General features: G+C 39.8%; 3 protein-coding genes across 8 annotated transcripts; all 3 read left to right on the forward strand.

Annotated features, from left to right (window-relative positions):
- Positions 1-663: 663 nt before the first annotated feature.
- On the forward strand, positions 664-13,817 carry eif4ba (eukaryotic translation initiation factor 4Ba). Its single transcript, XM_083892798.1, has 16 exons — positions 664-691; positions 3,225-3,368; positions 4,333-4,538; positions 5,184-5,300; positions 6,583-6,637; positions 6,758-6,901; positions 6,992-7,132; positions 7,984-8,175; positions 8,337-8,432; positions 8,517-8,727; positions 8,860-8,948; positions 9,179-9,440; positions 9,626-9,663; positions 11,153-11,282; positions 11,693-11,765; positions 12,791-13,817. The coding sequence occupies exons 1-16, from the start codon at positions 679-681 to the stop codon at positions 12,866-12,868; spliced, it is 1,989 nt and encodes a 662-aa protein (XP_083748924.1). The 5' UTR covers positions 664-678; the 3' UTR covers positions 12,869-13,817.
- A 4,467-nt stretch (positions 13,818-18,284) lies between these two features.
- On the forward strand, positions 18,285-56,196 carry LOC310929925 (tensin-2-like). Of its 4 annotated transcripts, none has more exons than XM_083892790.1 (27): positions 18,285-18,499; positions 26,463-26,568; positions 26,658-26,695; positions 39,806-39,838; positions 40,455-40,504; positions 40,652-40,835; positions 41,571-41,621; positions 41,759-41,881; positions 42,262-42,326; positions 42,641-42,724; positions 42,831-42,943; positions 43,170-43,230; positions 43,476-43,551; positions 43,739-43,868; positions 45,207-45,272; positions 45,990-46,106; positions 46,597-47,970; positions 48,397-48,547; positions 48,838-49,703; positions 49,817-49,948; positions 50,560-50,649; positions 51,588-51,665; positions 51,897-51,974; positions 52,151-52,316; positions 53,232-53,300; positions 53,638-53,667; positions 54,891-56,196. In XM_083892790.1, exons 1-27 carry the CDS (start codon positions 18,377-18,379, stop codon positions 55,033-55,035), a joined length of 4,599 nt encoding a protein of 1,532 aa, XP_083748916.1. In that variant the 5' UTR covers positions 18,285-18,376; the 3' UTR covers positions 55,036-56,196. The 4 variants fall into 4 exon arrangements, with proteins under 4 accessions (XP_083748916.1, XP_083748915.1, XP_083748917.1 ...); XM_083892789.1 differs by having other exon boundaries at positions 18,286-18,499; positions 50,557-50,649; XM_083892791.1 differs by lacking the exon at positions 53,638-53,667 and having other exon boundaries at positions 18,289-18,499; positions 50,557-50,649.
- An 8,959-nt stretch (positions 56,197-65,155) lies between these two features.
- Positions 65,156-93,023, forward strand: LOC310929927 (vitamin D3 receptor B). Of its 3 annotated transcripts, none has more exons than XM_083892794.1 (10): positions 65,156-65,209; positions 65,961-66,039; positions 78,757-78,904; positions 79,800-79,930; positions 81,138-81,334; positions 82,061-82,160; positions 82,952-83,132; positions 87,511-87,662; positions 88,909-89,025; positions 90,275-93,023. In XM_083892794.1, the coding sequence occupies exons 3-10, from the start codon at positions 78,759-78,761 to the stop codon at positions 90,526-90,528; spliced, it is 1,278 nt and encodes a 425-aa protein (XP_083748920.1). In that variant the 5' UTR covers positions 65,156-65,209; positions 65,961-66,039; positions 78,757-78,758; the 3' UTR covers positions 90,529-93,023. The 3 variants fall into 3 exon arrangements, with proteins under 3 accessions (XP_083748920.1, XP_083748922.1, XP_083748921.1); XM_083892796.1 differs by having other exon boundaries at positions 65,187-65,205; XM_083892795.1 differs by lacking the exon at positions 65,156-65,209 and adding an exon at positions 65,601-65,682.
- The last annotated feature ends 48,447 nt before the right edge of the window (positions 93,024-141,470 follow it).

Below are 141,470 nucleotides of genomic sequence, written 5' to 3' on the forward strand. Positions count from 1 at the left end.
CTATTTTTCATGTTTTCACTGATCAGTATATGGCCTGCCATTTTAACATTCAGTAGCTAGTTTGGATAGGTAATATAGATATCTGTAATTTGTTTCCTCTATCCAAAGCTGTCATTTCAGATATCAACTGATATCTCGTCATTCAGTTTGAATGTAGATATTCATTATGTGAAATCTGAATTCCTGCTAAGAAAATGTGATGTTTCCATTTTGAAATGTATATATTTAAATTCTTACCAGTCATAAATCCAGGGGATTTGTAGATACCTCAAAATGGAATTACAGATAGTCAAAATGTATTTTGCAAAATTAATTTAAGATATTTGTAACGACCAACCTAATAAATATGAATTGAAAAACTGTTTCAATTTGCCCTGGTAAAAATAAGGTTTTGGATTATCAGGAATAACACCTGTGGAGTGAAAGAAAATCTGAATATCTTAAATTCATCGATTTCACCAGGAAGAACAGAATTTTGCATATCTTTATTACATATATAGACTAGCTATTAAATGTTAAAATCGCCTGCTGTACTGTAGGTGTCGTCACTGTAGCAGAGCAGATGTGGGTCAGTGAACAAGGGAGGGGATCAGACAGTCACGTCGTTCACGATGCGCGCTCCCGATGATAAACCTCTGACGCTTACATCCGGGCACTACTAGGAACTCGCTCTTCAACATGGCGGCGTCAGGTGAGGTTTATGTGGGTGAGGGAGCTGAGTCGGTTGGGTGGTATTTTCAGTTGTTTCTACGTCGATGTAGTGCAACATAATCCGTTTAGGGATAAATAATGTCTCGACGTATCGATTCGCGTCGCTGTCCGGCGCTTAAAAATATGTTTGCTGGTTGTTTTGGCTCCGTAAATATGTGGCTGCTGGAGAAAGGCGAATGAACGAGACGGCTAGCACACACGGGGAACATTTTAACCCACAGAATACTTTGCTCTTTAGTTCTTGTGAACATGCTACTCTCGATATAATGTTGTCTGACTTTGGTTTCGTGCGACAAGAGGTTCATTTGGCTATGTGCAGCATGCCGTGGAACATTTGTAACTGCGTGCAGAGCTGGCACATTGTATGTCCATAGCGGAACTCGCCGTGGCGCTCAGAGCAGATCGGTAGCGCCGGGCGCAAGCGCGTTTCGTGGAGGAGGGGTTGAGCTGAGGAGTCCGGGCTGCCCGAGCAGGCTCCCCCACGTGTGCAGCTTGGCTCTCCGGTGGCGGCGTTAGATGAAATGTGGCAGCTGGGTCTTTTGGGTCGCATCCTAAACACTTTGTTTGCCAGATTCGCAACTTCTAGTCTACCACTCCCACCGCCCTTGTCTCGCTCTCGTTATGGCGCACTTGGATTCCGGCGCTGCGACTCGCACTAGGCCCTTAAACCTAGCCAGCTAAGCAGGGACACTTCCCTCCGTCAGCAGTCCTTTACTGACTGCAGCAAGACAAAAGCGACTTGCTTACACAACAAGCGAACTATGTGGTTTGTCGAACACATGGCCATTCAATTGTTATTCAGTGGTCTATATACTGAAAACCAACTGTACAAGTGTCCTGAACGTCGCAATGTCATATAGTCATGTTATGACTCCAGGGCCTGCTCAAGCCTTTATGGGGCCCTTAGCTGAATTTGATTTGGGAACCCTAACCCCAATGAACGCTGACCACCACCTTAGAATAGCTGGTGTTTTACCATTGTTGATACCAATGTAACATCTTAATTGCATTCATTATAGTTTTGTTATTTACACCACACCAGTGTTGCTCTTGTTTTCGAAAAAAAAAGTTAACCTGTAAAATCTAAAAAGTCTCTTTGTATTCATTTGCACTTTTCTATTTCAACTGAAGCACCAATTGTGGCGATACTGAATTTGGATCAAACAAGTAAACGGTTCAATGACATTGGTTTTTAAAACAGAACAGATAAATAAATAAGCAAGTGGCAACTCAAATAAAACCAAGTAACTTAGACCAAGAACCAAATAATTATTTAGATATCTAAATCTGTATAGATTTCCACACTGTTGCAGCTGCTTAGTTCACTTCTGGGCTAATTCTGCACGTTTCAGTGCAATATATGCTGAAATGTGCAGCAGCAAATGTATGTGGTCAACAGTTGTCTAAATGGAGTGATATTTTAACCATGTTGTTAGTTTTCACATTGAATTTAATATTGTTAATGAACACTAATGTTACATGAATGTAATACATTTATCCCTGTCGAGTAAACCTTAAACATAACAGAACCATTTAAAGTAAAGCATTTACTAGCAACACTGGCTGTAGCTGAGCTATAGATTGTGTAAAATGTTAATTGAGTAGGGCACAAGTTAAGTGGTTGGATAGACATTTTATTCAATGTACTGAACATAAGACAGATCTGCCTCTACCCTCTCTGCTCCCTTGAGCTTGTGCAAAAGTTGTAAGCAATGACTTTGCATATGCTCATGAAGGGAGAGAGGGAGGTGTTTGGTCTGTGTTTTCTGTGTACTTTATGTGAGGATGTGTGTTAAAAAAAAAAAATAATAATTCCCTGACAGCTGGACTTTTCACAATAAAGCCTACAGCCTGCTTTGTCACTCCTGTTTTCTACCTCAGACCAAAACCAGAGCCTCGCTGTGAGCTGTGTTTGGAACCTACAAACAACTGTCGAGGAATGTTCTGCACTCACCCGTCAGTGATTTTGAACTCCAGGGCACCGTCCTTGAAACATGCAGCTTTAAATCTGACTATATTAAAACTGACTCTTGAAGAGCCATTTCTAAGCACTCGCAATGACGGTTGAGACAGGCAGACCACTCCTTGTGTTTACTTTCCAACAGAAAAATCTAAGTGTCATCACTCAAGCAGTGTGGTTGTCTTATCTGGCTTGGCTGCACAACATGTCACTCTGCCTACCCTTACAAATGTTGGTGTTTGGACCTTGATGAAAAATGGACATGCATGTTTTTTTTAAACTCAAACTGTCTTTGTGTTGGCATTTGAAATAATTAATCCTAGATTTATGCAGAGTTTCTGTCTTAAGTCTAATATTTTTGATCAGTATTTACTAGAATCTATTATAAATGCTGTCTTATGCCATATGTACATGCCTACAGTAACACCTGCATCTATTGTCAAGCTCATGTGTCCTTTTAGGATTAGCTAAAGAAAAAAAGTCCATATGAGCACTTGACACATGGTATAATGTTTATTCTGTGACTCACTATGTATTATATGTACACCTCCAGCTAAGAAGAAGAATAAGAAGGGGAAGACCCTCACCCTAACTGACTTCTTGGCAGAGGACAGTGGAAACAGTGGTCCAGCTCCCCCCAGCTACCCAGCCAAGTCTACTAGCTGGGCTGATGAGACTGACGACCTGGATGGAGATGGTGAGTTTGCACTGAAATAAACAAATTCTTTATTTTCTGAGCCATGTAGCAGTGAGCGCTGAACACCACTATTACGTATTAGATTTGTCAACCCTGGTGTTTATTTGTGTCTATTTGGACCAGAGTCAGTTGAATTTGTTGTGAAGAGTCATACTTAAATTGAGAAGTTCATCATAATAATGTTGCTATTGCTTTGATTTACTTATGACTTTGGACTCGCACCAGAGCTTATGTTTACATATAAACTGCTAACTCTTTGTGTTGAAATGAATTCCCTGACCCTCTGTACTGTTCTGGGATGCATGTTTTGATTATTAAATAGCAGTTGGAGTTTGTAGGTTACTGCCCCAAGATATCAGTTATATTTATCAAACATAGTATTGTGTTAGTAATTTTTCAGTAAGATGTCCACTGTTTGTATATCCTTTTGGACTGTGTGGGTATATATTGTATGTATGCGTGTGTGTTTTCAGTTCAAACAACATGATTCGGCACAACTATTTTGAGAACATTAATGAGTTGCTTCTTCCATAAAATGTAATAGAATGCGTTTGTTTTTCCCAAACCTCAAAGTGTTGACATTCCCAAATAAACTGAGATTACTGTTAGAGAAAGAAAATGGTTAAAATTTGCATTTAAAAAGCTATTATTACTTGTTTAAGTTTATTTATTTTTTTAAACTCAAAAGATAAGATAAATCAGGAATGAAAAAAAGTTGATTTTGGTTCATTTGATTTGATAATGGCTTAATAACTTATCCATTAAAAGTTGCAGCTCTTAAATGTTTCATTGTTTTTGTAATTTTTCATACACATTTTTGCAAACCTGACTCAGCTCTGCTCTCTTTCACATGTCAGAAATGTTCGACAGCTGTTCAGTGTGAAACTGTTGTCTGACTAGCCAGTAATTAAAACATTTTGGCATGCCTTATGTGACATTTGCGTATCCTTGTTTATCTCTCCAGTCTCGACTTCGTGGCACACGGAGGAGGACTCGTTCCGGGCATCGGCCATTGACCGCTCCATCCTGCCCACAGCACCTCGCTCGGCCCGTGAGCCCAATGTTGACCGGTCTCGACTGCCCCGCAGTCCACCGTACACAGCCTTCCTTGGCAACCTACCCTATGAAGTCACTGAAGAATCAATCAAAGACTTCTTCCGCGGCTTAGCAGTAGGTTTACCAAGCACATTCAGCGTCGGGTGATGGCAGGGCATGCAGTAAATTATGAGCGACTGTTTCATTTGCACTTCTCAGGAACGTGTAAAATCTGAGTTTTTAATCTAATCACAACTATAATTTAAATCATATTTTTCAACAACAAAGAACAGGACAACACACGTCAAACTTCCCTCTGCTGTATCAGCAGACCCATCCCCAAGCAACGCCCTAATGTTGCTCAGCCTGTTTGTTGTACAGTCATTAAGGGAATCATTCAGACTGTTTTACCTGTTTCCTCAGGAATGCTGAAGAAAAATGTATAACACAAAAAAAGCCAAAGCTTGTTGGTGTCTGTTTGTTACAGCAAAGGTTTCATATAATATCTGTCAACCTGGATGTTTCCCATTATCCATTTTTGTTCCTGCCTGTAGCTCATCAGGCAAAGCTGAGTAGATTTCATTGCCGAAAAATGTTTGCAATCGCATAAGCACTCAAGAAATGTTCTGACTGAATACTAGTGTCCTCATCTTAATACTTTTGTTTAGGGTTAGATAAGAAATAGAACATTAAAATGGTAAAAACATTTTGTCCATGTTCAGTTGCATACTGCCTTTTGGATCTCCTGTGATTCTCATGCGTCATTGTCTTCATTTCCAGATCAGTGCAGTGCGTCTGCCTCGTGAGCCCAGTAACCCAGAGAGGCTGAAGGGCTTTGGCTATGCTGAATTTGACGATGTGGATTCTCTCTTAAGAGCCCTTAGTCTCAACGAGGAGGTGAGATGACAAAGAAAGAATTGGGTGTCATGTCTTTAGTTGTTCAGGTTTTCCAGGTTTTTCCACCTGGGACTAAAAAATAATTAGTGACTGTAAAAATCGAGTAGGCTTGTACAGTAAGCGATACATGATCAGATGTATAGTTTTATGTTTGTATAGTTTTTTGTGTGCACTTATCCCTTTGAAAATGAGTGGATTAGTGTATCTAGATATATGGGCTATGAAAAGATCCAGGCAAGATGCTTTTTTATTTTGTGGCAATGCAAAACAATTTTATGCAGTACAATCCTTTGTGTAAGAGACATTCATTTTGAATTATCTTTCTATTAATTCAAGATACACTTCTGTCTAGTTGTCCTGCTGTCTGTTCTGTCTTTCTGTTAACCACATAAGCAAGTGCACCAGTGCAGTACAATAGAAATGTGACAGATGTATTTCTAAACAAGCCTGTTGCAGATTCACAGTTAAAGTTGAACTTTGCAAGTCTGGTCCTTTTGGGTCTACCACTTTATTCTTTATAAGAGCGATTACACATAAATACATAGAGAACGGGTCATTTATACCAAAGATACTTAAAAGTGTGACAGCAAAACAGCAGGTCAGCATCTGTTTGGTATGCTTCTGTGTTTTTCAGTCATCGCCATTTGTAAAAAGATGATCCACTGTTTTGTGTTCCCCTCAACCGGGCACAGTTTCCTCTTCCTCGCTTCCTCTGATAACGTTTTTCTGTGCTTGTTTTTTGCTGGCTCTGCCATGATGAACATCTAAATTAACACGATCGCTGCCATGATCCTATAGCCTATATATATAGTGTATGTAGTGCCGTATAGCCATCAGTGTTTCTCGCATTTCTATAAATACAAAATTAGTTTGACACACCCATGCCAAGTGTATCAACATTGAAGCAGCTTTTCAGACGTATATATTTTTTATTTCATAATGTCTCATAAAGTGCTTGATTCGACGGGTAACATGACACAGGTTAAAGCAAGTATTGTGAGCGATGCACCTTTTGCTAACATCAACAGGACTTGCTCGCCATGTCTTCCAAGAGTCCTTTAGTCGTGTTTGAAGCAATGTAGCAAGGAAGTAGCAGTATAGCAGCTTCATTTAAAGCAATACTTACCTTTCTTGCATGTCTTGAACATGATCAAAAATTTGAACATGAACAACTCCGCCTCCCTCAAAGTTCTACCCTCCAGGGCGGGAACAGCTGCACAGCTTCATTGCCCATCAGGAGAGTCACTGACTAATTGTCCCCTTTCTCTTTTCATTCAAACAGAATCTTGGAAACCGAAGGATCCGAGTGGATATTGCAGACCAGTCTAATGATAAAGGTACACCACTAACCTCTGTGTTTCACGTCTCTGCAAGGCTTCTCTTTGCTTGTAAATAAGCAAAAGGAAGAGCACCCTTCAATCCTTGTATTGAACATGGTCTTATTCTTTATGCATCAGAGAGAGACGGTGGAATGATGGGAGGCCGAGATCGGGGTGGACGGATGGCAGACATGGGTCCCGATAAGACAGACAGTGACTGGAGAGCTCGGCCAAGTGCAGACGATGATGGGCCTCCCAAGAGAGATGAAGGCTTTGGAGAGAGTGAGTTAGAACTGTGTTGTTGTACCCTAACCCTTAATTTTGGGTGTGTTAGCAGTGTTGACTCTTATCTTTTTTGTTGAATCCTTGCAGGATCACGGGATCGTTATGAGTCAGATCGTGGGCCACGGCGGGACGGTGACCGTTTTGACGGAGGCAGAGACCGTTACAGGGATCGCTACGATGACCGCGACCGCAGAGACTTTGACCGTGACCGCAGAGATGACAAAGGTGGTGAGCGTTATTGTTGGTATGGTCTAAGGAAGGACTGGGTCCCAAATAGTGTATATTTTACTATTTAAAAAAACTTAATAGTTTAAACGTTAACAACTGACACAAAAGTTTGTGGGATGTTATCTGGACAACCAAGCTAAGTGGCGCCTTTGCGTTCCACCAGTAGACACAATTTATATCCAGTGTTTGATGCTGAGGAATTTTCATTGTTTTTAGATGTATTTGAAAAGTAATGCTCCACAAGGAATAGCATCATGGCTGTATCCACGCGGTCCGCCACCCGAGTCACAGCGCTATGCCCTAGTGACGCTGCAGCTCAAAGGCCACTTCATCTCTCCTCACAAATGTTTCCATGTACTTTTACTGTGTCTTGTGATGGTGATCTTGGTGTTTTCGGTTGATTGGGTGCCCTCTGCTGGTGGAGCATGAAGGAAAATGTAGAGATGCAAGAGAAATGCAGAGAAATGACACACAAATGAGAGGGAACGGTCACTGTCAAGTTAATAAATTAATAAGTCTCGATCTGTTGAATTTCTACCAACTTTCCCGACTATCAGCCTTCTATCATATGTTTGCCTTTGCTGCCTTGCTCAGCCTGTTTTACTTAGGTTTGTTGTCAAAGCACTTTGTAAACTTTGTTTTTCAAAGTGCTATATCACTAAAATTACTACTTTTCACTGAAGAAAAGAAAGAGGTGTGCTTGTTTTTAACATTGTCATGCCAATTATATTATTGTTCTCATGACCTTTAGCTATAGTTTTATTATCTATTTACGATAAGTTTGTCTGTTTTAGGTTCTTCTGGTTTTTGTTGCTCACTAGTTTTCTTCCCTCTCCCCGTTTTCCTGCTAGGTTTTGATTCTCGTGGTGGTGGTGGAAGTGGTCGTCGTGCCTTTGGCAGTGGCTTCCGCCGCGATTATGATGACAGTCGGGGTAGTGGTGATCGTTATGGGGACAGGGATCGCTATGGCGACCGTGAGGACCGGTACGAGAGACGGGAGGAGAGGCGTGAAGACAGAGGAGGGGGAGGTGGTGGTGGTGGTGGTAAGTGTTCAGGATATAATTATGAATTTTTGTGTGCATTACTTATTAACAGATTGTCAAAGAATGGCTGTTTTTTGTTTGCATGTGCAAATGCTAGTGCTTTATATTTATAGATGAAAATTAAACATCCAATTTTAATGTGATCCTTTCTTCACCTTTAGCTCCTCAGCAGAGACCCAAGTTGAACCTAAAGCCTCGTAGTGTACCTAAGGAGGAGGAATCTGGTGGTGGCAGTGGCGGCGGCGGCGGTGGTGGTGGTGGTGGTGGTGGCGGCGGTGGTGGTGGCGGCGGCGGCGGCGGCGGCGGCGGCGGCGGCGGCAGCAGTAGCAGTGGAGGAGGAGGAGGAGGAGGAGGAGGAGGAGGAGGAACTTCTCCCGCTGCACCTCCAAGTTCCAGTGGCAGGGCCTCATCCATTTTTGGTGGAGCCAAGCCTGTTGATACAGCAGCCAGGGAGAGGGAGGTAGAGGAAAGGCTGAAGAAGGAGGAGGAGAAACTGCAGAAGCAGCTGGAAGAGGACAAAGGCCGAGCACCTGACCGCAAAATGCGAGACAGGTCAGCGGTTGACATAGATTTATTTTGTGTTATTTATCAAGTCAAATACCTTTTTAATATTTCAAATTTTATAATGTATACCAGTTGTGCTTAAATATCAATTTAATCATCTTTTTTTTTGCGTGTTTCCAGAGACCCAAGCTGGCGTAATGAGGAAACTTATACTGAGCGATCTCGCACAGGAAGCGAGTCCTCACAGCAAGGAAGCTCTTCTGGAAGAGGTGAGATATAGTTTGTATATTACATAGTTTTCTTTTGAAAATATGGCATCTACTACTTTAAAAGCAAACACTGCAGTATTTTGTGGTAGTTCTCTGGGTTCATCAGCATCACTTTAACCTTTCTTTTTTCAACAATTGAAGAATTAATCGATAGCCTGATACCACTTTTGACCCTAATGCTGAGCCCTAAATAGTCCACTTTAATTTCACGTTCCTTTTTGGTCCTCCAGCGTCCCGGTGTCGAGATGGAGAGCGCTCTGGGGAGAATGAGGTTTTCAGTGGGAGAGAAGGTGACCCCGCCTCTCCTGTGTCATCCTCACGCCCCTCCTCCACCAGCTCCTCCAAGGAGCCTCTGAAGGTGATGCCTGCCCCTCCTCCTAAGGAGAATGCCTGGGCCAAGAGAAGTGCGGTCAGCACAGGCTCTAGTGATGGTGATGGACGACTTCCAGTCTCTCCAGTCTCCCCTGGTGGTTCAGGTCCTCCCAAGCTCAGGTGAGAATATATTGTCCATCTTGATCAGCTTTTTAGTAAATTTTGTACAGAAACAGAACTGTCAGCACCGATCATTGAGCAAACCCACCTTTCAGAGCTATAATTAGTTGTCACAGGCTCAAAGAGAAGTTAAACTGATGAGTGCTATGTACTTCTCTTTCTTACCATTTTTGCTTTCTCTTCAGCCCTTCAAGTTCTGCAGATGAGAGAGGATCTGGAAAGGGTAAGACAACTGATGATGAGTACTAGGCACAATGGAATTTCACCCTCACCAAATCCCACTGTAGACCACGTATACATTTGAACAACCAAGAGGCAGTAGTCATTAAAGGAGTCAACAAAAACAAAGGAAACTGACGAAGGAAGACATTCTATACATAAAACATACTTCAATTTATCTGCAAAATATGGAGTCATGCAGACTTTGAAACTTGTGAAAAGGCCAAATTATGTTCATCAGAACAGCATATTCTCTGTACGGTGGCCATTCTTGGACATTTCAGGCCTGGCTCTCATTGGCCCTGCTTGTCTTTGGGGCCTGGCTGCATTTTGAGCTCAAAGCTAATATAAGCATATTAGCATGCATGTCCACAGCTAACAATGTTTGGTATGGTGACATTGTAAAAGAAAATGAATAAAAGCATTTTTAAAAATCAGGTTTGATCCCAAATTACAGCTGATGGTAATTCATTATTTGTTGCGATATTCTATCATGATGATGTTTTGAATGGGTGGGGAATATTCGACCAATTATCAAAGTTTTGCGCATAAACAAGTCATTTGTTTATTGGCACAATCCAATATTTTTCAAGATCTATGAATTTGGATCAACGTGTTTTGACGTACGGAACTGGTACTGCTATATCTACATTTTACAATGCAAACCGAAAAAGGTCTCTACTCAACCTGTGTAGATTGTATCTGAAAGTGTCTTTTTTTTTTAAAACATCTGACTGCCCATATATAAAATTGCTTTTGGGACTGTTGTCCACAATCTACACAGTGTCTTTGTTTCTTTTCTTTCTTGATTGTGGACTTGCTTCCGTGAAGTTTGGCTGCACGTGGTTGAATTTGCATCGTGATATTACACTCGTATCATAACTTTTCATGGTTATTGACCAAGAAATGGTCTCAAACACTTGCGCTCTTGAGCAGGTTGACAGGACACTCTGTAGCCGGGAAGTTAAATAGGGAAGTTATCCCCCGTTTTCGTCAAGACTATTTCACTCACATGATGATAAGAGCTGTCATCTGCCAGTCGACAAACAATATAATAAAAAATGAACAGAACATGTCTAACTAGAGCAGGTCATGGGGTCATCTTGCAGCTGAGTGTAAAAGGAGAGAAAAATATCTTGCATTTGTCTTTTGAAGTCTTATAAAAATATCCAAAGGAACATGTGGTACTAAATGGGCACCATATGCAAATTCACAGCGATTCTGGCTTAATCTGTATTGCTGTTTGAATTGGTCTTGTTTTGGATACATTTGGCAAAACTTAATAAGCCAATATCAAATATGAGAGGTGTGTTTCATTGTTTTGGCTTTCATTGAAGCAGTTGTGCACCTTTTGATTTGGCCCCATCAGTGACTAACACGTTTTGAATCCAGCTCCGTGGCTTTTGATGCTGCAGTGTGTTGTGAGTGTAGTCTACTGTTTAAAAAAAGTCCATCACCCTCCCTTCACTCAACTGTCTGGCTTCTCCTTTAAGATGAGAACAAGGCTGACGGTGTGCGTCGGGACCGGGGGCCCCCGCGGGCACGAGGGGGGCCTGCAGGGCCTGGAGCAGGGCGGGGCCGAGGCGAAGGGCCAAACAGAGACCGAAGAAAGGAGGCAGACAGGTCAGCCATCCAAAGCTAGCACCTCCAGATTATTCAAGACGGACAGGAAGTCGATCACTGGGCATGTGGACAAACATGGTCTATGCTCAATTATAAAAGATGCCAGAATTTCCTGGTGTCCTGTTATTGAGAAAAGACAATAAAAGGACTCCAGGAATTCTGGTGTGTTCATTATTTACCTTTTTATATCAAAAAGTCATATAATATATTATGTAGTGCGGAAACATGAACAGTGCAACATAAATATCCGTAATGTTTCTTTAATTCTTTGAGCACAATGTCAATTTTCAGAACATGAACATTTTGAAAAACTTTTCTTGGTGCAGGTTTGAGGATTCACAGCAAGGGATACCTTTCCAGTATTTAATCATTTCAATAAATTTTGACCCTAGTGTTTATTCTGATTGTAGAAAGGACAGCAGAAGAGAGCGAGACTCCAGACCACCTCCAGAGCCAAAGAAATTCGAAGAATCCCCAACTCCTGTAAGTTCTTAACTGGTTTTCTTCACTTGCAGAGATTGGAGAAAACATGTCTACCTTATTCAAATCCCCTTATGGTATCTTGCTAAATTATCCATGCAACTTCTGGTGCTTTCTGATGCTGAAGTGGTAGTGGCATTTCCTGTGGTAACTGGTTGCTTATCACTTAGTCGTTAGGAAATGTAACATCTCGGAACATCACCTGTTGCACCTCAAACGCCTGATGTGGTCACACCTTTGCTTTCTTCAACACAGTTAATGTTGCAGGGTTGTAGTAACACCGAATGTGTCAACGTAACACTTGGGATTTGTGTTAAATTTAAGTCGTTCAGTGTTGTAGTATAGAGTATAAAGAGTTGAATTGACCCTTTCAGTGTTACTCAAACTGCCAGGCTGTACTGTGTCTATAAATCATATGAGGACAATGTGATGCAACAACAACGTTGAGATTTTTCAAATAATTAATTCAATTCAGTTTTAACTGTATTACTTAAGCACAGTTCGATTCCTCCCATCCTAAGCTGTCAGCACATTCTTGAATTTGAAGGAATCAGTCCAGGAAATGTCCTTGAATTGGACGTCAGCCAAGGTGTGGGAACCCCGAGTAGTATATTTAGCCACTTTATTGACCACGTCGCTGCAGACGTTAAAGTTGTGAACAATTCCTCCAGGAATAAGATGAATTTTTAATCACTATGTGTCATGGATTCTTAATGGGTCTCTATTTTGTTTCCTTCTCAAGAGAAAATATTTTAACAATAACTAAAATGCAAGTTTTTTTTTTCTCATTCTGAAGCATTTTAAAGTTATTTTGAAATTTGTTAGTGTTTATTTACTGAATTAGGTGTAGGACGATTCACTGTCGCTGCTACAATTTCATCAAATGATTGCAAATATTAAAATGCATAATATGTTGTTTGATCATTCACTTTATTTGTGATGAAGATATATATGCTTATACTTAGTGCTCAGACTTATCAATTACATATTTACTGATCGGTCCTGTTTTTTGTATTTTTTTTCCCCAGAAGTTCAGCTCAGCCAGTAAGTACGCCGCTTTGCTAATGGATGGCGATCAAGGAGATGATGCCGAAGACCTTGAATAGAGAGAAAATAACAAGATGTGGCCCCAAAAATGCAAGAAGAGGAGAAAACAGCAAATGCAGAACAAAATTATTTCACCTAGATTATCTAAAATCTTCTCACATGGCAGAAGCTCCTGGGAGGAAATCACTCCCTCCCTCTTTTCCTCCAACAAACCTATCCTCTGCTTTCAAATATCATGCCCACCCACACTCCCTCTCCCCTCCTGCCTCACCTTCGGGACTTTTCAGGTTCTAAAGAATAGTCACATACTGAACTTGTTTTAAAAGGGGGGGGGGGGATAGCTGACACATGGAAAAAAATATGGATAAAGGAACTAATTGTAATAAATAAATGGAAAAAGTGGGGAAAGTGAATGCAGTTTGTACATTTGTGGATCACAGATGTTCCAGACAGTGTAGCCCAGCACCATAACTAAGCATTCTAAAGCCTTTTCATTAATTACTTAGTTTGTTTCTAATACAATTCGTATCTTACTTACTAAAATTAGTCAAAGCAATCTCGTCTTCCAGTATTAACAGGCATGAATGTTGAGATGTTACAAACACTTTTTTTTCTTGTATGTTTTTGTGGTGAGGACAGTATTGGGAGAGAAGACTTGTGCAAGTAGTACATGCTTGCTCTGCACGTCTGATTTTTATTATGTTACGATGGCAAGAAAAGCAGCAGCTTCACGATCCTCTCTCTGAGAATTGAGTGCCATTACTATAATCCCCAATTGCTGTACATATGTCTGTGTTTCAACACCTTCTGATGAAATAATCACATCCATTAAAAGCACAGTAAGGTCTCATTTCCAGCTGTCTTAACAGAATCTCTGCAGCTGTCTGAATCCTCTTCAAGTAGTACAAATAATTGGGCAAAGTCTGGACTTGCTTGTGGTGGAATGTGAGTTTCAATGCAATTTTCACGAGAAGCTCTTCTTCCAAGCAACAATAAATTGGGAGTCTTAATGTATGTTAACATGGTATGTGGTCTTTACAGTGTCTTAATTATTACAGGTATTGTCGCAACAAAAGATGAAATGTTTGTGTATTCACATGACGGGACACCATTTTAGATGAACCATGGCGAGCTACATTATCAAATCCATCACTTTTACACATACAGTACCTCTTCAGTTTGTAAGAAAGTTGGCGCTACACTTAATGGTGCCTTTAGTAGCTTGTCAAGTGAGCCGTTGGGCAGTCAACAATGCTTTCATTCATAGATATATAAAGTATGTGCAGCAACAAATTATGTTTCAGGACAGTTCTCCTGGTGTGGTCTGAGGAGAACAAAATTTCCAGTGTTTTTTTGTTTTTTTTTACAGTCTTGGCTCCCTGCTGAGAGCTGGGATCTGGGTGGCAGCTGGTCAGGATCATGCTGAGCCCCAGGTCACACACACGCAGTAGGATAATATGTCTGTAGTCTCCTGAACAGCAGGACACACTGACTGTAAAAGAACGTTGACTGCAGCAGGTGTGTGTGTGTGTGTGTGCGCGCGCGCGTTTACAGGTGTGTTATCTGTCACAAAATAACTAATTTTAAGTATATTTTCATGACATCTACACTCACTGGCCATATTATTAGGTGCACAAGCCACTCAGAAGCAGGAGTGGTACTTGTTATGGTCTGTTGCTGCTGTGGCTGCTTCAAAGCTGGAGGTGTTGTGCTCTTCCACGTACCTCTGATTTCACATACATTCACTTCCTGTTTTTTCCATCAAGTCCAACCAGTCTGACCAGAACAAGATTTTCTCTTTTTTAGATCATTCCCTGTAGATCCGCAGTTTCTCTGACAGGCACCAACAGCCATGTCCCGTTCAATATCACTAAAATCACCTTTCTTCCTCATTCTGATGTTTGGTTTGAACCTCAGCAGCATGTCTTGATCACATCTTGATCATGTCATGCCTAAATGCATTGAGTTCTTGCCATGTGATTGGCCCAATTAGCAGAGGTGGAAAGTAACGAAATACTTTACTCAATATTTAATAAAAATTCAGCACAATGAAGACCTACAGGGGGAAAATATACACCAGAACCAAACGAATGATGATGTGATTATACAAATGTGAAAATAGAGGGCTCGCGCCAAAAGTGACGTAATATCCTGTGTCACGCCGGGCGTGTGAGCTCCAAAATAGTTTTGGATTTCTGAACACTTATCATATGTCATATTTCTACTACCCTCACACCCCACGCAAAGTAACTAAGTAACCCTTTACTTAAAGTACAAAATTGTAACTAATAAAGTGTCTGTGGAGTGTATGCCATGCTTAGTCAGTAAATGAACAAAGTCAACTAAGTTCTGAAGAAGTTATTAATCGGAATTTAAAAAATGAAAGATTACACATGGAGAAAACAACTGGTTTGAGGTTTAGGGTTGATAATGTCAGTGTAGCAGCATGGTCGGTCTTCCAGAAATAGAAAATAGAATAAAATAGAAATGTGCTGACAGGATATACATGAGGTGCAAATTAAGATATTTTGTGGTATATTACAGTCATGTCTGACATGGCAGCAGCTTTTGAGAAGTTCTATCACCTCAATTAACTCCACCTTGCTTACAACATAGGGTAAATGAGTTATGTTTATTTTTTTTATTAGTGTATCGTGCACAGAAAATAAACCCAGGCAAACAGGCTTACAATACACCATTAGTAGAACATACACATAATATAACTGACTTGCTCCAGGCTGTGGACACAGGTAGCACACACTAATAGACATTACACTTCAGTGTACCAGAAGATGTATGGGTTGTTTTGCGTTAGCAGAAGTTTCAGCACAGTATTTGTGCTTGGTTTGAATATAAGCAAAACAAGTTTTAAGAACAGATAAAATCTAAAATATAAATGTGTTCACGTTATCATGTTTGCCCGTCAGGTTTGTGCCTATTTAGTCAACATAAAAAAATACAAAATTTGACCTTGTATTTTAAAGGCTAAAGGGATTATACACTTTACTGTGGGGAGGATGTGACCTCTGACCTCTCAGAAGGATACAGTCAGTGTCTGAGAACATTCAATGTCTTCAGAGAACAATTTGCCATGATATTAATTTTATTTTCTGAACCAAAGGCTGTAGAAACACACAGCATTGCAACCCCATTCTCTCAGTCAGAGCATTTATATCATGGATATTGTCTCTAATATGACAGCTCATATTTAGAAGTCTTCTTCTCCATCACTTCAAAGCTTTAAGCTCTCAGTAAAAAAAAAAAAAAAAAGGGGGTAGAATCCTGGAGTTTTATTGTGTCATCCATCCATCCCCAGCCCTTCCCCACTCCTGTTAATGTGAATCAGCAGCTGAAGCACACAGGTGGGTCTTCTTCAAGTCCCAGCCTGACAGTGAGTGTCTCCCACAGTGCGTTCAGTGAAGTAAACCATGATCATGCACTGATTATCGTCTGTTTTTGACAGCTACACGGATGTCTGTCCCTGGGCTGCGATAAAGAGGCGTCTGAAGCCGCAGAGAATCTTCACTTGCCAAATGCCTGATGGTTTGTCACCTAACTTAGCTCACAACTCACACAGTTTTCTTCCTCGTGTTTTTCACGCTGCAAAGACTGCTTTATATGGTCCAACTGTGGGCTGAAAACATGGTTTCAGAAAGGGCTAATTGTTGGGAGATTTTTTTTTTTCTCCCCCCTCACAGCCCTAAAACCCTCCAGCCTGAAGCAGTATTTTGTCCAGAAAAACCAGTGAGAGGAAACAGTACAGTGGCCTTACTCAGAGAGAGAGAGAGAAATTCAACAAGGGATCTAAGATTTAGACACAGCTGATCATTGTCTTCATTTGGAGAGAGCACACAACCAAGAGGGAGTGAAGATGGGAATATTAATGTTTTGTGTCATATGTTCTATCACTTATGACTGTGGAGTTCATTTCATATACAAACCCCATTTCCAGAAAGGTTTCTATAAATGCAACAAAAACAAGAAAAATGTGTAATTGGCTGAATGACTTTAATTAGATAAAATTCCAAAGAAAAGAATTTCACTGTTTCCACTGACAAAACTGATTTTGCGAAACGCATTAAACGGTTTCATAATCAGCAGGTTAACCAGTAACAGATGAGGGCACGGAAATTGGGAATAAGAGGAGAATCCATGGGTCGTGGTTCACCATTTTGTGCCAAACTTCATGGGAGAATAGAATGTTTCTCAACGCAAGTTTGCACAGAATTCAAGTTTTTTTTTTTTTTCCCATCTGCAGTGCATTATGTCATGAAAAGATTGAGAGAGTCAGGAGGAATCTCAGGACATAAAAGGCATAAATAAAGGGTGCAAAATCGCTGCTGAATGTGCACGAGGGCTTTGGAGGGACGTCTCGGTTATTTCAACACGACAACAGCAGGCCTCATCGACACAGAGTGTGCGTCCTTGACTGGTCGACTGCCTGCAGTCCAGATCAGTCTCCTTTTGAAAGTTTGCAGCTCGTCGTGAAGAGGAAAATCGGGCAATGACGACCTCACGCTGTTGAGCCGCTCAGGTCTTCATCACCATCAAGAATGGACAAACACTCCACGTGGAAAGGAGATGTGACCCGGTGTCTCAACTCAACTTTTGAGTCAGGGAAAACATTTGTTTCAAGTCAGTGTCCCAACTTTTCTGGGAATTAGGTTTTGTATGATAAATCCCAAATGCAAGATCTCATCTTAAGGCCTGTTTGCTACTTTCACCCCCTTTTGTTCCCCCAGAAATACCCAAGCATGTGTCTTCAGTGTCGTCACTTTTTCGCAACGAGCTGAGGAAACGGGGAGAAGTGGGATCAATGCATTCGAGCCTCTCCAGGATGTTCTTGTGTACAGAGTTACAGTCTGCGGGGATTCCTTGTGTGAAAGAGGCTCTATCTGATCACTCCCTTGTGCGGAAGACGAGAGTGAGAGGGGCTGAAATGAAGCCAAAGGAAAAGGGGAAGGGCCTGACATCAGCAAGCCAAAACAGCTGCCCCCTTCTCCCCTATGGAGAGAGACAGCAAGAGGGGGACTGATGGAGTAAGAGAGAGAGAGAGAGAAGGGAAGACTGCAGGGTCTGTGAGTGAGGAGAAGAGAGTGGTGTACGTACAGTGGTGGTCTGTAGGGGCTGAAGAGAAGGAAAGAAGGTATTGGCAAGTGGAAAAGGGGAGGAGGTGGTGAGTGTGTGCTTGCATGCTTTCACAGTGAGGAAAGCTAGAGAGTAAGGGAGACGGGAGAGTGTGAGGAAGTGGAGGGGGCAAGGAAAGAGGTGAAGGTCTCTGCTTGGTTTTTGGAGAGGAAGAAGGGTGGGGGGTGGTGGGGTGTCATCTGGAGTGGATTTCAAGACAGGACGAGCTGTCAGCGAGAAGGGCCGGTGTGTGAAGAGTCACTTGGGAACAAGGAACATGCTGGAGAAGGAGATGTTGAAAACATAAGGAGGCCCTTCATCACATGAAGAGAAGAGGACCTTCCCGACTAAAGCACTTGTCTGAGAGGAGCGGCTGAGGAAGAGTTGGGGGGGGGGGGGGGGGGAGTTGAGGAGGAAGAAACAAGGTGTCTGCTGGAAGTATGGGGTGCATTCACAGCACAGCCACTGGCAAGGTGAAGAAACACGGAGCTGACACTGACACGGGGGAAATCCTTATAAAGATGGAACCTGAGGTACATCCTGAAATCCTTCACCTTGCTGAGGTAAGCACTCTTTTGGGATATAGTGCGCATGTCTGCTTTACACTGCTCGCCAAATGTGCTGCTCATAATCTCCTCAGTCCGTTGGTAGAAACGCAAAAACTCCTCCAAGCATTCTGGATATTTGGACGTGTATGGTCACGTGGCAGCTCTTCCAAAAGGCTGAGGATATTTGTTTGTCTAATTTGACTCAGCAGAAGCAGCTGGACTTCTTTATTTTAATTGTTATATGCAACACGCATCACATACTAGTCGTGGATGACGACTGAAGGAAACTGAAAAATGACCCAAATGTCAATGAAGTGTGGGACAGAAACACACACACATGCTTAGAACAGAAGCATCTCATGCCGCACATGCTCGCATACTCAAGGATAAATGTGTCGCTCCTATTTACACCTGCACCACGTGCATGTTCAATATTTAACTGTTATTTTTCAAGAAATATGTCAAACAATGGAATCAACAGCAATGTAAGACAGGGAGTTGTATTTACTCCTGTGGTATGTGTGTGTGTGTGTTGGTGTCTTTGTGAGGATCAGATAACTTATAAACCATAGGGAGTGAGGTCTCCCCTTAAAAGCCCTTTCTGATGGTTAAGATTTGATTTAAGGTTTTAGGATTAGGTTAAGGGTAAGGGCCAGGGAATGCATTATGTCTATGAGTTTCCTCACTACGACTGCTGCACAAGCATGTGTGTGTGTGTGTGTGTGTGTGTGTGTGTGTACTTGATAGCTGTTAATCATGTCCCTCGGGAGTCAAGGTTCAAAAGGAAGTGGTATAAGTTACTGTCCGGTTTTGACCTGCCGTCCGTCTGTCTGCTGCCTCTATTTAGGAACACGTATGGATTTAGGGCCGAGCCACACTGTCACACACACACGTAAAGCCTCTGGAGCTCCTGCGTACAGTAGAGTCGAAAATAAAAATAAGGGTCTGTTGGTGCACAAGAGAATGTGTACACTCTCACATGACCGGCTGACTGAAGTGCACTCGCTCGCACGCTACGTACAAAGTGATAGAAGGAGCAGTTGTCTCAAATTGGGTTAATTCACTTAGATGTCTTTATTTGAACTTATCTTATTTTGCTCAGAAATGTTGTGTCGTGCAGAATCACTGAACTTGTCAGGACCAGTAGCCACCATGGAGACCAAAACCTGGTCCTAATGAAGCAGAGGCTCATTTCTGATGAGCTGGTTAAGGGTTATGGTTAAGGTTAGAAATAATGTTTTGTTTTATGAATGGAAACCAATGCTGTGTGTGTGTGTGTGTGTGTGTGTGTGTGTGTGTGTGTGTGTGTGTGTGTGTGTGTGTGTGTGTGTGTGTGTGTGTGTGTGTGTGTGTGTGTGTGTGTGTGTGTGTGTGTGTGTGTGTGTGTGTGTGACTGTGTGTGTGTGTGTGGGGGGGGTGTGTGTGTGTGTGTGTGTGACTGTGTGTGTGCGTGTGACTGTGTGTGTGTGTGTGTGACTGTTTGTGTTCCAAATTATGATAATATAGTCCCAGCTGAAAGGGTGGACTCTGCAGTGGAGAGGAACAAAATGTGTCATAGATTTAAACTGTCCAGGAGTAATTCTTTAGGTTGTTTTTATTTCTGTGTACACACACACACGTACACACACACGTACACACACACGTGCACACACTCTCGTTCCCGCACCTATTTTCAGTATTTTCATGGCTGTCAGAGGTGACCGTCTCTACTCAAGCAGGTTATAAATACCCTGCCAGAACTTGAGCATACCACTGGCTCGCCACCTGCTCCTGTCCCTTGATCGTGTGTGTGTGTGTGTTCTTGTACTTGCGGCATACTGAGGACCAGTGAGGGTTTTTAACCAACAAAATGAGGTCATTTTTACGGGGTGAGGACATTTTGGCCGGTCCTCACTTTGTTTTCATTGAAATCACTTCCTTAGGTTGTAAACATGCTATACTCAGTTTGTCAAAAGAAATTAACATTTTGGATGACATAGTATAGTATGACGTTTTTGTAAAATTTTGGTCGACATAGTATAAATATTATGTTTTTGTAAAATTTTGGACCAAAAACTTAAAAAAAATCGAAAAAGTTTTCCAGCCCTTTTTGCTCTTTTTGCTCTACCTGCAGACATTGTATGGTACTGCAACCAGTAGTTCTTTGTAGATGTCATTCATGAAGTAGATATTTGTAATTGTGTTGATTTATAAAGTGGAAATGCTGGTCCTCACTTTGCCAGCAACCCAGTCCTCAGTATGCAGCAAGTACAAGAATTTGTGTGTGTGTGTGTGTGTGTGTGTGTGTGTGTGTGTGTGTGTGTGTGTGTGTGTGTGTGTGTGTGTGTGTGTGTGTGTGTGTGTGTGTGTGTGTGTGTGTGTGTGTGTGTGTGTGTGTGTGCGTGCATGCCATCAAAACTAGAGGTTGCTCCTCCTGCTCTCCAGCATGTCATCTGTTGTGAGGTGTCAGTGAAAAAAAACACTCATTCACTCACTCACACAGACTCAGACATTTCTGGTTGTGCACATAATGAATCCCCACTGTAATCAAACTCTTATTGAATTATTAGTGTCTGTTTTTTTGTTTTTTTTACAAACTTTCAAATGTATAAGTCAGTTAAACCTGGCCCACAGATTGTTACGATGGAGGGAGGGAACACATTGTTGGAGAAAACGTATTTTATTGTGTTTGTATTTTATTGTGTTTAGTATCAGTGAAAAGTGTGTCTGTGTCTAAATCAGAGGTCTAAAGCTCACAGCCTGTGGGCCACATGCGGCCCCGTCACTTAATATCAAGTTATAATGAGTTATTTCTGTATGTTCTTTTATTTATAGATTAATTTTGCATCATAAATCCGTTTTTATCGTTCCATAAATATTGTTATTTCTATGACTTAAGCCATGTGGTAGCGTGCTGCTCAGTCACAGGCGACCATTTTATAACCAAGGCAATCAGTCAACTGGACATAAACACACATGTTATTAGAAAAGACCGTCACACAATCATTTATAGCTTCTTTTTTTTAAGTACACAGGACTCCTAATGAAGTGGCAGGTGTGACGCCCAGTGGGCTGCACAATTAATTGCAAAATAAGCAAAATTGCAAAAGTGACCAGTTACAATAACCAAATTAGAAGACTCAGAATCAGAAGAAATCCTGCCCATCCGATCAGAACGTGTTTTATTCGTTGACAGATATTTTCACATATTTGTTCCTGTAAAAATGCAGTTATGAGTCATATTGCAATTGTGCAGCTCTTGGCCCAGTGTATGCTGCTTCTATGTTGTGCATCTGCAAATGCTTATTTCACCCACTGTTGCGAGATACTGTTGCCTGTGTCTTTTAAACCAGTGTGGTCACTCTCCTCTGACCTCTGGCATCGACGAGGCTGGATTTTCACCCAGAGAAGTGAAGAGCTTGAGGCTCTCTGCTGTGGTCATACATGCTTGGAGAATGACACAGACTTTGGCTGCACAGATCTGTGAGGGGTGGGGTTCCCTCAATACTGCAATTCAATACTGGAACTCTGCTGATAGTCACGAGTGCCTCTGGAGCGTCCACTCAGCCACATTTCCTCTCTGCTGGTACTGAACATCCAGGAAAGTTAGTGAACACATTATCATGAGCAGCTGCCATCTGATTCAAATTCAACTTTTTTTCTTCGCCTTAACAATCAAATTAATGTTCAACTTTCACTATTTCCTTTTGCTCTTCCAGTATTCATTGATCTGTGACAAATGGGGGGAAATAACTGGGTGTGTATCGCAATTGTACGATGTTCCCACATTGAGAGACACATCAGTCATTTACTCTGTGTCCACTCACAGGCCGTCCTATTAGGTACACATAACGACTGATAGAGTGACTGACACCAGATGTGGTCTTGAGAGGTCATGACATGATCTTCTGTATACTGGTCCCGTCACTCTCCTCTGACCTCTTGCATCAACAAGGCATTTTCACCCAGAGAACCGGTGCTCACTGGGTATTTTGTCTTTTTCAAACCATTCTCTGTAAACTCTAGAGATTGTTGTGCTTGAAAATCACAGCATAGGTCAGCAGCTTCTGAAATACCCAGACCAGCCCATCTGACAGCAGCAACCATGTCAAGTTCAAAGTCACTTAAATCACATTTGTGACACATTTGTACACACATGAAAACTCTTCATAACACGCATTAAAGTAACAACTAACTGCCATCCAGTGTTTGCGATCAGCTGAGCTGCACTGACACAATTTGACCACTGAGAGGCGCCCTTGACTCACCCTGCTTCTTCAGAAAAAAATTACACAATTTAAAAAAAAAAGAAGTGATTTTCAGTGAGTTTTCTGAAAGTGAACTGATGAAATATTTAGGTGTGGCATTTTATTTTCAGGATGTTTTCTCTCAGTGTATTTTTAAGTTAAGTGCACTTTCCAAAATGACCATGTATCCAGTGTCAGTATCATTTGAATGTTTAGTATTGTCTCATATACACTCTGATGTATTCTGAAATTAAGCAAACAACATAATTTTTATTTTAAAGCAATTAAGCACTTATTTTAGGTCGTATGCTAGACTTCTGCCAATAAACCCTCTAAAATGTCACACACAAGATTAAAGTTAAAGATGTTGCAGATAAATGGCATCCTGAGCAGAAAATTAAAAAAAAATATATAAAAGGCACACCTTTGTTTTAGCTGCTGGTCTAGACATGTTCATTTCACTTACTGACCTTTTTGTTATTTTGTTCTGATTTACTTTACTTGATGCAGAAAGAAGAATTATTTTCTCTAGCTTAATTCACTAACTGTATCTTTTAATCCTGCAGGTGAACTCAGGTCAGGTTAATAAAGAGTCAGCACCATTGTAGGTCATTACGTAAGTCCATCAATTCCACACCCACGAGTTCCACGAGTTATATAATAACATTTAAAATTAAAATGGAGAAATGTTGTGACGACATCAAACTCTCTCCTCATGTGCCCCTGTTTTGTCTGATTCTTTGTCTGCTAAGAGTTTACAGCAGTAGCCATTCATCATAACGCCAGACACCAGGTCAATACTTAAAGGACGTGTTCTCTGCTGCTTTGATTTTAAGATCAATACCTACAACATGATGATAATGTGTTCCATCAGTCCCACTCTGTGACCAAAAGCTTTTCAACCTGACTTTGCTTTGAGGTTTTGGGGGGAAATTATTACAAAGAATTATTATGTAATGTTTTTATTTGTTTTAATTTGATGCATCAATGATTACTAATAACTATTTTAGCACTCCGTGTGACTCCTGGACACTTTTTTATGCGTGGAGAAAAGTGATGCACTGCAATTTAAGACGCCCCTGCAACTTTGTTTCCTATAAACAACCCTACATGTCCCAAACTCTGTCCTTAGAGGAAATTATAGTCAGTACTGTATAGAAAATGTCCATCTTGGTGATTGAAAGTGATGCTGTGTTGTAAAGGATGCCCCTGTATAGTATACACAGGTGTGTGAGAATGTTGGACATTATGTACCAGTGGTGCCTGCCCATTAGGTGCCCATTTCATTTTCGCCCCTGCCCTTCCAAAGAGTGTAGTATTCAGATATTTCCAACTTGAATACGTACAGATTGGGAACTGTTTTGCCTAAAAGTCTGGTGAATTGAGTCAGTGTGGTTGTAGCTGAGTAAACATGATATATATTTTTTTTATTAATGTTTTATTTTGTGAACATTCTCAACACCAGTGTATTTTTGTATATTTGTTTTTAGAATTCTGTCAAAGGTTCCGGTTCACCTGTTGTGGCAGACGGGTAATTAATTAGCGACGCACACACGGCATATTAGTGACGTAGGTGGAAACACTTGTAATGGTGCTTTTTATCGCGATTAAACCAGCATGTTTAAAGTGTTTTTCCTGCCATAAAATCTGAGGATAATGACTGCCAGCCAGTCTGTAAGTGTTACTGAGGGTTTTGCTCTGTCATTTGTATATTTCTAATGTACTTTTATTGTGTTAGTTGATTAATGAAAGTCGTGGTTAGCACTGTTACCGTTGCAGCATGAAGACGAATTATGACTACTAATATGACGTTGTAGATATCTGACACTGGAATGAGAGATACCTACATTTATATGCGCAACTGAATTGTCGCTATAACATTTATTATGCCAAACCCCATACACATGAATGGAAAAACGGGACGTCATATAGATTTTCCTCTGCTTTGCTGGTCTTTGTTATGGAGGACGAGACCTGACATACCAGTAAATAAATAAATACAGGAATAAATAAATGTTTACATAAATAAATACAGAAATGTAGAAATAAATGTAAAGCATTTATTTATTTATTAATTATTATTTAGGTATGTGTAGTCTCATATTAACTGCACACACGAGTATTCCTAATTTATCTTTACACACACACACAAAATGTATTTCACAAAATATGTTAAATAATAATAAAATAAATAAATAAAATCCAATGATACAATGATAGTTGCAAATGCACCGCACAGCAAAAACAGAGAAAAACAACAATAATTAGTTAAAAAAACAAGACCAGGAAGTAAAATTAGGTATACAATGTGAATATTTACAACATGAACATGTGAGTGTTATGGGTTGGGATTTTCCTTTTAAAAAATTAATTGTTTGTTATCATATACACAAATGCATTAAAACATGAATAGAGATATTAGTGTAATGGAAAGATTATTTTGGTGAGTTTTGGGGAGTGAATCCATGGATCTGCTCGTTATATAACTGAACAAAGCTCAAGGTAGAGTCACATAAAACATTAATTATACATTTCTATTCATGAAGCTGCACTAACGCCACAGAGGCACTGCTGTTTTATAATACATGTGTGTGTGTTTGCCTCTGCACTCAAGATTCGAGATGATGGGAAAAGTGTTTGTGAAGGTATATCAGAGCTGGTGTACATGTGCAGTCCCCTTCCACAGTAAGAATCAATGCTGCTTCTGTTTAGGGAAAATCCAGGGAATGGAAAAAGGAAAAAAGAGAAAAAGTGCCCTTGCTGAAGAATGTTTTCAGAAAATGCATCGACAGGAAAAGAAAACAGGAAAAGGTGGGCAGGTATGTTGTTAGTGGCCCTCCATCTTTCCCACTGACACACACAGTGGCCTCTTATTGATTGTACAGCCTAAACTGTTATTCCTACCCTTAACCAGAACAATTTAATGCTTAACCCTAACCTTAACCCCAGCCACAATTCAAGTCTTAGCCTTAAGCGTAACCATCCATTCATCCATCCATCCATTATCTACCGCTTTATCCTCCTGTGGAGGGTCACAGGGGGTGCTGTGCCAATCTCAGCTGACATAGGGTGATAGGCGGGGTACACCCTGGACAGTTTGTCAGTCCATCGCAGGGCCACATATAGAGACAAACAACCATTCACTCTCAGTTCCTGAGAAATCAGGTTTTGCCTCATTCAGACCAGGTTTTGTCTCCATGACAACTACTGGTCCTGACAAGGTCAGTGTATAGGCCAGAAAAAGCTCCTAAAGAGGGAAGAAATACAAGTACACACACCCTCTCTGTCTAAGGAAAGATTGAGTGGTTGAAGGTGCCTCTCAGAGGCTGTTACTCTGGGCGGGTATTACCACAACTGTTGAGTATTTGTTTATAAAAAGAAAAATCCATGGATTATGACTCAGAGTATTACATTTATTTGCCTTAAGGAAGAAAACTCACTGGGAAGGCATGACTGTGTGCACACGTGTAAGCACTGTTTATACATTATATTAGGAGTTTAGGTGCTGATGACACATGGTGTTTTTATTGGAGATGGTTCTCCGTGATGTTTCTCTAAACCTAAGCCTATCTATATTGACAGCAGGCATGCTGTTGAGATCAAACGCTTTTGTAATACGCACTGTAAACCGCGTGCCAGCTTGAAACATGTCGGAGGGATTTGAACAGAATCAGAATGCCTCCTTAAGCTGTTTTCACCTCTTGACTAAATTTGTGCGAGTGATCAGATTTTACTCTCGTGTGTGTCTGCAGCTCGCCAAAGCTGGGAGCCACACCTTCACGGAGAAGAGCTTCAAGAAGAGACGGATATGTGAAGTGTGCAAGCACAACATCATCAATCCTGGGGCTTTTTGCAAGGGTGAGTTCACCTCCCTGTCAGTTCAGGCGACAGAGCCTGAGACACACCTGGAGAGCACTGGTACAATAAACTCTCCCTTCTGTTTGCAGAATGCAAGGCTGCAGTTCACAAGTCTTGTGAAGCCAAGGTAAGACGACATGACTTCCCTCCCTCTGTCCCTCTGTACTGAGCAAACTGTGCACCTGTGACACAGGTCATCAGGTAATGTGAGGTTAATGTGATGTGGAGTAAGCCATGTGCACTGACCTAGATGTCTGCGTAAAGATGGCCTCCCTCCTGAACAGCTACCAGGTTGCAATGAGTAATTCAGTCATGTGGTAACATGACATAGCAGGGATTGTTGACAGTCGTCGTGCACACAGGTAGACTCTGTGTGTGTCATTTGCCATTTATTTTATATTAACCCCAATATTAGCAAACAAGGAAATGAGATTTCATGAATTTTCTTCAACTTGTTGAACACATGTTCGTATATTTAGGTCTGTTGATCAAGTGTTTAAAACAAGCTTTTTTATTGCATTCTGATGCTCTAACTGCTTGTGAAATTAACAGCCATTCAAAATCTTATGTCTGTTCACTGTAGGTGTGTTTAATCATTTATATTTGTATTTAATTATATTGTTTTAATAATGCTTTTCATCAACTACTACTTTACTTGACATATGGTGCACTTTCCTGCAGTGACTGCACTTTCTAGTTTGACTCGAATTAAACTGTAAATAGAAGTGAAAGTTGATTATACACTCACAGGGCACTTTATTAGGTACAAATACACCTAATAAAGTGGCTGGATTGGCACCCACCCAGTTTTCTGCTTCATGGTGAGATGAGTTGAGGGTTCAGCGAGTGGTTTCTGAAGTGCTGTTGTGAGTTACTGTTGCCTCTTTATCATTTCAAACTAGTCTGACTGGCATGGTGCAATATGGGATTCTGGTATTATTATAACCTTAGTAAAAAATATCACCGTATCACAATACTGCTATTTAGGGCTGTAACGATACACAAACTCACGATTCAATTCGTATCACGATTTTTGACCCACGATTCGATACATTCCACAATTTTTTTTTAAATGAATAAACAACATTTAATTATATAGCAACTTAATGTAATATTTAATAACAATATTTTGGAACACTGTGAACAGATTTGAACATAAATAAATAACCAAAGATTTCTCTCTTTTCTGTAACAAAATAATACTGTTGAAAAATACAAAGTAATGATCAATCAGACTGGGATTTGTCCCCAAAGCATGCTGGGAAGTGTAGTTCTTCATGAGAAGCAGTTTTGTTCCAGTGAAAATAACTTGTTTTGATAAACAGCAAAGGTAAGACAACATTTCTGCTTGTATTTCTTGAAAGTCAGTTGTTTTGCTCTTATTTTGTGGCTGGATCCGTGAATCTTGTTCATAGAGTGATAAAAATGGTACCGTTAGAATCTGTGAATTCTCCGCTGTTTACATAATCACGCTGACGCTCCGGTGCCGTTTTCCAATGTGTGCTTTCAATGTCAGCTTTTAGCTGAGTTTCTGACCTTTCTGTGTGTATGCAGAATGTTTGTGTTTGTTAAAGTTAGACATGGTTTTATGACACTTTTGTCGCTGCGTCTGACACTGCCCCGGTAGCAGGGACATTAGTGAAGAAGAGATTAAGGTGATTAAAAAACATAACACGTTAATGATGAATGTAATTAATTAATCACAATTAAAGCTATAATTTGACACCCCTAATAAAAATAAGTTTGGTAGCACTAACAGCTCAGATCATGTGGCTGACTGGAAAACTAACTGGGAGTTAGAAAGGGCGTTTCGCGATTCTGCCTTCTCACATCGCGACACAGGTTCGTGGCTCTGAGTATCGCGATTTCGATTTCGATACGCATATCGTTACAGCCCTACTGCTATTACATCTCTGAAATGAAATGAAATCCACCTCGTTTGACCACAATACACCAACCTGAAAAGGGAGGGGTCGTGATACTCAATGCCACACAACCTCAGTGATTTCTGCACTCTGCACTTTAATTGACGAGTCATTAAAATAGTCCATACCTGAGGTGCTGTATGACATATACTGTATATTTTTAATACCTTGACTTCTAATACTGTGGTATACGACCATATCAAGTAGACTACAATGCCAAGTGACGGTGTTTTATGTATGATATTTTGTACCAGAAGTGTTTTCTCAAACACTATCTGTCCCCAGCTCATGTCAAACAACTGGCAGTTGCTGCCTCTGGTCTCATGTGACCCAGCTCACTGTAGCTGCACATCACACAGCACTGACTGAGCTCATGACCTTGCTGTAACACAGCACACAGCACACTTGCTCTCTGTCTGGCAGAGGACTCTATTGCCTTTATTACTCAGCTTTCAGCTCAGCTCAAGTCCACATAATCTTTATTTAACCAGGGAAATCCAGCTGAGAGCAGGTGCACAGCAAATACAATATATGTGAGTTTAAGCTACATGTTAAAATATGAAAAATATATAAGTGGTAAAAATGAATTTAAAGAAGTGCAAAGTTTACATTTACATACATTACATGCAAATGAAACATTCAATTTACAAAACAATATAAATACAGCATACCAGACTGTCAAGAAACACAGTCCGACATTACAGTGGCACAAACAGCCTCACCACTGAGCATGTGCAGCCTTACCACAAAATATCAAATATTCATGATGCAAACTGATAAAAATATATATAACTTATGTGTCTCCGGCAGCTTATTCCACTTATCAGCAGCATAGAAGAATAATGTCTATTGAAAGAGAAATTTTGTTTGTTATTATATTCATCGATTATAAATCGATTACTAAATTAATTGTCAACTATTTTGACAATCAGTTATTTGGTTTTAATAATTATAACAAGCGTTCTGATTTATCAGCTGCTTAAACTTGAATATTTTCTGTTCCATTGCTCCATTTGACAAAGAAATCATTAAAACAGAAACATTTTGGTTTGTGGTCATCTTGACGTTTGGGAAACACCAATCAACATTTTCTGACACTTGACAGATCAAACAATTGTGATTGTTAGCTGGACAGATTAATCGATTATGAAAATAACCATTAGTTGCAGCTCTAATGATCACCATTGCTTGGCCAAGAAAGCCTCTTGGAGATTGAAAATGTCAATTGCAAGAGATATAACATTATAATATAATATTCTCAAAATATTCATCTGAAAGATAAATAAATACGGACTGTTAAAACATCAACATGTGCCATACAATTTACAGCATTCTCTGATAAAAAGAGGGCAAAATGTTCTTGAGAGTGAGTCAAGTGTCCATTTTTGCTGAGATGTGTAAATGAATAGAAGGCAGTGTTGTTGTAAGTGACAGCCATCCTACCTTCTAATAGAGGATACGATGATGGCTCCTAAATTTATTGTGTGTGCACAATCATACGCACATACTCTAATTGTGTGTGATAGACCCACCAGCTGTTATGCCCCAGCAGCACACATTAAACAGTGGATTATTATTTTTGTCATACTCGTCCCCCTGGTTGCCACAGCGATAGCCCAAAACAACTCTTGGTGGCTACAGCAGAATCAGGCGCCTTAGATGAGAGAGAGGGGGGGTTAATCATCATTATCATCATCACACAGGACTATGATCATTCTGGACAGGAAGAAGTCTGAGCGGGTAAATATAGAAAATAACAAGAGTGCCGTAGATGCCTTCCAGAGAGAGATCGGTGAGAGGACACAAATAAGTGAGGAGCAGCAGCTGTGAAGGCAGACTGTGTGTTTGTGTGTGTGTCTGTGTGTGTGTAATCTGTCCATTAGGGGTATTCATAAATAAAGGGGCCAAGGCTGCGAGCTTTCATGTCATGCTATCTCTGTTCTGTCTCTCCTGTGTCGTTCTCAAATGTCAACATATTGCTTGCTTTTTGATTTATTTCCTCTATCTTTGCATCTTTTTCAACTCACCATCATTCTCTGATTACCCTCACATCTATTAGGTTTCTTTTTTTTGATGCTTTGTAGAATCAGTTAAAGAGAAAATATCTTAAACTTTTACAACAGCCACATTTCGTGCTTGAAATGGTGACTGCAAGTCTAACACAGACATTAGAGAACTTTGTTTGCCAAAGTTTCCGAAAACAAGGAGCTGCCCTTATACCCGGCATTAAACTGTATTCACACACATACAAACCTGCCCCACAATTTGATTATATTTCATAACATTGAGCATATTTGGTTGATTTTAACAACAGGTGGAGCATTATCACATGATAAGAGGAGACGACAAGGCAACAATGACATGCTGTAATTCACTTTATACATTAAATATTCACCAACATCACATCCGTCTTCAACAGGGCTATTGGGGTTTTTGATGTTTGATAACATTCAGCATTTGTGTTGAAGTGATATGAGCTGCTTATTTTTTATTGGGTGGGAGGTGAAATAGGCCAAAACACCAACAAACAAAACATAAATAGAGTTTGCATCCCACAAATGAGAGCTGTTATCAAATCACTGTTATCAGTGAAGCCAGTATTGACATTTAACCTCTGATGACACAACATTGTTATTTTGTGACTTAAAGGGACAATGTGTAGTATTTATGGGTTTATATAACCCCAAATCCACTCTTTTATACATATTATGTGCTCCTGCATTGTCTAGTCGCTGTATAATATGTTTCATTTTCGTAGTGTTTCAAAAAGTCATGTAAAATAACATGGTCGCAGGCCGCGTTTGCATAGCCACTGTTAGCAGCGAGACGCCATGTTTCTACCGGAGCCTGTAAGGACAAACGCGAGAGAACAAATCAAGCGTCTCTTTACTTGTAGCGGAAGTCCCGCCTCCTCTCTCTCCGCTTCGTCTGCTACGGCCGCGGTAGCTCGCTCTCTCCCTCGCCTCACGAACCTCATCTGCTGACACGGAGAAAGACGACGAGGACGACATTTGACCAGCTGCGGATACCGTAGCGCTCAGGGAAGGGAGGGGGTGAGCAGAGGAGCAGTTCTTTGTTGTAAATTTCAGCCTCTCCTCTAGATGGCACTATAAACTACTTACTTCACCTTAAATATCTTAGATATTTATTACACATCACCTCTTTAAAGCTTTCCTACTTCTCTGTGTGTAATATATAACCATCATCATACATCGACACCACTAAAGCATCATCTCTCTGTCTGTTTGTCATGTTAACACCATCACCATCTAACTCTGCCTCTTTGTCCTGTTGCCACTTTTGCTCTGCCTGCTGTTACCTCTCTCTGAGCCCTGGCCACTGAAAAGGTCACAGGACATCAGCAGCAGCGCTGCTCGGTGTCTGCCTGCGGCGTATTGATGTTTGTGTTGTTAGTGCACATGCAAGGCAAAGGCGCTTGCACAGTTGACAGGCTGTAAAGCGTCCCTGTTTGTATGACACAGGCAGAGGGAGAGAGGGGGAAAAGTTATGTTGCATGTGCTGCTGCCTGCCACTGAGCATACGAGTGTGTGTCTTTTTTAAAGAGGGAGGGAGGGGAGTGAAGTGAGTTGGTGACGAGAGCAAAGATAGAGTTTGTAAAAGGGAGAGAGAGAGAGAGCTGGTGTATCACACTCTTCAGACAAGACTGCTAAAAGGCAGAGGGAAGGACTGAAGCTGCTTGTTGAGAGGTAAATACACACTCTGCTCTGATTTTTACTCATGAAATATTGCTTCACTTCATACTCAGCACATGAGTTCTGACTCGTCATGTTTATTTGTATTCGCTTTCTACCAACTTGCAATCTGATGTCCTTAAGCACTGTCCACAGTGTTTGCTCTGTTAATGCAGCATGTGATTGTGCACATTAGCACATTAAAGCAGCTGGGGAGCTCTTGATTTGCCAAGACTGAGGATTTAATTTGATGTGATTGAGGCAAGTGCAGAGACTCTACTTGTGACCTACAAAACAAACCTCAGAGATTTTAATTTTTAATATTGGAGAGTGAATTCACAAGATTTACTTATTTATGAGCTAGGTCTTACTATAGTTGCAGGTAATCTAGTTGTATTTAATTTCATTTGTGTATATTTATACAGAGACCAGAGTAGGATTGGAACTAATTTTTAATCTTTTGTCCCTGGGTAGGTAAAGCAGAATACTTTACAACTTTCTTAGGCACGATAAATATTTCAAATCAATATATCACATTGTGTTTAAGATATAATGTGTAATAATTCTGTATGGAAGGACTGCTTCATTCTGGTCACCTTTTAATTACGTCATCAGCTCCATCTGCTATAACCTCTGGTAAAACCCGCCATGAAATATAAGTGAAGGACATATCCTCTGCTGCCATTAAGTTTTTCATTGTATTGATTGGCTTTGTCACCGATGGATCAAGATTACACATTGCTGTTTGCTGTGTGTTCCCAAAAATGAGACCCAAACAAGACAACAATTCCCATAATCCCATGCAGCTTCCCAACATCATCAAACATCTGTTATTGTTTTTTACTGAGAGACCCCTTAAAGCACAAATTACATACTGTGCACATATGAATTTGCATTTGAATGTAATGCTGGCATTGGTTCTAGATTTTTAACCAGCTTCAGATTTGTTTTGAACACTGTTGAGCTTCCTGAATCAGGTACAGAGATTCACCTCATCCACTATGTTCACTAAACGCAGGTTGCCCAAAGCTGTGCATGCATAAGTAAGTGAGATTAGAGATTAGAATATTGTATTAATCTCTGTCAGCGCTGTGTAAAGATGTCTTTGTGTATACATGTATGTTGTCATCTCTGAACAAAGGGGCACCTGACAGAGACTCTTTCCTACGGCGTCATGTGATGGATGCTAATGTTGTATAGTGAAAAACAGATGGTCACTGGTGTCTGCTCATACATGCCAGCTGTTCTGCTAATGTTTGGTGCTGACTTATGAATTGATATTGTGAATAGAGCCCTATAAGGAGGAGTATAGTAGTAACAGTCATGTTGCTATTAGGGCCAGTGGGGCTGGAATGGATAAACAGCCATTCAAGCCTCTTTGTACAAATCCAGCAATGTCCCATGCTGACCAGATGTGGTGTAGATCTGTGGCTTCCCTTCCATCAGGTGTTTTTAAGCAAGTCATGTTTTCGACTTTCTGTTTCTCTCCGTGGGGAACTGAGTGGACACGTTGTCCTGTGTGGCTCACTATGACGGATCAATAAGAAGGTAGAAGCAACAAATTCGATGGAGAATGGGATCTTTAAAAAATCCCCCCCGGTTGTGTTTGAAGTAGATAAGAATGGAAAATATTGCCAGATGAGCATCTGTGTTACATGATTAAGGTACATAGAGAGTTATTGCTGTTACGTTGTCGTTGCCATTTATAACCTTCACTGGTATGATGCTGTGTGCAGATAACTATCATAGTTAATTTAATTTTATTGCTTTATTGTACTTCATAATTCTGAAATATTACAAGAACCGTGCACACACACACAAACGCACAGCTTGTTTGTTCAAGTACAAATTACTATAAATGCATGTTATTTCTCTGTTGTCATGCTGCAGTGACGCAAATAATGGTGAAATGGATGGTGCTGCTGCGGGGAAGCCAAGTGGATTTGTGAGATGACTGACAGATGACAAATATACAGAAAGGGCTCTTGAGTGTTCTGAGAGTCATTTAGTCTAAAATAAGGAGCTTTATCAAAATAGCTCAGTGAAATCTCTCTGCTCTATGTCAGTGATCAGGAGGCATGTTCAGCTGTTGACATCTCTCTCTTTCTCCCTCTCCCATCAAGCAACTCTTGCTTTCTCTCTTTGCCTCTCCTCCTTCCACTTCCTGGCCTTTTTTTCAGAGATCTGTTAGTTCTGATTGTTCTACTCCCCAGACAACTGATCTGTTGGCCTTGTCCAAGCTTCCCCTCATTCCCCCTCTTCTCCAGCCCAGTTACACAGGGACTCACCCTGGTTACAAGCTCTGCTTATCAATGTATTCTTTGTCATTTGATGTTGTTTATTCAAGGAGATAGAAAATTCTTCTATTTTTCTCGTGGTAGGGGTGATTATGGTTGTCCTCTCTCCCCAGGCACTGACAGTAGAGAGGGGGAGGGCATGGGGGGCAGGAGAGGAGGAAGAAAGGGGGAGTGACGAGCGGTAGGGGATAGGAAATGGTGAAATGAGGGATCAAAGATGGGGGGGAAAGGAAGAGAGGTAGAGCGATAATGAGCGAAAATGATAGAGCGATAATGAGACGGTGAGAGGAGAGGGGACTTCACCCTTTCATGTATGTCCTCCTCAGTCATAACCACACCTACATTTCCCTCTGTTGATCTCAGTAAAACTTTAAGCACATACCATAAAATGATGTCTCTCTAAAAGGTCCAGTCTGTAAAAGTTGGTTGAAATTATTTTCATTTGGTAGAAATGGAAGTTAAAACAATTATACTTAATATTTTATAAGTGTGCAATGACCCTGTTATATGAATTGTTTTTTTTCTATTTATAGTGGAAGCATGTGTTTTGCCCACAATGAACAAACTAAACATTGTTTGAGTTTTGAGTAAAATACATTTCACACATCATACCTTTAATTATAGTGTGTGACATAGCTCCACACATATCTCTTTGTGTCTCTCTGTATAGCTGTGGTTAGATCTCATGACGCTCAGTGCTGCACACAGGAAGTGATATACTTTATGACAAGGCACACAGATGCAAAAGCAACATTGCACCTTGATAGCAAGATGGCTTCAAACAGGTTGTACAATTGTAAACACAACATTTTTGTAATTTAAATGTTTGATGGGATAAATGCTTCTTGTCCCCACCCACCACTACTGCTGCTGTATACACACAAACACTACTTCAGTCAGGTCTGATAGTATTGCTTGACAGAGCTTGTATTCAGATAAAGGTCATATTACAAGTGATGTTACATCATTTCAACATAAACAACACAAAGTTCCAAAAGTTACGCGCTGTAGCTTTAAGTCTTACTTTTAGCTTTTAGTGGATTTTGGGCATTAGTGTCTTTTTGTGACCGTATGGAACTTGGAATAAGACATGTTTAATTTGCTTTTCCAGTTTGGAATGGGAAAGCTTACTCACTTATCCCTGTGTACAGTCTGATGTCAGCTTGGAGCTGTCAGAGTGAAAGTCACTCCTCCTCAATGTGGCACAGCAACGCCTGTGTCTCAGACTCACATTTATATTCTGCCTTCTTGGAACTACGTCAGCTGCTCCATGCAGCACAACTCTGTGTTGGATTTCCTCTGCCTGGAAAAAGCAGTGACAATTCAAGGCAGTGAAAATATTCTCTGTGCCTCAGCTCATGTGTGGTGGAGAGGAATGGCAGCCAGGAAACTGAAAGAAGATGCACCCTAAAAATGCCCTTTGTATCAGTTTGAGCCTGTGTGGCCTTTCTCCTTTTTCCTCTCAAATCAATAAGGCATTTATCCCAGTAAATCAGCAGTTTCTTAAAATACTCAGACCAGCCTGACACCAACAACCGTGCCACATTCAACGTCTCTTAAATTGTCTTTCCTCTTCCGTTCTGATGCTCGATTTTAACAGATTATCTACTGTAGATCATGTGCTCATGGCTTTCATGTGATTGGCTGTTTGATATTTGCAATAACATGCAGCTGAACAGGTGTACCTAATAAAGTCGCTGGTGCATGTAGTTGAACATATCAGTCCCCACCATCTTGCACTGCCATGTATCTATGAGAAAGAATGACATCCTTTTTGTGAAGGCAACTGTACTTTTCTGATATGCTTGGGAAAGGTTAGTCTTCTGTGTGTTGCAATCTGCAGAGTCATTAGATGTTACTAATTCTTCTGCTTTAAGTGGACTTTAAATGGCTTATTCTCATCCTACAGCCATTAGGAATATATGAAAAGTGTACTCGATCAACAAGGAGAACTGAGCCACTATACAAACCAGGCCTCAGTAATAGTCAGTAAGCTCCTCGAGGGTGGGATTGAGTGCTGTCACTGGCACCTCAGTAAACGCTGCCTGATGAACAAGACAAACTGAACCAGATGGCTTTAGTTCACAGTGGCTCCAGCACTCACTTCACTTCACACACATTAATGAAGACCCTGAGGCTGGCAGAGGTACCAAAAAACACATGTACACACCATGCATGTGTGTGTTTGTGTTAAGTGTGTGAACCAGGATTGACCAGTGCTGACATCCTGTTGAAAATTGCATCCTGTTGACTCTGCTGTTTCCCCCTCTGTCTTGATGTTGCGTATTGTTGCTCTCTGCTTCTAGTCTTATCGTCCGATACAGTCATTTTAGATCATTTATGAGCTTTGAAGCTGCACATTTGTGCTGAGTCATTTCAAAGACATAATTCTCCAACTGCGTAACAAATGTTCTCCCAAAAAGAAGAAATACAAATCCCAAACATGACTCAGCTAAAATGCTTTAACTGCTTTTTGTATTGTATTGGACTTTACTTTTATCTGTCCAATATCTGATCTAGTTATTTGAGCAGTATGGGACAGATTCTCATCCCTTGTCCTATGGCTGGACCTCTGTCTCATTTCCTACTGTAGGTTTTATTTGATAAAATGTTACATATTTTGTCACCTGTCCTGGTACACAAACACAAGGATGAACAGATTTATGGTACGTATTACAGATTAAATTACAGTATTAAAGCTGCTGATTGTCTCAGGGAAATAATATATTCAGATTTATTTCATCCTTAACAAATACTAACTCAGTAGTAAATTAAGCTAGCTCACCAATATATACTCCTAGTGATTTATTTCACCGAAAGGGTCATCTCCAGTCATTCAAGGACTGGGGATTTACAATGATTGTTTTTCATCAATGCACATAATTTTTGTGACATTTGGTAAAAAAAAAAAAAACAAAGAAAAAAAATAATTTGTTAACTTAAGTAATGTTTTTGTAATGCTGGTTACATGATTTTTTTTGAACATCACATCATTTTGCAACATTTTAAGTGATGTTTTTGAAAAAATAGTTTGATCGTTTTGTAAAATTACAGTATTTGTTTTTTGTAATATCACTTCATCTGTTTGCACAAATTGCGCACATTTTCTGAAAACAGACAAAAGGCTCCACCTGTCTTATGTTTAAGAATTTTAAATATATATATAAAGCATATTTTAAAATTTAAATAAATAAATAAATGAACCGTATTAGTGCAGCTGCACAATATAAAAAAAACAACAGATCTGTTCAGCAGTAGCATATTTTGTGGTGCTGTTACCAATTACAGCGTGACCCTTCCTCTTCACTCCTCCTCTTAGTTATTACTCTTTAGATCACATGGCTGCCAAAGTCTTTTCTCTGTGCCCCCTCTGTTGTTTATTATCTCCACTGTGATTATAATCTGAGTTTAATCTATTTTGTGAATTAAGAAAGCATAATCTGCGCATATAATAAATGTTTGTCATAAACTGGCTCAAGGCCATAGCAAAAACGGAGGGAAATACAGCTTTAGCGCAAGTAAAAAAGTAATTTATATTTAATTATTTTATGTTTGAAACAAAAAAAATGCAGAATCATAACCTAACATAACATGTGATATTTCATCTGTCAGATGAGTGGTGAGTGTGCATGAGTGGCATGTGTGAGAGGTGTTAATGGTGCAAAAACCAAACCTGGGATTGTTTCTGTTGTAAATGTCAGCTATTTGACTTGGTAACCTGCAGTTTGACACCTGTCAGCACGGACCAGAGGGCGTCTCAGCTGTCAGTCATGGGGGTTCAAAGGTCAAAAGTTGATAGGGTGTCACCTGTCTATGTTTATGCTGAGAGCCCCGACACTATTCTGTGATACTGAATATTTGATACCACTTCCTGGTTATTTACCCAATGTTAACAAATGTTTTCTATTAGACATTTTATTATTTTTATTGCTTTGGCTATGGCCCCCAGATGGAGTGTAAAGGTATTGCAGGTGGGCTGGAAGAGGTCATGAAGAGATTGCAATTTTTCATAATAAATAAATAAATATTATCAATATAAATATTTTGAATAGAATGCAACTTATTTGGATTATTATGGAGAGTTAATTGATAAAATATACATACTTATTTATACTTTGTATAAAACAAACCCTATTTTCCCCATCGTTCAACCCTCCTTCTCTTATGGCACTTTATCATGACACCATCAAATGAGCTAGAAATGACATGTTAACATGTCCTGACATATCACTTCCTACCTCCTCACACTACAGGGCCAATTAACAGTATGTCCTCATGATAAACAGTCCAGAACAAAAGAACCTGTTCAGGCTGTATAGTCTGTTTGCATGACCTCAACTTCCCACTCTCTCTCTTTGTGTACGTGTGTTTGTGGTTTTGGCAAATTACACTTGGCTCAAGAGCAGCGTTGAAGAGCTGCACGCCACATGTAGACTTTATCCATCTCTCCCAACTCATGCTCATTTTACGAGTCAATAAGACGGACCAAATCACACGCAAACATTTTTCATTGAGTATCTTCTCTATACTCAGCTCTTTTGCTTATTTAACTGCATTAACATCAGTCCGTTGTTCCACAATATGAGCAGGAAGAATTCAAAAAGTCACACATGCCAGCTTCATGTTCTTTACATTTGGTAGACATGCAGGCAGGAGTCTGCCAACATTTGTTTCAGTTTGTGTATGTGTGTGTTCTTTGTGAGGAACAAAAATGTGTATAAATACAGAGTGAGGACATTTTGGCTGGTCCTCACATCTTTGAAGTTCTTTTTCAGAGTTAAGACCTGGTTTTGGGGTTAGGGTAAGAATTGAGTTTAGGTAAGGATTAGGGTAAAGGTTAGGTAGGCAGCTAGTTGTGATGATTAAGGTTAGGGTAAGGGACTAGGGAATGCATAATGTCTATGAGGGTCCTCACTTTCATTGGTTATGTTTAGGACTAAGATTTGAACTGTGGTTAGGGATAATTCTTTAGGCTGTCCAAATGAATGGTAGTCAATGAGAGTCCTTAATAAGATAGCTGTGTGTTCGTGTGTCTCTAATGTCTGTTATAGTCCATCATTTTGAAAGGCAAAATCTGTGCTGACAGCCTTTTCATCAAACCAGCTGCAGGAGGCGAATGAATTTCACCCTCCTTATGAGCTCTTCACTCTCACTCCATACTTCTCTTTTGTCATCTGTGTTTCAGGCGCAAGACCTAAATGTGTAAACCAGATGATTTTTTTTTGTTTATTCCTAGTGTCTATATATGTGTGCAAATACATACGTATGTATATTTATGTGACTGCTGCAATAAAATAACCATGTGCTTCTTCTTTCCTGTCAGGTGACTTCCACCTGTGCCTCAGCATCAGATCTGGTACGTTTGCATCTACATTGATGTGCACAAGACTTGGGCCACCACTACATTATGTGATGTTTTACAAATTGCCTGGAAAGATGTGACTGAAAGTTGGTGTTACATATTAGCAAGGTTCAAATCATGAAAATAGTACAATAAAAAAATCTTACCGAGGACATTAACTCAGGTTCCACTCTAGGTTTTACGGAGCCATCATCCTGCAAGGGCTCGCCAGAAAGTTATCATGACCAAAATAAGTTTAAAATCAGTCAATATTAAAATGTCAGCTAACTAAAGGGACACTGTGTAGTATTTATTGGGTTTATATGACCCAAAATCCACTTTTGTATACATATTATGTGCTCCTGCATTGTCTAGTCGCTGTATAATATTATTTGTTTCATTTTCGTGGTGTTTCAAAAAGTCATGTAAAATAACATGGTTGCGGGCCGCTACTGCATTGCCATGACGCCATGTTTCTACGGGAGCCTGTATAGACAAACGCGAGAGAACAAATCAAGCGTCGCTTTACTTGTTTACTTGTTTTATTTGGCCAGGCAGTGTATTATATAATGCTGGTATGTTGGTATGGTAATGCAAAATCTTATAGTTATACTATAACTTTGTTTTTCAGAGAGGTTCCACAAAATCTTTATCACAAAGGAAGAGAGGCTCCTTACCAAGGTAAGACAAATAACACATCAAGACAAAAGAAAATCATCATGTGATATTTGATTCAGACTCTAAAAATCAATATTATGTATGTAAAGCTTGGTTATCTTCAACAATCAATGGCACTGAAAGGAAATCGTTTTCTCACATTATGTCCAGGAGTAAAAGTGTGGAACAAGTGATGGAGCATGTGATGGAGAACCACTACGACTTTGACCTCACCTACATCACAGAGCGGATCATCTCCGTCTTCTTCCTGCCTGACCTGGAGGAGCAGCGGTACCGCCGAAATCTACAGGAAGTAGCCTCCATGCTGAAATCCAAGCACCAAGACAAGTTCCTGGTTTGTAATAAAACTTAAGTCGCACACATATCAACTCCATGTTGCATGTGTTGCCTAAAATGATGTCAGGGGCTTTTTGCACAGCAGCCATTAACAAAACAAACTCCCATTTTTAAGCCCAGAGATTAGCAATTTGAACACTGACATCATCTGCAATGAAAACATATATTGAATGGTACAAGCTGTCAATCAGGGTATCCACTCATATTTACACTTTAGTGTCTGTTTTCCTCTGATCACAGACTTTATTTACAAAATCGATATTATGTTATATTGAAGAAAACCTGTAACTACTTGTGATGGAAAGTGGCTTATTCATCCATAGTCTCCAATTCAAAACTGAGTTATTTTCCTATCAGTGTTTAATAATGTTTTTCCTTCCTTCTGGACTCACCTTGCAGAAATTAAGACTTTGTTCACTTTTTATTCATGGTTAATGGTCAGGATAAAGTGAAACCACGCATACCCTGAAAGCGAGGAAGTTAAGGAACTCAGCTGTTATTGTTTTGCTCATTTAAATCTGATTTTATCTACTGTGACAAAACAGCTGCTGTGTAAAGGACCCAATTTATGTAATAGTTGCTGTTTAAGGTTTAATTTTAGATGAATAAAAAAGGGTTTCTTTATTTATTTGTGTAGCTGTTCAGAATGAATACTGGTTTTGGTCACTGATGAATAGGTCATTTTAAATGATCAGTTATTTTCTGATATCTTACACATTTGTACCATTTCCAGCTCCTCAATCTGTCAGAGAAGAGACATGACATCACCAGACTTAACCAAAAGGTATGTGGATTGACATCTGTCTGACAACACAACAGATGACACATCACTGTAGGAAATACAATACATTATCTGTACATGTGATCACTTTGGTATTGTCGTGAAATTATTTATTCAAAGTATTTTCCCATGTGATCTAGGTGGAGGACTATGGCTGGCCTGATCTTCATGCCCCGCCTTTGGACAGGATCTGTGCGATTTGTAAAGCCATGGAGACTTGGCTGAGTGCTGACCCAAGCAATGTTGTGGTTCTCCACTGCAAGGTTTATGCTTCCTGAATGTACATCTATTTACTTTACTGTTAGAAGTCCAGTGTGTAACATGTAGGAGGATTTATAGGCAGTAACTGAATATAATACTCGTCTTTTTATTGTTTGTTTACCTTACCTATACCTATACCTTAGGCAAAAGCCTTGCTTCCAGAAGCCACCATCTTGCACCACCATGTTTCTACAATAGCCCAACCAGACAAACCAACCAGAGCCTGCCTTTCACATTTATTTACCATGCAAATAAAAAACAACTACAGTCTCACCATTAGATGTCAGTCATTCTTACGCACTGGACCTTAAAAAAATGGAACATAATGGCACAAAAAACCCAAAACAAAATGTCATTGTCTCCTTGATTTGTGTCCTGACAGGGAAACAAAGGAAAGACGGGCGTTATTGTGGCAGCATACATGCACTACAGCAAGATTTCCGCTGGGTAATTTGAATTATTTTTTTTAGTGTAACAAGCTACTCACTATATCAACATGTGTAAAGATCAATTATCCATATTTCAGTTTCTGTCATATTATGTCTTACCAAGTATATTAGTATTTCACATTGCCAGTGTTTAATATTTCCTCTTTTTCCTTTATTTAAATTTTTATCAATGCACTTTAATAAGGGACAGCAAAAAATATACACATATCTTTGCAGAATGTATAAATAAACATAATAATTTTTAATGAATAAAGAACTGTATAAGGTTAAGCACAAGGTTTCCAGATATTACACTGCTGCTTGTGTCCACAGCGCAGACCAGGCTCTCACCACACTCGCCATGAGGAAGTTCTGTGAAGACAAAGTCTCTTCTTCCTTACAGCCCTCTCACAACAGGTCAGACACACCTGTGTATTTATACCAGCTAGATTTCCTCCTTTCTCGTGTATCACTTCTTGCTCTCTGCTGTCATCACATCTGTGCCTCACCTCACGTTTTTCAGGTACATCTATTACTTCAGTGGCCTGCTGTCAGGTGCCATCAAAATGAACAGCAGTCCTATGTTCCTCCACCAGATCCTCATTCCCTCCTTACCAAACTTCCAGGCTGGAGGAGGTGAGTCGTTTGTTGTCAGTTGGGACTGAATTTTATTTATTATTATTTATTATTATTATTATTATTATTATTATTGATATCATTTTATTAAAAAGATATAAGCCACATAATCAAATCACAGAGACAAAGAGACATTCATTTTGTTAATTAAAAGCATTTGCCATTGAACAAACAATGTCATTAAACTTCTTATGACTAATATACAAACACCTTTGTGTATTTACAGGTTTCTATCCCTTCCTGAAAATCTATCAGTCTCTACAGCTGGTCTATACGTCAGGCGTATAGTAAGTACACACTCAGTTGTCCAGTTTAACCACTCGCCTTTTTTTCCCTCACCTCCTGTGGGCAGACATCTTTCCCTCCCCCTGTTACTTTGACAGATGTTGTCTATATAGGCCAGTGTCTGTGTTTAGATATAGGCTGGTCTGTGTTTACATTGAAGTTACTGTTGTTTGCCAGTATTTAACCCAACTGAGACATGTTTTTGACTGGTTTTATGACCATTTTTACTCTGTGTGTGTGTGTCCAGTGATCCCCAGAGCTCCAGGGCGAGGAAGCTGTGTGTGACTATGGAGCCTGCATTGTTGCTAAAGGGGGACATTATGGTGAGGAACAAAAGGCTTCTTATGAACTGGTTGGAAATGGCTGGAATGTAATAACTTCACTTAAAATCCAGCCCCCTTAATGTCCCACACACATTTTTCATTGTTACTACCAAGCTATTATTAGCACAGAAGTAAATTAAACTCAACTATCATGTAAAAATTTTCTGCATGATTTTTTTGTGTGCAGGTGAAGTGCTATCACCGGCGGAGTCGAGCATCAGAGAGGGAGGTGGTATTCAGAGTCCAGTTCCACACCTGCACTGTTCACGGAGCCCAGCTGTGGTTTGGAAAGACTGAACTGGATGTGGCCTGCACAGGTAAACAAATACAGGCTCATCCATTGTTTGGCAGAGCATATGATGACAGTGATTTTTAAGGCATCACATAAAATGTTCTGAGGGATTTAAAATGACTGTGTTGCTCTCCCACACCCTTTGTAATAAGGCTTAATTTTTAAAGATGACAAAACTATCATGACCCAAATTCATAATATAAATCATGACCAGAACAAAATTGTGCATACTGTTACGACCGTGCATAACATGAAACGTTGCTCCCCTCTTTCCCCACTCCCAAGGGCGACCAAGGCCACAAGGCTGGAGCTCACAAACAGTCATTTATTGTAATACTCCAAGAAAACCATGGTAGCAACTATCGTCAGGGTGAGCATGGCTCAAAACAACAAACAAAACAATCTATAACCCAACCTAACTTCCCCATCAAAAGTAAATAAAATAAAATACAGGTTTCTGACCTGACTCCCTATAAAATAAACAGGAGAAAAAGAGCGTTAAAGAAAAGAGCTACACACCCTTACCGCTACCTGTATTGCTGGAGAATAAATACAAATACTATTAGACAGAACAAAAACATGGTGCTGTTGGGAGTAGGGCCAAGAGAAGAGGGAGAACAGCTCAAGTGGCGGCCATTTTATACTGCTCCCAATCTTCCTCCTCCAATCAGCAGTCAGTACCTGCACCTAAGAAAAGAGACACGCAGGGTAGTAGCACCACCCTCAGGCAGGGAGGAACAACAGCAGAACAGGCAAACTCAAATACATTATGACCCAGGGTCATAACAATACAGCAACATTTTCAACAATATTTTTACTGCCAATTCTGTTATATCTCTCTTTCAAAAAAGACAGATTTATTTGGTGATGGCATAATAAACTGTCCTGACCCAGTCTCTGGGAATTAGACTACACTACATTGAACAAATGAGTGAACAAATGGTAGCGTGTATGTGGAGTATATCTGCTGTTTACAGGACTGCATAATTCAAGAGCTACTTATTCTTCAGTTAGTTTCTGTGTATTGTGAGACAAATTGCAAATGACAGTGTCACGTGTGATAAAACAGAGTTTCTTGTGCATGGCTGAGTAGGCAGTGAGTTCATGGCAGTTGCACAAAATGCTGTATTTTATACACACACAGGAAAATAAAAATAGATTTCTTTGAAGTCTTATGCTCGGTTTACTTTGTCAGTTTGTTTGAATGCCCTATTTATTTCTATTATGAGAAGAGAGAGAACATCTTTTTTGTTGTTTGTTGGTTTTTCTTCTTTACACTTTGTTTTGCATGTATTTTTCATCACTGTTTGTAGTTAGAGTCTGGATTTTTTTTTGTTTGCCTTTATGTTCATATCTTCTGCAGATGACAGGTTCCCCCCTGATGCTACTGTCGAGTTCATCTTCTCAAATGGGCCAGAAAAAATTAAAGGTGAATATTATCATTTGTCTGTTTTGTCGCTTTGCTGCTTCATGTGGTACATTTTATTCTACAAATCCCTTTCACTCTTACATCCACGTTCAAATCTGGTAATAACATCTGTCTTGCGTTATCTGATCGGGGCAGATCACACTTCCAGTTTGACCGCTCCCTATTACCCTGAATGCATCTTCAGATCTGATCACAGAAACCATATTTGGAGGTGGTTTGAGGACAAAGTGTCCACATTCCTGAGCGACATACCAGTAGTCTGTCCCTAGAGCACATTAGAGACTTCCTTCTCAGCTGACATCAGCACTAATATGTTCATTTATTTTTAGCCACTGCCAGGAGAGCAACACTTATTTATGATTTATTTTTCTCTAATGGTGAAAACATCCGCATGAATAGAGAGCTTTAATTCGCTAAAGCTCCTCTCATCTCTTTTTCTCTCTCTTCTGTCAGATGCACTCACACATACAGATGCACATGCACACACCGACACACACTCGAACACGCTGACAGCAGACACAACGGTACAGTCAAAATTGTTAGAAACATAATTTAAATTACTTACGTATTCATATGCAGTGTGGATATGAATAAGGGTGGTGAAGCCAGATCTGATCACATATGGTCAAAGGAGACTCATCTGTACTTAGTGCTATTCCAGATCTGAACAGGGCCTACTTTTCCAATTTCTTCCCATTGTAATGTTTGTTTTTCAAGGTCGGGAAAATCGCAAGAATGATGCTTCTGTCGGGGTGGATTATAACACCTCAGATGCTGTGGTCAGATGGGATTCGTATGAGAACTTCAACCTCCATCACCAAGACAGCGTGGAGAGTAAGAAATATTTACAGACATAATATTTTTTTTAAAGTAAGCATTGCATTCATGCTGGATTCACACGTATGTGTCACCACAATGCTCGACAGCGGGCAGGTCTGTTGTTTGCTGCTGGAGGTAGCTAACAGATGTTAGCAGAGCAGTGTTTGTCATTGCTGACTATGTAGCTAGAGTTGCTAATTTTATAAATATAGCTGTAATGGGGAAAACAATCTTGTCCGAGAGCTCAGTTTGGGCTGTGTAGTGTTTGAGCTAGATGCTTCATGGGATTTGTTTGGTTGACACTTGGAAACTTAAACAATTCTGAACCTCTACTGCATGCAAAACGAGCAAAGATAAGCAATGGACCCACACTGCAGTTTGGTGACTCCTGATCCTGTTCCATTTAAAGTGAAGGAAAAGTGTTTGAGTTGATGCCTCAAATGTGTACGTGTAAATCCAGTGCAAGAGGGTAAAATTAAACACACTTCCTTCTTATTTTTACCAGATATCTCTCATACAAGGGGCCCTCTGGATGGAAGTCTGTACGCACAGGTGAGGAAGCGACGTGGACCAGGCTCCACCGCTTTGGCAGCATCTCCAAATGGATGCCTCACTCGCAGCCCAACAGTGAAGCCCCAAACTCTGAGCCACCCACAGCCTCCCACCTACACCAGTAATCCCAATCGCTCTTCACTCCCCCCTGATCCACTGCAAGATGCTATTTCACCAATAAACTGCCCCGAAAGAGGAAAAACGGATTGTCCAGAAGCCAGAGCACGAGAGAAGACTAGAGGGAAAGAAAAAGATAGGGAGACAGCAATTTTAGATGATGGAGACCGTCTAAGTTCAGGTGGCTTGAGACGGGAGCACTCATGTTGTAGTCGAACAAGTGTTAAGTGCAATGATGTGGGACTGGAGAGGGAGAGAGGGCCCTGCATTTCTAACACTCACTGTCTCGGACGTTGCAACAGCACCAAAGTGCACCCAAAAAGTCAGACCCTTCCTGCTTTGCCTTCCAAACCAGTGTCCCCTCCTCTGAATCCAGCTCACATAGAACTCTGCCATCGCCATAGTGCCCACCCTTTATCTGAGTTACCATGGGAACGTCCACCCCCTCCCCCACCCCTGCCCTGTCTCCACAGACCATACTACCCTTACTCTGCCCCTGAGCATGCACACCCACACAGTCTTTCCCTCCCAATGTCAAACAGGCTCTGCAGTGGTGAGGAGTGTCACTTCTTCCATTATCCCAACCACAGCCCATCCACTCATCTCTCCCATCAGTCACTGTCCTCCAGTCCTTACAGGGAAGTGTTCTTCAGCTCTCCAACACAGTCCTCTGGTTGCCCCTGTCGGGACTGCTCCAACAGGCGAGACTCAGTCAGAACATTCCAACCATTACACCCAGACCAAACAGAGAGCCTACACTGGTCCCAGGGAGCAGGGGTACAGCAAACAAGAGCGGTGTCCCCACTGTGGGAAAGTGAAAACCCATGGGAGGTGGTGAGAGACACAGAGGTCTGGCAGTGCAAATCAGCCGCACCTTCGTTCCAGGTCTGTCACTCCTCCTTGGGTCAGGGCTCAAACCAGGAACAGCCCAGATTTGCCCGTGCGTCTCACCAGAGCTACCATAGTCCCCAGTCTTTGGTGGATGTGCGGGATGGAGCCAGCAGTGGGTACCACACACCTCCACAGCCCCGCCACTCCTGCCCCTGCTCTCCTTATCAGTCGTCCCCAGCTGAGAGCCACGAGAGCCGGGGTTATGTCTCAGGATACCAGTCTGGGTCGGCCTCACCTCTGCCTGCTAGTAGCCCGTCGCCTGGGAGGGTCCAGCTGCCTGAGACTCCCTCTAGATCCAGAGAACAGCAACATAGTGAAGGTGAATGATGTAAACTGTCTTAAGCTGAAGTAGAGTAACCCTCACCCTGACATTTCATAGGTTTACCCCGGAACTCATAACAGTTCCAGTTTAAGTAAATGATGTCATTAAAAGGATGATGACACTAAAATTATTCCTTTGTTGAAAATGCTTTTGCTGATTTAAATACATTACTCAACAAAATATAGAACATTAGTCACATCGTTTTTCGATATTTTTATGCCGAAATGTTTTATATTGTATCTTTAAATGTGTTGTCTCAGATTTTTGAAATGTTTCTCTGTCTGTTAAACAGAAGCAATACTCAGTTATCAAAACTTTAATTATCTGACATTCTCTCACAATAATTACCAATTTTGGCTGTTTTGAAAGTGAGTCTGATTGTTTAAAGGTAAATAATCGTGTGCTTTATTTCACCCCTCAAAGCGGAAAAAGCCAAATCTGTTGTGGAGGTTGACGTGTCCCACGGTTCAGAAGGTAAATCAGACTCTAATGGCCTATCAAGTACTCCTGGACTGGACTCTGATCATGACTACACACTCATTGGTAGCAGCAGCCCCACACACACTGAAGATAGGTGAGTGAAAGCCATTCATGATGTCATATGTATTCATTTTTGGTGTAAAGTGTTACAATTTGTGTGAAAATGCAACTGACAGACAGAAAAACACACCAGTTCATCACAGTCATCAGTCAGATCATTCCTGACTTTCCAAACTTACAAGATTTTCATTTTTTAGAGAGAAAATTATCCCCAATGCTTTTAAATTCACAATATGTAAATATACAAAAACATTATTAATACATTAATAATACATACTTAATGTGTAAATAATTATCTGTTTTATTTGTTTGTTTTGTCTCCAGTGTGACGGCTGACAGCCCTCCTCAAAGCCAGGAAAACCACACACAGCTAGAATCCTGCACAAATAGCAACACAAGTACTGCAACAGCATCGACAGACATACAAACCCATAGTGTCAGCATATCTGTAAACACCACACAGCCGTCAAGTGAGCAGAGTTGGAGTCTGGACAGTAAGACTGGTGTAGCTAACAATACAGGAAATGCAGAAGGATCTAACCAGTCACATGCTTCACGTTATGCTGCTGTCATCATCCCCCCCGTCCAAATGCAGCTCAATGGTTCTGCTCTACCCAGTGACACCCCATCCATCTGTAGCAGGAATGTTACTGTTAATTCTTCTACCAGTCTCAATTCTAGCCCCTCTACCACATCTCCAAATTCTCCTGTTGGCTCCCCAGAGCCTCAGTCGTCTCCACAGTGCTCCCCGATAGCTACAGACACAGCAGCGCACAGACTAACTCCGGACAGAGACAGCTCAGCTGACATCAAACCTCCGTCACCTGTGCCAGATGGATACAACACACCCACATTTCCATTAGCATCCTATTACTACCATTTACTCAACGTCCCTCATGTCCCGTACACGGGCTACACTGCAGTCACCATCCCCGCCGTCCAGCCACCGCTCCCAGAGAAGAAGCGCCTTTCCTCCACTGCAGGACCTCAAAATGGACACAACTCTCTTCAGAGAGTCTCTTCTGCTCCTTCCCCAGCACACCACGTTACTTTCTCTCCTCCAGCGGGGCAACAGAGACGAGGCTCTGCACAGTCAAACTCCAAAGACGAGGCAGATGTTCGGGTTAATGCCAAGTTTGTCCAGGATAGCTCCAAGTACTGGTACAAACCAGGCATCTCCAGAGACCAAGGTGAGGATTATATACAAAAGCAGTGTTTGTCCTGTATTTTAGTATTACCTAGCAATATAGTCTTCAGTGAACATTGAAGAGTAAGAGATGTTGCTGTTTTCCTCTCTCCACAGCTATAGCTGTGTTAAAGGACAAGGAACCTGGAACTTTCCTCATCAGGGACAGTAACTCCTTTCAGGGGGCGTATGGTCTGGCCCTCAAAGTGGCCACCCCTCCTCCCAATGCCAATACCAGTGGCAGCAAAGGTATTCATTATGAATGTTGATATTATGACCTGGCTGCCAGTTAACACATTGGAAGCAAATAGATGGAAAAAACAGTCAGAGAGCACAAACCTCCACCTCTGCTTTACCACCAACATCCCCAGAAAATGTAATCCTAATCTGTCCTTTACTTTCCCAGTTATGCTGCTCACAAACAGGCAGGTTTTGTTAAAAAACACACATCCTCTTTGGCAGAGGAAATAACAACACAACAGTACATGATCTAAACGGGTATATTAATTAATTAAAACTGTACTATGAACATATTTTCTGTTAAACCTGGGCTTTTTCTGCCACTTCATAATTTGAGACAGAGCCTTATTCATTGTTATTATAATGATGCATGCTTGTGCATGTAAATTTTCAATAGCCTCCAGAACAGCAGATGTTACTAATAGATCATAGGTTTATTGTGTCTGTTTTTGTTTGGGTTTGTGTATTAAATCTATTAAATGTATTAAAAATATAAAGAGCCACAGCAGGGAATGATGATGTGGTTTTGATAAGTCTGGAAGGTCACTCCTGTTATCATGCATTCTCATGACTAATGCTCTGCTGCAAACCAGTAACCAGTCTCTCCTCTCACCCAGTAGATCCTCTGGAACAGCTGGTGAGACACTTCCTCATCGAGACTGGCCCACGAGGAGTGAAGATAAAGGGCTGTCAGAACGAGTCCTACTTTGGTCAGTTATGTGGTAGACATAAAGTTCTTTCTTTCTTCCTTATTTGTTTCCATATCATAAGACTCAGACTTAGCAAACATTTTTGCACATACACCAATTACTGCTTGTGAATTTGACCTCTGCATTTAACCAGTAGGGAACACATTGAGAACTCTATATCGTTCCATATCAAAGCAAACACTTTCATTTTGAAATTCTGTGAAATGTCGTCACACATCGTTACTGTGATATCATGATGACCAATTTTAAATGGTTGGACTTTTTCACTTCACTGGCTCCCTGCTGGCCAGACTTAGTTTAGACCAGTGGTTCAGGGAGCACAAGTCATCATGCTCACACTTGGACTGACCACCATAGAGTCCAGACCTGAACCCCATGAAGAATCTTTGGGAGAAGACTTATCACAGTGATCTGGGTCTCTGATCATCAATGCAATTTTTTTTTGATCAAAGTTTAATGTAACTCTAGATTGAAGTTATTGTTGTGACATCACATAAGCTGATCACTTTAATCACTTTATTAAATAACATAGCAAACCTAATATACAGTCGTGTCAGGAAGTGGCATCTGGTACTGTAGCCCATCTGCTGCAAGTGATTATTTGAGTAACTGTTGCGGGTTCGTGTTGCCTTTATATTATTTCAAACCAGTCAGTTGCCACTCACTACTGTGTATATTGTTCAGGCGGTTCTCTGTAAACCCTAGAGATGGATGTGTGTGAAAATCCCTGGAGATCAGCGGTTTCTGAAATACTCAGATTAGCCCATCTGGCAGAAACATCCAGGCCACATTCAAAGTCACTTAAATCACCTTTCTTTCATATTCTGATGCTGGATTTGAACTTAAGCAGGTCGTCTAGATCATGTCTAAAATCACTGAGTCTGTTGTATATGCACAGTGATTGTACCTTTATTTTCTCCTTCCGTCTTCTGTTTCAGGGAGTTTATCAGCTCTGGTGTATCAGCATTCAATCACTCCCATCTCTTTACCGTATGCTCTTCGTATCCCTGAAAAAGGTAAATCAGTATTTATACTTTATCTGTATAGTTTTAAAGGTCCAATGTGTACATCAATATGTGTTGCTTCATTGTACATGCTGTACCTTTGAGATTAAGTATCTGTCTTTTCAAATGGTTTTCTTCTACTATTTAAGAAGGCATTAATTACTACTCTTCAAAGACTAGTTATGGACAGGGTCCTTAGTAAGTGACACAGTAGTTGTGAAACTGAAGATTTTGATGTTGCAGATCTGGTTGGGGAACTTCAAGAGACACAGAGTACAACAAGCACCAGCACCGCAGCCGATCTCCTCAAACAAGGAGCAGGTATCACATGAGCCTCAATTGTCTTTGGTGATTTTGTCATATGAAGTTTTGTAGGACGTGACTCACATGTAGTGTAGTTGTGTCTTGTGACCAGCAGAGACCGCTGAAGCATCATATTTCTGTTGATATTTTTTACTCTATACTAATCCATGTTTTCTTGTCACCTTGTGAAACAGCCTGTAACGTGCTGTACCTGAACTCTGTGGAAACCGAATCTCTGACGGGACCGGAGGCTGTTTCCAAGGCAACGAAGTGCACTTTGGCTCTGAGTCCACGTCCAGCAACGGTGGTCCACTTCAAAGTGTCGTCTCAGGGAATCACTCTAACCGACAGCAAAAGAAGGTGCACCCTGAACACTGTTAATGACAGGCCACAGTAGAAAAATCACAGATTTCAGTTCCATTTAGCTTCCTCAGTTTGAGAGTCCATGTGGTTCAATGTTACTCTGTGCTGACTTACATGAACGGAACAGAGCCACTGTTTAAGCGATCAATCGGTTAATGACTGCAACAGGAAGAGACTGAAAACAGAATATTAATAATGGGATGATTAAACTGTTGGTTAGTACAAATGTAAAATGGCTATCTGGAAATATTATTAATTAAAATGTTAAGAAATTATATTTGGCAGCTAGATATAGTAAAGAAGTAAATATCATCAACAAAACAAACGCAGTGACTGAAATGCCACTTTAGCTCCAAAAATATGCTGCCACTATGAGGAAAAAGATATATACAATAAATATAAAAATACATACATATCATATGTATATATATTATATAAACACATACACACACTTACATAAATGTATGTACACATATAAATGTGTTTTGGAAGGAAGTTTGGGAAATGTAGTACTGTGAAGTTATTTTTTCATGATCTTCATCTTATCTTTAGAACAGGACAGGAACAGTGTGTAGGGTTTAGAATCTTTATAAAGCTGTAATTTATTTTTGAAGGTTATTATATTGAAGGAAGATATAAACATGAACTTAGAAATCAATAGAAATAGATGGGAAAACATTATTGAAACAGTTGGTCAAAATGAAAAATTAATTCAAGTCTTTTTTTTATTGAGTTACATTTATAATTATTAAATATTTTTCTACAAAGAAAGACATTTCGAGAAGACGAGTGGATGTAACTGTTCATTTTATTTAAAAGGTGGTCTTTGTTGCTGCAGGACACAGTATGTGCATCAGTGTGATTGAAAAATGTCATCATTTTGTTAACAAATGATTGTTTGTGTTCTCACAGGCTGTTTTTCAGGAGACACTATCCGATTACCAGTGTCACTTTCAGCAGCCTTGACCCGCAAGACAAGAGGTTTGTCATTGAAAAACAAACACTGATGATATAATTTTTTTTTTTTTTAAAAACAAAAAAAAAACATACAGTGCCATATTTGTGCTTGAACATGTTAGTGCTGCTCAAAATAGTCAGTAACAAATGTGTGCTTGCTGCTGCTCCACAAATATGTCTCATATTGGCTTATATTTCACCGATATAAGTTCTCTCTCTGTGATGTGCTGGTCTGCTGTTTTTACTCTGAGACCTGAATGAATAGTGCTGGTCGTTGCCTGTATTCTTTTATAAAAACATGTCTCCATGTGTTTGTTATTCACGTCTTCCTCTGTGTTGTCTCTGTGTGCTCGTGCTTCAGGTGGACTAATTCTGGTAGCACATCCAGCAAGTAAGTGCTTGTGTCTGTCTGTTTTTCCTGCCTAGATGAGTGATCTCAACGTATGCATCGTGCTACAGTGCATGGCACTTGCAATCACTGTATATATAATGATTATGCAGTGATGAGGGTTCCCATGGGTCCTTGAAATCCTTGAAAGGATTTGAAACTCGTCGTAAATAGACGTTGGTTTATTGAAAGTGCTTGAATTTGTGCAAGAAAGATGTTGTGGACACTGTCTCTCTGCTGTTGACGTGAGAGTCCATGCAGAACAATGAGCGAGTCACGTTAAGCAAGAGTGCAGTGTTGGAATGTAGCAAAGTACAAATACTTTGTTACTGTACGTACAAAAATACAAACAAACAAAATACACATATCTGTATTTCTAGCAACTTTTATTCCACTACATTTCCTCTAACAATTTTTGTTACTCGTTACTACGTAAATCAGAAGAAGAATTGGTAATGGTCTGTATTTATATAGTACTCAAGGACACAGACTAGCATAGGAACTGGAATTAATACATTTATCCCACAACCTTCCAATTGAAAGACAACTCGCCCTACCACTGAGCCACTGTGGCTCAATCCGCCTCACTTGTTTAATATAAAATTACTTTGATACTTAAGTACAGTAAATGTCATATACTTTTACTTAAGTAATATTATAAACTTCTACCAAAGTCATTTTCTGGTAAGATACTACTTTTAGGTACTTTATACTAGAGATAGCAAATGACATGATGCCTGGGAAATGCAAATTCCAAGATCTCTGTCTCACCAAAGAAAATGACAAAGACTGGTTTGTCCAAGATCCCAAGGACAATCACTTGTCCAGATGGAGAGTGTGCTGCGAATCAATAGAAGTGGACGCCATGGGCGAATCGGCTCTTACAAGTTGCCCTCCCATCTGGGAAATCCTTGTGTTATAGCGATAGTTGTGTATACAAGAATGAAGTATCAGAGGAAAATATAAGAAAAGACTCCACATCTATTCATATAAGAATTCTTTATTTTATTTCAGTCCATATACAAGACAATGAAACAAAAGAAAAATGATAAATGGAAATAAAATACAAGGAAAAATATAACTAGTTATCGACTGGAAAGGTTTAAGCTGAAGCACAAGCTTATCACACCTACGTTTACATCCAAATAGAACAATTAGTTGGCAACCATATAAGATAAAACAGACAAACACCACAATCATACAATACTATCTGCTTTTCTCCACAGGATGTTTGGCTTTGTGGCCCGGCGGACGGGCAGTGCTACAGAAAACGTCTGTCACCTATTTGCAGAGATGGACCCAGAGCAGCCGGCGGTGGCCATCGTCAATTTCATCAACAAAGTCATGCTGGGACCACAACTACGGAGATGAGAGTGCAGACACTTTTGAAAACTGGACATCAGTGGACGTGGGAGAGATAATCCAGGTCTCCAGTCCATCACAGGGACACATAGGGACAAACAACTATCCACTCTCACACTCACACCTACAGTCAATTTAGAGTGTCAAATTTGCCTAATCCATAACTCCCATAACTAGCATGTTTTAGGACTGTGGAAGAAAACCGGAGAATCTGGAAAAAAAAGGCAGAGATAATGATGATCCTGTTTTAGGAGTGTGTGTTTGTCTGTGCATGTGTTTGTGTGTAGCCTTTCAAATCTGCTTCTGACACGTCACTGCTCCACGTTGTGTCATTTTACTGAGCAAACAGTGACAGAGTTTTAAGTTGAAAAGCCAAAGACTGACCTAATAATGGTGGTATGTGCCAAATGAAATTCAAAGATGTTGTAAACGTTTACACGACGCACGGCAAACTTTAGAAAATGCATGACAATCAATTAACCACACTCTCATTTATTTGAAGCTGAGGCAACGATGGTTCAGAAGGTCTTTCAACAGTGTGTGCCGTTTTTGAAAGGTCCAGTGTAGTGACATCTAATAGTGAGACTTGCAGATTGCAGTGAATGGTGTCCTCTGCTCTGCTGACTCCTCCCTTTCCTGCGGTGGCCTTCATATACCAAAAAGAATGTGGTTCTTCTTAGTTTGACTGTTAAGCCCTTGCCTTCCTTAAGCACATACACAATTACACTCCACAATTTCTATGTTAAAGCAAGTATACACATATACATAACACATTTTTATAAATAGTATATTAAATGTCTGCCCTCCATAATGTTACACACTGGACCTTTAAGATTGGGGACATTTTGTGTGCGAAAGAGTCAAGTAAGTGATTCAATTAGAGGGATGTTGGGTATTTGGAATATATATAAGAAGAAAGTGTGAACTGAAGCTGTACTTTCACAAGTATTTTTGTATTTTTTGTGAAGCTATAACCAGAGACGCAGTATTATGCAAAAAACTACCTATGACTTAAAACAGAGACACAAAGGATTATTACCAATTAGAAAGGAACATGAAGGAAGGTTGGCCTTAAATCAGAAATTTAATAGATATGGACACAACTGTATTACACTTTTGTTTAATATTAAAAAGCCTTTACTTTGTAAGGGGGCATTTTTATCACTATGATTTTGTTGATTGATATTTGTGTTTTCTATAAACAAAGACAGTATTTAGCTAATTGTGGCACAATTGTTTTGTTTTTTTAATACTGGATTTTTATGTATAAGAAGTAATATATTTTAGACCTGTGATGTGTTTGAAAGAAAACAATCCAGGTCATGTCACATTTGACCAGATGATTGAGGCAATAAAATCAAATGGGACACAACAACTGTACATTTCATTATTAGAATGGCATTTTACACTGAACTAAAACAGCTAGTTAAACGTTAAGCTCAATCATATAAACTAAACTCGTTCTCATCCAGGATTCTATTTTATATTTGTTCACAGTTCCAAAAGGTGAATTGTTGTGGCAAACGTCACACAAAGTCATTAGCTGTAGGCAGGTTCCTACGGGCTTGACTGTTTCAGTTCCGCAATCACCAAGGCAAAGAAGAGTCATGTAAAGGGTTTGCACATTTATTTCCACTTGCTGTGCATCCAGGTTATATTTCCATCCACAAATAAACAATGGTTGTGAATGACGATTTATAGATTTAACAGCAACATAAAGGTCATAAAACCTTTTTACACCAAACCTAGAACAGCTTCTAGTGGACATGTCCCCAGTGGCAAATAACTAGATATGATATATTCACCTATCCCTTAATCTATCATAGCAATCAGTGATATCAAGGGTCCACTCCACAGTACCCTTACAATACCACATTCTTTTCCTTATAATAGGGCACTACTGATGTGGCACTGATGTTTTAATAAGTAAGCATGAGTTATTGAGTTATTTTGAATTATTAAATGAACATGAATGTAGTAGCCAGTATTGAGTTAAATTAGTTTAAATGATTAATGAAGGATTGCTTGTTACAGTGTATATGTATATTAGTTAACTGTTTGAATAACTTTGTTGCCAATTGATTATTTGTTACTGTTGTATTGGTTTGTACGATGTAAGATAAATCTATTGACGTAAAAAAAAACAAAAAACATTGTTGGTAGGAAATCTATCAATTTATTTACTGATTCCGTTTTTTTAATGTAACCTACTGTATAGATGTGAAGAATCGAATTCATATGCCTACTGTCAATATAGTCTTGTCATTAGACTATATTAACAGTATATTATATTAACACAACACTAGACTCTAGTGGAATCATGCATGGACTTAATAGAAGCCAGAGCGAAGCCATGATAACGCCGTTCTCGTTCATTCAACAATACTTTAGATATGTCGCCGCCCGATGACGCTGCGATTCGCTGTCATGTCGTGAACGACGGAAACATAACTCTGTAATGTCGTAAAGGTACGTTTCACATTTTCGACTGCTATAACGTAAACGTGTGTCCTGTGAAGTTAAAGTCGTAGGAAGCCGCACTCAAAAAGGATGAGGTCCTGCCGAGATTTGAACTCGGATCGCTGGATTCAAAGTCCAGAGTGCTAACCATTACACCACAGGACCATTTGCTTTCCCGCTGCCGTCATTATACCTTTTTAATATTCCTCTCTACACAATTCCCTGTGAATTTCGTGTCTTTTTTGGCATTTATTGTTACACCACCCGACGTAACGCGCCTCGAATCGCATTAAAACAACAACAGTTACAGACCTATTGGGCTAAATCAACCAGTTTTTATGTAGTTATCGAACTACAGCTAGCCTAGCCTAGCTTAGCCTAGCCTAACTAACGAGAAATCGCTTGCTCGTTGCTCTACGTTTTCTAATACGAAAAAAGGAGAGCTGTTTTCTCTGTCATCACAGATCTACAAAGCAAAAATAAACAATCGGGGTAACTGAACGATGAAGATAATAATATATAATAATATACAACTATATTTATTTTAGGCCTTTTAAAGCACTCACTGCAGGCTGAGTTAATAAAACAAAATAGTGTTGTTGTTTTTAACAATAACAGTAGTACATCATAATAGATACATTTTTTGTAGTATAATACATATACAAAAGTGTAATAAAATCGATTAAATTACAAACATAAATTATTAAATTCGGGGTTCATGTTAATATAAGTAAGTTGCATATAAATATAAAATATACAGAGCACATTCCTGAGCTAAATGTGATACCTGAGTTTATGTATTGATTTAATAAGTATCTCACAGATAGATTCAATTCATATGCATGTCCTTACAATAAGCAGTGACACAGAAAAAGTGTATACATTTTTTTTTTTGCCAAATTTGCCAAAAAAAAACAATGAAGTTTATCAGTTTGAACATACGGCATCTTGTCTTTGAAGTGTATGTTGAATATAGGTCGAAAAGTGTTTGCAAATCGTTGATTTCTGTTTTTATTCACTCTTTTCCACAAAGTTTTGAACTTAATTGGAATTGGGGTTGTGGTATGAAATTGATTGGAGGGCTGAATTCAGCCCGCAGGCCGCAGGTTTGACACCTCTGGCTAAATCAATATATTGCTCTTGGTATCATTCATATCTTGTGTATGGCACATGTCTGTAAATGTACGTGCTGTAGTGTAGTGTTCACTGGCAGAAACATGGCTCACAAGTATCACATGTATATTCGTGGAAATGTTGTGGGTGATGAGTGTTGTGCCTCGTCCTACCAGAAGAGGGAAGTAGAGAAAGTTGAATTGGGCCATGCTGGTGTTTTTCTCATGTGGACATCATGCAAATCACAGTGCAGCTCCCATGAAGAAGCACCCAGGGGAAGAATTGAGAAGCATGGTGTGAGTGTGAGGATTTCTGTCAGATCACTGTCAGTCTCACTGGGTAATTCTGTGTGAGAGCTGTTCATGTATCAAATAATAATATCATGATATTTTTGTGCTTTACTACGTCTTAAGAGCAGCAGCAGTAGTGCTGGAACAGTGTCCGCCCCTGTCTTGACTTTCTGCTGAGCGATTATACAAAGAAAAATAACCCTTGGTCTCTTCAGTAAACATTCGAAAAAAAGACAAAGGAATTCCAACAATGCTCAATATTTGCAGCCACGTCAAACTCTAAAGTAAAGATAATGTGTTTATTTGAGTAACAGCCCACATAGTACTCATGCCGTAGGTCAGATCTTTGGACTTTTTGTTTTGGTTTGTTTTAAGTGCATCATTTCATTTTATAACGAGATTTCAATTCATCTGTCTATGCAAATAAAACACACATATTTATATGTGCACAATATCGCATATATTAGTTGATGCACTTACAATGATAACTTTAACATTACTTAGATTCTTAGTTTGTTGTTCCCACTCCTTTTGAAATGTGTTAATATCATTTTTATTTGCTTTGTTTTTATTTATTTATTTATTTTCCGACTGTCATGCGATTGAGCAATGATTATGTACATTGTTAAGGAACAAGCAGAAATATTTATTTAAATGATGTGAAGTCCTGTATAGTTTTACTCCTCTATAACTTAAATGTCAAGAAAGTACTTTTGATTACTACAGATGAATTGCTTAATCCACATTCTTTTATTATGGCAACATGGCAGAGTAGTAGTTAGCGCTGTTGCCTGGCAGCAAAAAGACCCAGTTGGATCAAGGGCCTTTCTGCATGTTGGTCCTGCGTGTGACCTCATGTGGAGGATAAAGCGCTAGACAATGAATAGACATGCTTTTATTCTATGTCTTATGCAGCTAAAATAAATAAGTAAAGATACATTATTAAAAGGAAACAGAATTAAAATAGAACAGGTCTTTACACCAGAAAAAAGTGGAAGTAAAAACGCAGTCTAAAACCTAAATCCTTTATTGAGCCAGGAGGTCATGCGTGAGTGATATTTGGCTGCTGGCTCTGAATATAAAACTCCAGTACTGTTTTCCAGAGAGTTAGTTCAGGGTTGGGGGTCGCGTGTGGTCCGGCAGGATATTTGTGGGCCTCCTTTTCCAGCGCCCCCCCTGTGGTAAAATGTCCTTTAATTGCCTGTGAGAAAGTCTGCTGTTTAGATCACCTGCTGCACAGCTTTGCAGTCCAGGGTGGTGCAGCTTGGACACCACACGGTGATGCAGCTGCTACACGTCCTCTGGATGCGGCACATGTGAATGGAGCTGAGGATCTGTGGACTCGTGCTGATGTTCTGTGTTAACATTACCCCCGACTGCTGACCCAAAGGAACTCCAAACTGCTGACACACTCCAGTTAAGGCGTATTGATGAGTTTCAGAGTATTTCTACCTCATCACCTGCTTCCTTAAGTCCACCAGCAGTCACAGAGTTGTCCTCAGAACAGTGTATTGATTGTCTTTTTTTTAATAATTAGAGTCACCTTGTCTCTCGCTCCATCTTAATCTAATGTCACTACACCAGTGTGTTAAGTATATGTGAGGAAGAGGATGATGATGAGAGAGCAAATGATCATATTGGGAATAGATCTGCTTTGATCGACCTATTTGCATCACTGTATTTTAACTATGATGATGGTGTTACTTTGAGAACTCTCTCTCTCTCTCAGGTGGTTCTTGGTATAAAAAGTTTTTAAACTGATCCACAACCAGGTTTTTTGGGCAGTTGAATTTACTTCTTTTGGTGGACACTTCAGTCATTCTCTGTACAGCCTGTTTGCAGACAAATGTGTTAGATAGATAGATAGATAGATAGATAGATAGATAGATAGATAGATAGATAGATAGATAGATAGATAGATAGATAGATAGATAGATAGATAGATAGATGGATGGATGGATGGATGGATAGATAGATAGATAGATAGATAGATAGATAGATAGATAGATAGATAGATAGATAGATAGATAGATAGATAGATAGATAGATAGATAGATAGATAGATAGATAGATAGATAGATAGATAGATAGATAGATAATCAGGCCACTGCCAAAAGCAATAATTTCTCTTTTGTCTTCCATGAAAATTGAGCGAGCGACTGTGGTGACAGTTGAAGAAGAAACTGAAGAAAGCGGCTCCACACTGTGCCACAGATCCGGCTGCTGGCATCAGTTTGTGCCTGCATTACTGAGAATAACTGTGACATTGAGGTTCGGTGGTCTGCCTGTCAGTAAAGTATAGAATGACTACGAATGACGGATTAATAATGAATTTCACCCGTATCACTGGGGATTAAGGTGAAGTTATCCCCCACTTGATCTATTTACTCCATGCAAAATGCAGAGAATCTACACGGCCCCGAGCAGGCTAAGTCCGTGTAGGTCTTTGACCGGCAGCCAATGACAGATGTATGAGGAAGAGGGTAGAAGTGCCTCCAGCAGATATCCTGGGATTCTTAAGAACAACAGGAATGTGTGTGTTGTATAAGAGTGAAACATTACAAACTGGAGCAGGCGGAGTTAGTGTGCGTGCATTAGGACGTCTGCCAGAGTCTGGTTAGTGTTTGGCTCTGTGCTCGTTCTCAGGCTGACAGAAATGCCCCTCAGTTAATGTGTGTTGTTTACTACTAATGATTGGCTTCTATTTAGTAGCACTCGTCACACAATTTATCACAATATACTAACGTACAGTTGTGATCGATTTCGCTCTCTTCTGTGAGCCAAACTAACACTATCCATCACATGTGCTATCACTAACATCTATAAGCAATGTATAATCTGCAAAAAACTCTTACTGTTATTGTGAATAACTGTGCTCTTATAACTCTTATTTCTCTTAATTCACTTTCATTCTATTATTATTATATTTCTGCCTCGAGGGTCACATTTCTTGTACTTACTATATTTCATGTAACATTGTATCCATTTTATCGGTGCTAATAATGTGTTTTAACAATTTTATTTTTCTGGATTTTAGTCAATTTCTTTTTTAATTTGAATTATTTTTATCATTATATTATGTTATTATTTTCTTCCATGTGTTTCCATTTGTCTTAAAACTATATTTTATTAGCATGAGCTTATTAGATGATACCTCAAATTGCTCGGGGGCTGCCACAATAAATAAAAATATGATTTTTAAACCCTGAATGTAGATAAAACTAAATGTATTATATTCTCAAGCTGCCAAGTTAAAAACCAAGTAGAAATACTGCTTAATAAAATAGAGATTTATTGGAGTAATCATTGACCATAAACTCACCTGGAAACCACATATAAATAGATAAAGTAATTGCGATATTGCATACACCAAGATATACTTTAAATAAAAAATGTCTATTATATATTCTTCTCTCATAATGCCTTATATAACTTACTGTATTGAAGTTTGGGGAAACACAAAAGCCATTTTAATTGGTTGATAAGAATCATCACCTACTTATACTGACAGACATTAACATTTAATGACACTAAAATGTATGTATGAAATAAAACTGACAAATATAATACAGAATCTTTTCACAACCAGAGTAACTATAGGAAGTGTGAGTTTTTATTTGCTGCCAGGTAACATGAGTTCCTAAGGTAGGCAAAATAAGCTTGAGCTTCAGCCTACACCTTTTCAGTATATTCCTTTGTGCAGAATGCTGCTATTTAATTAATAATAATGTGTGTTTAATATGTGTCAACACAAATGTACCTGCTTTTATTTGCAGAACACTGGACCCATGTTCAGCTTTACAATCATGTTATTGCTTGTTTGTCTCTGTGTGCTGTAAAAACACAGTCTAAAGTCAAGTTTGGTCGTCCTCGGAGCAATTGTCGGTGCAAGAGCCGTTATTTATATTTCTTCACCAATGCTGTGAATACTAATTTACGTCATTCTTGTGGGTCAACTATTTCCACTCTCCTTGTTTCCAAACAGCGAGCCAGCTCACTGTGAAGGGCCCGGAGCATCTGAGGACACAAAATGGCTGGGCCCCGGGATACATGTCTGACATGGGTGTTGTGGAGCCAAATAAATCCCTGTTAGCAGAACAGCTTGATCCAGTGCAAGTGCCAGACTTGGAGAGCGCCCAAGCCACAGGACAAGGATCAACTCTCCGTGAGCATGCACCTCACACCCACACACTTTACTACTAGTTACTGTACATGAATCAACAGTTAATAAGATTACCACACACGTCTGAGCTGCTTAAGGGCTCGGGATATGCTAATTTTGAAGTCAAGACAGAAAATAAACACCTGGACATAAACAAGTCTGTGGCAGACAAACTACAATTTTCACACGTGTGCCTATTTGTTGAGCTGTGTGTGTGTGATCTTTACAGACATTATGTACGGCTGTCTAATGTGGAAAAGGATTGGAATATTTCGGGAATGTTTGTTGTTTTAGAGGCAAGTCGGCGCTGGGAGGGGATTCTGAAAGCAGAGCAGCAGCAGAGTGGAGGCCACACAGTAGCTCCACACTTTGCCGAGGACGAATAAGATGTGAGAAAGCAAATTTTCCCACATTTAAACCGATCATATGTGTCGTGACAGCAAAAGGCAGAGTCAACTTTGTTTTCAGCCTGTGTCTTTTTACCTCTGCCTTGTCTCTTTCTTAGCAGCACAACTCAAAGGTAGAGACAGATTTAGCTGATTTTTTGTTTTTGATGTAGGTCATGGCCCTAGGAAGACATCATTTGATTTGGGTGGTTATATATGTGGAGAATTCACTAAATCTAAAAATGTCCGTAGTGCAATTGCGTCGTTGTACACCATGAAGGTCAATTTCCCTGTAGTTTGATCCTAACCAGATCTCGAACTACAGTAACACTGTCGGAAAATGAGCAACCTTGGCAGAGGTTTACACTCTCCCTCGTCTGTTTGTAATACTGGCTCATTATCTGTTTTTAAAACTGTGATGCACTGTTGATTTTCAGTTTGATGTATTCATGCTGAAGTAGAAACAGACGGGGTTTTTTCCTCCAGAAAATATAGAAAATAGATAGATAGATAGATAGATAGATAGATAGATAGATAGATAGAAAGTGTTTCTTAATGTTGTTGTGCTTTCTTAATGATGTTGTGCTTTCTTAAATGTAGTGTTTGGGCCACCGTACCATTGTCCTGTGCACATTTTTACCTTCAGTTTGCAGCCTGCAGCAAGGCTAAAGAACTATTAAGTAGGAAGAGGATACATGGGACCGGATGGGGCCCTCCTCTCTCTTTTTCCCCTCTCCCCTTCATATCTGTTGCCTTTACTGTGTTTACATTATAGACACACCCCTGACCTTCACCCACTCCTCTCACAGGGGCCCCCTCACACCACCAACCATTACCACCGCAAACACGTGCACGTACGTGTGAAATGGCCCGCAAATATAAAGGAGAGGTTACAGGCGATAATGGTTTAATCCAGGACAGAGGGGAGAGGGGCGAGATACCAGCAACATTGTGGACATGTTCAGTTCAATCGTCTGTTTGTATCTCTCATCGTGCATTGCAAATGTATGGCAACACGACCATGCGGCGGCATCGCCTCCCAGCCTACCATTGTACTGCAGAGCAGACACACCCCTCCACACACACACACACACACACACACACACACACACACACACACACACACACACACACACACACACACACACACACACACACCTCCCTGCACACGTTTGCACCGTGTCAAAGAAACACAGAAGCCAAATGCACCAAATTCGCCGTTTAGCGCAGGACGTGGCTCCTGCTGTTAATAAACCCGTTGCTGTATCGATGCTGTTGCTGCAATGTGTTTGTATTTTAATCGCATGTCTCGGTGCACGTGGCTGTGAAACAAAGAGACAAAAAAATAGCGTGAGAACATAGCGCGGTCGTTTCCACGCGCCGCGTCGTAGCCGCTGTTTACATGTTTTAAATCTCCACTCCAACGGATAAAAAAGGGGTTTAAACTGTACTGCTTTAAAAACCTCACGCGGTCAAAGTTGTTTACCTCTTCGTTACCTCTGACGTCACGACACACCCCTGTCTTAAGGGGGCGGAGGCACATGTGACGAGCACCGGCGCCGGCCAATCAAAGCTCGGTCGTAGGGAAATGTCACCAACCACAACACGGGGGACACGTCGAGCTCGCGTGTAATTGGTCAGCGCAGGGGCGGGGGGAAACCCCTTTTTTCCGTAGAGGTCCTCAGAAAGGGGGCGGTGCATAACAAAGAAAAGTAATGGCCATCTATGTGGGTCCTGAGGAAGGAGGAATAATTCCCGTCGCACAAACGTAGGTGTGTTTGACTTAGTTTTTTATCGTGAATGCGTGTGTTTGTCCGCCTCCACTGACAGACTGCTGCGACTCGACCGTGTTTCTTCGCTGCGCGTCCGTCGCCCGCAGTCCGCAGGACGGTTCATGTGCTGACTGAACTTGGGGCCGCGTTTTAGGGTTAAAGCTGCCAGTCAGCCACGCTAACGTTAGCTACTACTACTACTACTACTACTACCAACGCAGCGGCTGCTGTGTGTGTGTGTGTAAGAGAGAGAGCGTCTGCGTTTCAAAACTGGTGTTTTTCCTTCTCTCCACGAAAGTCTCGTCACATTTCTGATTTTTTTTTTGTACAACGCCGTCCTCTCTCCTCAAAGCCAAGCCCCTCACTGCTGGCCCAGTCAACATGGAGGGGACGCACTTTGCGAGAGAATAAAGACGACGACTAAAGAGGATTATAAACGCAGCTCCTTGTCGTTGGCGAAAAGTTGAGCTGAGGTACGAAACTCGCATACTTAAGTAAAAAAAAGACTTCAGTGACTGTGATTAACCGCTTCACAGGAATCAGCTTTAGCAAAGGAACGCACTACAAGTGTCACAACATTAAGTGTCTTTCGACTTGTCAGACTTGAACCTCTGTGTGTGTGTGTGTGTGTGTGTATGTTGCTGCTGGAAATAGTTCAGAGTTGCATAAACAGAGCTACAACAGGTCAGGATCTAGGGTAAAGGCCCACTCACTGACTTGCGACATGCCATTTTGCTTTTGTATTGAACAGGATAAACAACTTGGAAGTAAACTGAGGGAAAGGATTTCAAAGTCTTAACTGATTGTACACGGGGATGCTACAACACCAGGTGAGATGTTTGTTTTCACTTTTGCTTTTGATTCAAAAACCTGTCAATACGAATATACTGACTGTCTATAGCAACGTACAGTGTACTAAACTTATCCATTTATATGTAATGGATTGAAATCAGGTGGTTTTCCAGGCTGGTGTTGTGTGGTGAATTCACAACTGTGTTATGATGATTACGACACATTTATTCAGCTCCATCATAACATGGGCAAGTAACAGCTGAGGATTAACTTAGTTCTTAGCCTCTTGTTATTAATTAGCAACACCTATTTTCACTACTTCTTTGGCATCAGAAAAATGTTGATCTGTGTTTACAATCCTGGAAATTATGTTCTTGAATGTCTTGTTTGTCAATAAACCAACATCTTTCAGTTTAAATGATTTCTTTGTATTATGGAGCAAATAAACTAGGACAAAAATTCACATTTAAGATGCTGAGAAATCAGCAAGCTTGTTTTAATTATTGAAAACAACTCTGATTAATCAATTATCACAATAGTCGACGGTTCATTTAATCATCATTAATACTTGATTAGTCAAATAATCCTTGCAGCCCTAATGTATTATATTACAGTTTAAAGTTTAAATACTTGTAGTAGGTTCTGTCCAGTCAATTCACAACTGTATTACTGTGGTTACGACGCATTTATTCACCTCCAGGGTTCATAAGAAAAGAAAGCTCTGAGGAATAAGTTGGTGCACAATCTATGAGTGTGACTGTAAACATGACCTAACACTTAATATTAGCGATGACGTAATGCATGTACTGAATTGCAAATATGTGTTTTGATGAATTCACCGTGACATCTCAAGATGTAATGTGAATCTGTGCCAAGGACCAAGTTTGTCTCTAAGGGTTGTGCAATCAAATCACCAGAACTGCATGTTATTTTTAGATATTATATACTTACTTAAAAAATACTAAAAATTATCTCTAGATGAATTTGCAACTGTATGAATGTGGTTATGATACGATCATACAACCAGTTATACTCAAGAGAGAATCTCTGTGGGATATGTTAGTTCAGTCTGTGAGCAATTGTATGTAAGATCTTAAACACTCTTATATCAGTGTTGACGTTTGCATTGCCTGAACTGTTTGTGTGGATGAATTCAATGTGGCTTTTCTAGATGTGATGTGAATCTGTGACACTCCTCAAGCCCTGAGGACTGAGGTCTTATTCAAATGGCTGTGTAATGAAATCTGCAGAACTGTAAATAATTTTTTGATATTAAATACTAGGGATTCACGACCTTATTGGCACGATATCGCTATCAGCAGATATTGGCTTTAAAATCTATTATTGGATTCAATATGCCAAATGACTAAACTAGTTGCTACTTCCTTGACTTCTATGCTTGCGCCCCCTAGAGCTATTTTCATATTCTTATTTATTTTGCACAATGAAGATATTTTATATCTACATCTGCTACGACATGGGTATGAAAAATATTATGTTAATTTCACTACAGAAGAGACATCTGCAGCTGGGCAGAAGGAAACCCGTATATATTGGTATCAGTTATCGGCCAAGCACTCTCAATATATTGGCATATCGAATCTTGACAAAAAGTCCATTATAGTGCAACCCTTATTAAATAGTTTCAATTATCTCCAAGTTAATTCACAACTGTGTAACTGTAGTTATGACACCTCAAATATCTCAAAAACGGCTGCATCACGTTTTCCCGCTATTTTGGGAAAACAATGACGTCATATACCGAGCTCTCTCTTGCGCTGTCATTCATTGTCAGATAAAGTATTAAGGTTAGGTAAGTATGACAGAAAGTCGGTAGATTTGTCGCTGGATTTTTTTTTCAAGAAAAAAGTCACCTGGGTCTGTAAAGTTGCTAAACATTCACACGGAAACTGCACCAAATGTAAACAGACATTATTTATTTTGTTTCCTTGGCTTGGTTCATTGTGTCTCTGTTTTTGTTATTATATCTGTAATGTGCACAACATCATCATCTCTGTTTTTGGTGTAGCGTTACAACACAACTTACAGTCCTGGCATATGTACTACAGCATTTGAGTCTTTCAGGGGCTTCTGTGTGGATGGACAAATTTCCTGAAACCATGCTGTTTTTATGGGAAACTTTTTAAAAACGGCACAAGAAAAAGATTGTTTATGCTTTGTGCTGTTTCTGTCCGGTCGTGTGAGCGCATGTTAACAACAGTCTCCATAATAGTGGAAATAATACTTTTACAGTTAATTGCAGATATCTTTTCTTTTCTTTTTTTTATCTGTAATGAATTTAATCTGACTTGTCACCACATTTGTGACAATTGTCAAGCCTGAAGACTGAGGCCTTGAAGACTTGAAGGGCGGTGTAATGATATCTGCAGAACTGATGATTAATTTAAATTGTAAATGAAGTAAAATTCTGTCCAAAAAAGGACTGGATGTCAATCGAGAGAGAGTTTTTCATTATTTAATAATCACCAAATGGCTGATTTTGGCATCAGCTAATTTTTTTCTCAAAATCCAGAGACATGCTGCTAAATGCACTGAAACTTATTTTACTTTTTTGAATGCCCATTAAAAGTATAAGATATTTAATACACACCCAGTTTTTTAATCAAAATATATAAGTGCACTTCAGCGTAGACACAACATGACGGTATGATTAGAGAGACTCTAGTGTTCAGTAAATGTTTATTTCAGTTGAGCAAGTTTGAGATTGATTTGTTACTACTGAACCTAGAAGGCGGGGAAGAAGAAAAGTGATCTATGATATGAGACCATGTCCTTCAGTTACCTGAGAGTGAAAGAAGCCACTTTGACAAACCAGCCCCGTTTTGCACTCACTAACAAATACAAATATTTTTCCTACCTTGAACACTCACTTCATCATCAGGGAGAACTGAACCACTGCTCTATTAATGACATCATTAATTACTGCAAGGTTCCTGTCTTTCTTCCATCGCTTTGCACGCACAATTGTAGGACTTGATGCTGTTGATAGCATGTGGATGTATATTTCTAAAACATGTTTTATTTAGGACAAGGCTGGGGACCTTATCCAAATGCGGGCCTTTGAATCAGTTCTTAGTTCATTTGTTCAAAGAACTGATCACAGACATGCAGTGAGGGGGCCTCTGTTTGTATATATTCACTGTAACTGTAGCAGGTTGTTTATGGAGCTGTGTGCTGTGATGATGGTGGTACAGTCCATTATGTCTCCTATACAGTGAAGTACCCAGCCCCCTACCCCCTTACATGACTGCTATAATTGGTTGCTTCCTCTCACATGTAACCCTATAGAAAGAAAGAGGCTGCTCTACTTAACTGTAAAGACTCACTTGTATGTGCGTATGTGTGTGCCGTTTGTCACATATGCAGAGCTGCCTTTGAGACTAATGAAGTGTAAAGCTCCTGCTAATGTTTTTGGGTCCTCAATTACCTTCCTGTGGTTGATGTTGAGGCCAAACACATCACACAGGTTATGTTTGTTGTATGTAGAGCACAAGAAATGCAGGGTGGAAAAATCACAGAAATCGAAATGTAGGTCACTGGATGTATGTCCTTGTTTTTCTCAGCACATACATCCAGTTAATTATGTATCTTAATTTCCTGCCTTTGAATATTTTACCTTTTTACTTGGATTACACATTTACCAGCAATTTCTAATATTCCACTTAATTTTATGAGAAGTCTATTCTAATGGTTATAGTATTTATGTAACGTTTGGTCTAAGTCATCTCTGTGGTGCTGTCTATCTGATTGACTTGGTGTGCTTGAGAATCTACCGTCTCTGTCAAAATCAGCATAGATAGAAACAGGACTTTAGGTGTGTGTGTGTGTTTGAGTGGGCCTCTCCCTGCCTTGTCTCTTTCCCCTCTCCTGAGTCCAGCAAGGGGCCCAGCACAAGGGTGCAGGTTGCCTTCACGGCCTCTCTCCTCTTGCAGGCCAGCGCTGGGGCCTGGACAGGGGGGTAGAGGGGCAGAGACCATAGGGTTGGACACGGGACATGGGACCCCCCTCCCTCACACCCACCCACCCCAGTTTAGCCCATCCTGTGTGGGGCACAGGTCATCTTGTCATGTGCTCTTACTGCTGCTGTAATATGCTCCCTGTGATCATTGGAAAAGAGCATGCGATAGACTTGTGGAGGCTACAGGAGGGTGAATGAGCAAGAGAGGGAAGCGAAGGGACAGGACTGGACTAGTCTGCTTAGCCAGTTGTTTAGCTGCATTACAGACTGCATACTTTGTTGTTGTTAGGTCCACATTGTCTCTCTTTGTTCATTGTTCTCTTTCCTCTATCTATTCTCTACATAACATGTTTTTTTAATGACACCAAGCAGAATTGAATCTTAACACCTAACAGATATGAATTTAAGCTGTCGTGTCTCTGATCTCAGATCATGTTTACTTTAATAGTACCTTTCCCATCCTTTAAATTTTCCTTATCGGCCTCATTATTGTAGGCTCAGAATGTCCTGTGTGTTTTTCTTGTAGCCTAGTTCTCTCTGTATCTAGGGGTCATTCCATATCTGATTTTACTCGTGGTGACTCAGTCTGTGGTTTACAGTAAAACACATCTTCTTATGTTTTCTCCCGTTCCCTCCACCTCAGCCTTTTTTCTCACTCTTTCCTCCTTTATATCCTTCTACCACTCTCGCTCTCTTTTTTCTTTTCCTTAAGAGGAACATTTGGCAGCATGGAACAATTTCAGAACCATTTGTGGGATTGCGTCATGTGATATCGATGGAAGATGCTCATTGGACTGTCAGAGAGGGCCTCCTTCTCTCACTCAGGCGTTCCACAGCTATCCCTCTCTTTCCTCCAGTGCTGTTATAGGTCTGGATGTGATTCCGACTCTGACTCTTATGTGTTGGGATGTGGTCTGTAAGCCCATTGCTGACATTCTTGGGACGTGATGCCAGAGGTTTTTTATTTCCCGCTTTCCCCTCTCTCCTCTGCACGTCTGTGTGCAGTTAAAATGATCCCTCCTTGAAGCACTGTCTGGATCCTCCTCTTTACCCACTTTGTTATATCTCACCCCGTCCTGAATCGCATTTCATTTCGACGCCCAAACACTAATGGCACCACTTAATCACGTTTGTTAGATGGTGGGGTAGGGTTTTATTATCTCTTGATAGTGACTTTGATCAAAGTTAATCTGACAAATGGGCTGCTCTCCAAATCTTTTTCACGGCCGAGTTCCTTTATTAGCAACGGGGCATCTGACAGAAAATCCAATAGCCACGTTCCTGTTTGATAATAACATTCTCAAGTGCAGCTGGAAATGTAAAGTTAAGTAGAATGGAGGACAATAAGCTACACTCTGAGTGGTATTGGACGCCTGCCATGGTCCACCGTCTCATACATGTGATTATTTTGCCAAGCCTTAAAGGAGCTATGTGTAACGTGTAAAACTGTGGCCATTAGCATTTCAATGGTAACTGCAATCCCAACTGAAAACATTGGAGAGAATGGGTTGCCACTGAATTATATATAATATTTTTTTATACTAATTTAAGTATATTTAATATGTTGATTTTGACCCTGTCTGACAGCCTAAGCTGTAAGTGCTGAATAATTAATAAATGATCCACTAAACGGGAAACATGAGAGACTAATGCTACATGTCCTTACTTCCTTACTCCCTTACTTGTCACGGAGGACTCTGACGTGTTTACTTTTTAGGTGCTGGTTAATCACCGTGGTTCTCCCGTGCCACGCCATTTCGCTCTTGCAAAGATTGCAGCTAACACACTTTTTAGGTTCATGAATGGTAAAGTGTTCCCACAGTTTAGAAGATTTCGCCGAACGGTTTTCTCCGCCTCCGCCATGTTTCAAGTCTAAAATATAAGTTGTCGCTCACTCTAAAACTTTCCCGCACCACTTATTCGCTCGACTATTCATGCGCACACAAGGCTCGCTGTGAGCGTGCATCAACCGGCATGAAACAGTCGGCATCTGTAAACAGTTCCGCGCCTAGGAGCGACGTATTAATCGCGCGACTCAACGAATCGATAATTCAATTCGTTGCCAACGCTTTTAGTAATCGATTTTTATCGATTTTATCGATTCGTTGTTGCAGCCCTAATAGCCTCCTACCTTCTGTTTATCCTTCTATTTTTACCTGACTTTTTAAAAAAAATTAACATTCAACCTGTAGCTCAGCAATGATTCACTGAAAATATGTACTGTGATTAGGGCTGCATGATATGAGCAAAATATGTGCTTGTCATTTGGTATCTGCATTTATTGGCTTTACAACTTACCGACATGAGTATGAAAAATAATGTTAATTTCACCACAGAAGAGCTTATTGCCCTCTATGGATGGACGCAAGGAAAAACCTATGTGTATCGGTATTGGTATCGATCAGTTTGGTAACATGAGGCATTTCTGACCCATAACTGAAGCTCAAGCCCATGTTGTAAGAAAAGGGTATGGAACTGCTTTGAGTTACATTATTGGGTAGCCTGCAAGCTGTAGATGAACATTTTAATTATGAATAACACTGGCTATACCGGTGTTATTAGTGAAGCCAGCATTTCAATGACCAAACTTCCTCAATCTCTGAGGACATGCAGTATTATGATTTATGAAAGTAAAGTTTTTAAAATGTATGCCTTTTAAATTGCTTGTAAGTGCAACAAGCGTACACAGGGTCATGGATGACGATATAGTACTAAGCACTGTGAGCAACATCCTCAGAATTAACACAACGTATCAATTATTGAATCTCATATTCACATTTTAACAATTTACAAGCTGTCAATATACTCAACTTTCCTTTCCTTTGACCTGGGTGTGTAGAAGACCTGCCAAGTGTTCATTAGTAAATATTACATCACTGGACTTTTTGTGAACGTTAAACTCATGCTATTGAATATTGAGTAGTTAATATAGTCCAGACCACCAACAGCAGAAGACCATTTGTCTTTGTAAATGATCAAACGTTTAATATCTCTTCTATGGATTCAAAAGTGGACTGGCTCTAACATCTGTCCCAGGGATTATGAGACACATGCAAATCATTTCAGCCATAACGTGAATAAATCAAAGAGGAAAAGATGAGTCACGGCTCCGCTGCATGTTAAATAGCACTTGTTCTCCCCCAGCTAGTTTGTTGAGGTAAAAGAAGGGGAAACTCCCTTGCCACTCATCCGACTACGCCACCAAAATTGGGTTAATGTCTTTATTTTGCAGCTTTCACCACCCAGTTAAAGTGACAAACTACAGACAGTTTGTGGTACTACACATAATTACAGCAGGCCTAAACGCTTGCTCATCGGCCACCACTGCTGTGTCATCTCTCATTCCCAAGCTCAAGTCTTGAGTTTTCACAGATAAAAGGAGGAAAAGTTGATTGGTTATTGTATACAATCACATTTCTTTCTGACTTTTAATCAATAGGACTTGTCACTGTGATCTGTGAAGAGTCAACCAATTAAAAGATGACTAGAAATCATCTCTAGTTGTAGCTTTTTTCTTTTTGAAGGTTTTCTGGCCTTCCCTATTTTGTGTTTTTTCTAGTTTTTGTTGATGAAATGCTGCAGTAAACTACAGTATTCTATATACTATAGTATATATAACAGTCATGGTCTTCGCTAATCGATGGGTGAGCAGGAAGATGTTGTCACATGCCTGTGACTCATGGATACGCCCGTTTTAACATTTATAGTATTTGCCCGCCAGACTTGTATTTAAAGTTATTCTTAATCTGTCAATGAGTGAGCTGCACCCTAACATTGACAGGCTACCTAAGCTGTGTTTCCACTGAGTGGAACGGTTCAGTTCGGTGTGTACTTTTTTTGCATTTCCACATGGAATCGTACCAAAATAAACTGTCACCAACTATTCCATTCCTTGAAACCCTTCCCTGGGGTACCAGAGTAAATGCAAGCCTGACCTGGGGGCTTTACCATTCCAAACCAAACTGTGCCATGATGGAAACGCAGCATTAATGGCACTGTATCTCACCTAGTGATCACTGATATTATTAGGACATGGAACTTGGAATCCCAGAACCTGCTTGCATCTTAATACAGTACAATATAATTTGTGTTTATTTTTGACCTTGAGCCACTGTCGTTTCAATTTTGGGCATCTGTGATCTAAACATACAAATGTCAGTCTTCTCATTTCTAATTTAGGTATTGAGTATTTTCATTGTGACAATAATAAGTGGTCACACTCACAATAGGAAATAAATGCCAAAAATTGGCCCTTTGATTTGATTTAAAGTGGGAGTGAAGCAGCACCGGCAGAAATAAATCCTACTATGAATGTGATTCCGACATGAATAGCTAATAGTTTTTCCCCTGACACTTTTAAAGATGAGGGGCTGTCAGAGATGAGACATGAATTTATATTTAGCCAGTAATAGAAGTTGTGTGTGACTGTATATTTTTAGACATCTTTTAAAATAACAGAAACAGATTGTTTGTGTGGTCGGCCTGCTTCCGCCTGTGCTGCCCTTTCTCCTGTTTGCTATCATTTCATCTCTGACAGTAAACAGCAAATTACCATTTACAGTTCATATTAAGACTGCAACTAACAAATATTTTCATAACTGAATCATTTAAATTAGTTGTTTGACTGCAAAATGTTCATCTGTGATACCAAAAAATTATGATGTCATGATGCAAACCAAAGTTATTCAATTTGAATTATTTATTTTGTTATATGAAGCAAAGAAGTCATGTTTTAATATCTATTAAAACACTCAAATCAATTAATTGTTGATGTAGTTATTGCTTAATAATCAATTAATAATTTTATCATTGCAGTCCAGGTTTTCTCATGTAGAATCTCTCTCTAGCACATTCCTTTATATTGTGTCATACAGTATATATCAATTAAACACGTACATTGTTCTATAAAAGACACACCTTTTTCACTCTTAATGGACTGAGCAGACTTTTTATTTGCATTTAGCAGTGAGAATTATCACCATATAATACACATATTAATACATAGAAAATTCAGATGGAAATTACAACCTGGTGTAGTTTGCACTTTGGAAATACAAACAAATATAGTATCTTGCCTTTATACATTGTCCTTGTGAGATGCCTGCCTCTCCAGTTTAAATGTAGATGTAGAAATATCAATCTAAAGCTAAATCACATCAAAAATGAGTTTTTTATAGTTTCTCATTTTTTTTATGCAGAGGATAACAAAGTGTTAAGTACTATAAACTCCACTCCAGCTCTGCACCTTTGGAAAGTATCACCTCAGGAGCAGTGGTCTCAATAACAGGTTCCAAAAAGGGACAAAGAAAAGTTGGAATCAGTCGATTAAATGTCATTGGTAAATTTAATATTAAGATTTGGCATTTTAGTCTCGCTGGTAAATCTCAGCTTAACTGATCATAATTGGCAGAAGTTTCTGCCTTGGTTTTCAAACTGTCCAAATGGACATTTTAATGGACAGAAAAATGTCCTAATGTCCTAAAGGCAAAAATAATTTTGATAATATTTAGATGAAACATCCATTGAGCCCATTTCTCACTGTATCCTTTCAAGCTCACTCTGGTCTTATTATCATATTTATACCAGAAATATGCTGCTTCTCTTTGCTGTGTGTTAACCACTTGAGAAGGCTGTTCCAACTTGTTGGGAGTTTGACAGTTGGCTGCTGGAATCTAAGTAACTAAATGATTACAGTATGAGGAAATGCATAATTTCCTTTCTGCAGCAACGGCCCGGTCAAAACATATGGCAGAGATTCAGTAATTGCAATAATTGTCCAGCACACTAGTTGTTGATGCTTCTCATTAAAGGTTAAAATAATAAGTTGCAGCTTCTATTAGCCACCTGTCAGGAAAAAAAAAACGTTTGCAGTGGAGCTGGATTTAATCCTGTAAGCTTATCAGAAATCACATTCTTGCTGTTTTATCCTCAGGCATTTGTAAGTGAAACACACTGACATGAGTAATATTTTGCATTATAACAAATTTGATTTATGCTTGCACACAGATGTATATTTCAAGAGAGAGGCATTCAGTGGAAGCGGAAAGCTGAAAACCAGTTCCCTAGCTCTGCAAGCACAAGTCTGGAATGACTCCACATCTGGTCTAATAACCTGATGCATTATTTAGAACTCTCTCGATACTACTGTGCATTTAGTGTAATGGCCTGTTGGCTGAATGCAGTCACAAAGGATTGACTTCACTCATCATTTGATGGTATAGTAAGATGAGTGGGTGTTTTCCCTCTTGGATCTCTGCGAGTGTTGAGTGTGATTGCCCACTGGGGTAAGTCTGCCTGCATGTTGGAGAACAGTTTACACTTTATAAGGAAACGACCATAATATATTATTGGTCATTATTGCATACGACGTCATTACATGATGTAGCTAATGTGTGGAACCTGCTGAAGGGCTTTATTGTTTTAACACGCTACACTGCTTTTTAGAGAACTTGGAAAGGAACATGCGAAAGTCACCCACTCAACTTTTTTATCCATATCCATGTTTGTGGGGCAGATGGTATAAATGGTCTCACCACAATCCACCAAAATAACAGTTTCTCTGGAAAGACATGACCCACGAAGTTTGGAGTGTGCATTGAAAATACTGAAGGGAGTTCTGTCCCAATGAACACAGTTTCATTTAAAACATTTTCAATAAAGGGCATTTTTTATGAGATTAAAATACAAATTCCATGAAGCAGAATGACTACACAGTATTTTTAGTATTTATCTCCTGTCTATATATTTATCTAGCTATAAATGCTTTAATACGTCTGCGTCTCATGACTCGGGTGCATAGGACAGAGGGAAAAGACTCATGAAGAGAGAGGATCTCTCACACTGTTAACTCGCATTGCTATTTTTATTTCAATGTTTTGACTGTAGATCTTAATTTTTTTTAAAATACGGAGCAAGCTAATATAGGAGTGGCTGTGAGATTTGACCATTTGCACAGTCACAGGGACTGGTTTGGAGTGGCTGTGCGGTGGGTCACAGGTCACAGCCACTCCTACAGTATTTAAAGAGGCTTCCCACTTCTAAAAACCATTTGCCTGATGAAGGTCCAGTACCAATTGCAATACATTTATCAATGCAAGTTAGACAGTGTGTGGGTTTGTCTGATTGCAGTTTTTAACTGTTTGAAATACAAAAATTATACCCATTCATATTACATCACCTGTGTTATCACATAGTAAACAGCCTTTGAGGCCTTATCTTGATCCGTCTTTGGATAATCTCTATTGTAGCAGTGTCATGAAGATGTGAAGTTTGCTTAAAGCATTTATGGACTGGTCATTTTAAGGGACCTTTGACTCAACATGTGCACTTAACCTCTGCTTTTAGAATGAAGAGGGTTGTGTTGAAGGGTCGGCATGAGAAAGGAATGTGCACTAAGGAAACACCTTTTGCCTATGCTGTCACCATAGAGTTGGCCATCTGACTTATAGAAACTTTGTTTTGTTCTCATGCACAGTGACGGCAGCTATAAATGTTTTGTCAAGTTTAATTAAAATGATGTGGCCTTCGTCACAGTGCAGTCCATGTTCATTCTGCTTACTTTAAACAATTAAGTGTGAGTTATAAGTGCATCGCTCTGATTTCTTTCTTTTTCATTAATTTATTGTTTTCATTTATTATTGTTGACGTGGTTTTCAGTTGGGTCTGCGTGGACATGTTTTATTGGTGCATTGCAGCGGTCTTTGTATAAGATAAGAAGTCCTTTATTCGTTTATTGTATCAGAGGATCCCTGTTGAAGCATGTGGTGCTGTAGATGCTTGAGCCACTCTTGTCCCTTGTTTTCTTGATTCTTTTGACCTTTTGTTTTAATAAGGACTACACATGCCATTAATGTGATTGGCCAGGAACCGAATTTGGTTTAGAGACACACTGGTCATCATGTTCTCAACTGTACTGAGTAAAAACCCAGACACATTTAATTGAACAGATTGTGTACACATCTGTAGGTGTTTTATTAATTAGACATGAATTATAGAAAGCTCTGTCCAGTCACTTAAATTATTGAGCTGGGCCCTCACATCACTGACTGTTGATTTGTGAGATTGTTGAGGTTTTTATTGGTTGAGTTGTCCTCACCTCCCCTCCCTCAACCTTCCATCATTTGCCTTGCTTTGATTCTACAGTGGAAGCAAAGAAAAGAATAAGAAAGGCGCTTTGTGAAAAGGACAGTGATTGTTTGTTTATGAGGATGCTAGCCTTGCGGTGACATGCTTTTTTTCCCTCCCTCTCACAAGGCTGTTAAGTGAAATAGATACTCGGAGCACAATGTAATCAAATGTAACCCAGATCCAGCATTCTGGAGTGGAACAAGGGTTTTCCACTTGATTCATAACGCTCCGGTTGCTTGCTCCAGTACAAAAACATTAGAGTATACTTCACCCCCGGAGGATAGACTGGGACCCAATGTGTCTTGCAGGAAAGAATGAACTTTGGTTGGCATGGTAATAAGCGTAAAAACATGCATCTCACTTATGTTTAGGTTTTTTTTTCTATTACAACAACCATTGTAAGATAAAAAGAGTTATTTGATATTTTGTGAAGTGCAGTGGTGAACAGATTATAACTTTAGAAAATATTCTAAAATTGACTTCAGATGTTAGAAGCTGGCAAATTGATTCAGATTTTTCTCTTTTTTGTGTGCTGGCTGGTGGCAAAGTAAGTGAACAGTTTAGATAACCAGGAGCTGATTTAATGTGTTTTTCTTCTCTCCTACTCTCTCCCCTGTTTTTCTTTCTTCATTCCTTTGTGTCTGTTCAGTGATGGAGCCCACAGTTGTGAGTACATCCTCTCTGCCCCCAGATGAGTTTGACAGGAACGTGCCACGGATCTGCGGTGTGTGTGGCGACAAAGCCACAGGCTTCCACTTCAACGCCATGACCTGTGAAGGCTGCAAGGGTTTTTTCAGGTATATGAATGTGAGGTCACACATTACCATAGCTTATGCACACAGATATGGAGGCTGTTTGTATGATGCACAACAGCTCATACACCCTGATGAAAACACGACGGAACGCTATTTATCGACCTAGTTATCGACCCATGTATTTATTAGCATACAAATACTGGTATTAACTTGAATGCATAATGACCTCCCACACACTCACACACATTAAGGTAATTGCCACCCACATTAACATAAGAACATGCACATCCTGGGATATAGCTGTTCACACTAATGCTCAGCAACAGGTAGAGAATACAAATGAGCTCTGCTTTTTAGCTTTTGCCTTGGCTTTTACCTGCTCGTTGAAAAACAAAAATTTGCAATCTCATCACGCGTGCGTGCGTGCGTGCGTGTGTATGTGTGTTGTTGTCACTGATTCATCTTGTACCCCTGTATTCCTTGGCACTCATCCTCCCTCGCTGCGTCACATAGCATCAGGCTCGGATATACCAGTTGTCAGTCATACTGGTGTCCTCTCAATTACATTTCTTCTAAATGGGAACATAATTTAGATGTATGATATGAAAAAGTGTCAAAAAAGTTTTTTATTGAGGCCATGATCTTCGTGGGAATATGTTTACCAAAGATTTAAAACGAGTGAGAATTTTTCTATAACCGCCATTGAAACGGACCTCTTTGCCACCAGTGTAGTTGCCCCATGGTCGCTATATTCTTACTTCTTGATGCCTTATGCCTTATGTCTATGTGCACAACTATATTTGATTTCATATCACATGTTTATGCTTACAACTGTTAGTTACAGATCTAATTTCCCTTTGGTTAGCTTGTACACTTTTATATCTGGGTGTTTTTTTTTGTGTGTTTTTTTTACAAAATCTGAAATGTTTGCAATTAGGCGCAGCATGAAGCGCAAGGCCGCCTTCACGTGTCCCTTTAACGGCAGTTGCACCATCACCAAGGACAACAGGCGCCACTGCCAGGCATGCCGGCTGAAACGCTGCGTGGATATCGGCATGATGAAAGAGTGTAAGTATGACGGGTGATCTAAGCATCTTCAGTGCAATATTGAAACCTCACAGCCTGCCATGTATGTGGAGATGTATTACTTGGGTTTTGCAAGTAAGTCTCAGTTTGGCAAGTTCAGCATACATTAACATTCATTTATTTGTATATTACATGAATTGGAAGTGGGAGTGGAGTTTGGCCGATATGGGTTTTCCTATGTTTTGGCCCATGAATTTAGTCAATTTTCTTTCCTTCCATCTGATAAAATATAACTGTTTATTGACAATGAATACCACAAACAATTGTAAAAACGTGTAATGAAAATTTTATGGTGTGTTTATAAAACACAATTTTAGATTAGCAGTGAAATTCACACAGCTTTTTTGCTGTTTTTGGGGGGCCTATTGTCCCTCTTGTAACTATTATATAATCTGTGGACTGGGGTCAGTGTCTCTGGGTCTTTGCCCCATTAGAGTGTTTACACATTCTGTTTGAACTACTGGAGCCTCCCCACATTGTATACAGTAAGTATACTTCATCTGAAGTTTAAACACCTGCTGTTAAGTACAATCTAGTGAGGCCACTCTTTCCACACAGACTTGTTTATATTCACTGTCTGTAAATAGCAGGTACATTTTTTTTCTTGTTTTCTCCCAATATCCGCATATTGTCCAGAGGCCACTTTTAAGCGAAGGCCTCTCACTTCCAGCTGAATGTTTTTCCCCTCTGGGTGTTTCTGGGAATACCACAAGAGCAGTGGCACTGACACGATTTACTGTTGGAGAACAGTGTTGCTGTGGCAAAAACAGTAGCATGTTGTTGAGCCCCAGTTCTTTCTCTCTCCCTCTCTGAATGTGTGAGCTAATTCAGTGGCTAGAACAACAAGGCGCGAACAGAACAGAGACAATGCGTTCATTTGTTCTGTACAGCAGGGGTCTCCATATAGACCTGTTCCCTCCCATTCTCTTCCTTCAGAGAATAACAACCCCCTCCCAGCCATACTCTACATTGACATAGCTGTCATCACAGTGTACAAGTACATACTGAATAGCTTTCAAATACTACCAGTTTTTATCTTCCTGTACTCCTGCTTCTTATCTTTTATTAATGTAATTCTCATACGTACTCCACAAGTATTTTTCCTGAGATTGTTTTTCCTGTGTGTGCAATTTTCCTTTCTCCAACACCCTCTCTGTCTCTCATTGACTCTTTATTTTTCCACCCACAGTCATTCTGACAGATGAGGAAGTGCAGAGGAAGAAGGACCTCATTCAGCGGCGGAAGGACGAGGAGGCACAGCGCGAAGCAGAGAAAGAGGCACGGCGGCCTAGGCTCACCGACGAGCAAAGTCAGGTCATCGCCACGCTGGTGGAGGCACACCACAAAACCTACGACGACTCTTACTCTGACTTCTGTCGCTTCAGGGTGCGTGTCCCAAGATTGTCTCAAAAACAATACACTGCCATGTTTAATTAATGAAATAATTTTTTGCAGATATTAACCAACACTATACTTGTTATTGTGTAACATTTAAAAGCAAGGTGAATTTCCATTATCAGAACAATTGTGAATGGAGGAAATTGTGATTATTTTCAAGTGAGTGACTTTGTTAACATACAGTCTGAGAGATTTATTTTTAAGAGCCACAAGGGGGGGGGGCTGTATCTTTCCAGACATTTCAGGACTGAAAAATGTATAATGATCTTGTTTTTGGCATATTAGTAAAAGTTTTTTAGTAATATTACAGGTTTCAGTGAACCTCTCCAGACTCTCTGGTTTCCTCCCACAGTCCAAAAGCATGCAGATTTAGGGATTAGGCAAATTGTACACTCTTAACTTGACCATAAGAGAGTTGATGGTTGTTTGTGATGGACTGGCAACCTGTCCAGGTTGTACCCTTCCTTTTGCCCAATGTCAGCTGGGATTGGCACCAGCACCCCCCACGAGCCTCATGTGGAGGATATAGCCGTAGAAGATGAATGAATGAATATATCAGTGAACATCAGCTGTAGGTTAATTCATATTTTTACACTACAACTTCAATGCTTTTTATCTGCATGAATGTTCCAAGATTAGCCTCATCATTATAAGCTTCCATTTGATGGTTCCACGTTTTTAAATGTAGTGACTAGATTTTTTCTCTCCGTCCAGCCTCCTGTGCGTGAGGGCCCTGTGACACGCAGTGCGAGCAGAGCTGCCTCTCTTCACTCTCTGTCTGATGCCTCCTCTGACTCATTCAGTCACTCTCCAGGTAAGAAACACACACAGTATGAGTACTTGACTTCAACTCAAGTGAAAACATTGACTTCTTTTCTCTTCTTTTTTTCTTCGTCCAATTAAATGTAAGAGTTAATATTTGACTTATTATGGCTATGTTCTCACTTCACCTGTTTGCACATTGTCTTAAATAAACATTTTAGTTGCTTCACTCCTTATTCTGTGGAAATCCTATGTATAGCCGTAAGCTGCAGACACCTGACTCCTGCTAGTGAACACCAGTCATTAATGCATCCTTCACTAATGGAGTGAACACAGAGAGGGAGACAGTCACATGGTCTCCCACGAACACTCAGCACACCACACTCGAATGATTCAAAACAACCTCAGTTCACGCTACATGATTCACATGATGCCAGAGCTGTCATCTAAACTTCCATCTCTCTTCTACTGACCTTACTCTTGTGTGTTTTCAGATCATCCTTTCTGCCAACAAGTCCTTCCTCTGTTCTGTCAGCATTATGTTTCCCCTGGAGGAATAGTTCAAATGTATTGTACTGTGTGTGTAAGAGGCAGTGCACATGTACATCCATATGAAAAACATGTGGAAGAAGGTGTTACCTAAACAACCAAAACCTGGGAGCTGCAGAGATGACTGAAATAAATGCAGCTTCCCTGAATTATTTAACAAATTAAACTAAGATAAATTATCTTTTCCTTCACCAACTGGGTCAGGAGCTTTGCCTTGCACTTGTTGCATTTCAAAAAGTTGAGATACTTCTCTCTCATGTGACGTTTTCTTTTTCCCTCTTCTGCTCAATTCAGAGTCGGTAGACACCAAAGTGAACTTCAACAACCTGCTGACGATGTACCAGGAACAGGGCAGCAGCCCTGACTCCAGTGAGGAGGACGGCACCGGTCTCTCCATGCTGCCTCACCTGGCTGACTTGGTTTCCTACAGCATCCAGAAGGTCATTGGATTTGCCAAGATGATCCCTGGGTTCAGGTGAGTTGTCATATTTGTGTGCGTGTCTGTGCGCACAAAAGCCCCTTTCGGTTCATCTGTCACTCTGCATTAGTTGTTAAGAGCTGATATTAGCCAGAAACAACATGCTTTTTTCTGGATATTTTACTTGTGGGCATAAAAGGCAAGGCAAGTTTATTAGTATAGCACATTTCAACAACAAGGTAATTCAAAGTGCTTTACATAAAACATTTAAAAGCATAGATATGAGACGTTTATAAAATAACATTCAGATATAAAATCAAAATACAAAAAAAAAATAAAAACAAGCAGGTAAAATATATATGAAAAACATTAAGTAGAAGATTAAAAAGGAGAATAAAATGAAAACAAATAAAATAAAAAGATAAAAATTATAAAATCAAGAGTATCAAAGGAATAGAAGTTACAGTGCTGTATTGGAAATTACTGAAATGTAGCGGCAAACGGAAAAAGTCTTCACTCGTGATTTAAAAGAGGTTAGAGTTGCGCAGACTTACAGTTTTCTGGGAGTTTGTTCCAGATATGTGGTGCATAGAAACTGAACGCTGCCTCTCCATGTTTAGTTCTGACTCTGGGTACACTGTGCAGACCTGTCCCAGATGATCTGATAGTTCTGGATGGTTCGTAGCTAAGCAGAAGATCAGAGATGCATTTTGGCTAGGGCTTTCAAAATTAACGCAGGATTATTAATTTGTGGAATTAACGCGTTCATTTTTTTAACGCATTAACGCACTTTCTCACTTTCATTGCGCTACGGGTAGACGTGCAGTTTATGAACAGGCAAGACAGGCAACTGCTTGGGGCCCCGAGCCGATAGGGGGGCACCCGACACTCAGAGCCTAAATGCATGAGTGAGCAGCTGCATCCCCGTCCCCCTTAAACATCAATGGTTGATTTGCAATGACATCTCGGTCGGAAACCCCCCTAATGGGGCCCCACGTCTCCTCACGTTAACCTGTGTGAAGTTATCGTTATGCAAGTTGTAAATGAAGCTGAAGGAAAATGAAGAGGAGTTATCAATCAGGAAGTTAGAAGAGGAAGAAAAAAGAGAGGATGAAGAAAAAAGAAAGAAAGACACACAGTTGTAAGTGGCGCTACTGGCGCAGATAATAACATTAACAGTCACTGTCTAACTAACGGGGACACAGAAAGCAGCTAACATTAGCGTCAGAATGCTAGCTGACGCTAACGCTAACTAGTAGAAGCAGTGCTTCAAAGGTGCTGATGAGGAATTTCCTGATGTGGGATTAGTACCCACAAGAAAACTATTTAACTTCTATACTTCATATTTCTTTTATAATGTGTGTTATTTACAGTGCAATGTGTAGTTTTTTAAAAAGTTTTTTCAAAGTTATTTACAGTATTTTTTTTTTCTATTTATTTATATTGTCTTATAATGTGGGTTCTTTACAATGTAATGTTTATTTTTTTTACTAAGTTTGTATAGGTTTTTACAAGTTATTTACAGTATTTTATTCTTCTTCACATGTATATTTTCACATACTTTCATCTCTCCGTTCCTACAACAATATAAGGAGAAAATTAGAATTTTTCTGGCATATTTACGAATGGTAATTAATCGTGATTAATCGTGATTAATCCACAGCTACCCTGTGATTAATTTTATTAAAAATGTTACTCTTTTGACAGCCCTAATTTTGGCCTAAACCATTCAGTGCTTTGTAGACCAACAATAGTATTTTGAAGTCAATACTTTCATACACAGGAAGCCAGTCTAAAGACTTCAGAACAGGAGTGATATGATCTACTTTTTTGGTCTCAGTGAGGACTCTAGCAGCAGCATTCTGAATTAACTGCAGCTCTCTGATGGACTTTTTGGGGAGACCTGTAAGGACATTACAGTAGTCCAGCCTGCTGAAGATAAATGCATGGACAAGTTTTTCCAAATCCTGCTGAGACACAAGTCCTTTAATCCTTGATATATTCTTCAGAACAGCCACACTAAATCCGAAATAATAGAAAACATCTCACTAAAATCAGCACTATTAATGTACGTGTGTGTTGTTGTTGTGTGTTGTTCAGTTATGTTTGTGTGCACTTTGAATAGACCTGTGTATGTGTGATAAAATATAGTTGTTGTTTTTTCCAAACACTGCTGTGCTGACAGGACATTGACTCCTCTTGTATTTTTTATTTGCATGTCTTGGAGTTACTCTTTACCTAAATGTCTGATGAAGACTTTGTACACCCACTTGTTTTTCTGCCTGATTAGTCGATACTGTGCGGCAATGATGGCTTTGGTCTAAAGGCCAGAGATTACTGATACACTTGATATTACAGATAGCTGACATATTGTGAAAAATGTTTTTATGTCGTGTTGTTCCTTCTCTAGGTGAGGTTATACATTTGCCATGGTGAAGTTCACACTTTTTAAGTATGTTACCAGTGTGCCTTGTGGGAGCACGTGATGATCTATGACAGAAAAGACTTCAGACAGATGGATAGATAAACACACTTTATTAATCCCAAAACTACAGCGGCAAACACATGATAAACTTCATTCTGAATTGATATTAAGGAGAATGTAATATTTAAACCCTGAAGATACATTTGAGTGGATATATTAGTGTCATATATAGACCAGGAGTTTTATAAAGCATTAAATGTGACTCTTAAGGCAAGTTTGCAATGATTTCCCAAACCTCCCCACCTTCTTTCCTCACACATGGCAACTGCTGCCTTCCAGTGTGTTTGTCTGTCGGTGTGTTGACAAAAGCATGTGTCTTAGGGGTCACCCCAAAGTCATGAATAAAACGAGTTGGGGCCTGTATTTCCTGAAAGTTGTCATTCCCACTCGCAGCGAGTGATGGACGTGGTCGGATTACCATTGGAATGTTTGTCCACTTATGATCTGCTCCCTAAGCCCTGAAAAACACCCTGGACCTCCCCTGGAGATCTGCAGTCTTCACCTCATGTCTGCTACTAATGCAGTAGTTTGACTTCATAAACATGTGAAGAGAATGTATATAGCATTACAAGATTTGGGATCTTATCTGTTGATAATGCTTAAAGCTCCAGTGTATTTTTGGAAGGTTTATTGGCAGAAAGTGAGAATAATAGTATGTTTTATACAAGTCTCCAACTGCTTTAGAATCTAAATTATTTGGTGTTAGTAGCCATAGAAGAAGCCTTTTATTTACTTACGTCAAAGGCTTTGCTTTATGGAGTCTACTGTCTCACGCCGCCTTGTTTCTACAGCAGCCCAAACAAGTAAACCAGCTTGAGCAAGCTTTTCTCATTTTGAAGCAGAAGCCTTACCACGCAAACAAAGAAGAACAACATTTTCTGACATGTAAAGGCCACCGTAGTTCTCTGACATGCTTGGGAAAGGAAAGGGTCAGTCTATAGGGTAAATTGTCTGTATTTATATGGTGCTTTTCTCATCTTGATGATCACTCAAAGCTACTGAGTAATGTGAGATTAAGTATTTAGCCCAGGCACACATCAGCATGTAGACTAGTGGAGCTGGGAATCAAACCCCCAACCTTCCGGTTGAATGACATCTCGCTCTACCGCTTATCCTCCTTCATCAAAACAAGACAACATGGCATCTTTTTACTAATGTTTATTTAATTAGGTTTCAGTTCACAATTGATCCATCACTTTTTGTTTCCTTCCTGCACATAAATATTAATCTGAGATCTTTGAAGAAACCTTTGAACCTTTACTCGTAAAACTTGATCAACAAAATTCCTTCAGGTGAATACTACAACTCATAAACTTGATACAGAATGGACTGGTACTCCATTTGTCCCCCTTTTTTTACCTGCAAGTATTAGTTTCTGGTGACATTTGACAAAATCCAAACTAAATAATCAAGGTTATTTAAAGGTGAAGTAAGTAGTTTATAGTGCCATCTAGAGGAGAGGCTGAAATTTACAACAAAGAATTGCTCCTCTGCTCACCCCCTCCCTTCCCTGAGCGGTATCCTCAGCCGGTCAAATGTCGTCCTCGTCGTCTCTCTCCGTGTCAGCAGATGAGGTTCGTGAGGCGAGGGAGAGGGCGAGCTACCGCGGCCGTAGCAGACGAAGCGGAGAGAGTGGAGGCGGGACTTCTGCTACAAGTAAAGCGACGCTTGATTTGTTCTCTCGCGTTTGTCTATACAGGCTCCGGTAGAAACATGGCGTCGTGGCAATGCAGTAGCGGCCCGCGACCATGTTATTTTACATGACTTTTTGAAACACTACGAAAATGAAACAAAGAATATTATACAGCGACTAGACAATGCAGGAGCACATACTATGTATACAAAAGTGGATTTTGGGTTATATAAACCCATAAATACTACACAGTGTCCCTTTAAGAGTTGTTTGTCCATTCATCAACTATTTATGGTTAACCGATTCTCTCTCCATAGGGAGTTGACTGCAGAGGACCAGATTGCACTGCTCAAGTCCAGCGCCATTGAGGTGATCATGCTGCGCTCAAATCAGAGCTTCAACCTGGAAGACATGACATGGAGCTGTGGTGGACCTGACTTTAAATACCAGATCAGTGATGTCACCAAAGGTCGGTCTAAACGCTGCCACATGTACAGTTTGTGTACTGTGGAGACACTCTATTGTTTAGAACTGTGTAAATGCATGTTTGGTATCTCATATTGCTCAGCTGATAAATGATGAAAAGAAGATTGTGTTCCATGCTAACAAAGTATATCAGGGGATCGAGTATTATATCATTTGTGTGGGAGAACAGATAAGGTTACTGCCAGTGGCCTGGGTACACGCCCGCAAGGCAAGTTTTTCTGCAAAAACCCATGCTACACATATCTGCAGAACCCTCTGTGGGAGTGGCTTTCATTTGCCTTTAAACAAGACCCCCTCTTTCTGGGATCAACCAAAGAATGTCACTCCTGACCTGCTCGCCATACAAAACAACCACTGTCTAGAAAAGGACAAGCAGCTCTGTTGCTTAAAATGTGAGCATGATTGGAGCACAGATTTTTGAAGTGCAGTAACGTACCTGAATTTTTAGTTTTTGGGCTGTTTTCGGCAAAAAAAAAAACTAAAACTAAATTAATTTGAATTACATTTCTTCCCCATTTTGATGCATGGCTTGAACTTAAGCAGGTCGTCTTGACCATGTCTGCATGTTTAATTACATTGAGTTTTTACCATGTTAACAAGCGGTTTAATAGCCGTACCTAATAAAGTGACATACTGATGTAGAATACTTCACATATATTCAATTAGAATTACAGTTGCAATTGATTCATCTATTAATAAATTAACTGTCAACTGTTTTCATAATCAATTTGATCGATTGTTTTTTTCCATTAATTGAAGCAACCTCTGATTTTCCAGCTACTGTGAATATTTTCTAGTTTCCTTGCTCCATATTATAATAATAATAATAATAATAATAATAAAAATAATAATAATAATAATAATAATAATAATGCATTATATTTGAAGGCGCCTTTCAAGACACTCAAGGTCGCCGTACAAAAACAAAATAATAATAACAAAAAATAACAGCAACGGGTAGAGACAAAGAAATCATTAAAACTGATTCATTTTGTCTTGTGGACAAAACGTAATGGCAAACCAGCATGTCAATGCCATGTTAAGCACGTTTCACAACAAACCTGAATATGTACAGTATGCAGGGGAAAATCCTGCCTCGGGCCGAAATAAAATATTAATGACTCGTGGTAAAATTCCCCCAAGGGCTTCTCTTCCTCTGTGATATGGTTTGATCTGGTTGTTTTGTGCTGCGCTGACTGACTCTAAATGGTGTGTTGTTCCCTCTGCAGCGGGCCACACTCTCGAGCTGCTGGAGCCGCTAGTGAAGTTCCAGGTCGGCCTGAAGAAGCTCAACCTGCACGAGGAGGAACATGTGCTGCTCATGGCCATCTGTTTGCTTTCTCCAGGTACAGTACATCATCTGACTGTGTGGAGGAGGGAACATGTAGAGGGGTCATGAGTGATCACGTTGGCCTGTGATTTCTTTTCCAGTGAGAGTGTATTCACAGCTGTTCTAATTGTGGCAGAAGAGCTTAAACCTTTTTAGTGATAATAAATGTCCCTGTTGTGGGACTAATAAAGGATTATCTTATATAATATTTTTATTTTTAATATTTCTTTTGAGTATTAGCTTTTATTATAGTACACTCTTGGGTGCATGATTTCTAAACAGTGTATATATTAATCAGGTAGTGTTTATGCAAATTAGCATGTGTACCTAAGTGGATATTTGCATCCCTTTGTGCATATGAGGCAGCTCATTAACAACAAATAAATCAGCTCCCTGTCATCTAAAATTAGCCTTCCATCTCAACAGAATGTTCAAATGCAAACTCAAGGATAAGGTTCTTTTTTTTATGTCATTTACTCCCTGTTTGTCTTCTTGGGTAAATAATGAAAGATGAGCTGATATTATATAATATGGTATTGGTCTAATACTGGTCAAAATTACTGGATCGGATATTAAAAAAGAAAAACATGAATATGCCCCAAAAAGAACCTCTAAATAAAGGATAAGCTCCAAAGAGAGATGTGCATTACCAACATCATGTGACCAGGATGTCCGTGAGGAACACATGTCCTCCAAGCTGCAGTGATCATGTGAGCCATGTGGACTTATGTTAAAGGTCCAGTGTGTAGGAGTTGAGACTCCTCCACTCACTCCTCCCTTTTCTAAGCATGTCATGAAACTACAGTGGCCTTCTCTCTATACCAGAACATATGTAGTTCTTCCTTGTTTGTGTAGAAGGCTTCTATTTGAATATGCTAAATGCAGACACAAAATTACTACCACTGAAAAGCAAGACTCACTTAAAGTACATGTTAAAGGCTTATTCTACGGCTATGAATACCAAGCTTTTTTTTTTATTGTAGAAGTTTGCAGTTGCACACTTTCACAAACTTTTAGATATTATATGCAATTTCTGACAATACAATTTAAGATAAAGAAGGGCAAAAAAAAAAAAATACTGGAATAATATAATTATATATATCGCTATAAAAAAAAGTGATATTCGAGTCCCTAATCAAGCCCAATAATCAACTCAAAACTGAAACCCTATATTTTTCAGCAGCTTTTCCATATTTCAGTATTACTGTTGCATTTTAGCTTGTGTAACCACCAGAAGTACCTGAAGACTCTCCCCTCCACTGTAGACCGCCCAGGTGTGCAGGACCATGCTCGTATCGAAGTCCTCCAAGACCACCTTTCAGAGATCCTGCAGGCCTACATCCGGCTTCACCACCCAGGAGGACGGCTGCTCTACGCCAAGATGATCCAGAAACTGGCGGACCTGCGCAGCCTCAACGAGGAGCACTCCAAACAGTACCGTTCACTCTCCTTCCGGCCGGAGCACAGCATGCAGCTCACCCCGCTGGTGTTGGAGGTGTTCGGAAGCGAAGTCTCCTAGAGGTCACCTGTAAACCTCAGAGAGGAAGCTGGAGAGCCTCCGGGGTTAAAATGGAGGGAGTGAGGGAGCTGAGAATGTGCTGAATGGTCTAAATGGAAGTGCGGAGGAGATAAAATGGTGCGTGTCTGTGTCTAGGCAGGTGTGTGTCGGATGTGTGGTTTTATGTGTGTCATGTCTTCAGAAGTCTAGCTTGGCGTTAAGTCCAAGGTTTATAGAGAGCAAGCAGGTGTTAACAATAAACACGGGACCTTCATGAAATACAAATGAACCTATACATACAGTACATCCTCTGCCTGTATACAGTATTTTTGTCTGTATTTAAATCAACAAACAGCTGCTTCAAATGCCAGGACATTGTGTGTGTGTGTGTGCACGTCACACACACACACACACACACCAACTCAACAAACATACTCAGTTATTCATCTAGCCATTCAGTTGAGCTACCTCTTTGTTTTACTGGGTTGTTATTGCTATATTTACATCACCTATGTGAAACAGTAACTTTTACACAGAGCAATTTAGATACAGTACGGATGACATTTCACTTTATCATTGCAAAAGCAGTGCCTGCACATGACTCTGATGTTTTTGGATGTTTTAAATAGTCAGTCTTTCTTTTTTCTTCTTTACTTTTTTTTTTAATGCTTTTCTCAATGGCAGCATATGTGTAAACAATTCAAACTCATGCCGTTCACCTTTCACCAAAGGTATGGTCACCTACTTTCTCGCAAAGCTTCCAGTACCTTTAAAGAAACAAAGCAATGGAAATGCTTGCTGCTCTTTGGTTGCTTCATGCGCCCAGCCTCATTTGTCTGACTCGCCTCACAGCCAGTGAAGGAAAATGTCACTATACGGTTTTATATACTGCAGAATTGAGAGCATTTAGTCAGGTTTGATAGGGATTAGAGTTGGAGGTGTGAGAATTAGCCACTAAATGTGTTAGCTAACACTGCTAGCGGTCAATCAGACTAAGCCTGCATTAGGGCTTGTGTCTCTTTTTAAAATTAATCTTTTTTTTCCCCTGTACATAGTTAATTGCTACCACATGCATCCTAAGCACTGTTATGCGGACTTTTACACGGGCCTACTTATTAATATACATTGTCTATAATCGCAGATTTTAAAGGGCTAAAATGCCAAATCTAACTGGAATAGTAAATTCAGGCCAAAGCAAAATGGTCTGTGTAGTTAATACAGTATAGTAGCTGCATACTTTGCTTGGAATTTGGCACAGATGCAGATGTAATTGCAGTGGATGCTCTTATTTTTATTTTTTATATATACTTTACTTCACCTTTACAAAAAACAATTCCATGAATTGTTCCTCCTCAGTACACACGTAGCTCAGTGTGTGTGCAGAGCTTGGGAAGCTGCTTCAGACCTCCACAGATATCACACCCCTTTCGTTTCTGACTGGGAAGTGGATTTTTCAAGAATGTCTGGGGACCTGGCTGTGGCGGTTTGCACCTCCACACCCAGGCCCTCCTGTTTGATGATGTATGCTGCGCAGCCCTCTAGTGGCTGCATTGTGTAAATACCAAGTATAAATATATATATACTGTACGTTGTATGTCCCGTTGCTGTACATAGGGCTACATAGATTTTTTCCAAGGCTAATTTTTTCCGAAAAAAATATATGCAAATACAATATTGACCTATTGACATTTTTGTTTGGTTTTGGACACTATGCTCTCTGTTTTGACTTTGATTATGTCTTTTGGTATGAATGAGTCAGGAGTGGCGTGTGCATTTGACTCGGATCAGATTTTTTTTGTGTTGTGGTGGGGTTGATGTTTTTGACCTAATTTCCAAGGTTTCATTTTCAGAAAGAGGACAAACATACCATGCTGCTCTCTAATATAAGCCATATAGATCACCAAGCTAGTTAAACACCTGATGCATTACAGTACATCAAACGGATGTCTCCAGGGCTTTGAATAGTGTCATTATATAATCTACTAAACTTGTATACTATTAATCTATGGCCTTTTGGAAAATAAGCTTTGTGTGTGATTATGATAGGAGCTCATATGCCTTTCTCTTTGCTGTCAGTCATCTTTGGCTTCTGCTTCATCAGGCGGCATCTAATGGCTTAAACCAAACTGCCAGGACAAGTTTTAAAAAATCTTTACATTTAGAGGGCAGTAATGTTGAATGGCTTCCATTAGACTATGTCTTCTTTAATATGAAGACAATTTCCCCCAAATAAGTGTTAAATCTATTCCCTGTCAAGTGTGGGTGCCTTCACAAGGAGGTTTAATTGAAATGATTTGCAGAAAGGAAAGGACAATGTTGTCTTCTATCAGCTGCGTGACAGAAGACGTCTGTTTTAAGGACAAAAGGAAATAAAATGTCCCTGTGATTGGCCACGGGGGCTTCCTTTGACCGAACTAGAGCTTCCTTCATCTCAGCAGACCAGGTTGACTCTGTGATCTTTGAGAATGATGGCGTATGAGAGAGAGAGAGAGAGAGAGAGAGAGCGAGTGCAGCTCGACGTGTTCTCACATTCACTTTGTGAGAAGCGGTCGCTGTGGTTTGTTCAGCCCATGTTTACTTGTATTTTTAAATCCATTCTCTGTCACTGTGACTTATTTCCAACTTTTCTCCATCACTCACTGTGACACTCGACAAGCTGACAGTCTGTGTTGGACACGTAGTACAGTAGATTGTTGGTTTTTGTTTGTCTTTTCTTCATTGATGAATTCAAAATGAGTTTGGTTTTCTTCCTCAAAGTTGTTGAGATTATTGACGATTAATGAGTCGAGGCTCGAGTGTCTCTAGACAGTACCACTCGTATGTTTGTATGTTAGTTTGATGAGGGCTATGATGTGCTTGGTTACTGAACACTGACTTTTGAAGATGTGAAAAGTCTCCATGGTGATTTTTCTCTGAATACATACATTCAGTATGTAAACGTTGGTTTGAGAACGTTTTTTTTCCTTCTTGCGGTAGAGACGCAGTGTTGAACTGTCTATGGTTAATACAGTGGGAGGATTGGAGAGTGGGCTGAAAGAGGAGTTTCTGATTGTGGGGTTGAAAACCAAACAGGAAGCATCTTTGAACGCATCATGTAGCCACTAATAGAAAATATACATTTTGACGTCAGGGGAATTCTGACTTCGTTTTGTCGCGAGAAGGGAATCCCCCTTTTTCCCTGTTGTGACTATTTTAATAAATGGTTAATTATTCGGCACATGTACCTAAATAAATTCCCCTAAAGCTAAATATGGTACATTCCTGGAGTTTGCTGTTTGGTTTTGCCCTAGTCGGCTGCTCAGAATCCATACGTTTAAACTCTGCATCGTGACGTACTAGAACTTGACAAACATGTCAGTGGAAATATACGCTACAAAATCTTTGTTGAGGTTTCCTCAAATTTGGCAACTTAACACAGTTAACAATGCCTGTAAAATACAACTCATGGTACACTATCACCAGCAAGCTTTACACTTTATCATGTTCGTAGACATCTTTGAAGTTTTGTGTGTAACTGTTGCCATTACAAATCCTGTCTGTAAAACCTCTATGGTATCGTTCATAGGAAACGGTTTTCCCTCTCCAATGCAAAGGCTTTCAAATCTTTATTTTTTCATCATTATTAATATTTTTTTGTTCCTCCCATTAGGACAGGGATTGTAATGGAATCAACTTAATGTAGTTCTTATAAAAAAGGAGTGTCCACAATGGATGTACACCATAATCTACCTAAAAAACCTACCTCTTTTAGCTCAATTTTTTTTTTCAGCATTAAGCATTTGCCTCTGTTTTTACGTTTGTAATATTTGTATTCATGTTGGTATTTATTGCTGTCTAATGAGTCATACTTCAATGATTACCTCAGAGATATCTCACAGATTTGGGAGAGTCCAGCTAATGAAGTCATTCTTCTTTTCTTCTCTTCTCTTTTTTCTTTTCTTCTTGTTTTTGTTGTATAGTATTTCCTTCTCAGACTTAACATTGCCTTTCTTAACGCACAAAATACCAGGAGTGTTTATAATACAGTGCCTGCATTCAGACCAACAGGGCTCAGACTGGCAAGGATGAGGCTGTGTTTGCTGCAGAAGTGACGTCCTTCTCTACATGTTTGTCCTTTTGCTCTGTCTTAAGGATATCTGTGTAGTAGTTTTGGCAACAGATGCTATTAATCTTGTTGCTACGTGCTTTTACGCAGCTGCATTATCTCCACAATCTTCTCCTCTTCTGTTTGTCCTTAATTTTAAAAGTTGTAGAGGGCAAACACACCGGAAGAACTTATATGGGGAGAATGCAGCTGCATAGAAGGAACAGCCTGAAAGACTTTGTGGCAGTAGGAGAAAAGAGAGGTGTGTTTTTTGCGCTTCACTTGGTACTGTCAACACCGTCTTTGTGCTGCAGAATGCCGTCCTTACCATGTCGCTGCGTCATTTCCTCCATCCTCTCTCTGTGTCTTCACATCTCCTTCTGTCCCTGAAGTCTGCTTCCACACCTTCGTCATTCCCTGCCAAAACCTTTGGCACAAACCAGGGGAATAAGGAAGGGTGAAATCCTCAGTATCCATGCAATGCTGCTTTTATCTCAAGCGTCACCAAGTCGCGTTGTTTTTGACGTCACACAACGAGGGAATCATCCAAAGTGCCGCCACTGCTGCTGCACGACAAGCCTCACATTAAGATTGTGTCTTTTGAAACGTACGGAACTTAGTGATGCTTATTTCGGGGGAAAAAAAACTTAATTCCATTAAAGATCCAAGTATCATATTAACGGAGCAACTACTCACTTTGGTGAATTTAAACCAAGTTTTTTTTTTTGTTCATTTTTTTTTCTTTTTTTGTATTCATGTCAAACTGCTTCAGGTAAACACTGAATATAAATCAGAGTTTTTATCGATCAGTGAATACTGAGGAACAGCGTCGCATTGGTCACATCTACCCTGAGCTGTGTGCCATTATACAACCCTTTGAATGCAGGGGGGGGTGTTAATGACACTGGTTTCAGATGTTCCCCAGCTTAATTTGAATAGGAAGGTTGTCCAAGCGTGAGATTGGCACTGTCAGCCATGTGTATTGATTTTTTTAATTTTTTTTTTAATTAAATAAGTAGTAAAATTTGAATTTGGCATTGAATTCTAACCCTGCTTTGTGAATCCAAATCATGCCACATTCAATTTAAATGCCTGAACCAACAAAAGCACTTAATGTAATGTTTGTTAACACATGCATACTGACAAATCTAGCCATGAACTGCCTGCAAAGGTCAGCATGATATGGCTGCAATTATTAAAAATAAAAAAATGAGGCACCTAAATTCTAATGTAATTGCAATGTATCCCTTTTTTTTCAAAGATCTTTTTTCTATATAAATTGGTGTTTATGTAATGTTATTTTTGTCAGATGTTTTGCAAATCAAAAATAAACAGTTGTACATAGCAGCTGGCTTCTGAGTATTTTGTTTTCCTCTCATATCTTCGCTATTAAGTTTTTAATTTGGGGTTATTGTTCATCACATGCTTCATTTTCTACTCGTCATTGTGTACTTGTATGTATGAAGTGAACACCTTTAACAGAAATATGTTGGATGCACGATCACATTTGCTGTACGCAGTCTCGCTGAAAACGTCGACATCAAAATGGAGATAGAGCAGACGACCACAAACGGTCTCTTTGTAGATGAGATAAGATTGTCTTTTATTGCTCCCACAATGGAGAAATGTATGTTTCCAATGGTCAAAAATAAAAGGTAACACAATGAATGTAAATACAATGTAAAAATTAATGAATATTGAAATAATGAAAAATAGAATAGTACATGCACTACCCTTCACATTCCCAGTGTTTAGTGGGCTATTGTTAAAAACACGGTCTTGATGGAAAATATAAAAGGCTCATTCTGGGGTAATAATAAAAAAAAACAGATAAGAAATCATACAATCAAGTGATAGTATACGTTTAAACATTTAAAAATGTTGTATAATTATTGTAAATAAACCGAAATTGTACACACTAAAAACCTTTAAGTCGTGAGTTTCTGTATCTGAGAAACAACTTTTGTTCTCTTCATGAGTTCATATATTTATGTAATGACAATTATAAAACAGATTTAGTGCTTTCACATCAGGGACCAACACAGATATTCACATAAAATTCATTTTCTTGTCTGTCCTATTCATATTTTCATCATTTTCTCTGAAACAGAGAGATGTGAATGTTATCTTTCAGCCACTAGAGGGCAGCGGCTCTCCTTACATGTGTGCAGACACCCTCAGTGACCTGGCTGGTGACCTCTGATTCAACAGGGAGGTCAGGCCGTGAACAGTTGATGCAGATAACACTGAACGGCCTCTCACCACCACCACAGTGTGATACGTGTGTGTGTGTGTGTGTGTGTGTGTGTGTGTGTGTGTGTGTGTGTGTGTGTGTGTGTGTGTGTGTGTGTGGGGGACACCACCAGAGCGGTGGTTAACGCTCGTATCATGACGTATATCTGACATTGCTGCAATATGGCGGAAGAGATTTGAGCTCACCTCGGCCGTCCTCTCACTGCCTGGCCGTGTTATGAGGCGAGATTGCACGAGTCGCGACGAGCAGGAGGAACCAAATAAAAGGTTATCACAGAAATCCAGTCATCGCGCGTCAGTTAATTGTCAGCTCTGGTATGAAGCAGGGGCACTTCTTTTGCCTGCTGATAAGGTTGCGCTCTGCTGAACCGTTGCATCTGTGCAAGAGTTTAGACGAGGGGAAAGAGAGGCTCTGGTTGCAGCAACATCCCCTAGGTGAGGGCTCTCTGGCCGCGTTATCTCACAGCAGAGCGAGGAGAAAGCCAAAGCCCTGCAGTTTTGTGCAGGGTCATATTTGGGGACGCACATTCCTCTGTGTAGATAATGAGCATCAGGGACTAACGGCAGTTTTAGGCATCACTCAGGTGTCAAACTGTGAACCGACGACGGTCTCCGCGACCTGTGGTTCTATTACAGTTTTTCTCCATTGGTTTGGCTCATTTCTTGAAACAGAAATGACATTCTCAAAACTACATGGACAAATCTCCAAACCACTTTGCAATTGTCCACAACAGAATTGCATTTCTCGTTCATTTATCAAATTGCAATTGTCTTAGACATCTTTGCAAATGATTAAGTACTTGTAGCACACAGTTAGCACAGTTAGCCTTCATTTAGCACAGTTGCAAGTGAATAGATCTTGTTGATCTAAACTGATTGTCGAAGTCTCAGTCTAATGGTTGTTCTCTGCAAAACATGTCAGCATCATTTCATTGTGTAAGTCATCACTTGCACAATAGTCTGTTCAATTGTCAATATTAGTCAAGAATATAATACCATGAATATCATATATGAATCTCTTGAAACATTCGATAAAGTTATCATAATTGACACATTCTTTGTTCTGATCTGTCATCTAAGATGTGTGAAACTCCTCATTTGTTGGCAAAGTTCTATTTTCACCTGACCTTGACCTCAATTACACAGAAGCTCCTCATTTACTTGGACCACCTTCATTCTGATGTGATCCCTGAAAATGAGAGGTCTGGTCGGGCCTCACCTACCAAAGTGTGCACTTGTGTGGGACAATGTGAATTTCCTCTATGGGCAGCTCATCAGATCCTGGTTCACTACTCATTCAAGGATGATCATGGTGTTTCTACCACCTTACTCTCCTTTCCTCACTCTGATTGAGGAGTTTTTCTCTGCTTGCCGGGAGAAAGTATATGATCAGTGAAAATCAGAGGTCCCTGCTCCATGTGTTGATATTACAGGAGATCAGTGCAGGCCATGGTTGTGACATGCACAGCGTTTCTTTCCTCATTGCATCACAAAGGAGAATATACTCTGTGATGTGGATGAGAATCTGTGGCCAGACAGACAGCAGAGTGTGGATGGCCAGGAGAACAGAAATGTCCTCAAGAAATGTTAGTTTTGAATCTCCAGCTTTATTTTGTTTATGTGTTTATATGACAGTATATTGTATATATTGTATATAAACTATATATATTTTTACGCTGTATTTATGATGTATGGAAGTTAGTTTATATCTGTGAATAAAAATGGTTACAATTTCCTTGGCAGTATGAGAGCGATGTGTGAAACCTTGGATGGTACTCTTACCATAAAAACCTAAAAAAAAAATCAGTATTATACACAATTGTATTCTGTTAGCTAGTAGAGTAACCGTTGTCAATGAAGGACTGGGCTAAGACTGAGAGGTGGACATGAGGGATATTTCAATGGTCCTCTGCCACAGTGACAAAACATCTAAACATTTTGACTTGTAGTGTTTACACAATGCCAAAGGGACAATGGATTTTGGGGGCACTGACTATTTATATGAGAAAGAAATTTAGTTTTGACACACGAGTGAACTGTTTTGGGAGAGATATGAGGTTTTGCAGGTGAACCATGGTGTTGTGCTGAACCATCCAGGTTATTTTGTCAAAAGCACCAAGAGTGTTGAGATCGTCCGGTCTGGTTTGAGAAATGAGCCAAACCAATTGAGAAGGATCTCCTGCATTTTGGTGACACCGACTATTTATATGGGAAAGGAATTTAGTTTTGAAGCATGAGTGAACAGTTTTGGGAAAGATATGAGCTTTTGCAAGTGAACTATGGTGTTGTGCTGAACTGTAAGACTGTTGTGCCAAAGATCTTAGAGTTTTGTGAATGTCATTTCGGTTTCAAGAAATGAGCCAAACCAATGGAGAAAAACTGTAAGACACAGAGCAAATCGTATTATTACTGTTTCCACCTTTATTTGAATCAAGCAGCGCTGATTTGTATTTGTGTTCGAGTAGTTCTTTAAAGCTGCAGTGCGTAACTTCAGGTGATAGTTGTCGTCGTTATTATTCTGCCTCGGTTTGGTCTTGACAAACAGAAAGGATATATCATTATTCTTATGTTGTGCCCTTCACTGGAAAAAATAGCTGTAACAAGCAAAACTACGACACCTGACTGAGGGAGCATTTGTGTGTATACAGCAGCAGCACGGGACAGTTTTTATGTAATTTTACATCACATATGCCGTTTATTTTCCTCTTCCTCAGGCACTGGATCACTAATTGGAGTCATTCCATTTTTTTCCTGTTAAAGCTGCACTAATCAATACTTTTTTGTAATAATAAACACTTGTTTGCAGCAACAAAGACAAAACCCTCAACTCATCCCTCCCTTTCCCAAGGACATCAGGGAACTACGGTGGCCTTTGCATACCAAAAAAGGGTAAGATGTTGACCTTTGTAAAGCAAGGCCCTTAAGTCTTAAAGTGCATATAAGGATGATTATTGTAAGAAAAACAAAAACAATTTTCAAGTCAATGTACATTTTTTCAGCTCTAATTTAGTTTTTTCGGTCAGGCCTTTCTCTAACTTCTCTAACACATAGGGGTTCACATGAGATTGGAGATAGAAACGGTGGAGACCAAAACAGAGCTTAAATGATAAAGAATATTGGACTTGTGTTTGTGACAGAGATGTTAGTGATCGTCATCATTCAAGCATTCAGTATTTTTTTATTTGTCACGGACAGTAGAACGTGCAGTGAAACGAGGAGAAAACAACATAAATCTTTGACCGATTTTAGAAAAAGAGTAAAAGCAGAAATAAAACAACATCTGTATCTGCTTGTTGTTTGAGGAAGCACTAAGACGATAATTCAGGATACCAGATTTCCACTGGTCACACTTTGGCTCAACATGACGTGCATTTACTTATCATTTTTACAACGTTATTGTTAGCCATGAATGTTTTAAATCGGCTGTAATTTTTACAACTGTGTGCAGCGCTCAGTGTTATTTATGTCACCTCACGTCATTTTAATAGCGACTTGAAATCATCAGCACACTGCAGAAGCTTGAGAGAGGAACTGAAGTAAACAACGTAAAATACTAACATAGGTTACGCTGTCACATTGATCTCCACTGCTGCTTCTGCTGTTTTCTTTGTGCGTCTGCGACTGATTTTGTTTATGACGCGTCACAGTGACTTTATGTTGTTTTTAAAGGCTTGTAAATTATGGAATTAGAAGAAAAAAAAAAATCTTCTTTGCGCCATGGTTTCTGAACATGGGCGGGCCTTAGGTAGCTGCCTGCTGATTGGCTATTGAGTTTTGGAGCGGCTGCTCAATGGACCGGAAGAAGTCACAGGCTTGGAGTCGCTGTCCGTCAAAATAATTAACAAAATAATTGTACGTTTCTAACGCTTATAATCTGACAAACGTGAGATACTTACAATTATTTTGTCGGACGTTGACGGGGAAAACTTGGGGCGCGAGTTCCAGCGACAGCGACTCCAAGCCTGCGACGACTTCCGGTCCATTGAGCTGTCACTCCAGAACTCAGTAACACAAAGAACAAATAATAATAATAAAATATACAATGTTTTTGAATGATTAAATCAATATTTTATTTGCTGCTTAAAAAGTGTTGCTTAAAAATATTGACACAAATCGAATTCCATAGTCAATTTTGATTGTCTTCATACATACTGTGTAGTCAGAGTGTGAGTGAGTGAGGACAGCAGAGTCAATGGGAATCTCCTCATATATCATTTATTCTCATCTGGCTGTTTCTGCCTGAGTCTGGACACAAGATAACTTCACACGCACACGCGAAAATGCATGTACACATAGAGTGAAGCGTGGCCCCAGAATACAAGTCTTTTATTTCTGTTTGCTTTGGGTATTAATACATACGGGTGTGGCCCTCATATATTATCAGACACTGATACTACAGCAGCATGTGTGTGTGTGTGTGTGTGTGTGTGTGTGTGTGTGTGTGTGCCCTGATAGTCTATGAAATGTAACTGTGTGTTTTAACAAGAACTGTGCTGGCACGAGGAGGACCTGTTTTATTTTTTGCGCTCCACATCGGGGTGCATGACTGTTGAGCTGGCACGCAGCCGTGTGCAGGGGGATGTCAGTTGTGACTTTCCAGTAACAACAAGGGCGTGTTGTTCTCTGTGTGCATATCTATCATATCTATCATTGTACATGTGCACACAGGACGACAGGGACCCGGTCACCAGAGGACAGATGATGCAGTCAGTTATGTGGAACTCATGCTATGCATTGAGTCTACAGGGCACTTTTAACCCCCCATATTTCTTTTTTATTTTTTTTTTATTTTTTTAAATATCTTTTTATTTCTCAAAAGAAAATGATTCGGATAAAAAGATACTAATCCTCGGTCTTACAGTTTACAATTTTCTTTTGGGTATTATTCCCACCCCCCACCCTTAGAGGTATAGACCATCAAAAAAGGAATAAATAAATAATAATAATAATAATAATAATAATAAAATAATATATAAAATAAGAATAAAAAAAAAAATAAAAAAAAGGAAATAAATAGTAAAAAGAAAAATATATAAGGAAAATATATATTATAATATAATATATACATATATATATATATATGTATATATATATATTTTCCCTTTAATTATTTTTTGTTTCCCCCCATATTTCTGATTGATTCAGTGCCCACTCATTCAGATTGGATGTTGGACGCCCCCCCCTTTTATGAAAGTCATCCAAATATCATTAGGTCTAAAGCCACCATGTGGTTTTGGTTGAGAATGTGAGGAGCGCATGCATGCACAGCCTGAGGGTGTTTCTCCACTCAGGCCATCATCCATGAGGCAAACTAATGTTCTCTGCTCCCACACAGACGGAGAGAAAATACTCTCACACACAAGTTGAATGAGCTCACGAGGAACGAGACGCTCCACGTCTGTGGACAGAAACAGAACCCGGCAGGGTTTAATCATCGTGTCGTTCATTATTCCAGAGCTGAATGAGCACGTCTTATTCAAGTGTTCACAATTAGACAAAGACACACTATAAATGTGGATTAAATTAAGAGGCTGGAGTGTTTTTTTTTTTTTTTTTAATCCTCTTCCTCTTGACATGAGCATTGTTCCAAAGGGGAAAGAAAAACATCTCAGCTTTTTTTTTTTTCTTCTGTTGTTCTTGTGCCCTCCTTACTTTCCGGGGAAAAGGAAGTGGGCAGTGTGTGCATGAGTGTGTTTAAGGAAGTGTTCTCCTCGGAAAATAATGGCAGCAAAGTCACATTAACAGCCAGACATTTCCTTTGCATTTTCCCTGTGCCCTATATTTATACTCTCTCTCTTTCTCTCTCTCTCTCTCTCTCTCTCTCTCTCTCTCTCTCTCTCTCTCTCTCTCTCTCTCTCTCTCTCTCTCTCTCTCTCTCTGTCTCTCTCTGTCTCTCTCTCTCTCTCTCTCTCTCTCTCACACACACACACACACACACACACTGCATGCCACTGAGTTTATTCACTTTATACCACTACAGTCATGTGGTTTCCATAATGAGCCACAGTTGAATGTAATGTAATTTGCAGTTTATGGAGACATAAACAAAACAAAAAAAGAGAATGTATTTGTTTCTTTGTTTCTTAGTGCTTGACCCTTCACTCACTGACTGATTCTTTGTTTTGTTCTGAACAATGTTTTTAACACTGACTTTTATTGTTGGTGTAATATTTTTATTATTTTTGGGGGGTTTTGAGCCATGACATGCTGGAATTTATCTGAGAGGGGGAATAATAAACAACCCAGCAACCTACAATCTAACTTCAACCAGTCTACATTCCTAGCTACCAGCAGTCTTCCTTACTACCCAGCTACCTACCTACCTATCTACCTATTTTCCTTTCTTGATTCCTTTCCTTCCTACCTACCTTTCTTCCTACCTACCTTAATTCCTTCCTTCCTACCTACCTACCTACCTACCTACCTACCTACCTACCTACCTACCTACCTACCTACCTACCTACCTACCTACCTACCTACCTACCTACCTACCTACCTACCTACTTACCTTCCTTAATTCCATTCCTACCTACCTACACACCTACTTACCTAACTACTTTCCTTCCTTCCTATCTACCTTCCTTAATTCCTTCCTTCCTTCCTAACTACCTACCTACTTTCCTTCCCCCCTACCTACCTACCTACTTTCCTTCCTTCCTTCCTTCCTTCCTACCTACCTACCTTAAGTCCTTCCTTCCTACCTACCTACCTACTTTCCGCTCTTCATTCCCTTTCCTTCCTTCATACCTTCCTTCATACCTACTTACTTTCCTTTCTTCGTTCCTTTCATTCCTACTTTCCTTCCTTCCTTCCTTCCTATCTATCTATCTATCTATCTATCTATCTATCTATCTATCTATCTATCTATCTATCTATCTATCTATCTATCTATCTATCTATCTATCTATCTATCTATCTATCTATCTATCTATCTATCTATCTATCTATCTATCTATCTATCTATCTATCTATCTATCTATCTATCTTTATTTCCCACACTATCTATCTATCTATCTATCTATCTATCTATCTATCTATCTATCTATCTATCTATCTATCTATCTATCTATCTATCTATCTATCTATCTATCTATCTATCTATCTATCTATCTATCTATCTATCTATCTATCTATCTGTCTGTCTGTCTGTCTGTCTGTCTGTCTGTCTGTCTGTCTGTCTGTCTGTCTGTCTGTCTGTCTGTCTGTCTGTCTGTCTGTCTGTCTATCTATCTATCTATCTATCTATCTATCTATCTATCTATCTATCTATCTATCTATCATGACAGTTATGTTTTGGTGAATGTAAAAACAGCTTGTATGTAGTTGCAGAGGAGAAAACAGCTGATGAACATTTAACTTCGTTATTTATTCTTTGCTGTTCATTGTCAGTCCCTGTTGTCATGCGATGAGCTTCAGAAACCAGGAGAATGCTGTCCGAAGAGAAGTTATAAACCTCCTTAGTTACTTAGTTCAATGAGAAGGTTTTTAAGATTAAATACGTACATCCATCATTCTGGATAGTTTTGGACACGCTCACCTTTATTCAGGAACGAGACAAAGTGTTCAGAGGCCATTAATATACAGTTGTTTCCACATTTGTCAATCATCATCTGAGATTGCAAACTCTAACTAATGGTCATACCTGTAGTTTCAGATGACGAAAGCAAATATTTAATATTATTTAAGGTCTAGGAGGAGAATGTAGTCTGAAAACAATATAGCTGTGTGTTAACTGTCCGTGTATATCCTCATAGAACTGCTGTATATAATCTTTAACATGGAGGAAACTGAGTGTAATGTAATATATGTTCATTTTGCGCTTGCGTGTATTTGATCTTAAATGTCATTGTGTAGAGCCCAAACGACTGTGGTTTCCTGAATGTTTAAGGTCTCTCAGATCAAGCACAGTATAGAGCAGAGAGATGAAACACATGTCACATGAACATGTTTGTGGACACATTCACAAAGTGTGTAATTATGCGTCCAAGTCTCTTTACACTTTTGTGTTGTTTTATTCTCCTGTGACAGGTTTGTGGGAAAATGTTTGTGTTGGTTTGTTGTGATGGCTGTGTGCATTATGTTTGTTGTGTTTATGTCTTACTGTCTGTGAGGACATGTTGGCTGCTCCTCACTACTCTAACAGGTTTTTTGATGTTTAAGACCTGGTTTTAAATGGATCATTTCCTGAATTTCAAAAATTCATTAAAATTATTCTTTAAGAGGTTTGCAAATATTTTCAATGGATCCTTTTTCAGGGCGATGCTGACTATTATGATGGTAAATTTCAAGTCATTCCGAGATACTTTTTGTTTTTGAGAAGAAAGTCAACTCACTGTCAAAGTGCATCAGGGCAAATGGATCATTTCCTGAATTTCAAAAATTAATAAAAAGAATTCCTTAAGAGGTTTGCAAATATTTTCAATGGATCCTTGTTCAGGGCGATGCCGGCTATTATGATAGTAAATTTCAAGTGAAGTGTGTGTTCTTGTATTTGTTGCATCTTTAGGACCAGTTGTCCTCGTGGAGACCAAAACCTGGTCCTAATGAGGCAGAGCCTTGTTTCTGAGGAACTTGTGGTTAGGTCTGATGATAATGCTTTGTTTACGCTGTCCAAGTGAATGGAAGTCAATGCAGAGTCCTTAAAAGGATAGCTGCCCAAACATGTGTGTGTGTGTGTGTGTGTGTGTGTGTGTGTGTGTGTATCCTGCTATTACTCATGTTGTGGGGACCTAAATGTTGTTGCTTACACATTCACATTATGTGGACAATAACCATGTCCCCATAACCTAAATTATGACACTTTATGGTGAAGACATGTTGTATGGGTAGGTTATGGTTATGGTTAGGCCAGTAGTAGTTATGGTTAAGGTTAAAGTCTCCAAGAAATGAATATAAGTCAATGTAATGTCCTTTGAACCAGACCGTATGTGTCTTTATGAGGTCCAAAAATGACATTTTGACCTTGTAGGGTTAAGACCTGGTGTTAGGGCTAGGGTTAAAACTGGTATTCCTGTCAGGGTAAGGTGCAATATGATGTGTCCTCTCTAACAAGTTTGTGTGTGAATGTGAGAAGAGTGTCTTCACACCTGCAGTGAGGCATTTTCTCAGTAAAAGCCACAGTGTTTCTGATCACAGCTGGATGCAGGGGGACACCTGTCGACCTCATCAGTGGCCCTGTGGTCACCCTGTCCTACTTAGAGCAGAGACGCAGAGGAAACACAAACCAAACACGGTGACATCAACATGAGGCAGAAGAAAAGTCTGTAAAATGCTGGCCTTAAAGACGAGGACATTTCAATGCAGACACAAAGTTTAATTTGTTCCCTTTTCTTCTCTGGACAACTTTTACAAAACAGAAATTTGGCTGATCTGGTTTGCACTTAAGACTTCATTTTATGTGAAGGTTTTTTTTTAAATGTCTTTACTTAATTTCAATGTGATGTGCCATAAAAGCACTTTATGACACTGTGAAGGTGTAAAGGTGCTATACAAATACACATTACCTACTTACAGTGATGACATCGACAGTATGAGTATTTACAAAAACAAAGTAGACTTAGTAATCTTGGTGGCCTGGGTCAGTTTTATGTGCCAAATTGGTAATTGGCATTGGTAATTTCAATTTCTTTGAGTAAAATAGGTTGAATTCAAATGAGGTTTCTTGAGAATATGGTGTAAACTTTTTATAAATATTTGTATAATAAGTTAAAAAAATAATTGATTGTGTTTCTGTTTAGAACCAGGATTTGTTTACTACTTCGAGTAGCGTCCATAGGTTCTGGTTCAACCTGGACAAAAATGCGGCCCGAGCTGCACTCTGGTGCCAGATCTAATGGAGGATCTGAGTAACATGTGAACACAAATGTATAAAGTGAACTTGAACATATGTATGATTTAAAACAACAACTGGGACCTTCATGTTTCACCATACATACAGCTTTTATTTTAAAGGGATCCTACACCAGTACAAACACCCACATGAGTCGTAAATTCAATTTCTGCCAATAAACCCTTCTAAATGTTAAACAATGGACCTTTAAGGATTCACTCTTAGCTGAAAACCTCATGATTCATTTTTAAAGTGCCATAATCCTGCTGAGGTGGAACACATAGCTTCTGTGTCTTTTTATTGTAACCTTTACTATCGACTCCTCTTGTGATGTAAAGTTCCTTGAGCCAGTTTAGAGGCCTCTTCATTTTACCAGGACTTTTTTACAGCATGCAACAAAGACGAGTGACACAGTTGCAGTGAGTTGCAGTTCAAATAAGCGACACTACAGGTGGTGTTGGTGTGTGTGTGTATTGTGGTAATGGGGGGGCTGCATTTCCGCCAGCGCACAGGTGCATAGTGCCATGTAGCCCCAGAACAACTTTCATCACACACACACACAGAGCAAAGATGTTGTGATAAGTGTCGTCTCTCAAACCGCGGCGACAGTGGTATTTTCGCTGTAGACATATATGAAGAGGTGGGGATTTCACAAGAGTCGCAGCTTCAAAATGTGACCCAGGTGTGTGTTGGTGTCGAGTGTCAACATTTTCTGTGACAGCGAGTAAAGAACCTTCATTTTTAACCTCAATATTATTAAATATTATTGTAAATATGATATTTTTATAACAAAAATTGCTGCTAATGTCACGGTAAATTTAAAACGTTTTAGTAACACTTGACATTACCTATAAAGGTCCAGTGCGTAAAACTGACTTGATGTTATTTTCATTGGCAGAAATTGAGTTTTATGTATTTTTTTCCCGTTTCAACGAGAAATAATACCAAAATACAGGTAACTGCCCCCAACCGATCCATTTTTTGGTACCTTTCCCTTGAGGTACCAGAGTACGGGTGGAGCAGACCCACAATAGTCAACTCCCTTGCGACTGGTGTTTCTTTAATACCCACAGTCTATTCTCAAACAAAGTTTGACGTCTTGTTGAGACAAAACATCCACAAACCGAGCAGGAAAAAAACGAGCTGCTGGATGTCCTCCGTTGTTGTCTGTTGTGTTGCGTTCAATGACGTTGTTTGTTTGTTGTCGTCGCACTGGTACAACGCCGCGCTACGTATCTCTTCTAACACAAACCTCCATGCACCAAGTAAAGGTATTGTTCTCAGCGGGAACGCAAGCCAGACCAAGGACTTTACCTTCTGTAAACTGTACCATACTGTACCAAACTGAACTGTACCATGATGGAAACATGGCAAGTTCTTCAAAACACTCGGAAGAGAACGGTGAGGTGAAGTGAGGGATATTCAGATGCAACTTGGGTTAAGCAAGGAATTGGAATTCACCCGTAATCTAAGGGTGAATTCCAAATCCAATTCCTTGCTTAACCCTCAATCTCAAAAATGCGCGCTCCCGGTAGAGCAAGTGCTGTCCCGATTCTCAGAAAAATTAAGTTGAGGGGAGAGTTTAAGGGCTGTATCGCCCTAAATATTGAGATTTTCCGACACCACCCTTGGGAGCAAGGGCTACCCAGAATGCATTGCGTGTTTGCCTGTTTTCACACAACAAAGATGGCGCCGAAAGCAGCGAAACGAGTACCCTACAAATTAAGTATTTTCTTTGTTAATAGAGATATAAAAATGATGAAAACCATTGTATTATCTTAGTTTAGGCCCATATTATGGATATCTGACGTCATTGTTGCGTAACATTTATTTTTATTTTACGATCTTTTGTCAATAGCCGGCCCGTGCGGACAATCGATCGTTTGCTATGGTTTACTTTTCAATAAGCCGTGGTTGTGTGGTAACTGTCAGCTGAATATGTCCGTGGTTGTGGTATTTGTATGAGTATCATCTTATAACTAACTGACAACCTAATAACTTGACTGACAAACGGATCCTAATAAATAATCCTGACGTAAATGTGTTCTTCTTATTCTACAACACTTGGTTTTGAGGCCAGTTAAGATTAAGGGTTGAGCTTGATCAGTTTTGAAGTTGAAAATTAAAATGCAGTTTGGAATATTGATTATTAATTTTATTTATAATTGAATTTTGTTACCGTTTTGAAAATTAAATCTTAAATGTCATTTTCTTTATAATTTTAATTAAGTCACAGAATGAGCAGTCTTGAATTTGAAAATGAAAATGCATTTAGAAATATTGATTATATATTTTATTTATGGGTCACAAAATACAGCTACATTTTGAAAATGAGAAAGCATTTCTGTTAATGCTTTTTAATTTGAATAATGGCACAAATTTGCTTCCATATCTAAAACAGACATTATGTCAACTTCATGTTTGTATTGATATTACATGTGTAGCACTGTGGTTTATGGCTCCATTTCATTTTTTCATGCTGCTTTCTACACATCAAGTCTGAACGCTTCACACAAAGATATGTACCCGTCTTCTGAAAAATGGGAGGGATGTAAAAACCACATGCAGATGCTTTCTAGTATATAAATACAGACTACGGTGACATATAGGCCCAGAAACATAACGGACAGATGTGTATCTTGGCCGCGTCTCACCTCAAAAGAAGGCGGTTAACAGCTCATAGAAGTGATGAAGTGTAAATTTGTGTGGATAAGTGGCAGCAAATGAACACACCAATGTCAAGTTCTTTTTTCCATAGTTACACTTTCAACATATGATGACGTGGTGCACGGCCAAGAAAAACCAAGACAGCCGCTACCTCCTGAGCCAGAGTGAGTTCATGTTATTTCCACTGACTCCCACCCGCTCACACACACACACACACACACGCACGCACGCACGCACGCACGCACACGCACACGCACACGCACACACACACACACACACACACACACACACACACACACACACACACACACACACACACACACACACACACACATTCTTGTACTTGCTGCATACTGAGGACTTTATAAATCAACACAATTATTAATATCTACTTCACGAATGACACCTATAAAGAACTACTGGGTGCAGTACCATAAATTGTCTGTAGGTGGAACCGGGTTTTGTACCAAATTGAGGACCTAAGACCTAAGGAAGTGATTTCAATGAAAACAAAGTGAGGACCGGCCAAAATGTCCTCACTTCGTAAAAATGACCTCACACACACACACACGCACACACACGCACACACACACACACACACACACACACACACACACACACACACACACACACACACACACACACACACACACACACACACACACACACACACACACACACACACACACACACACACACAGGGGATCGGCAGTTTGTCATCCTTGCGTTGGTCATTCACGTTCCCAAGCCTGATTCATTACAGACAGGCCACTTAATCGGAGGCACATCCACCCAACGGTGGATCATTTCTGCAGCAGCTGTGCAAAACATCTGCTGCTCTCCTGGTCCCGGCATGGACGCTCTGGGGTTAGACCAACATTTGACATAAACCAATAAATTTTTTGATTCCTCTTCCAGAGAAGTCCACCCTTTCCACATAGTCTTACTCTCAGGACGTTGTTTTTTTTCTTTTTCATTTAAAAAAAAAAAAAAAAATCCTCCTCCCTTTTTTATCGTCTCCTCTGTGGCCGTAACTCCGTCCTTTTGTGAATCAACCCTCCTGTTTCTCCCCCCCTCTTCTATACAGCTGTTCCTTTGCCTCATGTTGCACATTCTTTCATTCTTTGGGCCTCTGGCTGTCAGGGACCCATTACTCTCTCCTACTGTGTGTGTGTGTGTGTGTGTGTGTTGTGTGAGAGAGAGAGAGAAAGAAAGAAAGAGAAGCAATGTAACAACTTTGAGAGGGATCTATAGCCTGAAAGACAGAGTACAGCTGCAAGGAGAACACACACACACACACACGCACGCACGCACGCACGCACGCACGCACGCACGCACGCACGCACGCACGCACGCACGCACACACACACACACACACACACACACACACACACACACACACACACACACACACACACACACACACACTCGCCCAGCTGTTTGTCTCTCGCCAATTACTGTGGTCCCTGCTGGTCCTGTCCCCTCTATTCCTCCACCGGTCCCATAAGAACCTTCCTATTCCTGCTATTTTTAGCCTGAGAGCTGAGGGGCCCCTTCACAGTCTAATCACAGTATCCATCCTGCGACCACTAGCCTTCGTAGTCCTCTCTCCTTTGTCTCCCCCCATCCCACCACCACCACCACCACCACCACCTTTTGGCAACAGGCTCAGGTAATATACTTGGGAATTCTAAACAAAGGAAAAGTGCAACACAAAAACAGGCACCGACTCGACAAACAACAAAGCAATTAGCTGGTGTTTGGTCTGGCCGGGACAACCATGACCTTTCAGGAAACTCCCCCTTCCTGTGAGAGAGAGAGGGAGAGACAGAGAGAGAGAGAGAGAGAGACAGAGAGAGAGAGAGAGCGCTAAACAATCTGCATTCTTGGATGAAATATCACAAGGAGTCATCACGACCTACATAGGTTATGTCAGGACTCAGTCTGTCTTTGAACTGTCTCTCTTCAAAGCTCTTGCGTGTAACATTTCAATACATATAAAATGTCAGTTACTTTCAAACCAATGTCAAATGTCGCACGACTCTCTCTCACTTAGTGTTTCCAGCCCACGTTCACACCAGGTTAAGAGGAACCACAGTGGGAGGACGTTACTCTGCGTTACTCGAGCAGAAGTGAACACAACACCAGCAAAATCTCTTATTTTCATTGTTCGCGAGGAAGAATCAACTATTTTTCTGGGTCCCACCAAATTTTGTTCATTATCATTCGGTTCAAAATGATGTTTGGGATCCGACACGGAGTCCTGTCGGTGTGAAGGGGCTGTCTGTGTTTCTGACTGTTTTGATTCCGTGTCTGTGGTGACACAAGTGTGACGCGCTATCCATCAAGGTGGAAGAATAACAGCTACGCTAAGTGAAGTAAGAAAGCAGTGAAATATACGTAGGTTGAGGAATCATCTCTGCTTCTCTGAAACGTGAGTGAGGCGGTGAGATAATGTTGATTTGATTAAAAATGGCTCGGCAGAAAGGCCCAGTCTTGTGTGCAGTACCTTAAAGGTATTATCTTACCCAGAAAATTACTTCGGTAGAAGTTTAAGTCACTTTTTATAATATTACTTAAGTAAAAGTCTTAAAGTATATGACATTTACTGTACTTAAGTATCACAAGTCATTCTCTGATATAAAATGTTCTTAAAGGTGCATTATGTAATAAATCTAAAGCAACTGGCCATAAAATCCTCCTAATATGTCACAGAGACTCAGGAATAATGTTCATATAACAAACTGAACTCACCAACAACAACAGTACAGACAAACTATTCAAATAAAAAAAAAAAATCTTTTGCCGACCACAAATCATGTTTATGATTTGAAATCATGTTTTGGCATGTGGTGCCACCTACCAATCATTGCAGTCAGTAGAGTCTCAGCTGCTGAGCAACCACGGCTTGCCAGTTTGGTCTGAGCTACAATGGCGGAGAAAACGAAACATAAAAGACCTCTGCATTTTGAATTTGAGTGTAGTAACCGTTTTTGGCCACATTCTTACATATGGTGCCTTTGAGTTTTAGAAGTAAAAGTATTAATAAAGTAAGAGAAAGGATTGAGCCATGATGGCTCAGTGGCAGGGCGAGTTGTCTTTCAACTGGAAGGTTGTGGGTTTAATTCCTGGCTCTGCTAGTCTGTATGTGTCCTTGAGCAAGACACTTAACCCCATGTTGAAGTGTGTGGATGGATATGAAAGATGTGTTAATGAGTGCACGGCAAAACTGTACTGTAAAGACTCTTCTATCTCTATGACTTTAAAAGCTATAAAATCTCTACATAAATACAGACCATTACCAACTCTTCTTCTTCTGATTTTATTTGGTATTAACGAGTAACAAAGATAGTTAGAGGAAATGTAGTGGAGTAAAAGTAAAAGTGGTAAGAAATATAAATCACAAAGTTCAGTACCTGTACATGAATTTTGTACTTGAGTACAGTAACAAAGTATTTGTACTCTGTCACGTTCCAACCCTGGAAAGGCCTGCAGTAATATCTTGGACCCCGAAAACTCCACTAATGAAAATCAATGACCGAATTAAAGAATTTCTACTTGAAACAGAAACAAACCGCTGATCGCTTGGCAAAAATGCCTCAAAATTTGAAAAGTTGACAGAGATAATGGGAAAAAGATGTTCATTCACATGCTGATAAGACATTTCCAGTATTTTCCTCTCCCTGTGATCTGCTGTGACTGCTCTGGCAGATAAAGGCTGTTCCTCCCACAGTGATCTTAGGCTTTGGTAACAGCCAGTGTGTACTCGGTGTTTCCAGATGATGCAAAATCCCATTGTATTCTTCAAGGACTCCTAACCTGCTTCTTATCAGCAGCTCTGACGTCTTTTTTTCGCCTCCTTTTCCTCTCGGCGCTCCAAAAAGGAACAGTTCAGCCGTTTGTATCAACTCAGTGGCAGCCTCACGAGCGCCAGCTCCCACTGATGACGGCAGATTGAGAGGAATCTGTTTTCAAGGGGCTCGAAAACTGGCTGTTTCCTTTGAATATTATGAAAAACCCTCACACTGTCACAGCAGCTAAGTGGTGGAAATTCTGGGAAGTCACTTGGGGTTTGTCGAAAAATGTTGACGGTCCAGCAAAAGCAATTCTTTAAATATCTGAAATAATTTAGTTTTTCCGGATAATGCAAAACATTCATCCATCATTCAAGTCAATTTATTACCCATCAGTATATTTTAAAATATATCCAAGATTTCACAGGCTTTAACTGCGCTATTATACAATACAATTGGTTTGTGCTTTTTGTGACATTACTGTATTATATAAACTAAAATGTGATTTATTCACTTAAATAAAGTATTGACAGAGAAGTACTACACTTACCATATAAGGTTCTTCGGCTTGTCCTCATAGGAGAACCCTTTTTGGTTCCAGGTAGAACCTTTTTCTTTTAATAAAGGTTCTACCTGGAACCCTTTTTAAACCGTTTTAAATCCCTGTATTCAGGAAAGGGATTTTAAAGGGTTCTCTGGATCAAAATGGTTCTTACTGGAACCATTTGTGTTACCAGGAACCCTTGAAAAACAAATGGTTCCAGGTAGAACCTCAGCTCTTGCAGAAGAACACTTTTGGAAGCCTTATTTCTAAGAGTGTACAAAATGATACATAGTATCTAGGACATAGTCATTTACAGTAAATGTACACATAGAAAGTTTCAAGACAGTGACATGAAATAAAGGCATTATGATTAAAATGAGTGAGATTACAATGCCCCACTATTCAAAATTACAACATTAATAACAGAAACCACTGGGCCAGTACAACAAAAACTCAATATGGCAAGAATTAAAACAATAAAAGCTAAAAAAAAAAATATAGATAATATGCAACATTACTCCGATTGTGCAATTGCTGCTGGAGGAAAAAAAAAAACCTTTACATGGTTTTGTTTTACATCTCAGGACTGTAAACCTCCGTCCAGAGGGAAGAAGCTCGACTTCATAGATTCATAGATACTGTAAATGTGCGTATTGAGGCTGCAAGTCATTGCTTCACCTTTTCACCACCCTAACTGTCCTGCGTATATTACATAAATAAGATGTGCTGTTGCGTCACAATCTCCTTTTTTCCAGAAGTTTGTTTGAGGAGAAACCGACACCGGCCTCACAATCTCTCTCACTTGCCACGAGGACAGTGTCACGACCCCAAAACACGAGTTTCCTTTGGTCACTGTGTTTTCCCAAAGGATGAGGTTACATTTGAAGCAGAAAGTTAATCCATCGCTGGTAGAGCAGTAGTGGAGGGAGCCAGACCACACAGCAGCTGAAGGTGTCGGCCCTGTTTTTTTTTTTAGCTTCTACAGAAGGAGACAATCATGACACTTACGCTCCCTATAATAAGCAGAGGTGAATTCACCTCCATCAGGACTGATGGAGCTGCCGCACACGTCCTGATAAGGAGTTGTCATTGCTGTCAGTGGCGTTATGTCCACTTAACATCTTATAGAACAATAGTTGTGTTTCAATTTCCCTTAGAAATGTGCAAAACCGAAATATCACAATGAAAAACTGTTCTTCAAAATGGAGAATTACAGCTCATACGGCAAAACACCCTTCAAGGGATTATACTTTGTCGAAATTTTTATTTTGCGGAAAACTGTAATGTCAACACAACTAGTGATTCCCAAAGACTGGGTGCGTGGGTTGAAGTTGTAATTCATTAACAGACATCAAAGGTCAAAGGTGGGTCACCATATCGAATGTTTGGGAAACACTGATCCATGACCTGCTCTGAACCACAGCCACCTGAAGACTGGGAGGTGATTGACTGACTCTATATTCATCTGCATTTTCATTTAGTCAATTTGTGACATGGCGTCATTGTGAGGCTAAAAGTGGCCGTAAGGGGATCAATAATTGATCCACTATTAGCCTATATTTCTTTATGCCCATAATTATTATGGGCATACAGCGCTTAAACCATGTGTACACTACCGTTCAGAAGTTTGGGGTCACCTATACAATTTTTGTTTTCCATTAAAAGTCACACTTTTATTAATCAAAAGAGTTGCAAAATGAATAGAAAATATAGTCAAGACATTAACAAGATTAGAAATAATGATTTATATTTAAAAACATTTTTTTTGCCCTTTTGTGAAAGAACCAGCAACACTGTTTTCAGCTGTGCTAACATCATTGCACAAGGGTTTTCAAGGGTTTTCTAATCATCAATAGCCTTCTAACGCGATGAGCAAACACAATGTACCATTAGAACACTGGAAATGGGCCTCTATACACCTATGTACATGTTCCATTAAAAACCAGACGTTTGCAGCTAGAATAGTCGTTTACCACATTAACAATGTATAGAGTGTATTTCTGATTCATTTAATGTTATATTCATTGGAAAAAGGAAAGGTGCTTTTCCTTCAAAAATAAGGAAATTTCTAAATGACCCCAAACTTTTAAACGGTAGTGTATGTGCCATAATATATTATTTTACTCTAAATGGGATGATGTTTACAAAGTAGACATTAAAGAAAACTAGCAGTAGAGGACTATTCTGAGCTCAGAAAAATGTTTACTGACTTTATAAATCATTTGACATTGAGAAGCTAATTTTCCCATTGATAAATTAGACTCCACTTGCAGCACAGTGAAGTCGCCCCCTGGTGGCTAACTGCTATTTCCATCCTACTTCTTTGGCTTCACTTTTCAAATCATGAGATTACAGCCGCCTTTTATTCTCAGCCTATGGTTGGATTCAGGGATGTAGTCTGCTCTACATCTGTTTACCGCGGGAAGAAGAAAGAAAAAAAAATCCAGATTCATTAAAACCATGTAGGTTTTTCCAGTGCTCAGTGTCTACTCTCGCTGACCTTTCATCCGCTGCAGCCTCAGATTTGTGTTCTTGGCTGACAGGAGTGGAACCCGCCGTGGTCTTCTGCTGTTCAGCCTTCAGTCTGTCCTCCTCATTTTCCGGGACACGCTGTGCGTTCTGAGATGTTTCCCCGCTCGCCGCAGTTGTAAAGCATGGTTATCTGAGTTATCACTGTCTTTCTTCAGGCTTCCTTTCAGCTCCAGCCAGTCTGACCATGCTCCTCTGACCTCCCCCTGCAACACGGCGTTTCCATCCACAGAACTGTCGCTCACTGGATGTTTTTAATTTCCCCCCCCCAAAACCATTTGGAGGAAAACTCTAGAGAGAGTTGTGCGAAAAATCCCAGGAGCGCAGTAATTTCAGAAATAGTCAAAGCAGCCCATCTGGAAGCAACATCAATGCCACAAAGTGATTACAATCACATTTTATCACTGAAGTTTTTATTGATTTTTTAACAGGAATATAAAAATACAGCACATAAATGTACATAAATAAAGAGCAGAAACAAATAAAAGGGGAAAAAAAGAATCAAGAATTAACAGTTGTCTGGCAACATCTTCACATTCTTACTGTTACATTTTCAGGCATTTATTTTGTCAGTGTCATATAAATATTCCCAGATACTTTTTAAATTCACTGGCTTTAACGCTCAAGATGTAAGTCAATTTTTCCATTTCCTTGACAATTTCAAGCCCCTGATGCTTATTTGGAGAGACGACATTGAGCCATTTCCTGGTAATGGCTTTCTTGCTGGCTGCAAGTTTCGAATTTAGTCAAATAAAAATCATTCTCCCTTCACACTCTTGAATGTTGCCAAGGCACATCACCGGGCATGTATTTGGGATTTTATATCCCATAATATTTGACATAATTTCACCATTGTTTTCTCAGTTCAACCTGATCTTTGCACTGTTACAGAAAGTATGAGCATGATCAGCCTCCATGTTCCCTATTCTGAGTTTTGATGTGAACAGGAATTGCTGCCACGTCGTTGGTGTGACTGAATATTTGCATGAAAAAGTACTTGTACGGGTGTTTAAAAGTTCAATAACGCAATATTTGGGGAATATTTTGAATCAGTTTATTTTTTATATATACTTTATAATCAAAACAAATAGGTGATAATTGAACTTAAGCATAAAAATAAGCATAATTTGCAATATTAATCATGAGAATCTTCAAAAATATATATATATATATATAAATAACAGCATCTTTCATAACTGCTGAATACAGTTTGCTGTCATTATTGTGCATTTATTTACAAAAATGTACTATATATATATATATATATATATAGATATACGGTGAGTTCTGCCATGTTGAGCTCTTTCATGTTTCGTTTTATATGAATGAATCCCCTCACAGATCTTAGTAGCACCTAAAACCACATGCACTCGTCTTTTTCGGTCGCACTTCTGGGGAAATTTACATTTAGCAGACTCACTGCACCTACATCTGTATGTGTGTGTGTGTGTGTGTGTGTGTATTTATAACTTTTCATAACCTACATAGTGTACATGGCTAAAGCGGTGATGTATGGCTGAAATGTTATTGCAGTGGAGAAGTGTCCACGTTTGTGTGAGTAAGAGCTCGACTGGGTCATTGTGGATAAACAAAGGAAAAGCAGTTATCTGTCCTTGATAAGCACCATGAACAAAACAAAACTGCCTCTGAATCATTTGAGAAAAAAGGAGGGGTTCAAATGCAGTCGGTTATGTTTGATATATTAATGTTTATTTCACAAATACATTTAATAAAATCAGTAAATATGCCTTGAGGATTTGTTCTTCCATCCCTTCATGCAGAAAACATAAATTTAGTCTTTGTGAACATAAATATTATAACATTATTTCTATGCTGTGTCCTTTATTTATCTGAAATCAGCCTCTGTCAAGCAAAACTATCAGACATGACTGTGGGAGTGTTTGAAAACTGTTAAAAATAGTGAGGTTTTTGAGCCATAGAATTCCCTTGTGTTTTCAATCATACTCCAACCTCTTTGGACCTGTTTAGCTTACATCTGTCTTCCATTAAAAAAAATAAATCACTTCCTGTGCACAGCTGATAGACTAAATCAACATTGTGTAAACTAATTTGACAGTGGTTTGACTGTCAAAGACATTCATTTATATTTACAGCTTTAATCAAAGCAGTGTATAGATAACTACATAGAAAAAGCAAAAAAGAAAAACAAACAAAACCATTTGTCTTTTTGTTTAGTTTAAATTATTAGTCAGCCTCATAAAATATGATTCAGACAAACACACGTCTGACTGGTAAATGAGTCTCTAATGACAAATAAAAGACAACACGAGACACAGTCAAACTCCATGTGTACATGTTTCTTGTCTCCAGTTAATACAAAACCAACATGTTATTTTTTTATCACTTGCATCACTTTATGCACCCTGATAATTTTGATCCCATGCACATCCTATACAGCGACACTTCCTGCTATTGTCAACCAAGCAGCTTCACACAATCTGTCGCACTCTCTGCCTCTGTGAAACACACACACACACACACACACACACACACACACATTTTTGCATTCTTTGTGTGGACACTCATAGACATAATGCATTCCCTTACCCTCACCTTAACCATCACATCTAAATGCCTAATCCTAACCCTAAAACCAGGTTTTAATCCTCAAAAAGCCCTTCAAAAACACGAGGACCAGCCAAAATGTCCTCACAAGGTCATAATGTCCTCACAAAGACAGGTTTGCCTGACACTTGGTCCACATGCACACACACACGCAGGTTTGTGCAGCTTTTCTTCTTAGGACAACGCATTGACTTCTTATTCATGTGGACAGCCTACAATGAGGTTCTGGTCTCCACGAGGACTGGGTCCTGACAAGGTCAGAGTTTATGCCAGAAAAGGTCCTGAAGAGGAAACAAATACAAGTTTACACACACACACACACGCACGCACCTCCTCCCTGCTGTGAAGTTGTGGTTCAGGGGCAGCACTGACACAGAAGTAAGAGTGGGGTGATAGGCGACTGTTTTCTCTGAAAAAAAGACAGAAAGAAAGGGAGAGAGATTGAAGTCAGAGAAAGAGAGAGAGAGAAAGAGGGGGGGGGGGGGGAGAGAGAGAGAGCTGAGAGGAAGTGCAAGAGAGAAAAGTGAGAGGGAGCCCGTTGTGTCTAGCATTTGACTCTTGACTCTCCCTCTGTGCATGTGTATGTGTCAGAGCAGAGTCGGGCTCCAGCGCTGTAGGATCTATCTTCTCCCTGAGCCTCCCGGTGACTCCGATCACTGCCTCTGTGACTGACTGAGCTGCTGAGGAACCTCTCACTGGATGTCAGCGCCCAGACCTGGTAGGACACACGCCGCACGTTTGCAAATGTATAGAATTCACATGTGTGTGCGTGTATCTAGATCACTCTTGCTTGTTTGTTTGGTTCCTGTCGCCTGAACTGATGGCAGCGGATGCAGATGTTGGCACAGTGTTTGCTCCCATTATAGATTCTTGGTGCTGTTGTTGGTTTTTTTGGTTAATCATGGGTCTTCAGTGTGTCCTGTTATTATGGTCAGCTTTCAGTTGGCTTCAGCTGTGAGAAGCTTGGGTTTGTTTTCACCTAGACATTATTAGAACTCTGCTTCAGAGTGGTGAAGACATACAGTGGTCAGCAACAGTGGAAAGAAGACAATCATGTTTTGTTTTATTTGTTTGGGTCTCTTGAACAGTTGTTTCTCAGGACAGGGAAGTCTGTGGGGGGGAATTGCAAACAGACCCAGTCACCCCTGGACAGCGGCTCTGTCCATGAAAAAGTATTAGAGTGCAAAGAATGAGGAGGCGCACAACAACAGTGCTTCACTGCAGTGTTGTAGGAGACACGCAGAGGTTTAATTCTCACAGTCACTTCATTAACTGTAACAAATGTGTCTTAAAAACATCCACCTTTAAAGATGATTTCAGTAAATCTCTATCCAACCTTATACTTGCTCCAAAACCACATTATTATAAAGCAGATAAACAGTATATGGATTCCACTCTATAGCAGGTTTAGCTTTTCTTTTCTTTTCTTTTTTTTTTTTTACCTCATCCTTCCTTATTTTTGTGCTGTGTACATAAATCATGCTGCATCAGATAAAAATGCTGGACTCAGCTTTTCTTTGCTCTCTTGCCCAAAAACACTAAACGTTTGCTCTATTTTTACCCTCCGGTGCTGCTCCATTTTTAGAGACGTGTCTGCGTGGATTTGGGGACAATAAATCACACTTTCACAGTGCTGTGTCCTCTCTGAAAATAATAAAGTTCAGCAGTGATTTAAAACTCTGCTCAACTGAAAAAAAAAAATAATAATAACACAAATCCTCAGACAGATGCTACACGCTTGTCCATATTATGATGGTTTTATAAATTCCAGGAATTCACTGGTTCAGCATAAACCATAAACCGCATTACTCTATAATCAAATTTATAGATGACACATGTTTTCCAGTCCATCCATTTAACACAATTTGTAGAAATCTCAGTTAAAACCGCAATGGGTGACTTTTAAATATAAATATCTGCTATATTCAACTATTGTCAAACGGTTGAATTCAACAGTTGTGTTTAGCTCTCGTGTCACCCGGCGTCATTCCCACGCTGCACACAGGAAGTGCTTTGTTTTATGTCAAGACGGACTGAGTGAACTGGAAACATGAAGAAACACCCGGGAAAGGATTTAGAGCTGAATTCTACGGTCTTTTCTGCAGTTTGATTGGGATAAACACGTCTTGTCCCCGCCCGCTCCTGCACTGCCGGTGTATTATGCACAAACTCTTCCACATTTAAATGCAAAGGATGACGGACGCATGTGTGCGAATAAATTAGGCAAAGTAATAATATCAACAACACAAATCACTACATTTTTCATACATTAATTATAACCACACTTGCACCTCAAAGGGATACTTGAGTAAAAGTACAAGTCTCTTACCAGAAAATGACTTTGGTAGAAGTTGAAGTCACTTTTTTATAATGTTACTCAAGTAAAAGTCTTAAAGTATATGACATTTACTGCACAAAGTCATTTTCTGATGTAAAATGTACTAAAGTTTTAGAAGTAAAAGCAGCAAAAATGAGCAGTAAGGGTTGAGCAATGGTAGGGTGCAGGGAGTTGTCTTTCAACTGGAAGGCTGTGGGTACAATTCTTGGCTAGGCTAGTATGTGTCCTTGAGCAAGACATGTAACCCCATTGAAGTGTGTGAATGGATATGAAAGATGCGTGAATGAATGAATGGCAAAACTGTAGTGTAAAGCAGTTCATCAAGACTAGAAAAGCTCTATATAAATGCATTACCAACTCTTCTTCTTCTGATGATTTGATTTGTTATTAATGAGTAACAAAGATAGGAAATGTAGTATGGAGTAAATGTAAAAGTTGCTAGATATACAAATAACAAAGTAAAGTACAGATATGTGAATTTTAGTACAGTAATGAAGTATTTGTACTTTGTTACATTACAAAATTGGTTATAATCCATTTTTTACTGGCACTTATAATAAACGTGTGTAATAAAATTCCACAAAGATTAAACAAAGGCAGAATCATAACAAAAAAAATCACCCAAAGTTACCTACTGCAGCTTTACAAATAAGATTATCTACGTTCCACTGATTTATCCGAGCAGAAATCTGCTGGTTCAAAGGGTAGAGTTGAAATATTCTATGGTATAGCTTTATTTGGATTAGTTTGAGATGAAACATTTAAAAATGTCAGCAGAGGAAATGTGATATATGTGATGAAGTTATGGGGGGAACTAATAAACGTCTGGTGCAAAGTGTGAATTCCGAGCAGCCACACTGTATAAAGACCTGCATAAACCTGAGCATCTGTGCTGCTGTCACTGTGATAAATCATCAGACTATGGGTTTGTTTGGTTTGTAAAGGTCGAGGAGCAGGAGGTTAAGAGGCCACAGTCAGCTGGAAGTGGCCCTCGGGGGACATAACTTTCCCTCTGTCTTAGGGTCACTGACTCAAGCTTCGTCTCTAACGGCAGTCACAGTGTCAGGGCGTCTAAATCAAGCCCAGTCGGTGTCAGTGCAGGGAGGGAAAATAAAGTTGTGTGTGTTTCAGCCCAAATCAGCAACAGTTGTCTTGCCTTCTCTTGGGTTTTGTCAGTCTAATCAAAATGTAAATGTATCTTTTGTTTTCAATTACCAAACTGACTCTTGGATTCGCACTCATCCATGACATTTTCCAAGTTGCCGAGGGACAATGCGGTAACTTGGCTGCACAGCGATCCAAAACAGATCACCTCTCATTAAGCGTGGTCTGAAGAGGGTTCTTCATGCTGAGGCCAGATGAGGAGAGAGGAACTCAAGACGAGCGCCTGATGTGAGCGATGCAACCACCACCCTCTGTCCTCTATTACACCTGAACAAGCTGCTGTTTGTGTTTGGACAACAAACAATAGGTGCAGTCTTTTATCTGAGCACCACCCCCTAGTGGACAGTTATTTTTACTGCAATAATCTGATCTGCCAAAGGAGAGGATTATTGGAATGATGACACAACAGAGTTTAATTGTACAGAAATATACAATCAGACGGTGGATGATAGATAGATAGATAGATAGATAGATAGATAGATAGATAGATAGATAGATAGATAGATAGATAGATAGATAGATAGATAGATAGATAGATAGATAGATAGATAGATAGATAGATAGATAGATAGATGAAGGAAGGAAGGAAGATAAGTAGGTATGTCGGTAGGTAGGTCGGTGGGTCAGTAGGAAGGAAGGAAGGTTGGGAGGGAGGTAGGTAGGCAGGCAAGGAAGTGGGAGGAAGGAGGGAAGGTTGAGAGGTAGGTAGGTAAGTAGGTCGGTGGGTTGGAAGGAAGGAAGGAAGGAAGGAAGGAAGGAAGGAAGGTAGGTACTGTCGGTATAGGCAGGCAAGAAGGTCAAGAGGAAAGAAGGAAGGGAGATTGTTTAGAAGGAAGGAAGGTAGATAGGTAGGTCACCAAATAACAAACATTTGAGACAGATACATTTGATGAGATGATAAAATGCATCCTGACTTTATCAGTTTGATATTTAAATTCTTACAAACATTAAATGACCTTATTCAGAAGTTTTTAAAGACTCCTCACAGACACAGTTCAAACACTGCATGTGAGATGTGTTGATGTTTTTCCGCTCGTGTGCACACGAGTGTGAAGGCGGCATGAGTCGATCATTTCCAGCATCACAGTCACTTTCCAGAGAAACTACAGGCGAGCGAGCGAGAGCGATGAGCGTTATCTCTCCACCTACGTAGGCTGACTTTGCTTTGCTCTTGGGAATGGAAAGGCTTTCGAGACAAACCACTGCTGCACATACATCGTCTCCAGCTACACATTGTTTTCACACTTACCACAGAGCTGCTACGGAGGGCCTGATAGTGGAGTTCAAACACCACCACTTGTTTACATATGAAACTGAACCTGAATTTTGCAAGACAAGGCAAAAAGTTTTATCCTTTTGTGGAAGTCTATGAACACTAAAATAGCCATGAGGGTCATTTTGCATGTTCATTTGCATATGATTTATAATACTGAATATTTGAATATTACATTTAGATTCTAATCGGTGTGAAAATAAATAATCAAGCACATAATTTTCAGTTGCAATAACACATAACTGATGAATATTGTATTATTTTCCTTATTAAAGAAAATTGTTTCATTATTTCTTAAATCTTAGGACATGATCACTCACAAAATCATAAACAAATATCCATTTTCGTTTATAGACACATTTAATGCCCAAAAATAGCCGAAACACTCAGTGTGACAACTGCATAGAAAGTCTATGAGAACTGACTTAACTGCAGGAAAATTAACTAAGTGAGACACTTTTTTTAGTGGGTCAAATATTATGTTGGAAAAATAATTATGGAAATAGCATGATGTTAATTTATAAAGAAGCCAGTGTTAATTGACTTTTTTTCATATTCCTCTTTAAGTTATGATGTAAAGCCATCTTTCATATTTGATCATTTTTTTAACAAGAAAATATGGAGGATATGATGCTATATCTTTGGCTCTTTTGTCATGTGCCGTTAATTCTGAGGAGGCTCCCCCTTTTTTTTTTTACTGTAGAGAAACACAGTCATTCCCAGAGACTGTCGGGACTCACAGACGAATCATGGGGGAGTTTTAGGAAATGTTTTTTCCAGATTTTACTCTAGATCCCAGTTATTTAGGACAAGTTGTGGTTGATTTATCAAACATTCATCCCTTAGAAGTTGCTTTTTTACGCAAATTTGCTCTTGTCTTGATTTTGATATGATAGTTGTACTTTTACTCAAGTATCCCTTTTAGTTACTTTTTTACAAGACTGCTCGCAGGAAGTTTTATGCAAGAGAGACAGAGAAACCGGAATATTACTTAACATATTTTGCACTACAGCTTTAAATACGACTAAAGTACTTTAAAGTACACATAGTAAAAATAACAGTATTGTTTGTGGATCTCCCGCCATGTGTTTTGATAACATCGCAGCTTCGTTGAGTCACAATGATGCTGTGGCATTAGTGTCAGTGATTACTCACTATCTCACAAACACATTATCCACTTCAAACTGTCAGTACCCGAGAGAATAATTACACCACATGCTAATTGTTAGAGCATGTCTATTGGTCCCTGCAGACATGCCAGTGTTGGCTTTTGCCTCTTTGTGCATCTCAATTATCCACACCACCACACCCCTTTCCCACTCTCAATTCACTGTTTCACTCTCCCTATCTGTGTTTGACTCCCTCTTTTTTATTCTCTTTGGCAATCTGCCGCGCAACTGCTGCTCCCTCCATCAACGTATTGCCTGACTGCATTCTTCTCATTCCTACTGGCTTCCTGTAACTGGAAGAGGAGTGAGCCCTACTGGCCACAAAACTCCACCTTGGAGTCCTACCCTTGTGTGCCATATGTGTCTTTTCAATTCCTCTCTGCTCTTGCCTTCGCGTTTGTGAAAAATCCTCGCGTATAGAATCCCCAATGAGCGTCTGGTGGAGACTTTTCCACAGCGACTTTAACCGATGCTTGCATTGCACGGAAACGTGAAGGTGTTTTAAGTCTCTCTCTCTCTCTCTCTCTCTCTCTCTCTCTCTCTCTCTCTCTCTCTCTCTCTCTCTCTCTCTCTCTCTCTCTCTCTCTCTCTCCATAGTTCAGTTTATTCTCTGACTTGAGGTCTCAATAGTTTACAAAAAAATGTGCGCACATTTTATCTGCTGTGAAGCGCTTTGTGGCTGAAAAATCCTGAAAAAATCTCCTTTAGTTCCACAAATCATTTCAATCTATATGCCACATCATATTTAAAGCTGCAGTACGTAATGTGCAATGTTGCCATTGCCTCTGTCTTGACGTAAAACTTCCTGTGTGCAGTCTTGTATAAAGTACCATAAAGTATCTTTGAGTATCTTACCAGAAAATGACTTTAGCAGAAGTTGAAGTCACTTTTTTTATATAATATTACTTAAATAAAAGTCTTAAAGCATTATTATATTTATTGTACTTAAGTATCAAATGTAATTTCCTGTTGTCTTTCAACTGGAAGGTTGAGTGGGTTCAATTCCTGGCTCTGCTCGTCTATGTGTCCATGAGCAAGACACTTAACTCCATATTGAAGTGTGTGAATGGTGAATGGCTGTGTGTGATACATGAATTTTGTACTTAGTATTTGTACTTTGTTACATTACAACACTGCCTGTGTGATACGAGATCTAAACGCTGCCTATACTGAGAAACACAGAGAGTCATATGGAGCTGATATACTTAATCAGAGCATTATATATTCAGCAGTGGAGAATTGCGAGATCAGAAGTGGCTTATCATGACGGTGAAAGGAGTCATATATTTTCACTCCTGACGCCAAGGGGAGCAGAAAAACGTGATCCTCGTTTAACCTGCAGTGTCGACAAATCCAGTCACTCAAACACGTCACATGTTACGCTCATATGACGGCAAAGACGGTTGGAAGTCATCTGACTGGGACAGATAGGCAGGGAGCGCTCCATCTGACCATGTGTTTACAGAAACACAAACCAACTATGTCAGTGCTGTTAATAAACACTTTAAACAAATGCATCTATTGTTCGTATCACATGAATTTCATAAAAAAATAGGCTTCTGACATTATAACATAAATAATTAAATGATAAGTTGATATTCATTTATTTTGGTTCATTTTCAATCTTATTCACACTCATCCCCCTTTAACCAAACTATGTTAGCTTCTAGTTTTGACACATTTCCATTTCAGACTTGAATTTTTTAACAGTGTGCTGCATTGTCAAAGATAAAATATGCCACTGGCTCCTTAAAAATGTAACAATCACCTGATCGTATGAATTTTAAATCATTCTTTTAATCAACATTTTTAGAACAATATATATTTAGTGTATTATTTAATGATATAACTGTTTGTAAGCAGGTGAATGTTAGTGGCATGTAACTCTGGGAGCAGCATCTGTAGCTAGAAGAAGCTTTGGCTTATGTTTTGGTCAAAATAGCCTGCTGTGAAATTCAATTTGCTTTTACATATCTCAAATTATACAGGCAGCAGTCAACCTTGTGACTGAGGGATGGATTTAAAACTCTGCAAACTGCAAAGTCACCAGGGAAAAGACACAATGTTGTTGAAAATAAAGCGTCTTTGGGTTTCCGAAATCAGAGAAATCTGCAAATTTTGGGCACACGATTTAAGTGAACAGCAGCAACAACAAGAAATCTGGTGACTCATAGGAACAGGGTCAAGCTGAATCATGTGAAATAAGTAAGTTTTCTCCAGATTTGGTTCTCACAGTGTTCTACTACACACACACACACACACACAAACACACACACACACACACACACACACACACACACACACACACACACACACACACACACACACACACACACACACACACACACACACACACACACATGTTTTCACTTCATTCATAGTGAGGACACTCAGACATAATGCATTCCCTCGCCCCTTACCCTAACCTTAACCATCACAACTAAATACTTAACCCTGACCTTTACCCTAACTTAAACCCAATTATATCCCTAACCTTAAAACAAGGTCTTAATGCCCCAAAAGCCCTTTAAAGAAGTGAGGACCAGCCAAAATGTCCTCACGTTGCCTAAATGTCCTCACTCCGTATGGTTTATATGATTTTATCCTCACAAAGCCACAAATACAATAATAAACTCACACACTCACACACACACAGGCAGTGTTGAAATGTAATAACCGTAGTATATAGTAGTACTTCAGTTACCGTACTTAAGTACAAAGTTCACATATCTGTATTTTACTTTGTTATTTATATTTCTAGCAACTTTTACTTCACTAAATTTTGTCTAGCTGTCTATGTCACTACACAAATAAAATCAGAAGAAGAAGAGCTTTTCTCGTCTTGATGAGCTCCTTTACACTTCAGTTTTGCCATTCACCCAGTCACACATCTTTCATGTCCATTCACATGCTGCAACATGAGGTGAAGTGTCTTGCTCAAGGACACATAATGACTAGCAGAGCCAGGAATTGAACCCACAACTTTTGAGTTGAACTTGCCAACTTGTCCCACCACTTAGCCACCATTGCTCAAGCCTAATTCCCAACTTTTCTTTTTAATACTTTCACTTAAAACTTAAGTACATTTTAAATCAGAAAATTACTTTTGATACTTAAGTACACTAAATGTGATATAATCTAAGGGTGAATTCCAATTCCTTGCTTAAACCTCAATCTTAACCCTCAATCTCAAAAATGCGTGCTCCCTCTAGTGCAAGTGCTGTGGTATTTGTATGAGTATCATCATCATTATAACTAACTGAAAACCTAATGACTTGACTGACAAACGGATCGTAATAAATAATGGTGACGTAAATGTGTTCTTCTTATTCTTTTTTGGAGTTGACAGACTTGACGCAGCTTTTGCGTTATTCTGCCCCCCACAGTCTGAAGACGTATCTGTATTTAAGGGGTGTCCCATTTCTAAGTGACAAAATAACCCTCAACACTTGGTTTTGAGGCCAGTTAAGATTAAGGGTTGAGCTTGAGGGTTAAGATAGAGGGTTAAGATAGGAATTGGAATTGGCCCCAAGACTTTCAAAGTATATAACAAAGTATATGGGTTCAACATTATAAAAACAAGATAGTTCAACTTCTACCAAAGTAATTTTCAGGTAGCATACTTGTACTTTAACTCCAATATCCCTTTTAGCTATAAGACTGCACACATAGTTCACACAGACTTCAGATGACATAGCATTGACTTACATTTGTTTCCTGGACACTTGTGTGTTAACTTTAACCACAGCTACTTTTTAAGCCTAACCCTAACCCTAACCTTAACCTTTAACCCAACCTCATCCTAATTTACTTTATGAGGTCTTGCTTTTTGTCCCATAGGGAAGACAAGTCCCCATAATGTGAGTGTGTTAACACAATGAGGTCCCCACAACATGAGCAATACCTGAACACACACACACAAACTTGTTCAGCAGATGGAGCCCTCACACCAGCACACGCACACACACACACACGGATGAAAAGTGAGACTGTGCAGGTCTTATCAGCAGTTTCACCACCGTCTCTCTCTCACACACACTCACTCACACTCACACACACACACTCAGTGATGTTCAGTCTCATCTTCACTCCAACATTTCCAGCTTCGCTTCAAACAGCTGTGACGGTGGCGCGCGCTGACGGTTGTACACGGAGTGAGGACAGACAGCAGGACACTGACTGTGAGGACAGACAGTGAGGACAGACAGTGAGGACACTGACTGTGGGTGGACCACGCGCTGTGAGGAGACGTCCTCTGTTTTCTTTTTAAACGGACTCAGTTCACACGGTTCTCGGGCTAAAAGTTAATGAAACTACGGCGCTTTTGAGCTGCACCTCAGAAAAGGTAGGCGATGTTGACTTTTTTTTTTTATGTCTTCTGTGACGTAGCTGGTAAAAGAGGTGGAAAGTTGTAGCTACTGTGAAAGAGAAACACAAAATCTTTCTAAATGTTTCCTCTCTGTGGCTTTATAGCTGCAGTCATTAATGTCAGAGAGGAAAAGTGTGTTTTGTGTTTGTGTTACATTTCAGCTGAGTCCGTGTTATCTTTCCTCTGGCTTGTTTCCAAACACGGAGCAGGTGTAAAAGCCCACCTGGCTGAGATTTTCTATGGTTCTAAATGGTCTGAACGATTTAGACAAAAATATGAAACTAAACGTTGTTTCCGACGTTTCAGTTTAATATTTACTACATTACCAAAAAACAGCATCAACATATTTACCACTATGGAGGATAACCACATGAGATACCCTCAAGAAAATAGGATGAGAACATAAACATATGGATTACTGAAACAGTAATGTATTCATACCAAACATATTAACTACTTTACTTGCACAAAAAACATATATGGATTGTATATAAATATATATATTGTATTCATATCAAAACTGAAAGACATTGCAGTTATTTGATGAATTATTTGACCAAAGAGCATTATGGTGAAATTCTTTATTTGAGAATGTATATGTTGTTTGTTGACAAATCCTCATAATTTGTATTTACTTTTTCTGTACATTTTTTTTTTTACTATACGCAGCTCTTATGTTCATTATAACAAACATTTTAATGATTAAATTGTTTGAAATTGCAACAGTAAATTATTCCGCTCCACTCCTCATATTGAAAGAGAAAGATAGAGAAAATAATTGGTATTATAATCACAGTACATGTGCGCCAGACACTGCTCTCTGGATTAGTGCCTAATGGACCGTGTAACAGTAGATGTCCTGCTCATGATCCTAATCTGACAGACAACAGGTCTATTCGAAGGTGATAAATAAGACAAATAGTTGTGCAATTATAGTGTTAAGGCCTCATTGTGCCGTGTGTAAGTGTAGCATTTTCTACTGTGTGTATATTTGCCCATAACGTCATTGAAAAGTTTGACTCATTCACTTACTGGGCAACAAATGCTCGGTTGTTTGATGGGCCGTGGTGTGGGCAGCTGTGTTTGACTGTGTGTGTGCTGTATTATGACAGAAGCTGTAAAAATTGTTAGATCCCACCCAGTCCCTAGAAAATAAAAAAAAACACACACACACACACACACACACACACACATGCAGCAGCAGCAGCAGCAGCCATGTGTGGAATAAAGTTCTCATGTGTCCAGGTTCCCTCTCCGGACAGGATGAGGTCATTGCCTCATTGATGTTGTAGGTATACAGTTACATTAGTTTCATGTGGGCTGTGCCAAAGGAATCGACACCACCTACACTCTTTCGCTCCTTCCCTCTTTTATTTTTGCCCCATTATTTTTTCTGATCAGCAAATAATCATTCTTACTTTGAATGTGTACGTCTGTGCAAAAGACTGACTCTACAGCTGCGACCAGGGTATCACTCTGTTTCTTTTCCAGAATCCAAACATATACCAGCTTGTCTGACACTTGTGTATCTGGAATTAACAAAAGATTCATAAAAGATTAACTAAGAGACACATATAACGAACTGTAGCGGCACAAGTGCATTAGGACGTGTCCAACCCCACTGTTGCTTGTTGCACAGCATGTAATCTCGGTGCAAAGTGAGGCACAAATGTGTAAATGTGTTTTGGTTCATAAAGCGAGGTGAACCTGTGTCTGATGCATTGCTATTTGAATGGCAAAGGCAGGAAATGAAGGAGAACTGAAGGATTCTGTGGGCTCTGAGGGTTTCGGTACAGTATGTATTTTTTGCGTTTCCATTGCGTAGTACCAAAATAACCGTCCCACCAACCTGTTATATTTTTTGGTACCCTTCTCCCCTCTCATACAAAGCTTTACGTCTTGTTGAGATAAGCAGAAAAAAACGAGCTGCTCTGTTATTGTCCGTTGGGTTGTCGGTCCAACGCCAAGGTACTTTTATCAGTTGACATATAAGTCTGAGCCAAGGCTTTGCTGTTCCAAACTGTACTAAACTGAACCATCATGGAAACACATTATATGGTAGTAGCACCCACCTCTCACTGAGGATTAGGTACGTGGACCAGGCCCTACTTTTAGGCAGGACGGCCCCAAAGACGCACAATTTTTTCCTCCCGTTTCCCCGGTAACCACCGAAACGATGTTGTGATGACACATGCAAAAACTGCGGCCAGCACGCGCCTGTCTGGAATTGCACTAAGATTCAATCTTTATAACTATATAATGAGGAGGTGGAGCTTAAGAGAGTCCCTGTGTGCACTGTGAACCCACCGATGTAGGTGCATTTAATGTGCCATTTAAATGATCTTATAAATACTGCCATAGACTTGCTGCCTTAAGATTAAGCAATGAGCAAACAGTGCACCTGACCACACCTCATTTTAAGAACCCATGGGTGCACTGATGGGCACAATTGCAAACAGTGTGGGTCCTTGGCATCAAAATGGCAACTGAGGAAACTAGCCTCCTGCTTCTAATTACTGATAGTTAAACAGGTTATCTTCTTGACTGTCTTTAACCTAAAACAACAATGCTGTTGTTGTGTTTTCTCATTGTAAGCTCTATGGATGACTGAGATGAGCAGTGAGGGACCTTCCACAACTTCTGAGTGATTCATCGATACATACACCCAGTACATTTCCAGTAAGAAGCACAACAGTCATACTTAACTATTAGGCCATCATCAAGTATCCATTTTGGGTGGCAGCAGAGTACATTATTTGTGAACGTGAATATCAATCCTTTCCCAAGGCTGATAACCTTTAAAAGTCCCCAGTGCTTTCCCACTGTGAGCCACAGCACCGCACTGACAATAGGGACAGTGTTCTGGACCAGTCAGCGCTCCAGATCACATTTCCTGTTCCTGATTTAAGATCAACTCAGCTGACTACTGACACTGCTCCTCAAAAAGGGCATCCCTCTGCTTGTGCATCATGCAAGTGCACATGTTTTTCTTGTGAGGCAAATAGATTATTAGTAAAATGAAAGGTAATAAGAAAGACAGTCAGTTTATCTAAAGTTTATCGAAACCAGCCGTAAAACACAAGACAGTAACCTTATTCCTGCTGACAGCAGGCTGCATGTGAAACAAAGAGGACCTTATGTGTACATAACCCTCTCACCCACTGTGTAATACGGTGAAAAATACATAATAGTGCACAGACATAATGTGAGTTAAAGTAAGAAGAGGGCATGAGAACCTGTCCTCTCAGTCAAATCTTTTTTTAGCCAGCAGGCTGTTAAGCCACATTTCCTCAGGTAAAATCTGGTAACTATCAGGATCACAGAAAAGAGGTGAAAGTTTGAAGAGCTCAGATGATGAGTTACTCAGCTATTTGTTTTGAAATCGGCCAGCGCTACTTTCAAATAAGGGCCGAAGGGTTTTGAATAATATCTAATTTTGATTATTTTGACTGAAATTGTGATTGCAATATGAATCTCGATATGAGAGTGAATGAACATTGTTAAAAATCTGAATCATCTGAATCACACATTTAAAATGATTGCTGTATGATATTTGTGCAGATCCGGCGATTTGAAAATTGCAATAGGCCATTTCATTCGATTTTGAAGTGCTTTTTTATCACTTGTTACTACAGTCACTTCTTCTTTGACATCTACATGCAAATCTTTAGTATCGGAAAAAAATTGTATTGCTGGAAAGAATTTTTTTTTTTACAGAAGTGGAGGAAACCACTCGAATCTCTGGGATTAACGTGGGTAGTCTAGTCGCTGTGGACAAAATCCAGAAGTGAGAAAACCGAGTATGAAGCAGACATGTGTCAACAATATTCATTATTTATTTATTCTTCTCTTTTTCTTTTTTTGGTCTTGTATGTCATGACTCATTTTGTGTATTTATCTCATTAAAAGCATGACCTCAAATATGAATTAAAAAATTTACATGCATGCAGTGACAGAATAACAACAACAATCACTTAAAGTTGAGCACTGGAGCTTTTAATAGTAATTTAGACACTGATTACCATGGCAACAGTAGAATCCTTGAAGCTTTGACTCATTGGTGTCAACCTTATTTTGTTCTCAAGCTACAAAAAGTTTGATTCTCATGCCAACCTTATGACAGAACCCTGGGCCAAAATTTCCTGTTGCTATCCTGATCCAATAAAGACGACCTTTTGTAACCCAAAGGAGAAATAATGAAACAAATTCAACAATTGTCAGTCTGTTCTGGCTGTGAGAAATCAAGCCTAGAGAAACACACGAAAAGAGCATGCAAGTTTCTCATCTACGCACAACTGCACAGCAAGCTGGCGACCCCTCACCTTTTTCCCGTGCCGCCTCAGGGACATGAGATCAAGAGAAGTCTTATAACTGTGTGACCTCTGACCTCCTGGTTGAAGATTGGGAGGGACAGTACAAAACAGTACTTATGGCGATGAGAGAAAGACAGAAGACTACACGACTGAGTTCCTGCTATTATTCCGCTGACAGTCAAGTGTAGGAATGTATGTGATATAATAAGTTGTTGCTTCATAAGCCTTGACAGAAATGGAAAATGAGCTGTGTAGTGTGGATTACACGGTTGAAATAGAAGTTTGAATGAATGCCAAATCTTAGACATGATGTACTTGATCAGCCACATTTGTTTTTAGATCTTTTGAAAAATATCTCGCAACTCTCTGGATAATCAAATTGTTTTGAAAGCAGAAATTCCAGCAATTTATGTTTGATAAATGAGGATATGTTGCTCCTGTCTCTAATTATAGCATTGGTATACTCTGTATGCAAATAGAATTTGGACCAGAGGTAGGGTTAATATTATTTTAAATATTTGATTTTTGAGTTCGTAAAACCTAACTTTTTCATCCAGCGGTTTATTAACTGTTTAATTTTTAATACTTAGTTTAGTTACATTATTTTAAAGCTCACATAGAGTGGTCCTTTTGCATATATATGTTAGTTATGAAGGTCTACATACATATATTAACTTGTTTTTATGGTCCAAAACCTGCTATTTTCTGAAAACGAGCCGATCAAAATCTCCCCTCACTGACGCTAGTCTCAGCTGCGATGTTTCAGACTGAAATCTCACACCCAGAAGACAGACTGGCCAGCCAGTGTAGAGCCTTCTCAACTGTCTTGTGATTGGCCAATACCTTGAAGTGACATAATCAACACACCAGCTCTCAGAAGCGCAGCTCCCCCCTCTGGAACGGTGGATGCACTGCTACTCATTATCAAAACATTGTTTTAACATTGTTTAAAAATAGCTTTGTCACGACTCCCCGCCGCAGTCCCTTTTATGACTTTGACCCGGAGTCGCACACAGAGTCAGAAGACACTGTCGCTCATGAAACACCTCCACAACGGACTTTATTCTTCTTCTGCGGTTCAATGTACGCAACCGGATCTACCCGGACTAGTGCCCGTAGAAGGAGGATCTGCTGTTCAGGAGAAATGCTGTTTACATAACTGGAAGGGAGATCTCGCTGAGCCCGAGATTACAATAAAACACAGCGTTCTCAGCAGTGGCTGAACTGTTTGTTTGAAACTTCAGGGCTTCGTAAACGAGGTAACGACGCAGATACACACTAAAAAACAGCGTTAATTGGAACTTCCGGTCTAGGTCTCCTTTAAGTCAAAATATAATTGCTTTACAGTGCTGACACAAAATGTAGATTGGAAAAGACTGACCATTGTTGTTCATCATCTGCTAATTAGGTTACAGATAGTCAAGCAGTGGCTGCACTCATTTCTAAAACTTGCATTGGTCGTAGAATTGTTGACCTCTGCTTTGGACTGTTGGCTCGACTGAACAAGCAGCTTACTGTAATCATCTATTAAAAACTAGTTCTACACTGCATTTGATTTATGTAGAAAAGACAGTGATTCTCTCTGCAGCTCGGGACAGGTCAAGGCAGGTTGTTTTTTGTGACTCTGGCCAAATAAAACAACTCTCATGCACACCTGGAATAACAGGTACGCTACAGAGGGAGGGCCACTGTTATGAGTTCTACTGCATGCTGAAGTCAGATGTTCCATTTGATGTGACTCAGATCAAAAACATTTTTCTGGCTGTGTCACTTCAGTATTTGGTGCTGGATCAGATCTGATATGTGGCCGTGTGACCTTACCTTACCTATCTCTCATTTCAGTACCGAGATTTCGCACATACGACGTTTTCTGCTGTTGCTGATGACGCATGTAAAAAGGTATTTACTCGGGGTGGGAAAAATTATCGATTCTTAGATCGATCGCGATTCTCTCTAGAACGATTCCGAATCGATGCGGATAAGTTAATAATCGGAATTAAAAATTTTTTTTTTTACTTCGCCTGCTGCAACATTCTGTTCGCTTCGCTCTCTGCAGAGCCAGGGTTTCCCCCAGTGTATTATAAGCCTAGCGGGCCGCCAGGCTTTGCGTTGCTTGTTTATTTATTTAAAATAGATTTTTTTATACACCTCAGCTTTTTCTATACCGGGGAACAAGAGCGCACGTTCCCCCATGTAATCCGCGCAGCGCACGCTTGTCCAGGTGCCGATTGAAACCCAAGTCACACTATCAAGTGCGTCATTATTATGGTTACATCGTTCTTGTCAATAAAGATATTATATTTAGGGATGCACCGATAATTCGGCGGTCGAAACAGAGCGAGTTCACGGTGGAACAGAGCCTGTTAAACGCTGGAAAGTCTCTGCGCAAAAGTGAAACTTGGCTGCGTGCGGCACAGATTATCAACTCCCCCCGACATTGACTTCACAGCAGAGAACATTCTCTCTCTTTGAGCAGTTAACTAAAGACATCAGCTCATCTGATGCATCTGTTATTCCCGTACTTGCAGCGTTAAAGCGTCTTCTTTCACAAAGATTAAGACCACGGAGTGAAAACGAAGAAAAGTACGCTCTGCTCTTCAGAGTCTGTCACCACGTTTCACTCAGATCACCTGCCCTTCATCACGACTGTACTCCATCCTCGTCATAAAGATCATTATTCTTATGTGGGGATAAAACACGTAGAGAAATGATATAGTCTGCTTTAGATCAAATCAAAATCAAATGAGCGCTTGGAGACGCAGGAGCGACGAACGGCGCAGGAGAGGGAGAAGAGAACAGCGCAGGGGCGGTGTGCAGAAATAAAAGGGCTGTCTGCAGCAGATGAGGGGCCACTACCACATTATATTTATGTTGCTTTATCTTACTTTTAAATGAGTAGCAAAGTATTAAAGTAAAAAATTGTTGTATCGAGATGCATCGATAATCGGTTTAGAATCGAATCATTGACCTCTGAATCGTAATCGAATCGAATCGTGAGGTGCCAAGAGATTCCCACCCCTAGTATTTACAGCATGTGCATGTGTGCCACTTGAGAGGGTAGCTATTCAGATGCAGGACACTTGCAGTTATGGATGTGAACCATCAAATCTAAGGAACATCAGTCCATCAAGCAACTGTTGCTTGATGTAACTGTCGCTTGACGGTCGTCTTACTGATGGTACCAGTGTGTGTAGTGCTGACGTTGACTGAGATATCTGTAAAATAAAAACAAAAAACAAACAGGTGTTGCACGAGTCAGATTTGAATTGGATTTGTATAATGTCGCTGGTAATCTGAACGCAGCCTGTGGCAGCACTGCAACAAATCAATATCGTCAAATATAAGCAAACATACACCTGCTATACAGAATCAAATTTGGGCAATTGGTAAAGTTGTTAATACACTCACAAACCCACACCACACTCGTATAACCGCGATATATGCACTTGGTTACGCACAATAACACACCGCGTGTACCGACAGGTGACACTAAAAATAACACGCCTGGGTCACATACACTTGAACTCGTACAAAGAACAGTACAGTGGTTCTTCTGCAAAAACAAATGGTTGCTATTAATACACTGACACCAACACACGCAACCGCTGATGTTGTGATACAAGTGTACACTCAACTGTCGCGCAAAGCAGGTCCTGCTTATGCAAACACAAAGACCTGTTATATACACTGAAAAGAAACAACTGCATGCTATTAATACCTTGGCGTGTTTTGGGATGGACACACACACACGCGCACACAGACATGGACACATTCACACAGAGATTGATACTCCAGCTGCTCGGAAGCAGAGGGACAGAATGTCCCCAACAGCTGTGGATTCCTATAATCGGAAGGACGGGGGAGGGATGCAGAAAATCAGACCAATAGTTGGTTGGTGCTGATGGTGTCCAGTATGGAGAAACTTACCATTAAATAGTTTTTGTGGTAGTGTGAGAATTTGTCTCAATTATCGTTTGCTTGATATTTTACCAGAAACAATAGTAGTTCTTTTTTGGTTGTTAATGGGGGATGAACAGATGCTGTACTTGTCAGAATCATATCAGGAAAAGAAAAAAAGAAAATCTGATACAACCCAAAGAAAAGGCTTAACATCACATAAGCACTTCACTATGTACAGACTGTAAAAACATAAATAAAGAGCATTAACATCTTTGGATACATCTGTGTATTCTTTCAAAAACAAGCATTTCAGCTTCACTTCAACTATAATACGCCATGAATCACAAGACACATTCAGGTTCACTCAACGTATATACACTGCAAGCCAGTCTAAACAGGAAGTTGATTCGCTCCTCTGCAGTTGTTTGCGTGGTTTCAGAGACGAGAAATTACAATGATGAAAAGTAAGAACAAGGATTGCTTTCATTAAACCAAACACCGAGGTTTGAACAGAGCTTTTGTTTCACAGCTGATTGTGGAGTCGCATTTCGGTAAGAAGCAAATCGGGAAGTGAACCTTAGTAACTCTCATGGTTTTTGTTCATCCTGAGTAAAACGCAGCCACAGAGATTATGTCTTTTTTGGAATGGCTGTAGTCAATGCATCAGGACAAATGCATTGTTAACAGTTCAGTATTGTCGAATGGCTATTACACGGATATCAATATCAGAAGATAATTGAAGTTGTGATATCTGTACAGGTGTTGGACATTAAAAAGTTGTATGGAGCCTACATTTAACCTGACTTAAATCCATGCATTACCACTGCGGAGTTCACTCCAGCCCAACAATAAACAAAGTACACTTTAGAGCCAGACTGTGGATATAAATAATGGACATCTGTAACTCTCTCAAGCTGCAGAAACGAACTGCTGAAGCCTTTCAACCAAAATAGAAGGCTCTGCTTGCCTAAATGAACCAAGAGGATGTTATGGTGCAGGCTAACTTTAGAAACAGGAAGTCACTGTTTCTCTCGCTCTGCGCCTCTCTATATTCATGTGTGTGTGTGTGTTTGTGTGTGAGTCAGTCCCTCAGCATGTTACTGCTGAAGGCCCCACAGAAAGAGGATGATGATTGTGAAACAAATGTGCTATTACAGAAACCAGAAGTTTGTCTCCTGGTTATTTTTAGCAACACACAATGTGCAGATCCTATCTATGCAGTTATGTTTGAAATGCTCCAGATTGTATCTCAGAAAGAGCATTTCTTTTCATTTGTAAACTCTTTATCTGTGTTTTCAGCACATAGTTGATGAATATCAGTAGCAACTAAAAGCACTAAAAATATCTGCACCATATTGCACAGAGGTAACAGGAGGTCATGCTTTTGTCCATGTTATATTTTTTCTTTACATCGCGAGCAACATAAATTATTAAATGCATAGATTTTGGTGGTAATGCAGCAATTCCTTCACCGGTCATTTGTGTGCGTGGGAATGATTCTTTAGGTGCCATTACAGTCAGGATGCTGAGCAGCCATGGTGGAGGTCTGCACTGTCTGAGAGCTTTCTCTTGCAATTTGTATTGAGATTTGAAACAAGCATGAACTCTGTAAGTCCTCTCTTCAGGAGCTCTTTGTAAAATTATAGGAAGTAATCGACAGCTTTTGAAACCCCTGAGGGTCTGGGTGCAGTGACTGAGCTGGTTTTGTGTCCAGTCATACAGTAACACGAGTTGCACATCAAGTCTGTCATATTTCAGTGTCAGTACACTCGACCACGCTTTTAAGAATTACATATAACCTGCGTTAAATGATACTGACTTAGTGTAGACTTCAGGTTTTTCGGAGCACAAACAGTGTCGCATTGTTCACGTATGCGTGTTTGCTTCAGGCTGGCTCTCACTATGTTTTCAGGGTAAAAACACACCGCAGGTGTTTCTGTTCTGTTTAGAACAGATGTATGACTGACTTCCTGATCATTTCCTCTCTGTCAGGAGAGCGGACTTCTTCGGTAATCATTTGTACGTGTGTGAGAGTGTGCATGCTTCTTTCGGTATGCCACCACCATCCTGCTCCTCCAGTGATGGTCTGATTTCCTTTGTGAACACAAACATTTTTTTTCTGGTCATTTAAACCGTTGTACTGAAACTTCCCGATCTTTTTTTTAAATCAGAAAAAAAGCTTAAAGGCCCTGTCGGCTTCGACAGTGACATACAGTCAGGGAGGCTTCATGCAGCCGTAATTCTCTCTGACATTAAGTGTTGTCTGACATGTCTCAGCTTCCTTAAGTTAGCCGGCAGGATTCCAAGAACGGTACTGTGCGAGAAGTGTGTTAAAGGAATGCATGCACTATAAGAGAGGCTAATTGACCATGTGTTTGCCTGAGTCTTACGGCCTCTGCACATCGACTGCATAAATAGAACAAAGTGAGATTAATTCAAACGCACCAAGCTTGATCTAGTTAAGAGCCAGAACCAGAAAAAAAGCACGTGAAGAGGTATGGAGTTATTGTTGCACCATAATGAGCTTGTGCTCTTTCATTTTATTGAATAAAATGTGCGGACCGTAGAATGTTTCACAGGCAGTTTGAAAATTTGACGAAGGTCCTGTTTGTTTGTGAACAGTCCCAGCTGTGTCCATGTGTATGTTTTCAGTATTTTTAATGACATGCCAGTATGTTTAATTCATTAATTATGTGTCATTTGTAATAAAGAGTGTTTGCAAAATGCATAAAAATCAAAATAATATAGACCTGCTGTTATTGAAGTATCGCCCAACCCTACTTGAACTCATTCTGTTCTCATTAACACATCATCAGACTTTCCATGTGTGCACGTCTGACCTGACCTGCAGTAATGAGAGCGTGGGAGTGTTTTCTTTTTCAGAGGAATTCTGCCAACCTGTAACACCTTCAGACCTTATTTCTCTGTGTGACTCAGTCTGAATAATGCTGCCTGGGTCTATGTGACTACCTGGCTTAGCTGCATGGAAGGGAAGTTTGACAGCTTGGGTGCAGCCTTTATGGGGAAGTGTGTTTTCGGTCTGTTTCATTGCACCCGCGCGGCTGAAAGTGAGATCGGATAATGTTACCTTTATAACATATGGAATTGTCGCAGGCATTGTTTTAAACCTGTGCACCATATTTGCTGCAGCTACTGTGGATGAACTTAAAACAAAACAAAAAGATCAACCTTAAGTTCATTGTGTGTTTGTGCGTTTTAGTTTGCAGTGAAAACAGTGCCTCTCCCACCACAGGATCATACATACTTGAATCACAATTATTTACTTGTTTTGGAGGTTGTCCAAGTTGTTACTGATACAAATCCACTTACAGGAATTATGTGAGTAATGTTGGGTAATATTCTGGGTTGCATTCATTCAGGCTCAAGAGTTCTGTAAATTTCCACATCCTTCCCTCCCTCCCACTGTCCCTCTACCCCAGAGGCAGCGAGGTGTCTCCTTGCACACTCTATCTGTCTAGTCTTTTGTATCAGTGCCGCAAACATTCCTCACCATGTTTATTGGTATCAGATATCGAGAGATCTGCAAACGTTTTTGTGGTATGTTTTTTATAATGAGTCACACAAAATAAGTGGAGAATATATTATTTTTGGTTAAGTTTTCCCAGAACCCGTAATCATTAACTTTTGTTTATGTTGTATGACTCAGCCTAAGGATCAGGACCATATTATGACATTCATGCTATATTTAATCAGTCATAGTGAGGGTGCTTTCACATTTACAGTAGCCTTTTAGACATTTTCTCCTATAAAAAGACATCTGTCTTTCGTTAGGACACTGATGAGTGGTTCAGTTGTCTCACTTTGGCTAAATTAAGCTTCATTTCTGTAAAACCTCGACTGGAGATGACAGATGGAAGTACATTACACAAATGACCACACAATGTTCAAACATCATTCTTGCTTTTGTGCCCCCCCCCCCCCCGAGCCCCAACACACACAAACACACCTCTCCTCTGCTTTACTGAATGTACTTTTGGACAATGGCCAGTTTGCTTGAGGCAAGAAGACTTGAATGAAATGAAATATGTCTGGTGAACATGCTGATTTCAAGTGCAAGAACACATCTGGGCATATACTTACTTTAGATAAACTGAGTGCACTCTTGATCGTGTTTACGTGAAGCACAAACA

This window comes from Microchirus variegatus, assembly GCF_963457635.1.
Source record: "Microchirus variegatus genome assembly, chromosome: 7".
NCBI classification, from domain to species: domain Eukaryota; kingdom Metazoa; phylum Chordata; class Actinopteri; order Pleuronectiformes; family Soleidae; genus Microchirus; species Microchirus variegatus.

Excerpts from the sequence above, each read along its gene's own strand:
- eif4ba (XM_083892798.1), top strand. Across the intron at positions 6,638-6,757 it reads AGACCAGTCTAATGATAAAG|AGAGAGACGGTGGAATGATG; the intron begins GTACACCACTAA and ends TTTATGCATCAG. Across the intron at positions 8,949-9,178 it reads AGGAAGCTCTTCTGGAAGAG|CGTCCCGGTGTCGAGATGGA; the intron begins GTGAGATATAGT and ends TTGGTCCTCCAG.
- LOC310929925 (XM_083892789.1), top strand. The coding sequence starts at position 18,377 with ATGGGGTGCATTCACAGCACAGCCACTGGCAAGGTGAAGAAACACGGA. Across the intron at positions 50,650-51,587 it reads TCAGAACGAGTCCTACTTTG|GGAGTTTATCAGCTCTGGTG; the intron begins GTCAGTTATGTG and ends CTTCTGTTTCAG. Across the intron at positions 52,317-53,231 it reads CTAACCGACAGCAAAAGAAG|GCTGTTTTTCAGGAGACACT; the intron begins GTGCACCCTGAA and ends GTGTTCTCACAG.
- LOC310929927 (XM_083892794.1), top strand. The coding sequence starts at position 78,759 with ATGGAGCCCACAGTTGTGAGTACATCCTCTCTGCCCCCAGATGAGTTT. Across the intron at positions 83,133-87,510 it reads AAGATGATCCCTGGGTTCAG|GGAGTTGACTGCAGAGGACC; the intron begins GTGAGTTGTCAT and ends CTCTCTCCATAG. Across the intron at positions 87,663-88,908 it reads GATCAGTGATGTCACCAAAG|CGGGCCACACTCTCGAGCTG; the intron begins GTCGGTCTAAAC and ends TTCCCTCTGCAG.